At 50.8% G+C, this 129,740-nt stretch overlaps 4 protein-coding genes across 9 annotated transcripts; 1 reads left to right on the forward strand and 3 right to left on the reverse strand.

Moving 5' to 3' along the window:
• Positions 1 to 5,682: 5,682 nt before the first annotated feature.
• On the reverse strand, positions 5,683 to 17,614 carry UTP14A (UTP14A small subunit processome component). Its single transcript, XM_044427551.1, has 14 exons — positions 17,003 to 17,614; positions 16,192 to 16,265; positions 16,013 to 16,077; positions 15,255 to 15,397; positions 14,265 to 14,420; positions 11,636 to 11,755; positions 11,449 to 11,543; positions 11,034 to 11,157; positions 10,855 to 10,932; positions 9,021 to 9,360; positions 8,188 to 8,558; positions 7,785 to 7,969; positions 7,428 to 7,527; positions 5,683 to 6,750 (listed from the first exon to the last, which is right to left on the reverse strand). Exons 1-14 carry the CDS (start codon positions 17,069 to 17,071, stop codon positions 6,466 to 6,468), a joined length of 2,205 nt encoding a protein of 734 aa, XP_044283486.1. The 5' UTR covers positions 17,072 to 17,614; the 3' UTR covers positions 5,683 to 6,465.
• A 448-nt stretch (positions 17,615 to 18,062) lies between these two features.
• Positions 18,063 to 33,000, forward strand: ZDHHC9 (zinc finger DHHC-type palmitoyltransferase 9). Of its 6 annotated transcripts, none has more exons than XM_044427555.1 (10): positions 18,063 to 18,144; positions 20,466 to 20,731; positions 27,225 to 27,385; positions 27,576 to 27,734; positions 28,709 to 28,846; positions 28,984 to 29,032; positions 29,224 to 29,326; positions 29,998 to 30,101; positions 30,417 to 30,564; positions 30,835 to 33,000. In XM_044427555.1, exons 2-10 carry the CDS (start codon positions 20,565 to 20,567, stop codon positions 30,931 to 30,933), a joined length of 1,128 nt encoding a protein of 375 aa, XP_044283490.1. In that variant the 5' UTR covers positions 18,063 to 18,144; positions 20,466 to 20,564; the 3' UTR covers positions 30,934 to 33,000. The 6 variants fall into 6 exon arrangements, with proteins under 6 accessions (XP_044283490.1, XP_044283492.1, XP_044283488.1 ...); XM_044427557.1 differs by lacking the exon at positions 18,063 to 18,144 and adding an exon at positions 18,373 to 18,481; XM_044427553.1 differs by lacking the exon at positions 18,063 to 18,144 and adding an exon at positions 18,376 to 18,639.
• Positions 33,001 to 33,652: 652 nt separating this feature from the next.
• Positions 33,653 to 47,127, reverse strand: SASH3 (SAM and SH3 domain containing 3). Its single transcript, XM_044427560.1, has 8 exons — positions 47,048 to 47,127; positions 41,910 to 42,011; positions 41,015 to 41,167; positions 39,177 to 39,288; positions 38,349 to 38,509; positions 37,542 to 37,754; positions 35,006 to 35,156; positions 33,653 to 34,516 (listed from the first exon to the last, which is right to left on the reverse strand). Exons 1-8 carry the CDS (start codon positions 47,102 to 47,104, stop codon positions 34,380 to 34,382), a joined length of 1,086 nt encoding a protein of 361 aa, XP_044283495.1. The 5' UTR covers positions 47,105 to 47,127; the 3' UTR covers positions 33,653 to 34,379.
• Positions 47,128 to 49,024: 1,897 nt separating this feature from the next.
• On the reverse strand, positions 49,025 to 82,366 carry XPNPEP2 (X-prolyl aminopeptidase 2). Its single transcript, XM_044427552.1, has 21 exons — positions 82,009 to 82,366; positions 75,832 to 75,905; positions 74,482 to 74,592; positions 72,819 to 72,882; positions 70,860 to 70,964; positions 68,404 to 68,490; positions 67,984 to 68,127; positions 67,393 to 67,494; positions 65,467 to 65,548; positions 63,705 to 63,903; positions 61,769 to 61,858; positions 60,894 to 61,003; positions 59,722 to 59,799; positions 58,136 to 58,207; positions 57,461 to 57,521; positions 55,467 to 55,536; positions 55,010 to 55,114; positions 53,428 to 53,487; positions 51,805 to 51,881; positions 50,589 to 50,687; positions 49,025 to 50,506 (listed from the first exon to the last, which is right to left on the reverse strand). Exons 1-21 carry the CDS (start codon positions 82,061 to 82,063, stop codon positions 50,312 to 50,314), a joined length of 2,040 nt encoding a protein of 679 aa, XP_044283487.1. The 5' UTR covers positions 82,064 to 82,366; the 3' UTR covers positions 49,025 to 50,311.
• Between the last annotated feature and the right edge of the window lie 47,374 nt (positions 82,367 to 129,740).

Raw genomic sequence — 129,740 nt, forward strand, 5'->3', positions numbered from 1 at the left:
GCAAGGAGTGTGGCGACTTTGGACAGAAAGGGAGGGAAGCCACGTGGGTGAGCAGCACAGACTGTGCAGGTCCATGCTATGCCTGTCAAGCCACATGCATCTGGGGGAGCTTAACCGGTTCTGGGCACCCCATTTCAGGGGGGCATGGAAAAGATGGAGCATCTCCAGGGATTAAGATGGTCAAGGGAAGCCTTCCCCAGCTTGGTGGCTTCCAGATGTGTTGGATTACAGCTCCCATCACCCACTCCTTCGCATCTGCAAGGCACCAGGCTGCGGAAGGCTGGCGTTAACTCTGGATACTCAAGGAATGTTTGAAAGAGCTGGGTTTGTTTTGCCTGGAAAACAGACAATTAAGCGGCAGCCTGATAGCTATCTTCACACATGAAAGGACTGGGAAAGGGGGCAGACTTGTTATCTGTGGCTCCACAGCCACCCTGGTGCCCTCCAGAAGTTTGAGACTTCAGCTCTCACCTGCCAGCCGGTCCAGCGGTCAAGAATCCTGGGAGCTGAGGTACCAAATCTTCTGGAAGTCATCATCTTGTGGGAAGCTGCTCCAGAGGACCATACGAGCACTGATGGGTGGATATTGTAGGCAAACCAAAACAGCGTAACCAGAAGAGCCAAAACAGGTCCTCTCCTGAGCTGGTGGGCTTCTCTCTCCTGATGGAATTTAAGCAGGGGCTGGATGGCCATCGGTAAGGGATGGTGAAATTTACAGATGTTTTGCCCTGCAGCTCCCAGGTTTGTCCATCCCTGCTGTAGTTGCAAGTTCCCAGCCTATAAATTCTGCACTGAGTAGGGGGTTAGGAATACAGAGCTGCCTTAGGCCGTGCCAGACCCTTGGTCCATCCAACCCAGGACTGCCGTCACTGATTGGCACGGACTCCCTGGCTTTCAGGCAGGATTTGTCAGAATCTACCTGAGACCCCATGAATCCAATGGGCATCCCGTATAACGATCCAGGTGCTTTGCCATTGTGACTTTGTCTTAGCATTATGCACTCTGGCGTCCTTCAGAGGTAATAGCCTTTTAACCTCGGCATTCCTGACTATTGGCCAAGCTGGCTGGGAGTGATGGGGACTGAAGTCCAAAGCATCTGGAGTTGGGGAAGGCAGACGGGTGACTTCGGAGGTCACTCCCAAGTCTAAAATTACAGCTTTTCAGGAGAGATGCATGTGGTAACTGCCAATCCAGTTGTAGAAAAAGCGCTCTCATCAGTTCTACCATTCTTACCTTTCACTATTTATCTAAGGGGTGGGGGACCTGCAGTGTCGCAGGTGCAGTGGTGAGGGGTCATACAGTACCCTATACACATCCTATAAGTCCCACGAAGCAATGGTGGAGGATCATGCAAGGTGAAATAAATTCCCCACCCTGATTTATTCTGTAGCTGCTGAGGTCATTTTTTTCAACCAGGTCATGGTCTTATCCAGGAGGATACAGCCCTGAAATCTTTTTTTGAATTTAATGGCAGTGGGAACGTCAGACACAAGAAAAAGACAGCTTCTGAGCATGTAAAAGTCCATTTCCTGCTCTGTCAAGTATGTCCCTCCAGTTCCACCTTCTTTCAAATCATGGCTTGGAGAAAAAGGGTTCCCAAATCAGAACCCTCCCCTCAGCTGAAAGCTATCGTGCTTCCCGGATGCCAAGCGAGAAAGGCATAAGAAAGAGGCAGAGTATACATGAAGGTATGAGAGCAAACGTGGTTGCGTAGCGCCATCAATCAGGAAAGATGGACTGGGTGGCCGTCCATGAAAAGGGTTGGCAGTTATCTCTTTGGGGAAAGTCTGCAGCACAGTGATAAAGGGCACGTGTTGCCCCGAGAAAATCCCCAAGTCAATTCCTGGCATTGCCGTTCATTATCATGTCTAGATTATCAGTAGATGGGAAAGGCCTCTGCCTGAGAGCTGTGGACAAACAGAGTGGGCTGGCTTTTCCCTCCAAAGCCTTTGGGAGTAAATCTCCTTTCAGCACCAGCCAGCCTGGGTAATGGTCAGAAATTCTGGGTGCTGCGGCCCAAAGTGCCGCCCCCCGCCGGAGAAGACTGTACCAACAATGATGGACGAAATAAATGGTGTGACTTTTATGGTGTGATATAGCAGCTTCCAATGTCCTCTGCGTTGGTTCTGTCTACTTAAGCTTTTCTGGGCTTCCACATCTTTCCCACCCCACCAGTCATGCCTGTAGGAAGTGTGTGTTACAGGCAGGCACCCAGGCATTAACTGGAATATAATTAGCATTTTATTTGCTATGTTTACCTTTCCTCTAAGGAGCTGTGGAGCACACATGATCTTCCTGCCATGCATAAAAATGTTTTAATAAATAATAAAAAAATTTTGCTCTCACGAGAGGCACGAGGTAGGATAGGGTGGTCTTGGGCCAGTGAGCTTTATGACCGAATGAGGACTAGAGGCTGAGTGTCTTCAATCCCTGCCCAACACTCTTATCCACAACATCACACTGCATTTTAACTTGCACTTGTTGCCTCGTTCAATTTGTTGTATTAGTTGTGTAGCACACTTCTCATTTAGTATTTATCATATTTCCCATAGGTCCCTGGCCCACCCTTCAGATCTGAGTCAGGGGCTCTTCTTGAAGGACCACTCCCCAAAGAGGTGAGGGGGGTGACAAATGGGGGGGGGGCTTTTTGGTGGTTGTGTGGCACTTCCAGAATAGGCTCTCCAAGCTCGTTTACCTGGCACCTTCGGTACTAGTGTTTTGGCGCCAGGCAAAGTCTGTTTTATTTTCTAGGTAAAATAATTTTATTGTCAATATTTTATACTGTACATATTTTTGTGAACTAAGTTCTCAGCTGCCATACCTGGCCTTATTGCAACTTTGTTTTGAAATACATCTTTTATTTTATTGTTGATTTAATGGAATTTCCACCACCCAGAGAGCCCTAATTAGGGCTATAGGTTGTGGTCTGTAAACTTAAATAAAATTTCTATCCCAATTTTTGGCAAGATGCCCAAGATGACTTGCACGATTATATCTCATGTTATCCTCACAAGAACCCTGTGAGGTAGGTCAGGCCGAGTTAGTGACTGGCCGAAAGTCACCAGGGAGCTTCTCAATGGCAGCAGCTTTCTAAAATACCAGAGTGGTCTGAGACTCAGTGCTGTGTTGGGCGTTCCAGTTGGAAGGCCTGTCCCGGTCCCTTCCCACAAGGTGTGAGCTGAGCAGGTCCCAGCCAACTCAGTGGAGTGGGGCGGAAGCTCCCTGCACCCCCAGCTGGAGGCTCTGACCCATGCTGAACGCCCAAGTCCCGATGCTTCCCAGCAATGGTAAGCACGTCCAATATGCAAGCCCTCTCTTTTCTCTGGTTGTGCTTGAACTGTTTTTTACCTGCAATAACTTGCTCTGAAGTTTTCTTTGTTCTGATTAATGCAGTACACCCATATTTACTATTTACTTGATTTGTATTCTGCCTTTTTTTCTTACAACACATTCAGAGCACCTTACACAATTCTCTTCCTCCTGTTCTCATATCTTATCCCAACAACCCGGAGAGCTAGCTTGGGCTGAGAGTCTGTGACTGGCTCTAAGTCACCCAGCTGACTCCATGGCTGAGTAGGGACTAAAATCCAGGTTGCCCGAGTCCCACACTCTTAACCATTACACCACACTGGCCCTCTTTCAGCATTTCTTTCAGCACAGAAATGTCTATAATTCAAAATCTTGGGGCATTGCAAGCAAGTGTATTATGCTTTCCCGATTCATAGAAATGCCTAAGACAGCTCACTAAAATTAAAGTCAAATTAGCATTACATTACAAAAAATTCTGAAAGGCTGTGGGGCTTATTAAAAACTAAGATTTTCCTGCAATATTGACAGGTTTCTAAATATAACAACACTAGTAGAGGACAATCTTCTAGTTGGTGTTTTGGGTGGCTCATAAGTTATTTTGGGCTATACCTGCTGCTTATTCCTAGGCATGTTCTGTGGCATCATATGTTAAAATACACTATTTGAAAATAATGTGTTGGGCTGAAAAAATGCTGGAATATCTTGGACAGGAGTCACCTGTTCATGAAAATACGTGACTTGGAATGGCCCCAAGCCTTATTTCAGGGTACAGGAGGCAATATAAACTAAAACCTAAATTCCTTATTCAGGTGGTCCATAAAAATGCTCTGTGTAACAAGAAGCTTTAGCCTCATTAGATCAGTAGTTTGTGGCCTGCAAATATTTTCACAGCAGCAGCTAAAAATTGCTGTAAAATACCATTCTGTGTTGTGCTGATTGCGTATGTCCCAGCCTCACTGCTCCTCACTTGTAAATAGAAACTCAATAGCACACAGCCCTCGATATCCTTGTAGTTTTGTTAGAAACCCCTTGCATACAGATTTGTCTTCAGTGAAATCTGCAACAAAATGTTACAGTGCCTCCTCTCAGCTAAAGAGCATATGCCTGCTGAGGAGTCCAGCCAGTCTTTCCCTGAATGAAGGCATTCATTTTTTGTTCTTCTGCTCCCATTTTCTCCCCTGTGACTACCAGGCTCAACGGACACGCTTTTGGCCTCTCTCTTTTGTTTTCTGCCTAAAATTATTAACTTCCGTGAACTTCAGAGCATGGGGATTCCTCTTCCCCCTTTGACTCCAGTTTGACTCCAGTCCTTTAACATTTACCAGCTTGTTACTAGAGAAAACAATGTGCAGGTTATGTGGATGAATACCTCATGGGTGTGGTAGGCAACTGGCTCCGTTCCCAGCATCCTGGCCAGTGGTTTGTACATGGATGCAGTCGGCAGACCTTGAGAATCTAGCAAAGAATAGGCTGCACAAGGCCGAAGTCTGCCTACCGCTGCCCTGGAGTGCAGTTTTAGAGCGCTCTGCTTGTGACGGAACCACAGAGGAGAAAGGCAGAAGCTGAGTTCCAGCCCCCACAAAAAGTAGGACCACTGACTCACCAACTCTGTCCCTGAAGCAGGAACAGTGGTAAGCAATAAATAAAAATGACATCAAGGGAAGTAGAATTCTACCACCACCATAAAAAATGATACAATTAAGTTAGATTTGTATCCAGCAGCTCAGTTTGCAAAATGTATCCTGTTCCTCCTAGTCAAGAAGCCACAAACAACTAAAGAAACCTTACCTGATGATCACTGAAAATACATTCAGCCACATCCACACTTCTCCCACACCTACTTCTTTTAAAAAGTGCACATTAATTATATTCACACAATCAACATCAAGTCTAGCTTGTTGACAGGCTGCAGAACAGCAGGCATTGCCATTCCCCCCTGAAGCAAGTTGCTCCCGTGCTGCCGGGGATTGTGGGCAACGGTGCAACTCTGAAAAATGCGCGTGTGTCTTTAGAGCCAGGACAGAAGCTATTTGCCTTGGAGTTGTCGCTTCTAATCATGCACGTTCCGCCCTCTGGCCCCCATTTCTACCCACAAGGTAGAGGGAAGTATCAACAGAATGGCCTGTATTATTAATACATAAGTACTCAGGGAACCTCAGACACCAACTCTTAAGTGGGAGATGCACCCATGATGGGATGAAGTGGATTTACACCTAGGAAGAAACAAAGATCTAAGCAAATATAAGTGCTTAAGAATAAGACAGAGCAGTGGACTTTAGCCAACATTAGTATGATGTAAGAATAAACCCATCAGAACAAATGGGACTTCAGACAGACCAACATAAAAGCCACTGCAAGAACGTTATTCCTCACAACTTTCTCAACATTTTTATTTACACAGGGGTGTATGTGTGTGAGAGTCTAAGTAGGTATAGAGAGTTTAGATATAAAGGATTATTCTTGAATGGGTAATCAGATTCCAATCGCCCCATTTCATTTTAGAAATAATTCATCCTTGAGAAAGGCCTGGGTTCAAAATTGTTGGGACTCAGATGTATGTCTGTCAGACTGATACCTTTGCAAGCCCCGGACCCTTTTCTCTGTTCGGTTTTGCCACCAAGTCCCTACAGCAAATGACTTCTGCCTCTTTTCTTCTTCTTCCATTAAGTAGGAATTGGCTGCACAGACAAAGCAACAGGACCAGTTTCTTTCGTTACGGCAGAAACAGTGCAGAGACAATACCAGCCCGTGCGAAGTTGGCAGGGACTCTGGAAAGTACTTGAGGCTTCTGAGAAACTGTACCCTGGGGAAACCCATGAACTCAGGAAAGGATGTGAAGATCAAAGGGGGAGAAACACAAAGCATGCCTGTGAGAGACAGGAGTTATAATCTAACACATCTGGAGCACACCATGTTGGAGAGGCCTGCGCAGAGGTAGAAGAACAGTTTTGGGCAGTGTCAACAAGATACCTGTTTGACTAAGGCAGCTTCCCCCAAGCTGGCACCCTCCAGATGTTCTGGAGTACACCCCCTAGCAACCATGATCTTTTGCTGTGCTGCCTGGAGCTGATATCCCAAACATCTGGATGGGTGCAAGGTGGAAAAGGCTGGGCTAAAGCGGGAGCCTGCAATGGCAAAGGTAGCCTAGCATTAGTTCTACCGGGCCTTCTTCTTGGAGGTACGACGGGTGGGATGCTTAGCGGGAGGAAGGGTTAGCTCCAAATCTGGCTTCTCCCTCATGTCTTTGGTCCCATTCCTTTGACGGGTCAAGTTGGCGTCTTCAGCAGTGATTGGGCGGATGATGTGGCCGGGCTTGGTGACAACTCGGGGAGCCGTCAGTCGCTGGAAAGCACGCTGAGTGTTCCAAGTGGAGCCCACGGGCGCTTGGATGCTGCGCTCAAACTGCTTGCTATTCTCAAAAGGGAAGGGCAGCTGGTTCACCTGGAAGAAAAAGGATGTTTGCAGGGGAAAGCTGGATGCAATACAGACACAACTCTGACATCCCTTTTGGTGGCCGTCTCTCTTGCCAAGAGCCTAAAGCAGATTACATGGTGCTCCTCCCCTTCTTGGCTTTATCCCCACAGCACCACTGTGGGGTATTTTACAGCCATGTGGGGACTTGATCCCGTCTCTCTTAAAGAGTTCAGCACTGGAATCACTACCACCTGCACAAGAAACTAGCGCTCCCTGGGAGCAAAGGGGAAGAGTCATGCTGCTAATGCTAAGCATTTTAAAGTTACATCGTGCCTGCATACCTTCAAAAGCTCCAAGCAGATAAAAATAATCTGTATAAAAATATGAGAAGGGAACAGAAATCCAAAAGAAATAGCTGCAAAATGCCTAGGAATCTACCTTACAGGAAGCTATAAGGAAGCCACCTGATGCTGAGCTAGGCTTGTGGCCCATCTAGTTCAGTACTGTCAACACTGACTGGCAGCCATGGCTCTTCAGCAGCTGAGTAATGCCCTTTTCTAGTCCTAACCTGGAGATGCCAAGGATGCGACACAGGCAGTCCACTCCCACGCGATGGTCCCTCTCGGTTACAATTACATGGCTTAATTTTAAAGAACACGTGGCAGGAAGGGCAGGCTGTTCCCGGGGCGGAGTGACAGACTCACCTGATGAGCCGCAGCCAAAATATTGCGCTGTTCACTCAAGATAACATGAGGCAGGTGTCGGTCTTTCCGTTGGGGTCCTGGTGCAGGTTTAATAATGAACCTAACGAAGGACCAAAACAATGTAAGATGCAGGCAACACAGTGGGTGGCGACAAATATGAGGTCTTTTTATCCTGCTGCAAAGCCAAAAGAGCTCCTTTTACATGCAATCAGTTAAGCTAGACAATTCTTGCCTAAAGGATCACAATCTAAAATAAATGGCACACAAGAAAGGCAAACATTAAGGGGTCTTTCAGCAGGGATGCTCTCCAACACATCCCCCTCTGCTGCAGCCTGGTGGCATCATTTGCCAGCTTACCGCTTCCTCTTCTTGAGGCTTGGGCGCAACCCAGCACCTCCCCATTCGCCCCATCCAGGCAGCACCAGGTCAATAGCTTTTGGCTTCCCGGCCTCTTCTGCTTGCCGCTTCTCTTTCATGAAGTCAGCAACAACGTTGTCACTGGCAAAGGCCTCCTGGATCACCTGCCGCTGATCTGTGCTCATCTCCAGGAGAAAATGGGGAACAAGATCAACCAAGGACCACTCAGGTCAGCAAAGAACCCCGCTGTATTTCCAGACAAAACTGACCCGACACATGAAGCAAATAGCCTCGCAGTGGCTGTGAGGAGCTTTCTCTTTTAAAATGCGGCACTTCCAAAAAGGAATTGTCCACAGTAACCCCTCCGCATGGGCCAGCCCTGCCCCTTCCCAGGAGTTCTCACCTCCTCCTCCGCCTCCTCCTGGACAGCGGCAGGCACCAGCGGGCACTGCACAACGAGCGGCGCCTCCGCAAAGTGCGCCTTCAGATCAGCCAGTGCCTTGCGCTTGGCCGCCTTCTTGGGGGCTGCCGGCCTGCTGCCCTGGGCCTGCGGCGACGGCACAGCTCCCGCAGGCTGCTGGAGCTCGGCATCCTCAAGCGGCGGCACCTTGCCTTCCTGCAGAACGTCCTCCGCCTCCAGGGCCTCCAAATCGCCTGGGGTGCGAAGCCGTGCTAGCGTCTCACTCAAGAGGGGCCCCTCCGGCACCGGGCTCAGGGGCGCTGGAGGAAGCGGGCCAGGCAGCAGCAAGGGCAGGGTCTCCTCTTCGTTCGGACCTGTGGCAAGATCAGCAGTTCGCATCCACGTGAGCAGGGGCTCCCGGGACAGAGGAAAGGCCCAGCAGCCTGCTCCGCACAGGGGCCGACCCACTGCCTCTGGGAAGCCACAGCCCTCTCTCATGCAGCACCTCCCAGGATCTGGTATGTAGCGGAAGCCCTGCACCCCAGATGGAGCTGCACAGAGTCAGTGCAGCGAAAGGCCCCACCAGTGAGCCAGAGCCATAAATATACCCTGCCCTATTCATGCTCTTCTTTCCCAAAGCCAAACCAACTCATTTCCCTTTTCCTTTCCCCGTGACAAGTTGTGGGGAACAGTCTCCTAGACTTCGTTCTTGTAAAACTGCAGAGAACTCTGCTGAATCGTTCCCACGCAAACAGACGCCTTCTCAAGACCCAGAACCGAGATTAGATGAGGTGGTCAGGCTGCAGCCGCCCTTGCCCGCCCCCAAGTCAGCTCACCCTCGAGCTCCGCGCTGTCCTGTAAACTTTGCAGGCCCTGCCGGCGTTCGGAAAAGCCTTGCAGCAGGGCCTCCTCTGTGGACACAGGCGGCCCCTCTCCCTCACTCTCTTCACTGCTCTCTGGCGGAGCTGGCAGGTCCTTCTCGGCCTCCGTGGGGCGCTTCCCCAACATCCAGGGGTTGTCCAGATGCATCCCAGCCTGCCCTTCATTGACGACGTCCGGGATGAGACCTTCCTCCTCTTCCGAGCCATTGCCTGCCTCCTCGTTGTCGGATGCCAGGTGGACTTTCTGTGTCAGTTCTTTGTTTCGGGCCAGCTGCTCTTGCATGGCTTTTCTGGCCTAGGTAGGAGGAGCAAGTTTGTGCTGATTAACGGCACACGTGGATGAGCTTTTCAAGCCTTGCAGGATCTATTTCCCCTTGGAGAATGGACCTGGCTTTGCTTAGGTTGGGATAGTTCATACAGTGACCCTTCAGGCAAACTTATGCATGTTATGTTGCAAACCATCCCGAGATGTTACTAATGGGACGGTTTATAAAAGCTTTAAATAAAGGAATAAATAAACTGTGTGCTGCATCTGGTAGAGTGAGGCCTGCTTGCTCAAACCCCCAGGCATGGCCACTACAGCCTCTTAAGGGACCAGTCCGTCTGCTCCTTTTCCTAAAGGTGCTGCCACTCAGCAGGCAGGGGTAGGTATATCATTCTGTTTCTCGGCCTACTCATCTCTACACGCTGCGAACTGTTTCGACCACAAAGTTACGTACTGGATGGGGAAGTCTGCCCCTCGTGGCTGCAGATGCGACCACAGCCTTCAACCGCATGGCTACTATTGAATTAATGTATTAAGAAAACCAAGGCCCGCCCGCCCAGGTGCATCTCGCCTGAATAGGCAAGCCAAGTGTTAGGCATCTGGCCACCAACACGCAGGGATTCCTATTATTCCAGACTAGAACCAGAGGCATTCTTCTCAAGCTAAGGCTCTTAGGCCTATTGCATCCCCGGAGGAGATGACAAATCAGATACACAGTTCCTACACATTTGGGATTCTAACAGCCTAGTTTTGTGTTCGTGTGTGGGGGGGTGGAGGGACCGCTCCATTGTTTCTATTGTTAAACAGCTGCCAGTCGGCAACCTTGTCAGTCCACAGCAAATTGTCCAGCAATCCACCAGTAAATCCTGGTCTATTTTCTGCCTGTTTCGGACAAATGTTCCACATTTTCAGTCCCAAGGGGACCATCAAAGTAGCTTTCAAAGATGTCTTAATATTTAATTGATTATTAAATAATTATTAATATTAATATTTATCTTCTAGGACGAAAATTAACAGTATAACCAATGCTTACAATAATTCCTTACTAGCTACTTTTTCTTCCATGAAGGACGGAAATGGGTACTTTCTGGTAGAAAGCCAATTCTGTGTAATATAGACCAGGAATATGGTAATTGATTTGTTGACTCGCTTATCACTGGATTAAAAAAGAATGAAACCACACCAGCTTGTGGGGCAGAGAGTCAACTTTTCACCATCCTACGTCACTCACAGATTTTAAGCAGCCTAGAGCATCGATAGTACGAATGTCTAGACAGCGAGAAGGCCTACAGTTCCCAGCATTCCTCAGCCTGTCAAGCTGGGAGCTGCAGCACTTCCCCACGGTATCTGAGCACGGACAGGGTTGTTCACTTGGAACACTTGTGTGGGAAGAGCCTGAAGTCTTGACGCAAGGCAGCCCCTCTCTAGAAGATGCATTTCGTCTCGAGCAAATACTTCTCGAGCACCTGCCCTGCTTGCTTAGCTGATTAATCTCGTTTATCTCCCCCTGCAACATCCCCTCACCTCCAGATCGTACTTCGCCATGATGACTGTCGATTTAGCCCACCTGCCCTTGTTCTGGTGCTTCAGGGACATTCTCTCCTGTTCAGAGAAACACGGGAGAAGTATCAGTTGAGCAGCCCTGAGCATCCCACAGTGCGAAGAGGCCTCTTCTCGGCACCACGGAAAGAAGGCTGCCTCACCTCCACACGGGCTTTCTCCACCTTCTCCAGCTGTTCCAGGGCTGCCTCTGGGTTGCATTTACGCAGCGCCTCGAACTCCTGAAGCACCTTGCGGCTCTTGCCCTTCCGAAGCACCTTATGGTACCTTCGCAGAAGGAAACACAGCACCATCACAGGCAAAGGGAATCCCATTACCTCCTGAACGCGGGAAGGCAGAGAGAGTGGATCGGGAGCCATTTCTCTCTCTCTCAAGGACAGTGACTGATGAGAGATTCGGGAGAGATAAAAGCATGTCTTTACAGAGCACGCAATTAAGGGATGGAATACACTTCCACAAGATGCAGTGATGGCCACCAAGCTGGATGGTGTTACGGGGGATTAGACAAATTCATGGAGAACCCTATCAATGGCTATTAGGGCCCCTGCGACCCCTTACCTTTTACTTTTGATCTTTCGTTCACGACGGGCCTTAGCCTCATAGTAGGACTGCACGGCCCGAGCCCTCTGGAGCTCCCTCCGGCGCATCTGAGCCTGAAACATACACAAAGGGGCTAGTTACAGCAGAGCCTGGAGCAGAGGAGGGGGCAGGCAAGGAGAACCATGCTGGGTGGGTCAGGACTCACCTCCTCCAGGCTCATGGCCTGCAATGAGGCCTTCTCCTGGGGCGTCAGAAGTGGATCCTTCACAGGCTGGTGGGCTTTGTGGAGGAGACTGAAGATTTCTTGCTCCAGGGGTGTCCGTGCCTGGGCATGGAAGAACACGGAGGAAGAAGCTCCAACCACACTGGAGAGCCAGTGTGGTGTAGGGGTTAAAGTGCTGGACTGGGACTGGGGAGTTCTGGGTTCTAGTCCCTGCTCAGCCATGACGCTCTCTGGGTGTCTCCAGGCCAGTCAGCAATTCTTACTTTTAACATATCTCACAAGGTTCTTGTTATGAGGATAAAAATGGAGGAGGAGAAAGTATAGATAAGCCTCCATACGCATGGAAAAAGGAATATGTAGTAATAATAAAGTTGCAATAGTAATAGAGTAAGGATAAATTCGTTGCTGCATTGCTAAACATTGAAAAAAGCAATATTGAGGGAAAGCAGTAGCGGCCTGCTAACCCAGCTAGAGGTTTGCTTGCCTTGGGTGAAGCTGGGAGGGGGGAGAGAATGCACGTGCGAGAGAGTGCACGTGCGCACATGTGTGTACATGCACATGCTCCTCTGTCCTTTGCGCGCGCGCACACCCCCCCCCCCATAGACAGCAAAACAGGGTGGCAGGAAGGAAACACTGTTAAAGGGATTGTTCTGGAATGGGCACTGCAACCAGGGGAAGTGGTTTGTCGACACCTTTTCCTTTTATGTTGCACTTCCAGTTTTTTAGTGCCCCAGAACCATAAACAGCATCGAAACAATCCCAAGAAGGATTGCGCTAAGACTGAGACCGAAGCCTTGGATCAACATTAAATGTAACAAGATGCAGGAGCGGGAATGTGGGGAATGTTGTCAAAAACTTGTCCTCAGCTGCTTGGCTCTTCCAAGCTTGAGTGGAATAACGGAGCAGTGGGATCCACAAAAGTTCACTTGGGAGTCCTCAGACGCGCCACATTCACATGCAAGGGGGCACAGAATTGCAGCCGACTGCAATGTCCTGCATCCTATGGAAACATTCAGCATGCGGCAGAGGAGTATTTTTCTTCCACTGAAATGCCGTTGCGATTACTGTCTGTGATGGAACAAGCAACACCCAGTAGTTGAAACCCATTGCAGGGGAGAGAAAACAACTGGCTGAAGAGTTACTAGGGGTGCGATCCTGTGGCTTCCTGCCACTGTCTAGCAGGGCAGAGGATTTTCCAGAGCCCTGTTCCAACGTCCTGCAACCGCAAGGTGAACATGAAGCCCCTGCCCAGCTCCCCTCACAGCCAGTACCCTGCAGGCGACCTCCTCCAGATTGGAAACTGGTGGCCTTGGAGGAGAGCAAAAGGGGTGCACTGGGGGACGGACAGACAAGGCGAGGAGCTGGCCGCTCACACTGCATGCAGGAGTGCCGCCATCTCCTTCCCTCCTGCTCTGTAGTGCTCCTGGGGCATCAGGCGGCCGTCAAGAGGACGTGCAGGGCGCAGCAACCCACAGCTGCTACATTGCACTCCACGCCCCGGGGACAAGGCGCCTCCACCCTCAGAGAGTGGTGCGCATCACGGATGGGAAGCGCTATGCTGCGTGTTCAGACAGGGAAATGCCCCGCAGCTCCCAGTCTTCCCCAGCCAATATGGGGAATCCTGTGAGCTGTAGGACCCTTTTCTGTCCCAAATGGTTAATGCACGTAGGGGACAGGAGTGCTGGTTAAGGTTTCGTTTTAGCTGACTTGGCTTGCCTGCTTTAATTAATTTATTTATTAGGGTATTTCTAACCCGTCCATTACAGTTCGTCTCTGGGTGCCATACAATATAATAACCTAATAAATACAACATAATAACACATGACTGAGGATAAAAACATAATTAAATATTTAGATTTTAAAATATTGGGTAAATAAAAAGGCCTTGACCTGGCACCAAAAGCATATGACATTGGTGCCAGGTGAACCTTCCTGGGGAAGCACATTCCATAGCCTGCTTTAGTTGAAGGTGAGCATTAATGGTCCGCCCTGAAGAATGCAGCCCTGGACAGTGGCCCTGGACTTCCTTCGCAAACATGGGGGCACTGGCTCTCCCACCCTGCCAGTCTTCTCTCCCACCTGGCTTAGCCTCTCCACCAGCCCCCTTGGCAACCCGGCAGCCGTTTTCTTCTGGCTGGTATTGGGGTTGGTTGGTCTGAGGCACTGCTGAGATAAGTTCATGTAATTCTCCCCGTCCTATTCTCATACTTATCTTCACAACAGCCCTGTGAGGTAGGCTGGGCTGAGAGTCTGTGACTGCCCCAAGGTCACCCTGTTGGCTCCATGGCTGACCAGGGACTAGAAACCAGACTGCCACACCATTTCTCTCACACTTGAGCTCAGAACTCAAATATCCAAATCAAACTTTCCAACCACTTGACTAGACAGATGAAAGTGCAGGCAGTGGGGAGGCTTAGACTTACAGCTCCCTACCTGAAAGAACCATCATTTCCTTTCAAGCACTGGAAAATCCCAGAAAAAGCCTTTAAAAAATGTGCTTTTTCTGCCCCCGTATTTTCTAGTTTTCTCTGGCCACACTGGACTTCAGGCTAGCAGAGCCATAGTTAAAGGTCAGTGAAATGTGGCTGACTTAAGGCCTATGAACACCCACCTGCCAAGCACTTATCACTTCCTCGACGGGTGCGGCAGCCACACCCGCTTGTTGCAGTGGAAAGATCAGCTGTTCAGCTTGCCGGTTCTGCTGCACCACCGGATCCCACTTTGCCAGCGCTTGAGAGGTCTGGGTGTAAGCAGCTTCCCTCACCACCTACAGGGAAAGACAAATACAGCCGTGCTCAGCAGCAGCCTAGCACCACGAAAGAGGCCCTGGAGTTGTCGAGTGTGAACTGCAAGAACCCATTGTAGTGACACTCAAAGATACTGTGGTGTTACCAGCCAAAATTTGTGGTTGCCCTTTAGGATGCTGTCCCGACATGTGAAGTTGATGCGTCGCATGCACATCAGCCAGGAGAAGATCCAATCTGGCACCTGGAGTCTGAATGTCATGTACCCTTTAACAGCAGGCTGCAATGTGGCTAGATACCTTTTCCTCGCTGTAGAATACATTGGAAGCTATCCGGTCAACAGCACACCCAAGGCGTATCTGCACCCACAAACCTTTCTTGCTCATAAGAGCAGAGAAAATTTCTTGCAGGACTGCCTTAAATTCCACTAGTACCACATTCCATCTCCAACAGGACCCAACCAGATGTCGAATCAGGGCATGATGGTGCCTTTCCCCATGCATTCCCTCATTAGTAGGATGCTGCCACAAGGGTTTCTTACGCCTAAGAACCCCTGATGGAACAATTCTTCATTCATTTCTATTGCATTGCTGGGCTTCTGTTCTAAGTCACTTTGAACCTCCTCTTCATCTCCCCGTTCCTGTGGCCTTCCTGCCTTCCCTCTTCTCCCTCCCTCCTGCCAGCCCCACTACCTGCCCCCTGAACTAATCTTGCCCAACCTGCTGTCTGCCAGATATTTTGATCTATAATGCCCAGCCTTCCTAGCGGTTGGCCAGGCTGGCAGGGCTGACACAAATTAGAAGTCCTGCATGCCTGGAGGGTACAAGACTGGGAAATCTCCCCAAGTGCAAACTCACCCGCTCGCTCTCCGTCTTGCTGAGTGGGAGCTCAGTGGCCTTTTTCTGCTGGGCTTTGTTCAGCTGTTTTCGAATGGGGCGCAGAGCTGGCGAGGCGGAAATGGGCTGCAGCAGCTCCGAGAGAAGTACTTTCTCACCTGTGCCTGCAGCGAACAGCAACTTAGGATGACACTAGAACAGACTGAGCTGCCTGCTGCAGTTTGTACTCTGCTGAGACCAGGACTGTGTAGGTTCCATGGGACAAGGGAGGAGGCTTGGAACCATCGGGATGTGCTGTGTCCTGGTGGGGCCAGTCTTCTCCCTGCCCCAGGCTCCCAAAATGATCACTAATCCCCTTCCCCAAGGTTGCTCTTCTGACTTTGCAGAAGCCGCTGGCACAATGGTTTGTTCCTCCCTTGTGACCAGGAGGGTCCCCACAAAGATCTCTGACTTTCAAATTCTGTTTAGGGTCATAGGATTGCTCTGCCCATGCAAGAACAACAAAAAGTCTTGTGACAGCAGACACTTTTTCTAGCTTAAGGTTTCATGGACACTCTCTGCTTCATCAGATCACACTTCGGATTATCTCTGTCCAGATAGCTCCTATGTCAGCCTAAACCAGCGAGAAGTGTCCTGGCTCATCATGCCTCTAGTGACACTGGTGAATTGAAAAGCTCTCCACACACTACAAAGTTTCTTTAACGTGAGTAATGTAATATTGCTAAATAGAGAATAAAGACCACCATCGTATAAAAAAGCACACAAAAAAGCCCTCTCACCTGCACCACCGACACTGAATTCAGAGATGTGACCACTTGCCTCAGTTCGCTCAACTGTTCGCTGTCTGCAAGAAAGAGAGCCATCAGTTTGGGAATGCAGAGGGAAGGCGAGAGACTCGGATCGCTGGCTCCAAGTCTGTTTCTCTAGAAGCACCAACACTGCTTCCTTTCTTGCTTACCGCTTCCCTCCAGACAAGGTGCTGAGTGCATCCACAAGCTGACGGTGCTTTTTTGCTGCCTCTTCATTGTTAGCCTGGGGAACAAAAGGTAGTCCATGAGTAAAGCCCCAAAAGCATCTCATCAAAGGGCAGAACCAGAACTTATCCCAGGAACATATGAATGATGTTGAACAGCAGCTAACACAAAAAGATTACCTCCAAGCATACCTTGCCTCTAGCATCACAGAGTTAATCTGCAAGGAGGAATAACTACCCAGTCGGCTCTCCGTTACAGATCCAGCGCATTAAACCCAAGAACAAGAACCAGACCAATTAACTGACAGGCTTAGAAAGGAACCATAGAGTGAGGGGGGAAGCCACAAGAAATGAAAAAGAGGAGGCATAGATTACAGGTTCAAACACTGGTAAAGCAAGGGGAATTAAGTCTAATTCTGCCGTTTTAGTCTTGCAGGCTTTATAGATTAAGTTATTTTATTGCATGTGTTTTCATGTGAGCTTTTTACTGAAGGATGGCACATCAATCTTCAAAGCAAATTAATGCAATTATTACAGGTAGTCATGGTCCAGAGAAGAACTTCATGAGAAGGCAATAACGCTGTCTACCTAAGCATGCACGTAGAACCTTTCTCTCGGTGATGAGTAAAATCCACCTGTTCCCACACAGCCTCTAGAACGGGAGAGCGGGACATATAGAGCAGCGGTGGGGTTCTCAGTAAGCCCTGTGGCTATGGGGGGAGTACAGAAATGCAATAAATAAACAAGCAAGACTCTAACACTTTTTCTTCAGAAATAAATGGATTGAGACTCAGACCTCCTCGTCGTCGTCGTCACTCATGACCAGCTCGTTCTTCGAGGGCTCTTCTTCTTCCATGGCTGCCATGAGAGGGATTACCGAGGTTACTCCGTTCCTTTCGAGTCCAGATACCGTGCACCGCACGTGTGCTCAACCCGGCTAGAACCACCCGCAAATCCCCTACCGTAAAGCGGGGCAGCACTTCCGCCCTCGAAGCCAGACTTTTACAGCACTTCCGCCCTTCGTCCCCTCTTTCCGCTCTAGGGGCCGCTGTTGCGCTGTCTTGGATGGCTAAGGGCACGTGACATCCGTATTTGGGTAAGTTAATTATTAAAACGGATGCAAATTTACAACGAAAGTTTACCTAGTGCTTTAGGAGGAAACCTGGTAAACACAAGAAAGAAGCAACAGCTATTTCTTCACCGCGACCTCCGGAGAGTTCATTTGCTATTGAAATATGAGGACAGGGCTCGCTGGCTGAGCCCGCCTCCTTGGGAGTCGGACAGCGAGGCGGGCCAATTACCTGTCCTCACTGAATCGGTGCCTACACAACGCCCTGCCCCTCCCGCTTAGATTTATTGACGCAAGAAATGCTGATAGCCCGTGCTCGGGCCTTGCCCCTTAGCCCAGCCTATCAAGCCGCCCAATCATCTTTTCGAGTGATGTACAGCTCAACCAATAAAAAGTCTAAGCCCGGACTAGAAGGCAGTTCTGACGCGTGAGTCGTCCAATAGGATACCCACTCCCCTTTCCTCTCCAAGGACGGGGAGCAAAGACCCTCTCTCCTTTCCCCTCGTGATCCTGAGCGGAGAACCCGCTGCTGCTTCATTGCGTCGCCTAGTCTGGGACTTCGGCGGCGGCCCCCGAGTGAGGGAGCCCACGCTGCCCGTCTCACGGGCTCCTAGTGGGAGATCGAACAGGAAAAAGCCCCACGAGCGCCTGCCTCTCCCCTCAGTCACGGCGCGTGTGAGCGAGGCGACGCCAATCCAATCAGGCGTCCCTTTCGGAAGCAGGAGGCCAGCCCGAGACAGAGTCCGACCAATCAGGAGCCGCCCTCCGCTCCCCCTCCTCTCCCCGGCCCCTCCCCTCCCCTGCCCGGAGGGTTGAGCGGAAAGGCTTCGGCCCAAGCCGGCCTCGGCCCGGGCGGCGCTGAGCGGCAGGTGAGAGCGGGATGCGCGCCGCCGCGGGGGGGGGGGGGGGGACGGCCCGGCGCCCCGTTCCCGCTCCCGTTCCCATTCCCGTTCCCGCTGCTCTGGGGCCGTAACCGGCTGAGGGCGGAGCGCGGCCTCCCCGAGCCTCGGCCTGGCTCTCCCTCGCCGGGGGGGCGTGGCGTGCCGTCGCGTCGCGCCCTGCGCGCGCGCGTGTCAGTCACGCGTGGGGTGTGGTGCCCGAGCGGGCCTCGTCCTCCTGCTCACGGGCTCGCTTTCCCATCGCTGTGCGGCCAAGGGAGGGTTCTTGCAGCGCCAGCCAGCCAGCCAGCCTTCCCGGGGCTGTTGGGTGTGTTCTTGTGTGGCGGCGCTTCCCTTTCCTCGTGGCGCACGTGGGAGTGGAAGATACGCGTGTCGCACGAGTCCGATCGCGGGGTTTGTGCGCGGTTTGTATTCTTGGAGAGAGCTGCACGGTTCGTCGGGATCCTTGCGGAAAGAGGGCGCAAGGTCATGGAGAAACAATGAGCGGCCGGATTGGAAGGGAGCGTGGGGAGGGGGTGAACTCCGGCTTCCTCGACTCAGCCTTTCCTGCTCCCGTTCCTTTATTACTTTGCTTTTTCGCCGCTTGAGGTGGCTGGGCTTTGATTGAATGCGGGCATGGGTGGGGTGGGGTGAGAGACGGAGAGAGATCTGTCATCGGTTGTGTAATGTGTGCTTTTGCATTAATACGGATATTATTGTTTGCGGAAACGTAGGTGTAAAAGCAGGGAATAGGGAGAGATCGGCTGGAAAGGTCCATGTCTCGTAGTAATCAAACCAAAATAAACAAAGCGAGCGTTTTGGGCGGGTGCTTCTTCATTCCAAAGAAAGGCAGAGATTCTCACGTGTTTTTGTGACAGGATCTCAGTAGACCCGCCCCCCCTTCCCACACACATTACCTGCTTTCCCAGAAGCTATAAGATGGAGTGGGGTGGGGGGCGAATCGCAAATGTCACATCTATGCGAGGCCACGTTTTGCTTCTGCTTAACTCGTCTTCTGTATCCCCCTCACTATCTGATGCTCAGTCATTGCCATTCATTAGAATTTTCACTCCCGACTATAAGCACGTTTTAGAAGGAATGGAGGAAATCCGGCTTGTTCTTTTCTTCTGTCTGCTGATGCCAGCATGTAGACCAATTAGAATGTTTGTTTTAAATATTATTTTAAGTCTATGTCCAGAATCCCAGGGAAATGGTGGAACCCTCTTCATTTCCAGTACATGATGAGGAATCGCCACTTTTATTTACATATTCGTGTCAAATAGGTTAGAGTGATGTGGGCAGGTAAAACTTTGCACAGCAAAGGGGGAAAGGTGGACTAGGCTCTAAATGTTTGCTTGAAACAACTTGTTTGCTTCCAATTGAGAAGCGATAAGAACAAGGGAGAAATAAGGTGGGGCGGAAACACATGAGGAAGCCTTTCTTTTAAACTAGTGCTAGACTGCCTTTTGCAGAAATGTGGACATTTGTGGCAATAGATGATTCTGGAGTAAAACACCAGGGAGAGCATTCTTTTGAGCATTACGTGGCTCATGGATTGCCTGCCAGAGAGTTTTGTGGCCCTGTGATACAGGGTGTTAACTGACTGATGTGTGTGTGGCTAGGAAATCCACATGGCATGATATGGTCACTCTAAGAATGCAAGGCATGTAAATCGTTATTTTGTTTGGCTAAGGCTTTACTCTTTGCAATCCAACCCAATGTGTCATTTAGGAGCCTAGGAAGTTTCCTTATACTGGTTTCTCTAGGCCAGTGCCGCCAACATTGACTGGTAGCACTGGTAGCAGGTCTCTGGGATTTTAGGCAAGAGTTTTACCAGTCCTACCTGAAGATTCTGGGGTTTGAATGTGGGACCTGCTGCATGAAAAGCAGGGGGTTCTGTCACTGATCCCTTCCCTAAAGGAGAGTAAAACTGAAATGTGATGATTCTTAGGGCCTCTCTGGCATTCATTGGGTGGGGGAGAAGCACTGTAAAGAACTGTCAAGCCACAATGTATCTTGGGGTTCTTTAGCTAGACTCACTTGCTAGAAGGCAGAGGCAAATGACTGGAGATTGCTGGGATCAAGTAGATACTAGGAGTTACAGCACAAGCCAAATTGTTTGCTTCCAGTTGGGCAAGACAGACACTTCTATCACATGAGGGTGCTGAATAGCGAGTGACTAAAACTCAGAATAGGATGTGGGTGTGTTAGACAGGATATGTGCCCAGTAATTATTGCTGGGTCAGTTTTTCTATTCGAGGTGCCTTGTGAAGAGTTGTACTGACTGATTTTTCTGTCCCTTATCTCTCCAGGGGCTGAGGGTGGATCTCTGAGGATGGTGTGTGTGTCCCACTGTCTGGAGTTGAAACGGGCCATCGCTCAGCTGCTCTGCCTTCTGTGAAGGCGCAGCCATGTCTGTGATGATAGCAAGGAAGAAGGTGATACGGAAATGGGAGAAACTACCTGGAAGAAACACATTTTGTTGCGATGGGCGTATCATGATGGCCCGACAGAAGGGCATCTTCTACCTGACCCTCTTTCTCATTGTGGGAACATGTGCCCTCTTCTTTGCTTTTGAGTAAGTTCACAATGATTGAAACGTTGGCTTGTGTGGGTGTTTTAGGGACAGGTTGGTTGAGCTGCAGTCCACATTCTCATTGCTTAGAATCTCTCTTCTCCAGCAAAATCCATATGGTTAATAAGAATCTGTAGAGGTAAATGCTTGACTCGATCTGTAATCTTGTCACCTCTGCAGAACTTTGTGAAACTTGTTTCCAAGTTTCCTTTCTGGAATGACAGTACTTCAGAAATCTGATCTGTTCCCTGCTATTTTAAGGGGAAACTCAAGCTATATCGTTCTTGATCAGTTCTGGTAAATATTTGTGTTGCTATGCTTAGAATTCTTATTTTGGTCCTAATCAGTTTATAATCTAACATGTCTGAATCAAATTTGTAAATTTAATGCAATGCCATTGTTCCTTGGCCCTACTCATAGAGTGAAGGGTGATGTGTTCTGGAATTCTAGGGCCTGGTTCTTAGGCAGTATGGAGTACTGTGCAGCCAAAATTTTGATGATGTTTTGCCCAATATTTTGGTTCGCAGACAGGCTATGAGTTCAGGTTGTTAGTTGCATGTAGTTGTACTGTAAATTGGGCACAAATTGCTGCTGTACGAATGCTCTTTTTTTTCCATACTATGAGTGACGTTTGACAAAATGGTCTGATGGCGCTGGCTTGTGAACTAGCAAATGATACAACAAAGACATCGCTAGGGCTTGTTTTATGCCGGTTACACTGTCAGCATCATTTCTGAGAACTGTTGGCTGGCTCAAATGATTTCCTCATTCATTAGCAAATGGACTATATAGTAACGGAACTGCTTTATAGCTTGCTTGCTTACTTTGCCGAATATCTGGATTAAAAACCTTATAGCACAGCTAGTTATTTGTCCAGGACAAATGAGAACTCTTTCCAGAAAGTGGTTTTCCAAACACACTGCTGGAAGCTGTGTTGTGACATAGATTCCAGGTGAGTGCATGCTTGTAAAAAGGTGAGCTAAAACGTTTTTTTAAAATCTTGCTACAAGCCCTGTGATTTTATTTTAGTGGCATTGCTCAGAGCTGAAATTGGGATATTCCCCTTGGAACTGTGTGCTTTCTTGTTTCACTTTAAAATGCTTGTGCCTTGAACACAAGTAAGTGTATATTAAAATGATACAAAGAATACAGAGCTAGTGAGTTTGGGAACTTGATTTCTTAAGAAAATGTTTACCTTGACAAAATGTTTACAAATGCTAATAAAATGTTTACATTGAAGTTACATTAATGTAGTTGAGCACGAAGTCTATCTAATACATATTCAATAAATTATTTAAGTCTGGTATAAAGTAATCCTTGATAATTAGCAATGGCTAAAGATACCTCATGAGTTTGCTTTCCTTTCTGAATGGCTTCTCTAAAACCATTGCAAATATACTGTACTTGGAAATAAGACACACTACTTCATGAGGACTAGCTCATGGAGTAGGAAGAGGTTAATACAGAATCACAGTATAAGTTGTGATCTTCAGGCTTCTTAGTATGTTTGTCCATGGGGTAGTGTACACTTGATACTGGGTATCAGGAATCCTTCATCTATTGAACCCATCAGAGGCTCTGTATTCTAGAAATGTTTTGTCCTCTGTTGGCCTCTGCTTCCTCACGTTTGTAATGGGCCGCTTAGGACATTGTGTGAGTGGTATTCATGAGGATAAGAGAGTGATTGAGCCTGCTTCTATCTAGCAGTTAATGCACAAAATTGGATTGTGTTTTGGTATCCTCATTCCTGCCACTCGCTATACATTCAAACAGTAGCTGGCGAAATGGAAGGGCATGTTGGACTGAGTTATATTTCTGACCCTGATTTGTGCTTCCAGGCCCATCAACTTACAGTTACTCCTAAACATAATATTTATGTATAAACAGGCTCATGGAGATATCTTAATGAGGCATCTGCACAACTCAAGGCAGTATATATGACTCTTTCCTTTTCTCCTTCACTTGCTCCCAATCTTTGCTCCTTTCCATTTCTTTTATTCTCGCAGCAGCACTATTAGTACTTACAAAATTATCACAAAACAATAATGCATAGAACTTGTTTGCTTATCATATGATATGGCCATTTCTCATTGGGGTAACATTTGTCTCTGTTCCCAGATAAGTATTCTATGTAGGAACAATCTTATATGCTATTCTCTAGTTGAGAACACTGAACATTTGTCAAGTTGATATATTTAACAAGAATTAGTTTCAGGTAAAAAGTTTAGGAATAACCACAGGTCCTACCTGTCACCTTGCACGTAACTGCCTGATTGGTGATTCAAGAGACTAGAAATAGAAAATGGGGAAAACATTCCAGATGTCTTAAGCATACAAGACAGTTTGCGCGCTATGTTATTGGCAACTTATTATTTGAACTTCACAGGTTGTAGAATCTGAAACTTTAAAACCTTTCTTTTGTCACTTCTGTTTATCCTTGTGTGCTAAAGCTACTCCTGTTTTGTTACCTCAATATCTGTTTTTCCCTGCACCCACCTACCAGCACCAACTTATTCTTAGAGCTAAAAGCAGACACTGTTATTCTGGACACCTGCAGTGCTTCTAAATGGGGAAAGAGGAGTTTGAATCAAAGCTGCTTCTCTTATGTTTGGCTGAGGCCCTGCTGACTATAATCCTGGCACCACCTCTTTGCACAGATATAATAAAAGAGGTGAGACCAGGACATGGTGAAAGGATAAAATCAAGGACTATTGTGAATGTGCAGAGTTGTAACTACTCAGCGACTTCGTGTTGGTTTTGGTGCATATAGGTGGAGGAAGTCTTTCAAGTAACCTGATCCCAAACTAATTAGGGGCTTTTGCTTAAAGTGCTTTAAATTGGATCCATAATCAGGCTGGGACTTTCTACATGCAACACATTGCACTAGTCTAAACGAGAAACTAGTGTTTCGCTTCAGCAAGTCTTGCAAATTATTTGCAGTTTGGTCCTGACAGTCTTCCTTGGGACCAGATATATATCTAGTCTGTTGGACTGCGCTGTTCTGGTGGAAGAGAACAATGTTTTGCTTTCCTCATTGCCACAAAGTAAGCCTGATAGTGCATTCCCACTTACATTTGATCAGACTCATCATGCGTTCCAAGCTTTCCACTTGGCTTCATATGCATGCAGCATACCAAAAAGCTGTCAAGGCTCTGTTTGGTGGGAGAGCTTTTGTCAACCACAGGGGTTCCCTCCATTCCAGAGGGCAGCTGGGGTTTCAAGAGGAGTGCCAGCTAAACTAGGTGGAAAACTGCACTTTTCTTTGGCATGATTTCCTGGATTTGCTATCTGTTACTATGCTCACTTGACAACTTGACTTTGCCCTGGGCAAGGTACATCCATTACATATCATTCATTTCTGGCCACCTGTGCTTCTCGTTTGTTTGGGTGAGGTGGTTGGTTTTTCAAAAAGCTGATGCGGCGATTTAGGACATTGGATATGTGTTCTTTCTGAGCGGATACTTGCTGGAACAAAAGGGAGAGGTGGACATCTGGTTTTAGCCATAGTCTAGCCATGCTTATCTGGGCCAGGTAGCGCTGGCCAGCAGTAGAAACATGGCTACTTGCAGTCCGGCCGCTTCGTCTCTCATCATGCTGTTGTTATAACTCTCTCAACTATCTAAAACTGGACCTGGCAGCTCGAGTTGCTCAGTGCTTTGATTTCTAGGTTGAGAGCTGTAGCAAAGAACCGTAGAGTAGTCTGCATGTGCTTCTAGCACTAATTGCTTTAAAGAGCTGCTGGCCCTTGGAGGCAAAGGCAGGTGGGCAGCAGGGCGCACCCCTGGAGTACCCAGCACGGATCTGTTTTGCAGGATTTCTGAATGGGAAATAGAAATGTAGGTATACTTCTGCCTCTGAATCACCAGGCAGTGCTATATAAAAGCAAGGAGGAGAAAGCTGTGTGCTATGCCTATAATCGGCTCAAACTGCGTTCGGAAGTCTCCCTTTCCGTGATGGCACTGCTTTTGCCCGTGCTGATTTGCTGAATGGTGCTCAAAGTTTTAAGAAGATGCCCGGCACTTGCTCAGGTTTGTCATGCTAGGATCTCTTAAACAGTGTGAAGTGGATTTGATAGTCTGAGAAGACAGGAGGCATACCCAAGGAGGCCAATGGAGCAGAGAGAGGTGCATCAGATATCTGCATTTCTATCATGAGTCATTTCTATCATGAGTCTATCATGAGTCATGAGCCAGTTTGGTCAATTGGCTTCTAATGCTTTTCCCACCTGAGGACCAGGTATGCTTCGCTGGAGGGATGTATCATTCAGTTTGGGGTGGGGGGAGTCTTCAAATACGGGCCCTTTAACAAGTAGTGGCAGACAACAGACGTTTTACACTTGCCAGCAAGACCAGAGACCTCTATTTCTGCATAAGTCTCCAAATGTAGCAGTTGGGTTTTAAAATGTGTAGCGTGACTGAAAAATCCTGTTCAAAGCATCAAGCTATGGCTTTGCAGTTGTGCTGGGAAATGAATTTGTCAGTCGTCATATGTCCACGGACGCTTAAAGTGCCTTTTACATTTGAATATACTCTGCCAAAGTTTATCTTGCTGTCAAAACACAAGTTCTCTTGCTTAGGTAAAGATGTGACCACAAATATTGTAGGAATGCTTTCTTTCGAAAGGAGTGGTTGCCGATCCCATTGGTTAGTAATGTGAATGCTGCTCGAAGTGCATACAGTTGCCCTGAAAAGCACTTTACTATGGTCTGTAGGTACTCATGTTGGAACACCAGTGTCTTCCTATATGGGGGGTGGGCAGTTGTTGTTGAAACAGACGTGCATTCTTAGAAGCAGAGAGCATTGAACAAAATGATCATTCACACATTTTTCAGAACGCATTTTCGTTTCCAAACGTAGGAATTGGGAGTCTTGGCACAGAGCTGAATGCTCGTAATGCAGGTGGAGCCTGAGAAATTGTGTGCTAGAAATAACTGAGTGCATGAATGAGAATCTAAGGGAGAGAATAAGACATGGGAAAAGAAAGCATAACGATGCATGGAGCCCAGCCCCAATGTGCAGCCTTGGCGGCTTTCTGCTGGCTGCAGCAGGGAAGGCAGAGCAACTCTCAGTATTCTGCTTCTGAGGCTTTCAGAAGGGGGAGGGGCCACCTCAGCTGGCAGCGGCTGATGGGGTTGGGTGCTCCCTCGCCTCCCTTCTCTTGTGCCTCTACTCCGCCACAGCTGCCGCCGCTCTCACTTTCCTCCCATCCCTCTTTGGTGTGCAGTTTATTTACCGCCTCTCTATCTTGGCAAAATTCCCTCTCTCGGCCATTACCATAAAGGTAGAAAAATCGCAAGAGCATCTCTCTCCTTCCTGCCTGTTCTATTCTAAAAGGCCGGGGCTGTGGCCTGAAGGCACATGATGCAGCAGTCGCTGAAGCTGAGCCAGTCTGGGTCCAGTCACTGCCTGAATGGGAAATATGCTTTGCATACAGAAGGTTCCAGGCTTGGTCCCAGAAAGCCACTAACCATTAGTTGGCAACACTGACTTAGATGGTCCAGTAAACTGACTGTATCAGGCAGCCGCCCGCATTTGAAGGCTTTGTGCTTGTCTTCCGGAGTTCCAGCATGGAAGAAAAGCAGAATGTAATCAAGGTATCTAGAGCTCCAGTGTGCTACATTTATTTTGTATCATCCAGCTTTGTGTTCACTTGGTGTAAATATATTATCTTAGCACCTAGTATCTTTTGTTGATGTAATGGTTGGACTGCATGCAAATAAATAACTGGAAAACAAATTGGTAATTTAAAAAATGGCAGGTGGGTGCAGGAGGGTGGCATCGACAAAGTGCACCCGGTCTAATGGGTGGCTTTCACCCCACTCTGCCCCCACGCTTTTGTAATGCTAGAAGTGATAGCCCTACGGTTCTCGGATATGTTGTGATCCACAAGACTCGGTTGCAAGAGCAAAAGCGAGCCCTGCCAGTGTTGCCTGCACCCATGTTGTACATCGAGCTTGTATAAAACAAATGATTAGGTACCAAAATACTACGAAAATAAGTACCTTTCAAAGGCTGCTGTTTCATTACAGTGCTTCCTAGGGCAGATAAACACATTGCAAGTTATACTTTCAGTAATAGCCACATATGAAAACTTGAAAGCTTATGGAGAACACTTAAATATTTTGTATCCAGTGTTAAACCAAATAAAAGAATAAAATAGAAGTTACTCGGGTGTTTCCAAACTCTTGTCAACTAACACTGACTTTGGAAAATATAATATAAAAATCTTGTTTTTTAAAAAAAATGTTTTAAAATGCAAATGTCCCTAGCAAATACCACGTTTTGCACTTGCAGTGTGATTCTAGTAATCCGTGAAGGTTGGTTTGTGCAATTATATTTTTTGTGGACACGAACCTTTTCTGGATCTTTGACACTGAATGTTGAACAAACAGTTTTGTGAGGATTTACAAATGCCATTTAATGAAATGCTATAGAACCCCTTCAGAGTCGTATAATCTGTCACACAGTAGGTCTTCCGGACTTGTCTCTTGCTGTAGGTGTCGCTACCTGGCTGTCCATCTCTCTCCAGCCATTCCTGTCTTTGGAGTAGTCCTCTTCCTGTTCGCAATGGCTACACTCTTGCGGACAAGCTTCAGTGACCCAGGGGTCATTCCACGAGCCCTCCCTGATGAAGCAGCGTTCATTGAAATGGAGATCGGTAAGTGGGGCCAGCTGTTCGAAGCCTCAGAATCCCAGCTGACTGAGCCTGTGGATATGAAATACGTTCTCCATGGCTCCCACGTGGTAGGGCAGCTGTGTGCACGTGCATACAAGAGTGGCGACCGTTACCTGCCCAGAGGTAGGCATGTACTTGAAGCGCTTCCTGAACAACTGGCTTTTGTTTTCAGAAGCAACCAATGGAACTGTGCCACCAGGCCAGCGGCCACCCCCACGCATCAAGAACTTCCAGATCAATAACCAGATAGTGAAGCTGAAGTACTGCTATACGTGCAAGATTTTCCGTCCGCCCCGTGCCTCACATTGCAGCATCTGTGATAACTGTGTGGGTGAGTGATGGAGCTGGGCCCAGAGCCTTGCAGGGCTGGGTCTGTGGCTGGGAATGAAACTTAGCAAAGGCATTCTTCTGATGGCTGGTGGCAGCAGCAGGCTTTTGTACAGGACGCCAAAAAGCAGAAGTTCCCTGCTACAAATTGCTGAATTCTGGTAGTCATGAAAGGTACCAGAAGCTGGTGGATCCTGAATCTCCATCACTCTGAAAAGTGAAAATTTCGACAGGCATTTTCCTTGTGTCTGTACTCCTCTCTTCAACTTTATGGAGCTTTAAAAGGCTAGGAACTCTGTTTTGCTTTATGGTTCTTGGCTTCCAATTTTTGTACCTAGGTGGTACTCAGGCTGTCTAGGAGGAGTGTGAACGGGAACTTCCCCTTGGCAAGATGAAGATAGTTCTTCCAGAGAGTAGGGCTTTATTAGCGTTGTTCAGACTGATTCTGTTGGAGGAGGAACTCCCAAATATAATGTTGTTGTTGTTGTTAGTCGCGAAGTCGTGTCCGACCCATCGCGACCCCATGGACAACATTCCTCCAGGCCTTCCTGTCCTCCACTGTCCCCCAGAGTCCACTTTAGCTCACACCCACTGCCCCAGTTACTCCATCCAGCCACCTCATTCTCTGCCGTCCCCTTCTGCTTTTGCCATCAACTATAATATTCACATGTAATAATTTTACTAGTTACTGGTTATATAAAAAAGGAGCTTCCCCCATCCTTGGGATGTGATAACATGCTGTCACAACTGGGGCCTTTTCCCAAGGCCATGTGTGCATGGAAAGGAAAAACCGCTATTTGGCGACATTTCCCCCCTAGAATGACTATACGCATGTTTTCTTAGCTAACATAGTGCAAGGAATTACACTCCACACGTTGCACATTAGTGGAATTCTGGTACAGGCACCCTGGCCAGCCTCTGCGAATGGCACGGCCAGCACAGAGAGCAGCAGCTGACCTCCTTGTCTGGCTCTTGCAGAGCGGTTTGATCATCATTGCCCCTGGGTGGGGAACTGCGTGGGGAAGAGGAACTACCGTTACTTCTACCTCTTCATCCTTTCCTTGTCTCTTCTTACGATCTACATCTTCTCCTTCAACATCGTCTACGTCGTCCTGAGTGAGTCTGTATTGTGGGGTTGCGGGGAAAGGGCTCTGTTGCAAGATCTGGGATGAACATCTAGGAAGTGGGTGAGGGTGGTGGGTTCTGCATTTTGCTTAATACCTGTATCTGATATTTGCTCTCTTCTCACTCAGAATCCCTGAAGATTGGCTTTTTGAATACGCTGAAAGAAACCCCTGGGACATATCCTTTTTGCTTCCAATGCAGTTGCATTGGAATTAACCCTAACCCTAAATCTGCTGGGTGCAGGGATTGAATGGAAGAGATTATTCCCATCTTTCTCCATGCAGGGCCAACAGGGTGTGATGCCTATGATGCAGGGAGAAGCAAAGCATTCTGTACTGCCAGTCATGTTCCCTAACTCAGATTCTCACAGCCCTGGAGGTTTTGATCTGCTTCTTCACTCTATGGTCTGTGGTGGGTTTGACTGGTTTCCACACTTTCCTCGTAGCGCTGAATCAGACGACTAATGAAGATGTGAGTGCACGCTCTCTCTTTCTCTCTCTCACACACACACACACGGAGAACAGGAAGGGAGAGAGAGGTGGCTAGCTCCCAGATTTGGAATTCCCATGGAAGCCCTGACTTTTGCTGTTCCCTGAAGCAGGAGTAAAGCTTAAATAAAACCATGTCTGCTTTTCTTTGGATGGCTTTCGGTCCATTGGATTTACTTCCAAAAAATTCACTAGCTCTCTTTCCAATTCCATAGTGGGTTCGTTTCTAAAACATCTCCATTTTTCCCCTGGATTGATTTGGAATGGGGAGAAGATAGGTCTCTGGTTTCTTCTCTGTTGTTGCCATTAGCTTGTTCTCTTCTCCCATTTTTCAAGCATGACCTTTGAAGACTGAAACAGGAAGTAATTTTCTCAGATGCAACTTATTAGGCAAAATAAAGCTTAGCCTATATACTCAGCCAGACAAGAACATTTGTTGAACTGTATGAAGTAAAGAATTTTTGGCTGGTGTATCAGTCTGTGGGAGTGTAACTTCTCTGTATGAACGAGAGAAGGACTCCAGTAGTAGCAAAGTCAGCCTGGTGCCAAGAGAAGCCAATATACGATGGGTGCTTTTAATGCGCAGGGAGACGTTATGCATATCCGTGCAGACATTTGTTCAGGGTTCTGTTGGGGCCCCTTCTGTCCTTTCAGATCAAGGGTTCCTGGACTGGGAAAAACCGTGTGCAGAATCCATATAGTCATGGCAACATTGTGAAGAACTGCTGTGAGGTGCTGTGTGGACCTTTGCCTCCCAGGTAACGATCTGACCTGGACATTGTGCTGTGTATCACGGTGGGCTTAGAGTGGGATGGGTTGCTTGGGCGGAAAGCCCCTTTGTGTGCATCAGAGTGATGAGAAACCGCTGATGCTTTTCACCCACTTCTGAGATGGGGAAACGACTAGCTTCTCCAACGGGCATCTCCATTTAGTTTCTTGCCTGTCCGTATCTCAGCCTCTGCGCAGGTTGGGATCGCATGCCTTCACCACAGCCAGTTGCTATGCATATTCCTTGCCTTTTCTTCCCAGTGGGGCAGAAGAAAGCGTTTTTATCCCTGCTCCCTTCCTTGTAGTGTGCTGGACAGGCGAGGCATCTTGCAGCAGGAGAGTACTGCCCAGGAGAGCAATGTTGGTTCCGCGCGTGGAACACAAGAAGAACGGAGCACAGAAGATGCCAGTGGTGCCTCGGAGGGTGGCAGTGTCCTCCCAGAGGAAAGCTTGGTAAGTGTAGGATTCATTGGCTTGTTTAGCATATACTTGGCAAACACCTTCATAGGCTTAACACTAGCCCTGACTCCTCCTGGTGGCCAAGGGACAGGAGAAGCGATTGCAGGATTCTCAGGGTTCCTGAGAAGCTCTGAGAATGCTTCCTGCTTTGCCACTTCTTGCCTTCCAAATGCATTTCTGGAAGTCCTCGCCTTTTCTTTAAAGCAGGATTTTCGATGGCCCCTACTGTGACTCAGCCCTCTCCCTTTCCATCTCTCTCTCCAGCTCCCTGTGCCAACGTGCAAGGTGCCACAAGAAACAGCGCAGCCGCCTGCTGCAGAACCATCCGTTCCATCCCTGGATCACAGACAGACAACGCATTAGCCTCCGAAGTGGATATGAACACTACTTTTGTTTGGCTTACTCCTTGTGACACTGCAGAGAGGGCAAGGGGGGGACCGTGGACTGGACCGTGGCCGTGTCGTGCTCCTTTGGCGGTTTGCTCAGCAGTGCTTGTCACCAGTGTCTGCAGACTGAAGGATGCCAGCACTCCCTTCTCATGGATGCTGAGCCCCACCCCCCTTGTGCTGCTAAGGGACTCTTCCTCTCACGAGGCCATTGCTGCTGGCAGAGCAGGTCATTTTTCCCTGCCTTTCATCTCTAGTACTAAGTGAGTGCCTCTCTGGCCCCAGCCCTGATATGCGAACGTGTGGAGCCAACTGGGAAGAAGATGGAGCCGGGCGCAGTGCTCTGTACCATCGTACCTGTGATTGCAGTATTGTGTCTTCGGCTGAATTCAGCTGCCAGTGGAGCCAAGTTGCTAATGGAAGCTCGGGGCATAAGTAGCACCCTTCCTAAAAGTTCCTTTACAGATGGTGCCATATGGTAGCATGGAGGCCCGAGGGTCCTGCATAATAAAGTAGCCAGCCATGAGAGCCCCAGGTGCTTAAGTGCCCCAGGCCCCATCCATCTAGGTACTGGAACTCTGTGGCACAGTCTCTCTCCTTCCTCTTTCTCCCCTCCCTCCCAGATAAGTAAGTCTTGTTGACCTTCCCTTAATCCTCCTTTCAGCCACTTTTTCCAGCATCGGTGCCTGGATTGGCTGTGGAAAAGACTCGCCTGCCCTTCTGGCCAGCAGGTCACTCAGGTCTGCAGTGGGGTAGCCTACAAGAGGGGCAAAGTGACAGGGTAGCATAGAAGGCAACGGCGTGTAGTTGGGCAGGCGGTAGGGAGGCGGGTGCCTCTTCTGACTTCTGTGCTGCCCGTACCCGTCCTGGTGCCCTGACCTCAGTTGTCTCAGTGCTGAGTGGTGCTCCTGGTATTAATGGTTACCTCTGCTCAGACCTCCTTGTGTCTCCCAGCCTGCTCCCTGTATGTACGTGATGGTAAACTGCCAAAAACAGGGCCGACAAGGTAGCCCTATCTGCCCCGACAAGCCAGCGGAGTGGCTAGCTAGCTTTCAAGTCAGCTCTTCAGAGTGGAGATAAACTGCACTTTGGCAGAAGCCTGACCCATTTGACTCCAGGGTGAGTGGGCCTGCTAAACTGCCGTTGGGGAGTACATTTCTTCAAAATGCTCTCCTGTTTAAAGAAGTAAAAACACCCCTCTCCTCCCTGCACATTGAAAACTAAATGTGGGGGGAGGGGGGAGATGTGAGAAACTAGAATTCGTTTGTTGAAATGCTTTGTGCAGGGAACGCTTTTTTTCATTTCATTTACAAAAAGTACTCGTTCCTGCATCAGAGTTGCTCATGTGTTGTTCCCTGTCACTGAGTCAGATATATACTATATGTCATGGCCAGCCTCTCCTTTGTGGAAGCAGCAGAAAATCTGTCTGCCCTGGCCAAGACCCAACCTGCTCAGGGGCCAAGACCATTAGTGTAAGAAGGAAAGGTGCAAGGAGGAGCAGGTCTTTTGCTTTGCATCATGGCCTGAACTGGATCTGCTGCATCCCTCTGTCTTTACTTGGTTTTGAGACACTTGCCTATCCAGCTCTCTCTACCCTTTGGGCATGCTCCCACTTTATTTCCAGGTAGCAAAACAACCCTGGCTCAGTTTGTGCTCTCTCTCACTCTGCAGAGGAAAAATCAGCATGCCTGGCATGTCCCTTATGATTTACCTGGAGATGGTTGTTCCTCCTTCTATCATGGTGGTGTGGTCTCTGTGTCGCTTTCTTCCCCCACTGCCTGTAGTGGGAAGCAGGAACAGGTAGATGCACCTCCGGCAGAGTTAGCTTGACCCATTGTCAACATTGCCCTTCTTCCTGCTACAAGGTAGAGGCTACCACACTCTCCCCTATTACTGACCAAATCTTAACAGTGTTTCAGCTGTCTTGTTTGGGGTGTATTTTCTGATGTACTGTGTCAAATTGCTCCAGGGAGCAGGATGGTCCTGGCTGCCTTGAGGCTTCGGTGTGCTCCTCTGATCTCAATGAAGGCATTGGAATTCGTTAGATATGTGGTTTTGTTTGTGTGTGTGGCTTTGGCGTCAGCATTCCTCTTCTGCCTACCTCCAGTTCTGGTACGGGGCTTGTATCACAGGTATCTCAGGCTCTCCTGCCTCCATTGATGGGTCAGGATTTCACTGCCTCTTTGTAATGTAACAAAAGCCAACCTGCCTGCACTGCCCTCTGGGTACAAACAGAGAAGCCATGCCACGGTCGCTGCTGCGCCTGATGGTGGAGTGAGAGACAAGGTGAAGCATCGTCTTTGGCTGCCAGGCCGTTCTAGGCGCATCCCTGTATGATTCCACATGATCTCCAGTCCTGGCTTTTGAGAAGGCTCTGGAGTGGGCAACTTGATGCTCTTCAGATGCTTGGAGTACAACTCCCATCAGCCCCAGCCAGATAGCCAGTGGACATGGGAGTTGTAGACTGAAGCATCTGGAGGGCACCAGGTTGCCTACATTTGGCTGAGAAAGTTGGGGCAACGAACTAGGAGATCAAGTTGGCAGTAATATTTGTGGAAGCTATTCTGCCACATTTCACAGGAGAAGAAAAATTCCGGGGGTGAGGCGAGATGAGCAGTGAGAGTGGCAGGTTTTATCCCTCCTTTCCCCAAAAGGTGTCGTGGTTTGAGTTGTGACATGCAAGAGCACACCTGTACTTTGAGGGTAGATGAGCTTTATTGGGAGCCCTGCCCTGGAAGCTGAACCTGATGCTGAAGACCTTGAGTCCTTCTGCAAGGCACAGCACCGCCTCCCCAGGCCACTGCGCCCTGTGCGGCGCGTCACTGTTAGGCAACTTGGGTGGCCTGGCAATTTCACCTTCTTGCTGACCAGGGTGGTCTCCTAAGCGCTAGCCATTCCTACTTAAGGGTGTATTCAAAGAGAAAAGAAGCCATGCGTCCACCTTCTTTTCCCTGCTTTCAGGTCATTTTTGGTAGTGGCAGCCACAGACTGTCCTCTTTCCAGTTTTCTACCTGTTAGCTATAGTAGCAACCCTTTTGGGTTGCCCCTGCTGTGAAGGGACTCATTTGACCCAATACAGGTTGGGCATATGGGGACAGCTGAGGCAGGCAGCTTCTGCCCACTGCATGCACGAAAGCGAACAGATGGATTTGCCTAAATACAAATTCCATTTCCTGCAATCTCTAGCCCGAAGATTGCTGCGGGTTCTGAGCCCCGAGAGCTACCTATTTACCCAGGAGTGGTAAGACCAGTGGTGCCGTTTCTCTGTCCAAAGAGGAAGCTTATGCAGGGCAGCTGTAACTTCTGGCTTCGAGATCAGTGTGCCTGGAACAACTGCTTGCATTGGCCAACCAACCAGCCCCCAGGCGGGGTCTGTATCTCAGCATGAACCAGCCAGAGAGAGACAGGCACCCTTCTTCCAGCTTAAGAGTCCTCCCGCCCACTGTCCAGCGTCTCTGTCCCTTCAAAACATCCAGAATCCCGAGGAATGTCCCCCTTTGGCTCTTCGGGGGCCAGCGGAGCCTCCAAGCTCCCTCCTTCATCTTCAGCCTCGCTGCTTGCTGGGGAGAGAGAGAGAGAGACCAGCTGTTCTGGGAGCCACGGCTGCAGGAATGGGGGGACCCCCTTCACCCAGTGGCTTGCCTGCCTGATGCCTGCTGTGCCACCTTCCCCCGTGCTGTAGGGTGAGACGCAGCAGTCACTTCCTTGGTGAACGAGGGGCAGAAGCTGCCATGTCAGCTTGCAAATCACAAGGTTTGCATGCCACGAGAGCCTCCCGCTGCAGTCCCATGGTGGGGTGGGAAGGCTATAGGAAAACAGGAGGCAGCCTCCTGTCTGTTGATCTAGCCCAGTGTTAGCCACCGTAACTGGCAGCAGCTGTCGGGACTCGGGCAGAACAGCAGTCTGTTTGCACCTCCTATTGACTCCTTTTCGCTAGAGAGGGCAGAGGGACATCTGTGTCCTCCTCCAAACACAGCAGGTGCTCTGGCACTGAGCTACAGGGCTTGAGGGTAGGAAGAGAGGAAGCTCAGCATCTCTGAAGTGCTTACTGTCATAATCTAGGAGTAGGTCTGCCGCTGTGAGCAGCTTCGCACGATGCTCCGGGTCGGTGATATTCAGTTCATTCAGGTGGGTCTCCTGCAGCTCCTTGAAGTCCTCCAAGGTCTGGTAGCCATTCAGTAATAATGTGGAAGTATGCTCCTGAGGTGGGGAGGGGAGAGGGAAGGAGAGAGCCCCAAAGCTCCGATTGGCATCAAGAAGCCCTTGATGCGACCCCTGCAGAAGACTTAGACCCATATGAACTAGAGAAGGCAGGACAGGTGTCTGTGCAGTGTAGGTTATGCTAATTTAGGACAGCAGGGGGTCTTCTCCCACATGCTTTGTTGTCAGGCTCCTTCCAACTCCCGGGCATGTCACTGGGGTCATGCAGCACCAGCAGCTACTTACATGAGGAACACCAGCGAGAAAGTCCTGGGAACTGCCATTTAAATTTCTTAGATGCTCCAGAGCAATACTGTTGCCGAGCACTGTGGGAATGTTAAGTGGAGGATTCGAGCAGCAGGATGCTGAATAACCATCAAAGGCATGGTGTGTTTTTAAACTGCTGTGTTCCCTGCAAGGACTATGAAGATGCAGTTGAGGTAGCCTCCAGGAAAGACTGTGGAAGAAGTGTGTCTTGGAGCAAAGCCTGGCAAGATGAATGGGAGAAGGAGCCTGCTCGCAGCGGCATTTACGCTTGGAGGCTCCGGAAAGTGAGGCAGTCAGAAAAGCATGGATAAGATGGGAAAAAAATTCTCCCTATGCAATAGAAGTGATCGGAACAGGGCCTTCAGCAAAAGTGTTGCTCTGGGTGTGGAGCAGAGATGGTCCAATCCGAGTTTGTACTTAAGGGCTTCTTCAGAATGATACTAGAAGCCAAGTGAGCAGAGCAGCCCTGTATAAGTGGACCAAGCTTTATAAACTCCAGCAGGCATGGTTCTTTCATCTGCTTGTGGGAGGACAAATGAAGGTGCCTATATCCATAGGCTACAATTCCATAGTTTTGGTCAGGCAGTTGCAAATGTCCGGAGACTTTAGTGATAGGGTGGTATAAAAAAGCTGGGAATAAATAAATGTTTCCCAACACTTCTGGAGCGGCCCTGGCAGTAGCAGACAAAGCAACATGCAGTGTATGCTTTAAAAGGTCTCAGCTGGTCATTATTTAGGTGGTCTGACCGTGCTGAGCCACTACTTATGTAGTGAATGGGGTGGAGGTTGCATCCTAGTTGCAAGTTGGGGGTGTTTTTTACAGGGAGGGGTTGCTCCCAGTTCTGCAGCTGGAAATACCTGGAGGGGTTCCAGCAAAAAGGAAGTGTGAGAAACAAGAAAAGCTATTGGGCCGTAAGCAATGTTGTCACGTTACTACTCTTGTCTGCTGCTGCTGCATTTTATGGCTATTTCATCCCATTTACTATTTCCCTTCTCTCTCTCTACACCCACTTTGATAGGTAAAAATATAGATCTGTATATACACACACCAGCTTTTTATGTACACAGATCTGTAGATGCATCCGATGAAGTGGCCTCTTCAGTGGTGGGTAAAAAGCAGATCTCCAGGTGCTTTGGACTCCAGCTCCCAGCATCCATGGCAAAGGCCATGCTGGCAGGGGCTTATGGGAACTGAAGTATAAAACATCTGCAGCCCATCCTGCCTAGTGCATGGAAGCTCCTGTTAAAATAAACCTGTTAGTTTCCTAAGGAGGCTGAAATCTGTGTTGTGAGGGCAGGGGTGAGAAATCCAGTTTCTGCTGTTCAAATGAATGAGGCACTCTTGTGTGCTTAATAATGCGTATCAAAGTAATTCCCTTCCTGAGCATCTAATTTTTAAGGAAGTTTTGCTAATTGCGATACAAGCAGGGCTGTCCCATGTCCCAAGACTGGCATGGGAAAGCATTCTGTGCTACATCTGGGGGACAGATCAGGGGCATCCCCCCCCCCAAGCATCCTCCTCACTTTGCCTAATGGCAGGCCCAAACTCACACACAAGTGAACTGGTGGTTCTGTTTCCTGCCACATCTGCAAAGGACATCTGCACAGAGACTTGCTTCTAAAGCAAGGTGTACTGCCTCATTTCCCCCTTTTTAGTGGTACAGGAACTTTGGAAAGCAAGTCTGTGCTTCTAAAGGAGACCCTTCTCACTTCTCGCACAGCTGTTGATGGCCATCCTAGGCTAGACAGGCCCCGGTATCTGGGTTTGGCGAGGCAGCTCCTGGGAGCCAGGATCAGGACCCAATCTGTGGGAAGCTGTCTTGCATTAACTCACTGGGTACAGTGCTGATCATTCTTCAGCAGAAGTATGCGCTAGCTCTTTTGGACGACACCTCTCATAATCATTGACCTTGGAAGTCATTCATGAACTCCTAGGAAGGTGCTCAGTCTACAATGACTGTCAGGGGTCTGTAAAGTTTTGGGTGTTTACCAGTCCTGCTGAGAGATGCCACGGACTGAACTTTCTGCATGTCAGATGTGTGCTGTGTCCTACCGCCCACCCCATAGCACTCTCTGTGCATGCATTTTGGGCTTTGGCTGGCCAGCCGAGGTCCTCACCTCAAGATTCATGCGCTCCAGCAGTTCATGCAGCGTCTTGGGCTTGGGCCTTTTGCTCCTGCTTCGTGAACAGCTCTTCGGCGCCGGCATGGAATGGCGCTCCTCTGGGAGGACGTTCACGTAGATAAACTTGAAGGACCCGACTTTGCTGTTCAAAAGACCTGTCCAGGTGCCCACAGGGGGTTTCGCAATGATGTGTATGATATCCCCCTTCTGTAACAAATGCAGAATTACTGTGTCTTCGAGCAGCATCCCTTTGACTTGGTTTCTCCGTAAAATACAGCCCAGAGCACAGGAACCCACCAGCGGCAGGCCTGTGACTCTCTGAGGGTCCAGACTGCTTCACCCAGATGTGAGGACAGATGTGCAGTTTTGGTGATCTGTAGCAAAGCTGCTGAAGCATTTCCCCAGAGGGAGGGGCATCAGATAGCAAGCCTCAAAACTTGATGGGGATAGGTGGGGAGAAGACTAAGCCAAGGCAACTTGTTGCTACCCATCAGAAGCTGGTGTGCTGCTCTCCAGCCCAGGCTGGCAGCTCCAAGGTTGGTGGGCTGGTGTATCCACTCTGGGTTTCAGTCCAAACATTAAACTGTCCATGGCACTGAGTCTATTTGCAGGCAGCCTAGAATAACGCCTTAAAGTTCAGTGAATACATGGCTTCACTGCCATTGGAGACATCCGTTCTGCAGCAACGGATTTCCTTGCTAGTGTGCTGCTCTGGGCCAGCAGGAAGAAAAGCAGTGGGGAGCCACCTCTGGAAGTAGCCTTACCTGTTTGAGAACGGTTCAAGGAAGCGCCATTACCCACCTGAAGTTTCAGAGAGTCCTTGTCGTATGGGCTGGGGATAAAGTCCGTGTGGACCCTCGCCCTTCCACAAAAGGGGCCGTTGTACGGAGGGGTGCTGGCCGCTCCTCCCTTCTCGCTGCTTGGGCTGCACCCCTCCAGTCTGGAACTGGGGAGTTCACTTCCTGCACCAAGAGGAGAGTTCAGGCCGGGGACGTGTGGGTGGATTTTGCAGGGGATGCAACTTGGGCACTGAGCCTGTGGTGGACTGGATGAAGGGGGGCCCAGTACATGATGGATAGAAGTGGTGGGTGGAAAAACGTGGCTTGCCAAGCTGTTCCTGGCAATCTTACCCCAGAAAGGCTGCACCGCCTGGAACTCCTGATGCTTGTGCTGGCAAGAGCTTCCCTAGTCCCCAGGGGTTCTGGTGCAAGCCTTGCAAGAGACACATTTCCCTGGTCTCTGCTCTTTCAGCGGTGATAAGGGAGGGACTTCCTTGCTAGTGAGGGAATCCTCTTTGATGTCTAATGTTTCATCAGAAATTGGAGAGAAAGCATCCTCTCTCTTAGGGGGTGTGTGTGGAAATGCCTTCCTAGCATTGCCTGATCAAGCTCTCGGGGCCAAAAAGCTGCGTGCCTTTGATGTGAAAGGCCTCACCCAGCCCCCTTCCATCTTAGCCATCCGCCTGATGCGTGCATCTCTCAAACTCTCTCACATCTCCCCAGGCATTGTCTGCATGGTTCAGAGTCCACTCATGGGAACCCCACCAAGCTGGACCTTCCCACCTTCTGTGAACTCTAGGCTTTAGGTAGCCTGCGGACTGGGATTGTTACGGGTGGAGAAGCCACTCACCATCTGGGGACTGAAGGCTGCCAGCCGCCTCGGTGGCTTCGGAAAAGACGGGGGGCTCATCGTCAACAGGGCTCTGGAGGGGTGATGCAGCAGCCTCGTCTCCGGCCTCCCCCTGGAATAAGGCAGCAAACGTGAAGCTGAGAGTGCCCCTGTGCTAATGCAGAATTGGCTTGGCTCCCCTGCCTTCCACACCTGCCCCATTTCCTTTTATTTTCATTTATTTTCATTTATTTCATCTGTATGCCGCCCAATTGTGCCAGCAGCATGCCTGCTTTTCACACCACCCTCATCTCCACTTCCTGAAGTACCCTTTCCCTAAGAAACTAATGGTCTGGGTTTAAAAAAAGCACAGGCACAGACTCAGACATAGACACAGACACGGTAGTCAATGTTTGCTTGCTACATTTGGCCCTCTTTCAATCTGGCGATCTCCAGGACTGTAACTCTCATTCTCCCCAGCCCACATGGTTGCGGGGTTAATGGGAACGGTAGCCCAACATCTCTGGAGGGTGCCAGGTTGAGGAACACCCATCTCTCCTGCTCCAAGCTAGTGGCTGTCTGCCAGTAGCCATTTCCAGTGGGGCAACCTTTTTAACTAGACAAGTTGGTCTGGAGGTAGGATTGGCTTTGGGCCACTGGGTGCACGAGGTGCCTGCTCTGTCACGGAGACATCACGGGCCCGACTAGGCAGGGCACAAAGCCTTTGCTAGTGACCACTCTGGGCTTTATTTTCGTTTAAATCAGCAAATGAAAAGCAGGCATGGGATGTGGTCCCATCGAGCTGCTACTAGTCCCAGAAAGAAAGTTCCTGTGGGTTACCTAGGCTAAAGAGAGTGGCCATCTGTCCCACTCTACAGAAGACAGTTCTCTATCTGAAGGGCTGCCAGAGGGCCATCCTTTATTTGCAAGTGTCCTCTAATTGGTATCTGGCCATATATACCAGTGTATAAGGTGAATCGTGTAATAAGGCAAGGGCTGGTCTTTTTGTATCTGGGTTGTTTTTCTGGTGTTTGTCATATGTTGGGCATATAAGATGACCCCCAATTTTTGCTTCACTCTCTTCAGTTTCAAGGGTCATCTTATATATTGAAATATATGGTAGTAATATGTGCCACAAGCAACCAAGAAGTATGTTTTAGCAAAACGCCCACATATATTGGTGTACAAGATGACTCACGTATAAGACCAAGTCAGTATTTTGGGCTGTTTATGTCAGGCATGTAAGAAGCCCAGACTTTTGCTTTGCTATTTTGGGTTTCAAGGGTCATCTTACACACTGGTGTATATGGTACTCTTTCCATTTAACCGACATCTAAGAAGCTGCCCTTGACTGGTCCACCAGCCCATATGGCCAACACCAACTGGCAGCTGTGGCTCTCCAGAACTGCAGGCAGCCATTTTGCCAGCCTCACCGGGAACTGCCAGGCACGGAGTGTGGGACTTTCTGTGTGCATAGTGTGGGCTCTGCTACTGAGCCCCGGCCTCTCCCCCATTTGCAGTCCTGGATGGGAATGGCACTTTTGCTGCCATGCTGTTTGTCGGTCCAGCATCAGCTTTAAGAAACTCTTGACAAGTGCTGGAAGAATGACTTTGTGACCTGAGCTGTCCTAGGTATAGAAGTTGCAGATACCCCTCCAGGCCCTGTGGCTGGGGGTGGGTGTTTTGCAACAGATTCTGGACTCGGGAGTGGTAGAGGGCATCAGAAGTCAGTCTCACTAAGCACCTGGCAAGATTCAAACCTCAGCAGGGGTCCTGAGTCCCCTGGACCCACTGAAGGCATCTTTCTCAAGGTTTTCTACCTCAGAACAGGTCTAGAGCTGAGATTGCCTCCAGCTTACCTGCTCAGCCAGTGCTTTGGCTGCTGCTTTTCCTGTCTTCCTGTTCATGGTACGGGAGATGGCAGCTCTCCATCTCTTGCCCAGCTTCAGACTGCTGCTTCGAGCTGAGTCGCCTGGGCTGTGCTGTGAGCTTTCCGGGTTGTCCTCAGGGAGCTGCACAAATAGAATCAGTGGATTTGAGAGAAGGCAGAAGGGAACTCCCTCCTGGGAGTCAGTTGGGAGGAGCTGAGCTCAGGGCTGGTCTCACCTGGCATTTCCTCCCAGCGTGAAGCCTACCATGGAGGCGAGGCGTAGCATCAGAGGCCTACCTTTCTGAGAAATGGATCTGCTGGGCCACAGATGGGACCCCTGGTGAGGCCATTGCTGCACAGTTGAGAATTAAGACATGACAAAGCTGGTTGGCCAGATGCTTTGCAGTAGGTGTCTTGCTGGGTCCTTCAAAGATTTGGGACCAGGGACACACAACTCTGTAGGATGATGGGCTCAAAAATCCTCACAAACCATTAAAAACAATGCCCTAATTCTGACTGCGGAGTACAAAGAAATGTTTGGGGGGGGTAGCGTGGGGGAGAATGAACCTTTCCCTCCCCGCCCCTTGAAAATAACCTCTTGCATGGCAATTAAGGGGCGGGGAGGGAAAGGTTCATTCCAACGGACACAACGGACACCAATGGACACAAAGGGCTCTGGGGAATTGTTTTGGGGCCCTGGGAAATAACTTTGGTGCAGAGATCCCATGGACCCCAGGCTAGCCATGTCCCTGCTGTAGCGTGTAGGAGCCATGGCTGGGGTGTATGTGTGTGTGGTGCGGGGCATGGGGGGGGGGTGTCTGAGTCCATCATATATGGGCAGTCCTGAAAGCCCTGGGATGATTGCAGGGGGTGGAATGTCTCACCTGCTCCTCCTCCTCCAGGCTGAACTGCTTTTCAACTGCCATGGGGGAGCTGGGTTTGGACTTGGCGAAATCCTTAAAGCTGCTGGATCGCTGCAGCGACAGCTGATGGAGGAGCAAAATAAGGATGAGGATTGCATGCATGGTCAGCACGAAAGAGCAGAAACTCACAACACCATCAGGATTTCGCAAACACTCACCACTCTCTTAGTTCTCGTGCCTGGTGGTAGGAGTGGGAACGTGTGGTCTTCCAGGTGTTGCTGGACTACACCTCCCAGTGCCCCTACCCATTGACCATGATGACTGCGGCTGATGGGAACTGGAGTCGAACATCTGGAGGGCTGCACATTTCCAGCCCTACAGCAGGAGGGGGAAAAGTTTTTCCCACAAAGGACCTCTGAGTGACAGGAAAAGTTAAGTGGGCTGGGGCCAGGCGTGAACTTTGATGGATTTCAGAACATTGCATAGCTATGTCTCTCTCTGCCACCAAGTCCGTTCAGTGATTCTCTCCCCCGTCTCATTGCATTTCTCTCTCTCTCTCCCCCTGCACCATACACAGGAAGCAGACAGCAGCACAGTTCTCAGCAGGGTCATGCAGAGTGCACCGGAGGCCTGCAGCATCTGGAGAGCCTGGGATGCTGAGGACCACAAGCTTCCCACCCCAGCCTCCCCACAACTAAGGCTAAGTCCAGGGAGTAGAAGGAATCATGTGTCCTGCCCCTGTTTAGTCCTGCCAACTTGTCCTGCTATGGTGTTTGCTCTGTCCAGGTCCTAAGTCTGTAGACTCCTCAGGGCAGGGATCTGTCCTCTTGCAAAGGGCCAGGCACATAGCAGCAGAAGCAAAGCCATGCAAGGCGCACCGGGTGCTGTTTTTGAATCCCTTCCGCCTGGCACCGTCCACGGGCCCCTGCTGCAGGGAGTCTTCCTTCTCAGCACTGCTGCCACCAGCTGCCATGGTGCCTCTTCCTGTCCTTGCTACCACTCACTCGTGTGACGGACGGCGTGCCAGTGAGCAGGTCGGGGAGCTGGCGCTGCTGGGCCAGAGTGAACAGGCAGGGTGCTGTGGGGGAGTGGAGGTGTTGTCAGTGAGCCCTTTCTGGGGCGCAGGCCCTTGGCACCAGCTCTGCTAAGAAGGGACAGACCAACAGGGCTGGCCTGTCAGTGGGGAAGTGGGGAGTGGAGTGATGCCGAATCGAAGTAGGAAGCTGTTTGCTCTCTAGAAGGAACCAGGGGTGGTTACTAGAGAAGGGACAAGTGCCTCCTCAATGCTCTGCACCAGGCCAGGCTCGTGTGAATGAGAGCCCGAGGCAAGTCCATCTGTCAGATGCAAACTCTCCAGGCAATGAAATATCAACACCTTTGCTTTCCCCACACAAAGCTGTTGCTAGCAACATGTGTCCCAAAGGAGGCTCAATTTTTGGTTTGTCCTCAGTTTCTGCTGTCCTGCCTGCTCCCAAGAGCACCTTGGGATGGATTACAGTCAGTTGTATCTTTAGGAAACCTTACTCTGGCTGGACCATTCACTCCTGCACACTGTCAGAGACAGTATACTGGGTTGAGGGGGAGGGATCAAAGATCTAGCCCTCCCCACTCCAGCAGACATGCGCCCTCTGGCACCCCTGGCCTGCGCTGACTCTCGGCCCCAACCCCCCACCTGCTTCTGTCAGGTTCCTTACAGGAGATGCTTAGATAGGCCATGAAGGCAGGAAGTGGTTAAGCGGCAGCCCTTGAAGCTGAAACACCTGGAAGGGGGAGGTGCATTCCGGGTTCTCAGCAGAGGAGCTGCGGAAGTTAAACAGCATGCTGTTGGTGCGTGGTGTGGTGTGCGTGCATTCTGGGTCGTGCGTTCTGGGTCTGGAGATGCAAATGCATGTAAATCGGAGTACGCATCACAGCACGTTCAGCAAGGTGGGCAATGGCAGGCTATGCTCACTAAACTGTTCGCAGCCATTGCAAGAGGTGCTGCGAGGGGGAGCCCCAAATCCCTGGATGGACAGCCTCGTGGTCCAGGGGCGCTTGCTGAAAGAAAGATACAAGGGCCCTCGCTATCTCTCTTGCGTCCGACCCCTCTGGAGGAGCTGGGTTTCTGCCCATGTGTGTTTCCCCTCCTGCAGCCTCTTCTTGAATCTTTCTTACTGAAGTCAAACGCACGCCTCTCTCCTGTCCCTAAATCTTTTTACAAACACCATTGTCCTTAGGGGACAGGGTCTTTTCACACACACATAGGGTATCGTGTTAATTTTTTAAACAATTTTTTGTCTGGTGAGGCTGAACCCTGGACCTCTTCAGCACTTCGCCTTGCCCCAGCACATGCCAGTGCAAAAGCTGATCTTTGCAGTAACCATGTCAGAGGAACCAAGGTGCCCTCCCTTTCTTGCAGGGGCAGGAAGGGAACAGCATGCCATTACACTCTCACGTAGGCTTGTGTCTTTGCGGTAAGCCCTGGTCATGCTTCTGGAGGCAGGTTTCGGCTCAGTCAGGATGCAGCCTTCAGCAAGATGCAAACCTGCTAAACTAATTTGACCAGATCATTTCCCCACCAGCCTACTCCCGGGCAGCACAGCAGTGGCGAAAGCGTGCAGAGAGGGCCTCTGAAATGAGCCACCGCTTTGCGAGCAGGGGACCTGCTCTTGCAGAGGGGCACCTGATTACCCAGGTTGGGGCCCTCGACAGGTCTGGACTTCTCCCCTCAGTCCTACCCAACACAACGAATGGCCAGGAATCCTGGGACCTGTCAGCCAAAATACTCGAGGGTTCAAAGCTGGGGAAAGCTGCTGCCTTGCGAAGCTCACTCCACAAGTCTCTGCTCTTTGAAGATGTCCTCCACCGCAACCATTAGGTGACACCACCTAATTTAGCTTCTACTCGCCTTTTTAAAAATTTTGTGCAGCACAACACACCCAAATTAGTCTTTAGTTTTACTAATAGAGAATCTCCTGTGTTTCTCCTTGCTTCTCTTCCCTGCCTTCTGAGGACCAAGGCCCGCACCCCAGCGTGGTTCCCTCCTCTTCCTTGCCACTTGCTCCTTCGCCTGCCCCCTGCTCTGGTCACCACGAGCCGCAAAGGCGCCTGCCTGCTTGCTCATTGCTTCTCCATCAAGCCAGCAAACGGGAGCAGAGCCCCTTGCAGCTTTGTTCCCTGGAAGATTTCATGGCCGATGCAGTAGCAGCTGGTGCGAGCAAAAACCTTCCCGACACAGAGCCAGAATCCATGTCAATATGATTCTTCGCTCCCTCTTCAGGTTCAGGCCGTGCACCCACACATTGCATCGTCGAGCACCTCTTTTCCTCTCCTCCACGCTCTTTTTTGCCTTCCCACCTGCTTTTTGGAGCAACTGTGCCTGACAAAAAGAGATCTCATCCAAAGGTTGTCCATAATTTTGTGCACTTCTGCTTGGTCCTAGCAAAGTTATTGCCTGCCTGCACATTTTGAATGTTTCTTTATGGATCAGCAGCTTGGCTTAAGTTTTATCAATATAAGCCAGATAGTCTCTTACAAAGAAAAGCAGCAAAGAGTATGTGGCACCTTAGGGACCGGCAAGATTTGTCCTGGCATGAACCTTCGTACACGTGCAGCCCACTCCCGCAGAGCCATTCTGCAGTGGCCAAGGTCCGTGAACTTTGACAAGGGGGCACTTGGTTGCCACTCTCGTTAAACAGCCTGGTATCTGAAATTTTTGCTGATGTAGTACAAACAATCCAAAACTCTGCCAGTGGATCCAGATCAGAATCCTGCCCACACCAGACTGAAAGCGCCAACGCAAAGCCAGAAGCTCCACAACTCCCCGACAGCATTTCAGGGCCTACTCTTTGCAGCTGAGGGACACCACGCACCGGCAGGGAGAGCACGGACGGAAGCACAGCTAGTCAAGCCATTTTAATGCTTGATGCAACTGCAACATGCCTTTCCAGACTCATCCTTGGCATAATCTACAAGTTTGGCCATCTGCCCTAGAATGTGCCACTCAGTCAGACACTCTCCTGAGTTCTGAGCCTCCGAAACCAAGATTGTCCCCCAAGAAACCACGCAGGGGCACTTGTGCAGTTGGGCTGGCGGCCCTGGCCAAGCCTGGCTCTGCTCAGTATAGCCTGTCCCAGAATCAACGCGTTGGAAGGCTGCATGGAGATAACTGAGTTGCCCAATGCAGGCTCCACAAAGCAGGGTGCTGCTGCAGCTACCTCGACAGAGGATGTGCCAGCCCTAGTTTCGGCGTCTCCACCTGAAAGGGAACACGGCTTCCTGCCTCCCTGCAAGCAGCCTCGCCTGCCGCTTCCCTGCATGTCTAACCAAAGCCTGTTCAACGGCGATGTCAGGGCCACTCTGGCTGGAGCCCTGGACCGCTGGGAGGCTGCTTACGTCACTGCCTTGCTGTGCAGAAGCCCTTGCTGAGATGAAGGGCCAGCGATCCTGACAATCTCTGTTGCATCCAGTCCCCTGGATAAGAGGGCTTGTTGCCCACACGTGACTCACTTGCTGCCCCCACCCCCTAAGTCTTTCAGCCTGATGCTTTTCCTATAGCCAAATACTGTTCTCCTGCGTTTCCATGCATTGCATTTTCCACATGCGTGACCTTAGGAGACAGAGTCCTTGATAGACACACACAAAGAGACAGACCTGGAGTGTATGTAAACAGACACATGCAAATTTGCATTGCTCCCCCCACCCCTTGTCCTGTGGGCCTGAGTCCAGGATTTTTTTGGTAGCTGGTAGTGTCCCCGGTCTGTCTCCTGGCATCTTCTGACCTTTGGTTCTAGTATGGCCTCCTGGAGTAGCCGAGAACAATTCTGCTCCATATGTTGCACGATGGCCTTTCAGATATGTGAAGAGTATCACATCTGTCCTTTAAATCTTTTAACTATCATGCCTCACAAAGATGGAAATCTTTGAGTGCTCGGCTAATCAGAAGCATCTCTTTGCTCTAGTCAGCTGAGGCTCATGGTGGTAGAAATGGCAGGGGAGAAGAAATCCCTCAGACCACCCTCCCGTCCCCTCTGCTTCTCGAAAGCATGACCGCATTGGCCTGATGCAAGGGGTAGCAGGTCCTAGGTCTGCCCCAAGCCCTGGCACCTTGCCAGCGGCTCAGCACCAGGGCACAGGTAAGCAGCGCGCTCCAGGAAAGAAGCGAGGGCCTCCCCATTCACCTTCCTCTTTTGCACTGGGTCCTTCTCGCCGGCGTTGGATGGCTTCCGTCGCAGCATGGTGCTCCCTCCAGAAGAGCGGCTCCACTCTACCGATGGGCAGGGCAGACGAGCATGAAAAGTCTCAGCAGAAGCCAGGAAGCGGGCAGGAAATCACGGCATCACATGGGGGCCCTCTCCCCAGCAGCCGGGCCTCTGCAAGCAGCCAACGCGCCGCCCGGCCCGCCCGGCCCTTGCGCATTCACACAGGAAGGAAGTGGCGGCTGAGCACATTCGCGAGGGCTTACTTAGCCTGCGAGCGAGAGGAGGGTGGCTTACGGGCAGAAGACGGGGGAGGAGGGAGCAAGACCCGCAGGGCCCCTCTCCCCGAGAAAAGGCGTGGTTGGCCCTTGCTTTGCCCGGGAGAGGGGAACGGGATCCAGAGGACTGGATGTGCTGGGGGTTCTGGGCCGCCCGATCCTCCAGCAGGTGCTGCGGGAAGGAAGGGACTCAGTGCGGCCACAGGATGCTGCGCTCAACCTGCCTTGCACTGCCCGCCCCGAGCCGGCCTTCTGCCCACGCCGGCTCCAGGTTTTGCAGGGGCTGTGGGCCAGACACGTTCAGTGGGTCCCGGCACCCTCTATGGGCCTGCCTTCTTGCCACCGTTGTCGGGAGATGCTCTTGCTTCTCGCCTCCTCTTCGGCAAGGCGAGCGCTTGTTTGCTTGAGAGGCAGAGAGCAAGCCGGCTGTGGCATCTCCCTCGCTGTGGCCTGGACCAAAGTAACAGGCGAGTGACCCTGCCGGTTGCCATGGTGAGGAGGAAGCAGAGCCACAGAGGGCAGTCAATGGGATGCTGCTGGGCACCCCCATCCCTGGCACCAGCCCTACCTGCTGCCCCAGGTGTGTGTCCCGTCAGCAGTGCTTGAGGAAGCATCAGCTCCAACCTGGTCAGCTTCTGTGCATGGAATTGTCCCACCTCAGGCAACCCTGCCCTGTTGGGGACCCCTTTATTCTCCAGAGGCCTGAGTGCCCATCAGCGCCAATTCAAGTGGTTTTATTTCTCCTCAGGTGGCGATTTTTAACAGCAATTGCAAGTGGGGAGCAAAGGAGTAACTTAACCTCCGCACATTCTCCTTTCCCCTTTCCCTCTAAATGGCACCTGCAGGGAAGATCAACCCCCCTCCCACTCTTCTCTCAGTCCCATGTATTTCTCCGGGCTAAGATGTGTGGGCAAACAGAAGCAGCAGCAACCAGGAAGATGTGCACCCTGCAAAGAAGATGCACATGTCCATCTCAGGGTTCAGTGAGAGGTCCTCCAAGACCCCAAGCTCTCTGCCCTGAGCAGTGACCCCCACCTCACATCCCATCAGCACATGTGTGTGCAACGAAGGGGGGAACTTTTGCCCAACACGTGTCCCTTTCCACCTGCTTAGTCTGAATTGCATGTCATTTTGAAATCGGAGAGATCATTTGGAGCTCTTTGCAATCCCGTCTGCCGTAACCCTAAACAATGGGTATCGTCAGGACAGGTGGCCACTTCACTGCTTACTCTTAATTTGTGACCCTCTTATGTTTTCCATGGTTTCATCAGTTGTTTCCCTTAGCACAGAAAATCCATTAAGAACAAGAGGTGGAAGAGTGTGTGCTTTCTGCAATATTTGCCTCTGGGGGTGGAGCATTGCAGGCTGACATTCAGAGAATTCGGGGCCATTGATTTCACCGTGCAGAACTGCTCTTACATACTCGTTGCTTGGCCTGGAAATTTAATCAGCAAATAGCCTGCTAAGTCATTTTTTTCTGTCTCTTCCCTGGAGAGACCAATAGCGTGACAAATTGCCTGTACGGAGGGCAGGAGGATAAAGCCATCAACACAGTCAGCAACAGCCAAGAAATACTTCTTGGCTCGCCTACAGAATTTAATTTTGATTTTGATGTTTCTGTTAGTTGATGAAACTTGAAAAAGAGGATCCCACATTGCAGAGGATAGCTCAGTAGCTTTTATTGTCATCCTTTTGTGTTTTCAAGCCGGAACAACACACTGATCGCTAAGTGCCGCCGTCAAACGTTACTGTCTTCAGGGGTGTTGGTGAAAAGGTGATATGTATTCAAGGTGTGTATTTTTCCCACTGGGGAAAGCACGGCATTGGTTCAGGCTTCAGAGAGGATGGCACTTGGGCCTCTCAGCCCCTTACCAAGGGCTTAACTGGGGAGCCATAACACCCCCCCCCCCAAGTTTCCAGTCCCTCCTGCTTTTTATATTCCTTTTTTAGATTTTTTTAGCAAAAACAGCTGAGAGGTTAACAAAGGGCTGGCCTCCAATGCCACATGCATTTCCAAGGAATATGTAGTATGTGGGAGAGTACATGTGCCATGGAGCCAGAGAGGGATTCTTAGATGATAAGCGTGGCAGGTATATTTGCATAGGATGGGTTTTCCCAGGATTCTTTGTGTGTATGCATGTTTTGCTCATGTTGTCAGAGGTGGATGTGTTTTCTCTGGTTTTGGGGGAATTGGAGTGTGGGGCAAGTGTTGCTCAGCGTGTGTTTTGTGGCTGTGTATGGTTTTTTCCCCCCAGAGTAACACTAGCTGTCTTCTGTGAAATAGGGGTTTTGTTGTTATTTGGCAGTTGGAGCTCAGACCCTGCCTCTGCCTTGTTCTGAGTGTATTGGCCAAGTTACTCGTTTCTCAGCCTCCTCAGTTTGCCTTCTGTGAAATGGGTTGAAGCAGAAAATTGTGGGTTCAAAAGAGTGGCTCTCAGACCCAACCTTTGGTTTGACCTTAGGTTGTTCTGCAGTTAATTTTCAGTTAGTCTTACCAATTGGCCTGTGGGAAGTGGCTGCTTGTACTTGGTCACACCGACCTTGGCAACCATTTCATGAGCATGCCCATGGCACACCCAAAATTTCAAATGTGCCCACAGCCCCAAAAGGATTAGGGATCTCATGTCACATTCTTGTGTGACATGAGGGAAGTACAATCCTCCAAAGACTTGGGGGAGTCTAGGACAACAGTCCGTCATGTTCTCTTTTTCTCTACAAGTGCTCTGCTCCATCCTGGCTAGGAAACGTTGGTTCAAGATAGAAACTCAGAGCTGTTTGTATATTTTCTTGCCTGGATGAAGGAGACCATATATAAGCTTGTTGGGGAGAAGGCTTGGTAGCAAAGGTATTCAGAGGCCAGAGAGTCCCAGAAGATACGGGCAAGGGCTGAGGTGGATGAGCAGTTCAAGCAGGCCTCCATGCAGGGCTGAAGATGGAGGCCACGCCGCCACATGTCCCAGGCCCTGTCCTACGCCCCTGGGATAAGAGTGGAGGCCAGGGTGCCCATGGCGAGTGTGCCAAGGGAGGCCGCTAACAGGAACGACCGGGAGAGGGGTTGCGTGTTCCGCTGCAGCCACTGGTACTCCTCGTCCAGCTTGCGTCTTTGCAGCTCGGGCCCCACGCGCTGCCAGATGGTCTCGTAGTATCTGTTGATGAACTCGATCTGCAGGGAAAGAGAAGCTGTGCATAGCTGGGGGGCTCCCTCAGCCGCCCCCTGCGCGCTTCACGCCGGGGCTCCCACGCACCTGCTCCGGGGACAGGAGGTTCACGTCGATGAGATTCCGTGCGTAAGGCACCAGCGACACCACTTCGAAAGTCAGGAAGGACTCGCCACGCACTGGGTACTGAGGGAGACAAAGAGAAGGGAAGGCTCGTAATTAGTTGCCGTCCCTGGTCCCCAGGGTGACAGATGGCTGGGCACCCATGTTCCTCACTCAGAGGTCACCGTTCTTCAAAGCACTGATTTAATTGGGGATGGCCGGTCTAGCATTGCATCCCGCTTGGTTCCAAAACGGTATTGCCTCTTGGAAGATATGAATGGAGAGGTTTTGGCTCAAGCACATGTCCGCTCGATCGACTGGCAATTTGGGTTTCTAAAGGAGCCAATCTCACTGCAGGGAACGGATTGACAGCTCCTCAGAGGCAATGTCGCTTCAGGCCTGACTAAGCCATGCATCTGATGCTCAAATATATCTGTGGTTTAATAAGAAATCGCAAGCATTGGGGAATTTTCAATGGGACCGCAGCATAATTAGTACTTTCATCTTTTAGCACCAGAGCTAGTTGGCGGAACCACAGTGCCAGTTCACTCATTTTTGTGTGTGCAAGTGCAGAGAAAACAGATTATGAATATGCATGGGTCAGTCCACTGTGGCAGAACAGCCCTCCCCCAAAAGCCACATTTATTGGTCATTCCTGCACCAGATATTGTCTCATAACACCCTCCACCTTCTTTCAACATGGTAGTGATCAGGAATGCTCATCTGAGCGGTTTTTTGATGCTATTGGTCCCGGACAAGGGCCTAAATTATGCTGTAATTTTATGATTATGCTGCATTTATATCCTGCCTTTTTTCCTCATGAGAGGAACCTAAAGTGGCTCCCAGCCTTCTCCTCCATTCCACTTTTATCCTAGCAACACTAACCCTGTGAGGTAGGTTGGGCTTAGAGTTGTGATAAAGCCTCACAGTGAGCTTCCTGGCTGAGTGAGGACTAGAACCCAGATCTCCTGGGTCCTCAGTCCAACGCGTGAAGAACAATGCTTGTGCTTTCTTCGATCACGCAGCGAGGCCCTTTGGAGGGTCAGTGGGTGCAGAAGAGACCCTGTGAAGAGACCTCTGTCTGTGTGTTGCAGAGTGTTCCTCTGCTCAGCCAGTCTGACAGCTCATGCTCACAGTGGCCGGGTGCCACCTGCTAGTGGACAGGCCCTGTGGCTGGACCAGTCCAAGGTAGGAGCATCACCTTAGTCTTCGCCTGTACCACAAGTGCAACATCCTCAAGACGGATCCCAAATTCACCATCCCTGTAATAACCAGGTTCTGCAGGGGGTGGGGGGGGGAGAGAGAGAGAGAAAGAGAGAATGAGAAAAGTGGCGGAGGTACTAGGCCTGCAGAGCATGTTCCAAGCTCCTTCCAGTGCCTGCCAAGTGCTCTTCGCATCCCGCCCAGTCTAGGGAGACCGGCCAAGCCCTTCTGGTCATCAGATTCCTTGGAGCCATTACAGGCTAGCACGGAATTTGCTTAACGAATTTCTCAGCCTTAGACTGCCCACCCTAGCAGAAGGCTTTTCCACACCAGGCTTCTAACCTGCTGCTTCCCTATTGGTGATGGAAGAGCACCGCCGGCCACCCTGAAGGCTGCGGGCACGCCGGGGACTAGTTGATGACAGGCCCGGTAACACGAGGCTCTTTGCCCTTCCCTCGTTCCCACCTCCCAGCACCTGCTGCCTGAGGAACCTGCCACTCCTGGCCTTACCGTGGGGCCTGCCCTGTCCTCTCTTACACTCTCGATCAGCCTTGACCATCGCGTGTCCCCCAGATGTGTTGGGCTGCAGCTCTGGGCATCCCTGACGATTGGCCAAGCTGGCTGGGAATTTTCAGAATCGTAGCTCAACACATCTGGACCGCACCAGTTTGGGGAAGTTTGCCGTCAGTGGCCTGCCTGACCTGATGCTGGAGTTTCCTGCCCTTGCAAGCTGCAGCCAATGAAACAGAGTGTGGGCGAGGAACTTCATAAGAAGCATCATGGGTTGGGCCCTGCTAAACATTACGGAAGAGAGGAAGCTGCTAAGCATTACAGAAGAAAGCGGTGCCACTCTCTTCGGAAGAACTCCTTCTGGACAGTTCCTTATTTTGGCAGATCTGCCCCCTTAGACCAAGTCAGACACTGAGCTGGCCGGCTCAGAAGCCTATGGCCAGCAGCGACTCTTAGGGGTTTCACGGGAGTCTTCGGTCTTTCCTTTCTGAGTCTGAACCTGAGATTTACATGGCCCGACCTTGTGCCAGGGCTTACTTGTATCTTTCCTCATCCTGTGTGAAGACGCCTTCAGCCCACCTCCACCTGCACCTGCAGCAACATCCCTTCTCTGTTCTTCACGCTGCTTCACTAGCCCGCTCCCTGTGCAAAATATTTGCTGGACAACTCTGGGCTGGTTTGCACGATCACAATGCAGGAAATAAGCAGGAGCGGGGGCTCATTCCCTGGCCGTGCATTAACTGGATCCCCTACATTGCACCACCCAAACCTGCTCGCTTTGGGGTGCAGGGAGCAGCAAGACTAAGCCCAGGCAACACGGCTTGCTTGCAGGAGTCTGAGAACAGACAACAAACTGTGGTTCTTTGGGGGCTGCTGCTCCGTCGAACAAGCCATGCTGCCTTGGTTTGGGTGGCATCGCAAGCCCCACCAGGGAGAGTAAGAAGGGAAACCTGGCCAGCACGCAACCAGCACTTGTGCTGGCGTGGACAGGTACACCTGGGGTCCCATTTGGGGGCACCAGGAGAGCTCTAGGAGGAGGAAGAAAGGCAGGGGAACTGCAGCGGCCATGGCTGTGCAGCATCAGGGCTTGAGAAGAGCAGGTAGCACCTACCTATGGAGGTGAACATGCCCTTATCCAAGGGTATGTTGTTGGACTGGAAGCCCACAGGCCCTGGAGGAGAGAAAATGTGTTACTGCTGTTTCCGGAAGCAGCTGGAGAGATCGAGGCGGCCCAGAGCCCACAGTGTGCTGCAGCAGCGGTGCCTAATGGGCGCACCTAGCCACTGCCCAGAGGACTACCGAGGCAACCTGTAAGCTGCTGCCTTGTGCAAAGTCAGACTGTGGGTTGCGCCAGGGTTTTCCTCCGCTTGGAGGTGCTGTGGATTGGACCTCGGACTGTCCCGGACAGGCCTCTGCCTGCGCTTTTTCCTCTCCAGCAGACCGGGACAGACCCTGCGCAGCACCGTCCTTTACTGGAGCTGCTCAGGTTACAAAGCATAAATCGCAATCTTGATCCCTTTGCAACGTGGGAATAGCGCCTGCCCAGGTGAAGAGTTTTAATCAAATGACACAGCCCCTCCTTCCCTCCCTTTCAGAAAGATTCCAGCTCCACCTTTGGGGGCTCCGCTTTGTGAGGGCCAGACAGAGGGAATGCCGGACACTTCTTAATTGGTTTGCTTGCCTTGCCTGGCATCTCCTCAAGAAACACCCCCTCCACCTCCTCCCCACCTACTTCTGAAATGTCTCTCCTTTTCCAAGGAAGTCTGGTTTTCATGCTCTGCGTATTTTCGTTTCATAACCTCGAAACTGTAGCATCATCTGCCTACCTCTGTCCCTCCGCCTCTTCCTCTGCTTCTGAAGAACTGATCTGGGGCAACTGCGACATGAGAATGTTACGCGCCCCCCTCTACAGGTACCTTCTGCAGGTAAAACAGGTGCTCTGCCCCTGATGCGGACATGGGTCCTGCACCTTTCAAGGCTGCATGGCAGGCAGATCTCCAGCGGGAGAAGCCTTCTCCATCATTGCCTTCTCCACCTTTTTATTTAAGCGTCATTTTAATTGTTAGTAGTGTTTGCTTATTTTATCTGGCCAGGGTGACTTATTTTATATTGTTACTTATTTTATATAGTTACTTCTTTATATTGTTATTTTTTGTATTTTAACTTTATGTTGTGAGCCGCCCCGAGGCTTCGGCGAATGGGGAGGCATAGAAATGTTTTAATAAATAAATAAATAAAATAAATTGCCCAGGTTCTCAAAGGCAGGAATCTGCCACATACTGAGCCAGTTGCTGGCTCCATCTCCAAGCAGAGCTGGCTGACTTCTGGGCATTTGTCAGAAGCAGCTGCCAGTCAGTGCTGACAGTACTGGACTAGATGAACCATTCACCTGACAGTATAATGCAGCTTCCTACTGGAATAGGCAGTGCTTAGAGCAGGGGCAGGCAATGCGTGAGCATCCAGATGTTTTGGTGTACAACTCCAACCGTCCTTTACCATGGAATCTGCCAGCTGGGCTGCTGGGAACTGCAGGCCAAAACTTCTGGAGACCACAAGTCACACCTGGTTCAGAGTGACTGCAGTATTCAGCTGCTGTTGGGAACTGGTCTATATCTTAGTCTATCTTTAAAATGTTTGCTTTTTTACTCTTAGTCATTAAAAAGCAGAGCAGCACAGCCCGGCCGACCACTTACATTCATGAACAGACAAGAAGTTGCCGATGCCGTGTCCAGTCCCATGGCCATAGTTGAGCCCCGCTTCCCAGAGGGGCTGGCGAGCCACGGCTTCCACCAGTCTGCCTGCAATGGGACAGTTGTGCTGAGAGTCGGCAGGAGAAACCTCTTGGGTTGCCCGTACCTGGTGTCCTTCTTGCTCCCCAAATGCCCATTCCTGTGCTGAGAGGACGAGGCAGTGGACCTTGCTAAAAGAGCCCTCCCAGTTGCCATGGGTCAGGTTCGTCCCCCATGTATTGCGGCTCGGCTTCCGGGCTCTGCACTCCATCAGCAGAAGGGAAGACAAATTGCCGGCAAATTCTCACCTGTGATAGCAGAAGGCACCAGCTAGCACTGAAGCGAGGGCTGGGAGGAGAACCCCAGCAGGTGTGCCAGCTTTTCCTGCTCTTTTGGTTGCTCCCTGTCCCCAGATCCTCACCTGACGTCCTGGGTGGAAAAACAAGCCTGGACAGGTCAATGTTCCCCATCAGTACCCGTGTGTAGGCATCCTAAGGGGCAGAAGAACAAGAGAGGAAATAAAACTCTGTCAGAAATGAAAAAAGATTCGCAAAAAATCATAGAATCCAGAAGCTTTTCTAAGCAAGGCTGTCAGTTGGCTGTATCTGCTGTATGTACTTGGTTTCATCCCAAAACTGAGCTCTCCCAAGAGAAAAAACGTTGGGATATACATATAATGTAATATTAATAACCAATAGCTTTGACAAGGGACAAGGGAAATGTGAAATTTATTTGTGGAAGTGAAGGAAAGCAAGTCTTCTTCCTGTGTATTTGTACTACTCTGCTACAGCACCGCATCCACCGAGGGTTATATAGTGGAAAAGCAGGAGAGGAAATGCTTCTCTTGTGGCGCTTGGATCTCAGATTTATGATGAAACTGTAAGGGAGATGCAGCAGAAAAGGCTCGTGTAGGAAAAACAGGTCAGAAGCGCAGAACAAGGGGAAGTGTTAGTCCTTGAGGCCTGGAAGCAAGGGCCATTTACCTGGGAAGCGCTTTGCTAATATGGTGTGGGTGCCGTTCACTGCGGCAGAGAGTTCGCTACACTCCTTGTCCCCGAGGGATCAAAATAACTGCACTAGGGAAGCAACAGTTAAATTCCCAAGGTAAGAAAAGCAGTTCTAGTTTTGGTGTCGTGAAGTCCCGAAACAGCTCCTGCCAAAGCAGGATGGCCGGATGATCATACATCACTCTATAAAAATTGGCCAGACCACAGTATGTGAGGCAAACATATAGCTGAAATTTTAAAAACCATCGGGACATGGTCTCTCCTCCAACCCACAGGGGAGCTAGATCACCCAGAATGCTCTGTGTTTTTGTATGCATAATCTCTTGCTTCTTCCCCAAATAAAAATGACCCCCCCCCCGTTGCTGTTGTAAAAGATCACAATCTGTTTCATTAAACTTTCCTCCTCTTGTGGTTTGGAAAGCCAGTTGCTGAGTGAGAGGCCGAGTTTCAGTTCAGCCCAATGCACTGAAAACCATCAGTTGTTCAGCTGTTCTGTTGTGTCCGACTGTAACCGATCCCATGGCCCAAATCTCGCCACATTTTCCGATCCCGTGCCACCTCTTTCAGCTGAGCTATGCTCTGGCTGCATCCTTACTGATGGAGCCTAACCACCTCGCTCTTGGGTGACCTGGTTTTCGTTTGCATTCCAAGCATTCTATCTTTTTCTAATGAACTTGATTGCATGACGAGGCCAAAATAAGCGGGTCTCAGCTTTGTTATCTTGCCGACCAGGGACGTGTCTGATTTGATACGCTCCAGCACTGGCTTGTTCGTGACTCTCGCTGTCCGGGAAATGCGCGGGAGCCTCCGCCAACACCACAGCTTGAATGAGTCAATTTTCCTCTTGTCTAACTTTTTCATTGTCCGACTTTCACAACCATAGTCTGCTATAGGAAAAACGATCACTCGGACCAGTCTGCAGTCGGTTGCCAAGCTGCTGTTCTTGTTTTTCCACTCTTGATTCACGCTTGTCATTGCCATACGACCTAGTGAGATCCGTTGCTTTATTTCTGGACTGCATTCACCACTGCGAGTAATCAGCGGTGTTCCGAATTGTGCTAGGGAAAGCCTTTTGATCCTGCTGCTATTAGAAAGCCACCTCTCACTTGGTACCAGATAAAGGTAGAGAGATCTCAGGCACATGGCTTCTGCAAGGGAAGGAGGACCCCACCTGGCGTGGCTGTTGCTGGGACTCCTACAGAGGAATTGCAGAGGTAAGCCAGCAAAGATTGTGCCCAAGGTGAACCTCACTGGACGCATGAGGGGGTCCCTGTATGCCAAGGCCTTCCCAGCAGCAGTGAAATAAAAGAAGGGCGAAGCAACCCAAGCGTGACCTGGGGGAAAGGCAGCAGCTAGAAAGCAGGTGCAGAGGTGCTCAATCCAGGTACGCCTTTGATTGCAGCCTTACCTTCTGCAAAGCCGTTGGTTCCCCCCAGTGGACAGTCCGGGTTATGTCGGTTGTTCCATCGCTTTCATAGAAGGAAGAGGGAAGGAAGGATCGTCAGGGCTGATCAGTAGATGGAACTAGTTGGCTCCTTAGCCCCAGGGACATGGCGGGTATATGCAGATCCTTGAGGGAGGTGGCAGTTCTTGCTGTCCATCAACCTCTCCTAACGTGGCTCTGTCCAGATGTTTTTGGACTCCGACTCCTATTAGCCCCAGCCAACTGGGCCATGACTTGGAGCTGATAGAGGTTGCCATCCAAAACTTCTGGAGGGTATCAAACTGCTCTACATTGTACCCAAGCAAGGTTCCTGTTTTTAGCAAAGCCTTTTGAAGCAAAAGGTTTGGGTCCTTTTTCTAGGTACCACAGAAAGTGTAGTTTTTTTAAAAAATGTATCCTATTTATACTCTTTAAAAAATGTTATTCCCTTGTGATGGAAGTCTCATGTTTTATTTGATTCCTATTGTGTAAGCTTATTGCAAACATTTTTTTGCAAAAGTAGCTTGCAACATCGAATGAAACGAACCCAACACTGCATGAGGTTGTTGTCTAGACACACCCGGAGTGCTTCCCCAACAAGAGAAACCCCCCTGCCAAAGGCAGGCACCCAAGAGAAGCGACGGGGCACCCCATACGCACTAATACTGGCCTCCAGAGTCCACCAGGTACATTTCATTCACAGACAGGGAGCGGCTGGTAGTATTGGATGGGCTAAAAGAGAAACGGAAGGCATCAGAATTGGCATGCTGGGATAGGCCAGGGTGAGCAAATCAGGCTTGAGGGCCAGATCTAGACCTCCTCGGGTCTCCTGTGGTTCTTCGGGGTCTCTGGATGGCTACAGCAGCTTCCCCGACTGCAAGCCATTGGCTGCTTTCCCATGGTTTGCGCATTTTCCTCAACCTAAAGGGTTGGGTGCTTCTCCTAAGGTTTGGCTTCTGGAAGGAAGAGCTTTAAGTTCATAACAGGTGGATATTCGTGAATGTGTGTGTGTGTGTGGGGGGGTGGGCTCTATTCCTTTCACCTCCGCTGTAGTGTGCCCACCTTCTCTCTCACACACACATGGTTCCCCAGCACCGCCTTAGGTGATGGGTGTTCCTAGCTCTGCATTCAGGAGCCAGCAGTTCCAGAGGAATCCAAACACAGAACCAGAAAGTCTGACACACACTCACTAATATTAAATACACACAGAGAGAGACTCTTTCTTGGCACAAACTGCAAGAAGTCTCGCAGCATCTTGAAGCCTTGCAGATTTATTACTGCACAAGCATTCATGGACACTGTTTACTTACAGAATAATTCGTGAGAGTCCTTGAAAACATGTGCTGTAACAAGTTTGGCATAATGCATTCACAGCAAAATCAATGAGACTTATACCATGTGAAATTAGTCTTTTAAGGTGCCACAACTACCCCCCGTGGAAACTGTTTCTCAGAATTTACTCTGGGACTCCAGGGGCCTTTAAGGGAAAAGTTGCTTGGAGCATATGGCCCAAGTTACGGGATCAGACCCAAGCCTTATAGTGGCCTATAAGTGGCCTACGGGATCATTTCTTTCATGCATTTTAGGTGGGTAGTGGGGGAATCACTGGGCTGGCTCGGGCAAGAGAGCTGTAAGGAGGCTCTTGCGCTCTCTCCTGGGAGACACACACAGCAGAAATGCACGGGCCTTCAAGCGCACAAACCACAAACCTAAAACCGAGCACAGAACTTTTACTTCCCTCCTTTCTGCTCCGTGCACAGCCCTGCCAGACGCGTGCTCAAAGGATTTATAGGCTTGGAGCCCTGGGTATCTCGAGCCACTTTCTCATGGTCGCAACATCAGTTTCAAACCATTCCCATCGAAAATGCAAGTAGCAGAGCCCAGCGGCGCAGAGGTTGTACGGACACATTGCAACCAGTTCTTGTAGGTGTGCCTGCTCCTAGAGCAGCCCTTTCATCAAGCTTCACTGTCCATTCAAAACCAAGTCGCCCCAAAATACTTTGCATTGCAACAGAGAGCAAGTCTGCACACAGCAGGCAGGCACCTCTTGCCTCTTCCTTTCACGCACAAGAATTTGGTCTGGGAGGAGTGCTGAGACGGAAACGGCCTCTTCCCCAGCAACATTTCGCGCTTCCTTAGAGAAAGCAACATCCTGCTTTGATGTTTTGCCCCACCTTTCTTGTCTTAGCTATGCTGTAGCTACTCCAGCAGTTACCTGCCACGATTTCCGTCTCTGCATCTCATACCTGTAATGGGCCAGAGCTGCATTCAGTCCACTTGCAGAGATTGTCTCAAAGCTGGGCCCACGGCAGTACAGCTCTTTCCTGTAGGGAAACAGGAAATATCCTGGATTCTGCCTCTCTTTGCTCTCTGTATAGTAACTGGCACACACCTAATGCCTGCTGAAACGCTCAGCATCCTCAGAAGGACCTACTGGCATGTGCTCAAAATGTGACCTTCTCAACTACACCTCTGTCCCACCAGGTTGGTCTTACCTGCCTGCCATGTGAAGCTTCCCACAGTGCCCCGGGAGGATGCTACATTTGGTGCATTGTGGGAGAATCAAAAGCGTGGGCAGCTGCAGCCACCACACTTGGTAACCCCAACAATGGAAGCAGCTAGCTGACAACAGCCCTTTATCAGGACCACCCCCGCAAAAAAAAAAAAAAAGAAAAAGAAAAAGATACAAGGTAGTCCTGCTTAGGTCTTCAACAATGTACAACCAAGCCATTATTGCTTCCTGCAACAGTCTGACTTCCACACCAAATGGTACTGCCTAAGTCACAGAGCTGGGAAGGCCCTGGGAGTTACAACCCAACGTATCTGGGGAGCTGCAGGTCGGGGAAGTTTGCTGGAACTCCTGAACTGCACTGCATGTGGTTTTCAGCTCTGCTTCATCGGCTGCATTAGTTTCTCTGGAATAGTCTGTGCACTACCGATTGCTCCTTGAATAGTTATACTAGAAAACAACCCCCACCCCAGCTATTTCACTGTCCCAGTTTGGATCCAGCACCTGCCTTCTTGCACTGGAGCCTCCTTGCTTCTTCCCTGGAGGCCCTTTTCATGTTGTCTATGAGCCTTTCCAACCAGTGGTCCTGGAACTCGGGGCTGGGGACCAAAGTCTGTTTTCCGAGAGTCTCAGTTGGGCCTCCGAGAATTCCTCACCACTCCCTTTCCTCAGTCACCAATCCTTTGCTGGTTTCCCAGCTTCGGGACATTTTCCTCCGGGTATGTCAACCCTTCCTGAAGCTCAGTTACTGGCAGGAATTGCTTTTTGTTCAACTGTGCTGCTAGCTTTGGCCCTGCCCCGGTGCCTCGCCCCCAAAGCTTCTCAGAAATGGAATTTGGCCCCGTGGCTGAAAGAGGTCCAGGATCCCTGCTTCAAGCATTGCTCAGGACCATCCCTCCTTAGACTTACCTCCGCAGCTGGTCCACGTAGCGTGCGCCAGACATTTCGGTCACAGAACCAGAGGGAACGTTCTTTTCCAGCCAGACCAAGTACTGGATCAGTGCGACCGCGTCTCGTATCTAAGAGGACCCCAAGCAAAGAAGGGTGGATGTGGACGGCAGTTATTTATCTCTGTGCTCTTGCACCAGGATGAGGTCGTGAGGATGGTGATGAGGAAAGAGGCTGAATTGCCAGCTTCATATGGTACAGCTTCGATCCACATGTTCCCTTTGTGCTGCCTGTTTTGACAAGACCCTGGCAGAACCTGAGCTAAGATTCACTGGGCTGAGGCCCAGGAAGTATTCCCACTCCTAGCGCTCAGCCTGAGAGGTCATCAAGGAAAGAAAAAGCCTCCGATGGATTTAATTCTCCTTATAAACATGGGCTAGGAGTCCTGCAGGAGAGAAGGCAGCTGGCAGTGTGTGCGCATTTTGAGTGGGAAAGTGGGCAGTTGGGAAGTTAACCACACACGCTGGCAGAATCACACCTGCCGCTCCTGCAGCCAGAGTCACTCTTTTGGAGGAGCAAAACAAATGCCTCTTGACGCTTTATGTGCATGTGTGGACCCTGACCCAGAATCTCGGCAGACTACGGTTGTACCAAATGCGATTCTGCTTAGAGAGGGGGCCCATTGAAATGAGTGGACAACACGGGCTCTCTTCTCCCCACCTCGCCTTGCCGCACCCTTTTTCCTACCTCCGTCCTTTCATGCCTTTTTTGCTGAAGAGTTCTGTTGCACTCTAAAGCCCCGTCACATCTTTGCGACCTGTGGCCTGGCCCCTTCTGTTGGTCCTCACACCCCCGTGCCCCGTCTCTGCTTCCCTGCTCACGGAAGGCTTACGTACGTGGGCCGCCCGCATCAGCTCTTGCTCCTTGGGGTTCTTGGATGCCTTGGTGATCATGACAGGGGAGAACTGATCTTCTAGGACCTTTGCCTGTGGGACAGGAAAGCAGGAGCCATGTCAACAGGCCTTTCCCAGGCCCCTGGGGGCTGCAGCTGTGACACTACCCCGAAGCAGCCCAGTTGGGGACAGGCTGTTCGAGTCCTTCCTTCGCAGAGCCGTTTGCATAATTCCTCTCTTATTATGTGCTTCCTGGATGTGCTGGTTCCCACAGGATGCCTTAAAGCTGCTCCATGCCTGGATGTCTGCCTTTTTCCTCTCATAAACCTTGGTTTGGGGCAGGGATGGGTAACACTGCTCTCAGAGCCTGCTTTCCATCCACACACTCAGCAATAATCACTGTGAAGCAGCAGGCGTAATTAAGGTACGAAGAGTGCAGGCCAAGGTCAGGAACCGGGCAAGCCAGGAACGTGGTCATGAATGAGCGGAGGGTCAGGAACCAGGAAGACCAAGAGAGGAGCAGGCATTTCACGACAGGATCCCCAGCAAGGGTCAGGCTAGGTCCAAACAGGGAATCCTGCTCTCCCGCTGGGATTCCCAGCTGGCCCTCGTCAGGGGCTGAGAGCTCCAGCAGGGCCTGGGACGGCTCCCACAAATGCTGAGACTCTGGGCACTCTGGTTCTGGCTACCGGATGGAGCCCTGGAGCAGCCAGAGCATGACTTTGCTCCGGCTGCTCTCTTCCTCATCCTCTCGCTGCTGCCTTCCTCATGCTTCCCACGCCATCTTGATCTGGGCTGGAATGAGAAGCAGGCAGCAGAGGCAATGCGGAGAAGCAATTCAGGGAGCTTTGGGTAGGGGTCCTCCGTAGGTGCTTGGTCACGCCTACCCTTTCGTTGTCCGCAGGAGGGCTGAGATGCTTGTGCTTCTCTGAGATGATGCTGGATGCACCATCATCCCTGACCTTTGGAGCTGCTGGCTGTAGCTGATGGGAGCTGGAGTCCAGCAACTCTGTGAAGCTGCAGGCTTCCCACCCCTGGCCTGCAGCCACTGTGACTGGCAGTCCCTGAAAGCCCCTGCTGAGCCCTCTCAGAACTCTCAGTATCAAATGTGCGGTACCCACGATATTTGGCTCAGTGCTTCCTTTTGTTCTGCCTTCCTTTCGTTCCAGGCAGATCCACGCTCCTGCGGTCACACAGCAGGGCGATTTCCCTTCTTGAAGCCAGACCTGCATTCCTGCAACAAGGGAGCCGAGCCTCTGGGGAGAAGCATTGCCAAATGGGAGACGAACAGTGAATGGGCAGTGGGGACCATGATGAGGAGGAGAGAGCCAGCCTGCTCAGAGGGGGGCGTCCTGGGAGAGTCCCCTGAAATTGGGATCTGGCCTGATTTTCCTCCTGCTCTTCCCTGCGGGAGGAATCAGAGGCTGTGCCCTCCTGATGCCAAGCCTTTCTCCTCTGCAGTGGCAGAAAGATACCTTTCAAAGTGCAGGTAGCTGATCCTGAGAGCTCCACTATCCACCGTCCTAAGGGAAGCCCCAAAATTCAGGCAGCTGTGTTGGCCTGCCTTAACAGACCGGATCAAGCAGTTTGCATCTCCACCAGTGCTGTAAGTCTTTTGTGAAGAGCTTCTAAGGACAAACTATGGGTTTTTCATGGTTAATAAGCCATGGTTTGTTATCATGTCTGTGTTTGCACAACACAACAACCTATGATTCAACAGCAAGCCACACTCAAGCCATGAGTCCAGCCAAATTCATTCCCTCTCTCCAGCAACTGCGAAAAATGCAGCGAAGCTTTGCCGGAGCAGGGAATTCAAGAGGGGCAGATGGTATCCTTGCCCCTGCTCATGGACAAGCATTCACGCTGCTCCTCCATCAGCCTGGTCTCCACCACTCTGTCCCCCCATCTTCTCTGAGCCCACCCGGCTCTTCTCTCTTACCAAGGGGATTTCTCTGTAGAGAGCAATGTTGGCGTACTCCGTTCCAATCCAGATGCGAACGCCGCCCTGCTGGGCGTAGCTTCTCAGGCTGGCACTGGCTTGCTTGTACTCCTCCATCCGCACACACAGGGGCCCCGGGCACTCAGCAGTCAGTGACTGCAGGGCCTCCGCACTCAGTCGGCTCTGGTTCACAAAGAGGCTGTGGGCAAAGCCAAAGGAGGCCAGAAGAGCAACCAGTTGGAGGAGATAATTTATCCGCTGCATTTCTATCCCGTCCTTCCTCCAAGGAGCCCAGAGCAAAATACTTCCTCACTCTCCATTTAACCTCACAACAGTCTTGCAAGGTGGGACAAGCTAAGAGCTGCTGATTGGTTGAAGCTTAGGGGCTGCATAGGGGTGAGAATGCAGGCCTCTTTTATCTGAATGCCACTGTCTGTGCTACGTCCCACTGGGCTGGTGACAGAGAGGAAGGAGTTTGCTCTGTGTGTGGGTGGCATTTCTTTTATGCACTGGTGCCACTTTTCCTAGCCAGGTGAAAAATGGCCAAATGTTAACAGTTCATTTTGCATTTAAAACAGGGGAATCAAACCTCTTTCAGGTGATCTCAGGTGAGAGCCACGAAGCTCTGAAACTCTACCTGTCCTGCAAAACTGCTGTCTATGGGCACTTGCTGAAATAAACTTCAGCACATATGTCCATTTGTGCTTTTTTTTGTCCTGTGAGCCTGATCTTTCTCTGGTCAAACTCAATTTCAGAGAAAGCTCAAGGGCCACATTCTAGGGATGGAGGCAGCTGAAGGCAAAAAGGCAAACAGCCAGAAACATTAAAAAAAAAACCCCAAAAAACAGCTTATTTGAGCATAGAACTCTTCTTGCCAAAAACGGAACCTGGAGGGAGGCATGCCAACCTTTCAGAATGTGGGAGGGAAAAACTGACAAGGGAAGCCATCAGAGGATGGGTGGTACGGGGACAGGTGGCCAGCTGGAGAACCCCGGAGGGCTGGCCCAGATTTGGCCCCTGGACCTGAGTGTCAACACTCCTGATTTATTTTTTAAGAGTACATTAGTGACAGCTAACATGTGATCTATTTCGGTATTTCTTCCCCTTCTGTTTCAGTCCACCACGCTGGAGGTATTTTAACACAAGCCCTTAATATTTGGCCCTTTTTAGCACTGTTTTCTTTGAGATTCTCGTGCCCGCAGTTCCAATGCAACATGCCCGCTGGTTTCAGAATACCCTCGAATTAAACATGGCCATTTTCCTGTGCCACTGCCTTACATTAGCAATTAGACAAACAAACCATTTTACAGGCAAAGCATTTCCCTTTAAGAACAGAAGAACGGTCTTCTCGGATCAGAGCAAAGTTCCACCTAGTTTGAAAGTTCTAACTAGGGTTGTTTCGAATGGCAGGCAGCCGAAGTGTGTGAGCAATGCACACACACGGCAGCTGTTGCTAGTTGCTCTGCCTCAGCGCCCAATGCTCAGCGGGACAGGACTACATTTTGAAGGGCAGGCACTGCTTGTGACCATCCTTGTAGGCATAATCCCCAAGGAGAGCCCAAACTTCCAGGGGTTGTATTGATCCACTGCAACAAACCAGTTCTAGAAGTCCTTGTCTCTGTTGGGAGCCCTTTTCTGTAAAGCTCCTCGTTTCAAGAATTCCAGAACACCAGATCAGGGCTGCAGGAGACAGAATTAGGTCCTTGACTGGCCCTTCTGCCTTCCATTGTGAATCACGCTGTTATTTGAGGAAGCCAAGTACCTGATATTCGTCTTGGTAAGAAGTGTGTAGGAGTAGAAGACAGGTGTGTAGGGGATGTCGTCTCCTCGAAGATTGAAGAGCCCTGTGGAAAAGCAGGAATTTCGTTATGTCTTCCCCTTTTGTGCCACGTGGCCTTGTAGTGGATGAAGGAAGGGCAAACTGCGTCTTGTAGAAGAGAGACAGGGAACTTGCTGGAGGTGTCAGTGAAGAACGAAAGAATAAAAGGAAAAGGAAGCGCAAGAGAGAGGAGGAGAGGAGAGAAAGACACGGCAGGGGAGCATGTACACAATGGGGAGGGGAACATAAAGAGGGCATAAAGTGAGGAGAAGGAACTTGAGAATCCTGACACTCTCAGGCCTTGTGATGCCCGCGTTTCTAATCTTCAAGGCTGTAAAGGCTGTACAGACCAGCCTTCCCTAACCCGGTTCTCTCAAGAACTGTTAGACTGCGATTCCCATCACCCCTAGCCAAGGCAGCCTGCTGGCCAGGGATGATGGGGGTTGAAATCCAACACAGACAGTGCCACGTCTAATCTTAAAGGAGAGGGGACTAGGCACTGAGCAGAACCTCTGCTAGGGGAAGTAGGGCGATGGCCCCCTGCCTCATAGCAATCCATGGGGTTCTTACCAAAGCTGCTTTGGTAAGAACAGTTGGCTTCTCTCTAGCCCAGCCCTCTCTCCTCTGAATGGCAGAACCAACCAAGGTCTGAGGCAGAAAGATTTCTCAGCTGCCTGCCATACAAGAACCGTTCAGGCAGAGCTGCCGGGGACTGAGCTGAGGCCCTTGCAGATGCAAAGGCAGGCATTCCCTGCCCGTGATATCTCATTCCGGAAGCCCACACAGCCAGTGTGTGATGTGGTCCAGCCATCCTTGCATCTGCAGCTGTTTTCCTGGTCAAACAACAGCTGTGCAACCAGGCCCCTGCAGACCCTACTCAAGAAAATGAAATTTAGGGTTTCCTTGGCATAATTCCTGTGGATCCAGTTCGGACTTCTACCACCTGCAATTATGCAAATAGGGGTTCATTTTGCAGGATGGATCCTGCTTCTGCTCGGCACAGGGAAGGGAGAAAGCTCTGCAGATCCCCTGCAGAAGGTGTAAGAGGGAAGGCAAAGCCTAAGCAGAAACTGAATGGGATGGGAGAGGGGGCAGCCTGTTTGTTGGCTACACGACCGCTGCTCCTTGTGCATAAAGTGAGGTATGGGGGACTAGGAAGAAGAGTCCCTGAAGTGACGGACCCAGGGAGGTGAGGCTGCAGAGGGATCTGCAGAGGCTGTAGATCCTTTGCAGAAAGGAAGAGATCAGCCCAACCCACCTGTTCCCTTCGCATGGTCCTGGGCCCTCAACCGGCGTTAGGTGCTTGAATCCAGCATGTCTGGAGGGTACCGGGTTGTGGAAGGCTGCGCTGGACTCTGGTCCACCTGGTTTTGCCTACCCTAACGGGTAGCCCCTTGCCTGGGTGTTGAAACCAGCTTGGGAATGGCAAGAGTCACACCTCGGACCTTTTGTGTGCTTGGTGGCTGAGCTGCAGTCACTCCTCTAAAAACACAGTAAGGCTCCTTCTCACTTGCCCCTAACCTCGGGCAGCCGCAGTGTCAGAACCAGCTGGAGACCAAGGCAGGGGTTGCTTCGCTATGTCGGCAAGGCGATGGCCGTTGCAACTGGTTCTAGGCCTGTGCTGCAGGAGGCAATGGGAAACCACTGCATGGCATTTTCTGCGTGCGACACACACCTGCAGATAGACTAGAAATGACAACGTCCAACCTCTGGGTAGTAAAGAGGACCTGTGGCATGTGGCCAGATTAATTCAGCTCATTCTGGGCACCAGGCACCTTGGCTTGTGGCAGGGCAGGGTCTTGCTAGCTTGGCCTAGCAGCAAAATGTCTTGAGCTGGCCCTGATTAGCTGAGTTTGGTGAAGCACCTACAAGCGGTTTCCTCGAGACCCGAGAGCAAGACCGCGGTGGGCTTCTCGCTGTGCATCTCCATTTGGTTCCGGATATTGGTAACCTTCTCCTTCCAGGTGCTGCCTAAAGGAAGAAAAGGCAAAAAGGAAAGGAAGGTCCAGCTGATGAGAGGAACCCGTGAACTTTCTCCTGCTTGCCTTCGATACAGATAGTGGTTGCCAAAAGAAACGACAACAGTAATAAATAATGTTGGTGAGGGAAAAAACAGCCCTTCAGCCTTACAGTCAAAATGCTTTTGATTTCCATAGGGCTTGCAGAAAGGAAAGGCACCAAAGGTTCAGAGGTATGTATCAGGCAAACAACCTCTCAAATTACCCAAAGATGCACGCAGGACTAGGAACTGAGAGACCTGGGTTCAAGTCCCCATCAGTGGGTGGCTTTCAGCCAGTCAGTGACTCTCAACCTAACCTACCTCACAGGGTTGTTGTGAGGATAACATGTAGAGCAGGGGGAACATGCGCAAGGCCTTGGGCTTCTTGGAGGGACAGGAGGGCTGGAAATATAATAATTAACGAGCCAGCTGCCCAATTTCATTCATGGCACAGGACATACCGACAAAGTTGTCTGCGAGTTGGTAGATGGTGTCAGTGGGTGGAGGTGGCCTCTCAGTCCATACAAGGTCCACCAGATTGTCCTCGATGGGAACAAGGATCCTACCGTGACTCTCCAGGACTTGGCTGTAGCTCTCCCAGTTATCTGAGGAAAGAGAACGTCAGGCAGATGCACGCCCAGGAAATCCACCCCAGGGCAGCCGGCCAGCCAGGGCGACTTGCCCAAGTTGGACAGGAGAAAGCATGGGGTCTGGCCCTGCAAAGGGGCCTCGGCACTGCAGCTTTGGTGGCTGGGGCTGATGACGGAGAAAAGTGGGAGCAAGCGACCCTCTCTCGTGTGCTGCTGGAGTTTTGTGGCCGAAACGTTGCCTTCTCAAGCACAGCATCCTTCTGATTCAGGGTGCCTAAGGATGCTTCATACCGATGGAAAAGAGGTAAGGGTCCAATCCGATTCTCTTCCCAGCAGGAACCTCATCCTGTATCCACTGCCCAATGTTGTCGATCCAGACTGTAAGAGAAAGGGGGTGTCAGCAGGGGCTCCCTTTGGGTGGCTGCCCTCCCCCCCAGCCCTGCAGCCTGATCCTGCCAGCGACAAGAGCCACGGGTCAGTGGCGGTACATGCCTTGCATGCAGAAGACCCCAAGTTCAACTCTGGAGATCTCCAGGTAAAACTGGGAAGGTTTTGCCTGTCCAAAGAGCAGCTGCCAGTCAGCAGGGGCACAACACAGGCTGGTCTCGAGAGGAGGCCCAAAGAGGCCCCCTCTTTGCCGTGCTTGCATGGCCGTGACACTGACCTGCTGGAGCAGGGCCACTTTATTCCTCCCTGGCGAGGAGTCCCTGCCAGCCAGGGTAGGGCGGCCCTCCTGGAGCATGCTGCCACCCCAAGCAGGGCTTGAGGAGCTGGTGTGTGGTGACTGGTCCTTGGGGGCAACCTTCAGCCACCTGGCAAGCGGGCCACGGGGTTTTGTGGCTTTGGCCAAGCGACTTCCTTCTCACAGGGCTGGCTTCCCCATGGGTGTGGACAATCAGTCTTCTCCCAAAAGATCTATGACCTTCTTGAAGAAGGGGAAGTACAAGCTGCTCAAGGTTGATCCAGTGCCCAAGGATCATCTAGTTGGGTTGAATGAGTTCAAATCTCCAGGGCCTGATGGACTCCACCCCAGAGAACTCTCAGACCCACAGGCTATTATCTTTGAGAAGTCATGGAGGACAGGGGAGTGCAAGATGACTGGAGGAGGGCTAACGTTGTCCCTACCTTCAAGAAAGGAAAAGAAGAAAGAACCTTGGAACTATAGACTAGTCATTCTGATATTACTTCCTGGGAAAGTTTTGGAGCAGATTATAAAACAATCAGTCTGCAAACACCTTGAAAGAAATGGAGTGATTACTAGAAGCCAACATGGACTCCTCAAGAACTTAGCATGTCATGTGTACCAAATCAGAATATTCTTTCTTGTTGTAATGCAAATTATTCTGGGGTTGCTTAGTCTTGAATGGGCAATTATGACTTTACAAAAGCCCTGCTCTAGCTGGGGATGACAATGGCTGGAACTGGCTTGTCGGTATGAATCAACACATCTGCCTGGAAGTTGATGTCATAGAATAGTAGGATTGGAAGGGGCCAGAGGGCCATTGGGTCCAACCCCCCACTCAGCGCAGGACTCCAGGTTCAAGCATCCCCCCCAGATGGCTGTCCAGCTGCATCTCGAATGCCTCCAGTGTGGGAGAGCCCACCACCTCCCCAGGTCATTGACTCCATTGTTGTACTGCTCTGACAGTCAGGAAGTTTTTCCTGATGTCCAGCTGGAACCTGGCTTCCTGTAACTTGGGTCCATTATTCTATCTCCTGCAACCTGCGATGATCGAGAAAAGATCCCAGCCCTCCTCTGTGTGATGACCTTCCAAGGACTTGAAGAGGGCTATCCTGCCTCTCCTCAGCCTTCTCTTCTCAAGGCTAAACATGCCCAGTTCTTCCAGTCTCTCCTCATGGAGCTTTGTTTCCAGTCCGCTGTTCATGTCTATTTCCCTCCTCTGAACCCTTTCCAGCTTGTCTGCATCTTTCTTTAACTGTGATGCCCAGACATGGACGCAGTACTCCAGATGAGGCCTAACCAGTGCAGAGTAAAGAGGAACTAGTTCTTCATGCAATTTGAAAGTGATGCTTCTTTTACTGAAGTCCAAATAGCATTTGTAGCCACTTCGCATTGTTGGCCCATATTCAATTTCTAATCTACCACAATGCCCAAGTCCTTCTCATTTGTCCTGTTGTTGACCCAAGTCCCCCTCATCTTGTAACTGTGCTTTCGGCTCCCTTCACCTAAGTTCAGGACTTGGCATGTGTCCCAACAGAATGTCATTCTGTTGTTTTCAGCCCAGCGCTCCAACGGAGGCGGACTGCCATGCTGAGCCCCTGCCGTTCAAAATGCACCGCTTCCCTTCTGATCGTCAGGTACATTTTGGTACTCTCCTTGGGGATGTGTCTGTGGAGACTGCTGTGATGAGCTGCAGTGTGTCAGGTCCACCACGGCAGCACTCGTGGTCTGTGTAGATCGGCACGGACAGCCTTCGCCTGCCCAGTAGCACATGCTGCAGTGGGTGGAGCTTTGGACTGGACTGCAAAGCCCCAGGCTCAGGAGATCCGGGTTGTAGTCCTTGCTTGGCAATGCTGCGCAGCAGGTGACTTTGGGCCAGTTACCCAGTCTCAGCCTCGCCTACCTCCCAGGGTTGTTGTAAGGATAAAATGAAGAGGAGGAGGATTATGCAAGCCTCGTTGGGCTCCTTGTTGGAGTAGAAAAGGTAGGATAGAAATAAACATCACCAGCACCAGCACCAGCACCAAGGCAATGCATGCAGAGGCATGGTTGGGTGAGGACTCACCTGACTTCTGCAGCTCCCAGTTGCAATCCATCTGGCGCTCAGCTTGGATCCAGTAGCGGCTGTCTGTGAAGAGGACTGCTTTCTGCAAAGTGATCACACCCGTCCCTAAGACAACCAGACAGAAAGATCCCACGGGGGGTTAGGTGCAGTTCATGGACAAACACGCCCTTGCACACACACAGTCGGAGCTGCTCAGAGACAAGTAAGAAAATGCAAATGACAGCAACTAGAGGACGTGCAGCAAGAGGCCCCTTTGGCCTGCGATGGCAGGTGGGGTGGCCAGAGGCTGGTGCATGGGTGGGCAGGCTCCAACAGGGTGGCTGTGTGCCTGGCTGGACAACGAGGGCTGCTCCCTTCCCGGCAGCTGCACGGGCACAATCCTGGGTGAAGGACGAGCTGCCCCAGGACCTCTGGTGGGGAAGGTGCTCCTCCGCAGCAGGTACTCCCGTGGCCCAGCATGCAGCCCCCGCAGGCTGTGGCAGTGCCAGCTCCTTGTGCCTGAAGGGGAGCAGCGGGGATGGATGCTGCTCTCCCCTGGGGGCTGGGTGTCGCAGCTCAGCCCTGTGTGGGAAACCTGGCTTTCCAAGTTCGGCATCCATTGTGCACTCATGATCCCTGACTCACAGAAGTTTCTGGGACCTTTTTGCAACTTTGTCATCCTTCTGGGTCCTCTCCCAAGTTGTCCCAGCCATTTTTGTGCCTTTTTTAAAGAGCAAGGCAAACTTTCCTAGATGACTCCATGACCTGCTACAGAAGCCTCCTGTCATTTTGTAGTTCTGTTCTTTCCCACAGCACCATATAGAAAGGCAAAGAGGAAAATGGGGGTGGGGCATATGGGGGGAGAGCTCTTGCGGAGGTTGCTCTAATCTTTCTGCAAAGGAAACAGTCTCAGTAAAGCATTGGGTTGAACACCTCATACAGAGAAGCCCTCTGTTCCCCAGTTCATTAATGCAGCAGGGTTATGACTCTCCACTCACAACACCATCCTATCCATGTTTAGTAGGGGAAATCCTACAACTCCCGGCTGCCCCCACCCCCACTTGCCAAGCGAAAGCCGACTTCTTTACTGAGGCCCTCCCTGAAGGTGTATTTGCCATTATGCATTGCAGTCATGTTAACTGGAAGCAAGAATGACAAAACTGAAGCTGTTCTACTTTGGGCCCATCGGGAGAAGGCGAGACTCCCTGGAAAAGGGAAAGTCCAAGGCAGAAGGAGAAGAGGAAGCGCAGCTTGAGAAGGGCCAGTTCCTTGAAGGAAGCCGTAGCCCTGAGCTTTCAAGAGGGCTGTGATGGGCGGGACGTTTTGGATGACCCTCATCCGCAGGATTACTTGACAGCACTTAACAACAATGGAGCAGCATCAGCAAGAGCGGCTTCAAGGTTTTTATCAGAGTTTGCTATACACATTTTAGCAACTATATCAGAATTGTACTTCAGCACCTATTCTGATACACTTTCATGCTTTTAATTGTCTTGTAAACTGCTTAGAGATACTTTTAAGTATGGGCAGCAATATATCCCTTTATTAATTAAATGAACAAAGACACTTAACGAGAGATGGCTGAAGCCCCATCGGTGAGGATGTTCAAGGATAGGCTGGACATGCACATGGTAGGCATGTCATGAGTGGAACTGGCTGGGGCCAGGGGTCAGACTAGATGGCCCAGGAGCCCCCTTCTGACTCACTCTGTTTCTGTGTTAAGATTGGAAACATGAGAAACAGGAAGAAATGGAAATGGGCAGATTGTTCCATCCATCCTGGCTGCAGAGTCCCTGCCCAGTGATCTTGAGATGTTATTTCCCTGCACTTTCCGGGGCCGGAACGCAGTACTCGTACTCAGAAATCCTTCTGATCAGTGGGGGCAACCATTCCTGTTAAGCATAAGCTGCATGGAGCTGGTTGGGCCAGAGGCCCAGGTGGATCAGGGAATGCGGTCCGGCTTTCTGGCAAAGTACGCACCTGCTGATCCTGTGAAGCCCGTCATCCAGCTCAGCCTCTTGTCCCGTTCGGCAATGTACTCGCTCTGGGAGCAGAAAAATGTTCAGACCAAGAAACAACGGAGCAAGGCTCCCACCTGGAACAGCTGCCTTGCCTGAGTTGTAATAGCAGACCTGAATCTACTCTGCACTTGAAAAGAAAATCGACTCTCTGCACCTAGGCAACCAACATCAAACATGCCAGAATTCTGCAGTCTGCATAAATTATATATAAATTGTGTGAATACATGCAGATTTTCACTTTGCATGATCTACAAGCTTCTGCTAGTAAGACAGAGAGCTGCGCACAAACGCTTAGTTATGGCTTTGTTATGGTGATGACTTTGTCAACCAGCCAGTTTTACTATTATCTTTTAATGGTGTTTTTATTAGCTTCGGCCTTTTGTGGAAATGGAATATAAATATGGATAACAATACGAATAACCTGAAGTCTCACCATAGCATTCAACTCCATCTCAGCCTGCTCGCTGGCAAGAAATTGTTCAAGCTATTTTTACTGCCTTGATGAATAGAAACTGTTGGGGGGGGGCGGTAAATAAAGCTGAGCTACTCTGGACAATCCGTTCTGTGCCTGCTCAGTGCAGCCCCCTGCTCATGAAAATACATGTGGTTCTGCCACCGGCACGTCCTCACTGCTCCGTGTTTGTGCCCTCCTTCAGGGTCCAGGGCAAAATCAAACTATCGTCCCTCTGAGTGTGCAAACCTCAGTCTGCAAACATCCATGCTCTGTGTCGGCCATGATAAGCTTCCCCGGCACTAATCTTGAGGTGCCTTTTCCTGCTTGCACTTCTATGTCCAGTGGAAAAACTTTGCAGGGTTCTTAATGTCCTTAAAGTCAGTAAGCAAATAAAGGCGTTTTTTGCACGTGCTTAATGGGTAATGTCAGTGAAATATGTGGCTCCGATATGATGCATGCATCAATGCCTATCTTTTGCACGTTCAAAGAAGCTTCTGGGGGCAGTGTCTGTGGAACAGCTCAGTGGTTGGTGTCCTGGAAATGGGCCTCCAGGGTGCAGGGCTGGAATCTCTTATTCACACCGGCACTGATGTGATCCGCCTGCTCAGAATTGCCTGCTCCCTCTGAGCTCTGCTGTGATCTTCACAGGAGCGGTGGAGGGTGCAGGAAGAATCCTCCCCGCAACAATATATTGTTTGCTGCTGCAATGCAAACTTAGCCGGGCATAGCAATGTGTGTATGTATACACATTGCTAAATACACACAAATAGATTAGGTAGATTTCATTAGTGATATAATTTTCTGCAAAAAATGCCCAAAGTTTTGATGCCTGTCCAAGTCTTGCAGAATATTATCTTCCCCCCAGAGACCCAGAAAGATGTCTCTGTGGACACAGAAGAAGTGGACATAGGAAGGTGGCCAGCCACCATCCCGGTCAGACCTTTCTATTCGCAGAAGTCGTGCACATCTTCCAAATACTTGAGAAAGGCGGTGCTTACTGGCTTTGCCAAGAAGGATACCAGAGGAACAAAGGGAATTTGATTGACAGGGTCGGCGGATGGGGTTTCACAAATGCCCTGGTAGTCCGGCATGTCACGGAGCGGCCCCCCCCCTGCCCCCCAGGGCCCGGTCATGCAGGAGTTGCTGCCGCGGCACCACCCTCTCTTACCATGTGCGCATCCGTGTTGGGGACGATGTAGGCGGAGAGGTTGAGCGACTGCATGTGCAGCCGCAAGGCTTCCAGCTGTTTGTCCGTTCGGATCACCGTGGGAGGCAAATACTGACGACACAAAGCGCTTTATCAGTGCAGGCCAGAAGCTAGTGAGCATAAAAAGTGGGGGGCAGCTCGGCTGTTCCTACCGTTCCTCTGCTATCTTCACGATGGTGGGTGGTCAATGGCCCTAATCAGGGCTGCCCTTGGGCACTTTCAGTCCCTGAACTTAAGGTACAATCCTATACTAGTCCTACAGCTCTGAGCATCCTTCAGCCAAATATGCTTCCCTTTGGACACAACCCTAAAATGATGTAAAGCCTCAGACTTAGAGGGGTACATCTTCACCCCCTTGCTTGCACCCTGCATTTTTGCGGTATGGGCTTTTTGCCTTTCTAGCAAAATCAGTTTGGATGCAGGGAGGAACCACGCTGGGAAGGGCACAGGATAACTTGTATCTCCTCTCCTCTCCCCTCCCCTCCCCTCCCCTCCCCTCCCACGAAAGTGCCTTTTTCCCTCACTCCAAAGTTGTGTTTCAGACCTCAGAGAGGTAGCCGATGTGTTTCTTTCCCGCAGAGACCTGTCTCTAGCCTTGGATCGAGGAATCCAAAGCAACTTAGGGCTCCGCAGCTGCTCTCTTAGGACAGCTCCCTCAGCTGGGGGTGTGGGACAGTCTCTCGATGGCTCAGTGTGGTCCTTCAGTTGTGAAGCACCCGCCTAACTTTCTCCCGCCACTCACAGCCATTCCCTGCTTTACAGCTGCTCTACATTCCTGCTATGTTAGCAAAACAAACACAAGAACACGGCTGTTCGCCAGCCCTGCTGAGAAAATAAATTTTCAATGTATTTTATCATGTTGTAAGCCGCCCCGAGGTTTTGGCAAGGGGCGGCATAGAAATAATAATAATAATAATAATAATAATAATAATAATAATAATAATAATAATAGATGCACTCTTAGCATGGGCTGCCTCACATTTTAAGTTCAGTTCTATCATATTAGCATCATATACACCAATACAATAAGTTTGTTTCTGCTGCCCTGCTGTGAACACTATTACCTGGGAATAAGCACAATTTATTCCTGCTAGTCTAACCTTTAGGTACACCTGGACAGTAGCCGTGGAGGTCCGTCTCTAGCCTAACCACATCTCAGCACAGCACTGGCTCTTGTCAAAGGCTGCCAAATCAGATGCCAAACACTTTGAGACTGGACTACCATAGTTCATCAGCAACACACACACACACACACACGCGCGCGCGCGCGCGAAAAAGATTGCCTATTTCCAGTGCTGTTCAAGGCCTCACCGGAGGGTTGGCTGTGCAGTTTCTGGTGTCCCTGGATCCAGAAGTTGCTTGCTTGAGATAACCTGCAGTACAACCTAGGAAAGAAAGAAAGAAGTTCTCATAAAAGTGCAGCTGCTTTAGGGACACATGTTTGTGTGTGTGTGTGTGTGTGTGTGTGTGTGTGTGTGTGTGTGTGTGTAGCAGCCATCTAATGCTTAGACATCTCTTTTCTGCTGTAGTAATTTATAGCTCCACAATCACATAAAAAACACATGAAGCAAAGAAGAGGTTTATTACATACAGAGGGACTGCGTGGAATTCTGGAGGTACATTTCCCCACATACCTGCACAGGTAAAATGGGTTGGAAGCTTACTTTGTTAAAAAGTTGAAAAGCCAGGGAGGGGGAGGCTCAAATATTCCAGGGGTGTGTGTGTGTGTGTGTGTGTGTGTGTGTGTGAGAGAGAGAGAGAGAGAGAGAGAGAGAGAGAGAGAGAGAGAGAGAGAGAGAGAGAACAAATTCCCCTAAATCAGACACGCCTGCAAAAAGCATTAATCTGTTTTTCTTGACTGTAGATGCTGTTGGACTGACAGAGTTCAGAAATAACAAACAGGCTTGCGCCCAAGACCCAGTCGGGCGGATCCATGCAGACAAGGGCATCATGGGATTAACCAGCACTGGTGCTTCGACACCTGGATGGGTGGACAGGCCCTTTGCGAGCTGGTGATAAGTGGGCCCTGGTCTATACGTACAGCACAGTGAAGTGGTATAGTCCTGCAAATTGTTCAAATGGACAAGTTCCTTTGAAGCTGCAGGTGAGGGAACTCCGCTTTTAAACCTTCCCTCAAGTTAAAGAAACAAACCACCTTCCCTTAAGCAGAAAACCAGCACAGCAGGAGACCTGCTATGCTGGAAAGTTTCCCCCAGTTCACTAGGGCATTTGTTTGCTTTCATGGCTGGGAGTTTGGCATCCACTCTTGTGGTCTGAAGTGGACCCTTCCTTTCCACCACTCCATCTTCCCGCCTGAGCAGAGCTTGTCGGGGCGGGTGATGCTGAGAAGGCTGTGCGAGAAGAGGAGCAAGAGCAGCTGGTGACCTTGGCGGTCAGAAGGGGGCTTCAGTGAGGAGGGGGCACTTCCAGGGGGGCCTGGTCAAATCTTTCTTGTGGGGAGAGGGCTGCTCGCCTTGCTGGCACTGGCCCACTTGCTCAAGCCTGGATGGGAGGAGCGTTTGGCTCCGGGAAGAGAGAGGACGTCGTGCGAAGTGGGAGCCACTGGTCTCGTGTCAACTCGTCTGCGGCACTGAGGCCGGCTCCCGGCAGGCAGAGCAGGCTCTGGGTGGGAGCGCGGGCTGCTCCATCAGCCGGGATGGCAAGCGAGCCATCATGCGCACTGGGAATTGGCACCAGATGTGCCACGTTCTTTCTGCTGGCAGCCGGCAGAGGCTGACATCATCTGAACAGTACGCAGCAATTTTTTCTTTTGGGAGCATGTGCTTAGCGAAGCAGCTGAGAGATGGCCGGCATCACATGCGTATTTGGGGAGTACTAATGGGGCAGAAGGAAAATGCGGGGGAGAGTCTGCTTTGATTCCTACCCTCCTCCGCCTGCATTTTTATAGCCCGGTGGTGACATGCAGAAATAGAACGTTCCCAGTTCCTCACAGTTTTCCCCCTGAGGAAGGAAAACTTTCCCCGTGCTTCATTTTCTGCATTTCAAATTGCAGCAAAAGTCACCTAAGAGGGGCCAGTAAAAAGCTGGTGGGGAGAAAGAGGATCAGGACCTGGCTGCTGAAGGAAAGAAGCAAACTGCATCCTGGAGTACTATTTATTTACTCCAGCGGCATCTCAGCGGAGGACAACTTGGATTCCCTCCTGATGTTTTAACTCCCATCAGCCCTAGCCAGTAGTGAGGAATGATTGGGCTTGTAGTCTAACCCAGAGGGCTGTAAATTGCTCACCCCTTCAGAAACCGAAAACAGTATCAAAGTTTTGACACATTGAAGAACAAGAAGGTATTTCCATGTGTAATCCTGTTTTGTAACCATAATGGTGCAATGCTTATGCATGCGGGTCAGTAGTAAGTGCTATTGGCTTGTGTACGATGTTACTCCTACTTAGAGTAGGCCCAGTGAAATGAATGGTTCATTAAACCAACCTTGGCTACAACCCTCTGAGTTTATAAGGCTTGCTTCCAGATGAATAGATGTAAGATTTCCACCTTAGAATCTTAGTAGAAAGTCCAATTATTAATTTCTCCACTGTATTTTCTTTCTAACATTTCTTTCCCCCTGTACAGCTCTGAGAACGCACGACCCCAGGGTGGAGGGCAAATGTACGCCAGGGTGGGCAGGGTTGGGGATTATCTGCCCTACCAATGAGAGCCCGGAGCAAAAGATGCACTCGGTGTTGAAGAATTCTGCATCCAGGAATCTCTTTTGAGTATCAGAACTGAACTGAACACAACCGTTCTTTCACATAAAAGTACACTCCTTGGGATCCTAGCAGATGTGAAAAAGGTGAGTTTAGCCTGTTCTTCCCCTGCATGAGAAAAGTTCCCCTATGAAGGTGCTGCATGGAATGGGAAGGGCTTCCCTTTTAGCGCCAATCCCAGGACCAAAAGTGCGATATTCTCCCAAAGCAGGGGAAGGGAGGGTTAAAATCCTCCCTCCAACCTACCCACCCAACATATGGGCATTTTCAAAGCCTGCATGTTAAATGCAGGAACAGTTGAACAAAGCCTCCAAAGGAGAAAGATTAAGAAGGTAATGTTTATTGATCAGCTGAGATCCAATATCCATGTAAAAGATGAGCTGAAACCAGCCATGATGTTTATTAATGCTGCTTGATTGGCCCTGGAGTGCCTTGTGGGCCCTTGATTGGCCCCGGAGTGCCTTGCTCCTGATGGGTTCTCACTCAGCTTTTAAGCAGGGCTGCAACAAACTCCAACTTGTGAAGGAAGTTGGTATTTTCCACCAAAATTTTAAAATCTGTTACTTTTTAAATAATTTCAATCTTTAACATGGCTACAGCTCTGATTTTTTTTAAACTTTAAAACATTTAAATCCATTCAGTTTATGAACGGAATATGCTATTGTGGCTATTTTACCTGTTGTGGAAGTGTTGTATTATGCAGATCACACTGCCTGCAAATTTGTTGATGCAAAAAGACGCCTTCTGTTGTCCGACTTGGCTCTTCCCCGGTAAGCCATGCACTGTTAGCCCTGTGCTGGTGCTGTTTGTGCAGATTCTATCCCCAGATAAGAGCTGGTGAAGCTGAAAATGGGATGTCCGTTTCTGAGGGCACGTGGGCCAGGGCAGGGGCCAAGGAGAGTCCCACAGCCTTCTGGGAAATTCTGGAGAGCCATCTTGAAATCCCAGGTGGGCTGGATTGGTCCAGAGCCTGCAGTTGTGCCATGCCTGGTTTAACCGGGTCTTTGTGGCAAGTGGCACCATTAATCTCATGCCAGGCTGTGACGCAAGCAAAGGAAAAGGGGGGCTCTGGTCTCTCCCGGCACCCTTGGACTGGCGAAAGACATTTTCAGGTCAAGGCTATGATGTCTTCCTGGCCTGGGTGACAAAGTGAGGCAGGGCTGGTCCAGCCAGCTTACTGTCTGCGGCCGTCTCTCGCCCTTCTGTGCTGATGCCACATGTTCGACCCTGAGTATATGAGCCTTGTCTGGGCTTAGGAAGCTGCCCTCCATCCAAGGCGACGTGCTAAGACCATTCACGCAGGTTCCTCCAGAGCAGCATCATCAACTCCAAGGCTGGGCCAAAGGTCCCTCCATCCCAGGGCTTTGCAGGCCAGCCAAGGGCTGGGGGCACGGACTCCCCCAGTTGCCCTCCAGTTCTTCACCAAAGCTCCAGTCAGTATTTCATCCAGGGCCAGGCTCAGTGGCACATGGGCTTTCCAGTGGAGCTGCCCCGACAGAACCAGCTGCCAGGCCCTTCTCTGGGCCGTGGGTGGGGAGGCGCAGCCACGCAGCTGGCAGACAAAGAGACTGGGCTAGCGCTGGAAGACCCACTCCTCCCAGTGAGTCCCGCGCTGCCGATTTCCGATTTGAGGTCAGAAATAGCAACAAGGACTTCCCAGAGACCCAGGGACGCTTTGCCGGCTGGATTAAGAGCATGAGTGAACAGCTCCCCATCTCTGATCTACCCGACTCACTGGGGAGCACACCTCCTCCTTGTCCACCTGCCTGGGCTCTGAGGTCATTGAAGGAGCGCTCTGGGCAGGGACCTGAGATCTGTCTGAGTGCCCTCGCAATATGGCTTTTCCTGTACAGGCTCTTGTCTGTGGAACTCCCTGCCATTTGATGTCAGGAAAGTGTCCACATGGCTTTGTTTCTGGCTTCTGCTAAAGACAGTTTTATTTAAACAAGCATTTCCTGAATAAAAGGCCGGCCATTGATTTACTGGCACAATTTGATTTCTGATATTTTTAGTTTGTATACTTTGACACTTTAAAAAAATCTTATTTGAATTGCTGTTAACTACTCAGGATTTTCTTATTTTTTTAACAAATAGAGCAGTGTGTAGGACAGGGAGTGTGACAGCAAGAGGAGGGCCTTCTCAGGGGTGTCCTCCTGACTGTGAAACCATCTCGCTGTGGAGGCCTGGCAGGTGCGGACTGTGCCATCCTCTGGGCACCAGGGCAAGACATCCCTCTCTGCCACGGCATTTACAGGCACCGTTTAAGAGCTGGATGGGTCACATACTTAAACAGGTTTATCTTGCATTAAATCTGGATATAGTTGCATAATATTGCACTTTGGAAAATTTTATGGTTTTTATCGCTTTATGGCCCCGTTTGAGGAATTGCTATAAACTGCCCGGAGACCATCAAGTATGAGATGATTTTAAAAGGAAATTAATGAATGAATGCTGTTTTGAACTAACAAACAAAATAGCAGTCCTGTATGCTTTCCAACTTGGCAGCCCATGGAGCTGCGCCTTTTGAGGCAGGTGTTGCTTGGCAGAGTGCTGGTGGGCAGACCTGGGGGGCAGAACAAGTTGCTCAGCTGCCCCCCCCCCCCGCAAATGTTGAGTCTTCCCTGAAAGCGCTCCAGATTGCTTTGGTTTTTCTTATCCAGGGAAAAAGAAACAGAGGGTAACCCCAAGGAGCCAGTGCTTGCGCAAGTTATTCTGCTTCCCACTCAAAAGAGTTGGCACAACCCATGGTGCTCCACACCCAAGTCAAGGTCCATCATACCCAAGGCCAGAAAAGTTATTTTTGGTACCCGGGGCAGCAAATTCCACAAGTACCCGGCCCCTTTGGCAGTAATAGTGAAATGCTAACGGGCAGATGCTGCAGAGCTGCACACATCTAGTCAGAAGTCAGCCTCACTGAGTCCAGTGGGACTTGATCTCAGGGGACGGTTCATAGTTTAAGGGTGTCATCCTATTTGTGTGAGCCATGGCAGTTTTAGGGTGCAGCCCCGTGCGTGTTTAGACCGAAACGTGCCCTACAGCTGGCTGCAGAATGCTGGAGCCGTGGAACATTTTTCTGTCTAAACAGGCACAGGGCTGCATGTTAAATAAACAACGGTTTGCTCTCTGTGCCAAATCAGGAGCCAGCACATAATTGAGGATGCCGAGTTTGCCACGGCATCCTGCACCGATTTGCTAAATCCACTCATCACGGTTTACCACATCCAAAGGTCTCTCAAATCATTTTACACATACAAAGAGATAAAAAGGCATAACAGATACAAAAACTTGTCCATTAATATGTTTAAAAACATTTAAGATAAAAGTGCATTAATTAGTAAACAAACTACTGGGACAGCACAATAATTCAGAGAAGACTTGGATCAAGAGATGTCCTTTAAGAGGGGCCTAAAAGATGTCGCTTGGCTTGCCCTGGCACTGGGAAACAACACAGGCAAGGCTGTCCCACTGCAGTCATGAGCTGCTGGACGTGTTCCATCAGCCGGCCCTGTGATGTCGAGGAACGCGGGTTTGCAGGGTAAATCTATGCAAATGGTAAACCAGGTGCCCAGTGAACCAGTTCCCGCACCTGTGACACCGTGTGCCAGATCAGCCCAGGTGGATCCCTTCAAAGCAGCCAAGTGGCACAGTCACCATGCCAAGGTGGTCACGGGAACTGCCCAGGCTGTTCGGGTGGTGCTGCAGCAAGGTCCTCCCTCCAGGTTTCCACACACCAAAGAAGGTTGCCCACGGCTCCCACCAGCATACCTACCGTCCAGAAGGAGGACCGTCCAGACCCATGAGATACAAGAGGAGAAACGAGCCATCTCTTATTTTACAGACTGGAGATTCACCAAGGTAAGGTTTTTGAGGAAAGCTTAAAATATCGGCCAGAGGCTCACGGTGCCTCTGCCAGTGCCTGGGTCTTGCAGAAGTTTGTGGTGCAACCCAGGTAAGAAAAGAAGCCCAGGTAAGCTTCCCGATTATATTGCTCTTTCGTGCCCCAGCGATCCCGTTCTATTCGCCAGATAAAGCAAACAGATAGCACAGCACGTGATGGAAGCTACAAAGTCCAAATGTCAGGCAGCAGAAAACCTGCTATCTCTTTGATCTTTTCCTGGTGATTTTGCACTGATATGAGTATTATTATTAGCATCATATGCAAAATAGATTAACCCTTCCTAGCCCCGCTACAATCCTTCTAGGGGGTTATCCTCAAGGGGAGCGGGCAGAAACTCTTCAGTCTGTACCAACAAACACTCAGGGCTCTGCAGAACAAATCCAGGGTCTTGGGAGATAGGTTCGGGGCCTGAGCCCCATGGACCCTGGCCTTGGAATGCCCCTGATGGGCAGGTGAAGAGCTAACCACTTGAGGAAGTCCTGTTTGTCCCCGAGGGCAGTCCAGAGTATACAGCCTGGGAAAAGCTTAGTCCGATCAGGGTCAGCGGACTCCAGCTGATCAGCTCTGAGGATTCAGCTGACAGGTTGCTTTCACCGAGGCTGCAGTTAACTGCAAAGGTGCTGAAGAAGATAAACAAAGGAAACTGAGCCTCTGGTGCAGTTTAAAAGAGGAAGTTTGCGGTTGTCAGCATGGCGTTTCTCTTGAAAAGCATCAGCCTGAAGCAATTAAGAAAGTGAAAGGAGAAATAAAATGCAACAGGTTGGCACGAAGGGTATTATTCATTATTCTGTTACATTTATTCCTACCTTTTCTCATAAGGAGCCAGAGGTAATGAGTCACTTCTTCATTTTATCTTCACAACAATCCTGTGAGGTAGGTTAAGCTGAGACAATAACTGGCCCAAAGTCAGCCAGGGAGCTTCACAGCCAGGTGGGCGCCTGAATCTGGGTCTCCCAAGGCCCAGAGCAATACTCGTGAAATAATTGTTGAATAAAGCACACAGCAAATGCAGCTTCAGAGAAACGTATTAACTGGATGAAAGGACAGGTTTCCTGACCGTGGCAGCACGGATCTTTGCCTACTTTGGTGAAATAGCAAAGGGTATAACAACATGAATGAATTCTATAAAAATGCAAGATATTCTACACAATGGAAAGTGCAGAACATAAACCAAACTCTTCCCACATTTTGCGTGGTGCTGATCTTGTCCTTCACAGCCCCGCTCAGCTCTTGTAAACTCAAGGTTGTGGCTTTCTTTCTGGAGATCATCCATCTCATAGCTGGTCTTGGATTTTCTGCCTTGGACTTTCCCTAACACGGTGGACCTGATTGACGGTGAGCCTTGCCTTCTCATAGTTGCTGTGGTTTAAATAAAATGGAAATATTTAAATAGAAATATTGTATTCCTCATTAGTGTGGAGGACTGACCAGGTAGACCTGCGTGTCTTGCTCAGCCGACTCTCCTGGTGCCATGGATGGACAGTTTCAAGGCCTAGCTCTTCATCTGAATGGCTCTTAATTTCTGAGGACGAGGAAATGCAGGGAAAACTGATCAGATTTGCAAATGACATCAAAGACAAGATGGAGAAAACTTGGCTCAACGATTCTGCAAGTGAGAAGGATCTTGGCATTGTTACAGATCCCCAGCTGAATGGGAGTCAACAATGCGATGTAGCTGCAAAAGGGCAAATGCTATTTTAGGCTGCATTAATAAAAGTATCACGTCCAGTGAAGAACTGGTTCCCCTTCACTCAGCACTGGTGAGGCCTCATCTGGAGTGCCATGGTCAAAACTGAGGGGAAACATGGAGGCACGATCCCCCACAGAAAACCTGAGGTTCCTCTTGCAAAATGGTGAATGAGCCCCTGACAGGTCCCCATTTTTTCACTCTTGGCTGTGTAAACCATTCTGTTTCACCTTCTGTCTGCTGTCAGGTAACTTCTGTAGTGGGAAATAACTCTCCTGCACCCCCCCCAGGTGGGCACTATCAGCATTGGTACAGCTGTACTGGCACAGTCATATTTGACTTCAAAAGAGGAAATGTCTCTAAACTGCGAGCGTCGGTAAAAGAAGAGGTTGAGGAGGGGAGTCACGAGGGTAAAATCCCTTCAAAATGCTTGGAGATGACTCAAAACCACAGTAATGGAGGCACAGATAGAATGCGTGCCACAAGTTACAAAAGGTGGCAAGAAGTCACCAGTGTGTTAGACAGTCAAGAAAGCAATTACTGAGGATTCCTTTGAAACTGCTCAGATCAGGAAAACGAAAGGGAGCACACGCTTGTGTAAGGGAGATGCAAGCGGACAATAAGAGAAGCTAAGAAATATTTGGGGAGCATATCACAGCAACAGCGAGGCCAACAATGAAGAATGCTTTCAATACATCAGAAGAAAGAAACTAGCCAGAGAGGTGGCTGGACCACTGGATGATAATCGAATTAAAGGAGAACTGAAGGAGGATATGGAGAATGCAGAGAACAATTTTCATCTATCTTCACTGCTGACGATGGAGAACAGATACCTGTTCCTGGACTTGTGTATTCAGGAAGGGAGTGTGAGGAATTAGGCACACAGAAGTGACAAAAGATTAAAATCTTGACCCAGGTAACAAACTGAGAGCTAATGAACCATCAGGCCCAGATGATACCATCCTAGAGTTCTTAAAGAGCTCACATATGAAATGGCTGACCTTCTTACCAAAACATGTACCATGTCTCTGCGATCACCCTTTCCACCAAAATATTGGAAAACAGCTAATGTAATGCCAGTTTTTAAAAAGGAATCCTGGGGAGACCAGTATGAGCATGCAGATTTTTTAATTATTACTACATTTCATTTATACTTTACCTTTCTTCCCCTAGCGATGAATTCCAGGTCGCTCTCCTTTCAACAACAACCCTGTGAGGCAGGCCAGGTTTAGAGGCAGAGACTGGCTTCCCATTTAAATGCCTACTTTTGGAGGCTGCTACAGCATCTCCAGCCACCATGTGGTTCCTCACAGGTGGGAATATTTTGGAGTTGATGCAGTCTGAAGCTGGTGGGGGGACTAGTCTGGGGGAGAGAACTGTGGCAGCTTTCTCCCTGCTGCAGTGGAGCAGCTTCCCCTTTATGGGGATCCAGTGGACAGATCCATCCTTCAGCAGGCTATGGGGCACCCCATGGCAGGGGAGGGGCAGTGGCCATGGATTCACCCAGTGCGTCACACAGAGACGCGTATGTTTCCTTAAAAGCCAATTCTGCCATGTCCAGCTAAGAGCTATTCCAACCTGCTTAGAGGCCGACCTGTTCATTCTCAGGATTACATTATTTATTTATTTATTAAAACATTTCTATGCCGCCCCTTGCCAAGGCCTCGGGGCGGCTTACAACATTACAAGGCTGTTCTCCAGTTTCTAGCTCTTTCAGGCGATTTCAGTTACAGGTACCTTTATCGCAGGGCAAGTGCTGACATTCCTTCTTTTCCTCCATATATATATATATCTGATTTGATTTTGGTTTTGTTATGGAGGAATATCACACAGACGCATGCGGGTGGCATTCAGTGGGTCTAAACGGTTAGCTACCATTCCCAAAGAACGTGCTTGTTATTGGTAGCTCATTTGCATGGAAGCGACCATTCAAAAATGTGCCTGGTTCTGGGGAACAAAGCCGGGGCTGCTTGAACGGGGCGGCAGCGGGAGCACATAGGGTGACTTGTACAGGGGAACCACGGCTGCACGCACCTTTTGCCCGGGAGCCAAGTGCGGTGTGGAAGTAAAGCGCTTTTTGACACAAAAGAGATACAATTTGCTGTATCCACGTTCTGTTTGTTGCAGAACTAGGACCCAAGCCCTGCTTTCTTCTCTGCCTTTCCATTTTGTGATCTCTAGATGGCTCCGTGAAACAGCAGACAGTGCAAATACACAAGGACTTATTTTGTTTTCAGAAAGGATACTCTTTTCCCCTGCTCTAAAAAAAGAAAGAAATGGGAAACATTATATCTTTTAAAGGATCTATAAACTGCTAGGGGTAAGGAATCGTGAGCACATGCTTTCCTCGTAGAAAGGCTCGAAAACCATTCCCCTGATATTAGGCGGAAGCTGCAAAAAGGTGAAAAGCAAGAAGCCAGGACGACTTGAACCACGTTACTCTATCCTGAGCTTTGCAGGAGGAGGGGCTGTTTTTGTGCTTTTCTCTTACACACACACACACACACACACACACACACACACACACACAGGCTTGCGGTTTGGCAGCCCTGAGCACTGCTCGGTTATTGATCAACTACTGCTAGGCGAGGAATCACAAAAACTGGGGCCTTTGTTTGCAGGCACCCATGTTCTCTCTGCATGGGCAGATGTGACGTGGTCACAAAAGCAAGCCAGGGACAATTACGAGCACATCTCTTTTTCCGCTGATCTTTTTATTTCTCCTGGATCCAGCTTTTAAAAATAAATTTGCGCTCGAGGCCAAGATGGAGCAAGGTGAGAGCCAGTGTGGTGCAGGGGGTCTGGTACCCAGGTGCCCCAGGTTCTAGTCCCCACTCAGCCCCGGAGCCAACTGGGTGCCTTTGGGTCAGTCACAGCCTCTCAGCAGCAGGTAGCAGGTGGTGAGCAGGCCATGGCTGCAGGTATCAGAGGCACGCATGGCCTGCCCTAGACCCTTAGGCAACCCTGTTGCTCTCTGTGCAGTGGAGGCTGCTGTGCCCATGCCGGAGCCAAAGCAAAATCGTGCACCAGCCCGCCAGCTTTGGCAACGGGATTAGGGGTGTGTTATCATGCTGTTCATCCCGGGAACAAAATGTTTTGTGTTAGGCCGGCTAGAATCCAAATAGTAGGGCCTTAAGCTGCTCAAGCAGAACAATCCGGGAAAGAACTGTCCCGAAGCTGACAACAACACTCGTCCTGTTCCTTGTGTCTTGGCGGATGGAGGGCAATCGCCTTTCTCAAAGCATCCTCAGGGACGCTGTTACCATGGGAACTGCACCAGCAGCCTGCCATTGGCTCCTGTGTCTGGCAGAATGTGCTCTCCCCTGCTGCTTGCCATCAGGAGCAGGAAGAGGGAGATGGCATGCCTGCCCCTGCCTTCTCCCAGGCTTCCCACAGCAGAGCCTTTTGCTCGCCATCGCAGCCATGTCCTCGTGCCGACTCCGCCATGCAAGAAGGACGCTTGCAGGGAGCGCCAAGGGCCCGCCTGGTTATGTAAGAGTCACGCACACTCATCGAATTGCAAGCAAAGCCAGCTGTGCCAACAGGCCATGCCCGCAAACTGGAGTCCCTCTAGGAAGCAGGAGGGAGTCAGCTGCTTTGCTTTCCATCCACAGTGCCAAGGCATTTGCTCTGAGAGAGGGCAGCTGGTGTGCCGTTTCTTCCTTTGTAGACAGAGCGATCCTCGCTCAGAAGACCTAGCGAGAGACACTTCATCATATTTCCTCCCTCCCTCCCTCCCTCCCTCCTTCTCGGCTGCTCCTAGCTGGAACTTCTCATGACTATGCTAACGTGCAGAAATGCATGCACAAATTCCTACAAGCGCTTCTAACAGCCACTCCCTGCTTCTAACTACAGCCTCATTACCTAAAGAGCCTCGGTTTTCTTTCCTCTGCGTATGTCCTTGCTGCTAGAACCCTGCAAACCTGAATCCAGATTTCTGCAGGGGTTTCTGATGCCCGGTGGTTTTAAAACAGCAGCAACAGTTCCTACTCTGAACTGCACTGCTGAAATGAACTACAGGATTCCCTGGAGTGGATTTGTGTGTGGAAGCTTCTCATTAAGAACACATTTCTAGGTTTAGAAATCTTGAGTTCAAAGAAAGTGTTTTTTGTACCAGCCTGTGGTTAGTGGATCTTGGAGTCCTACCAAAAAAAAAATCCCAAGTAGACCTGGTAAGCCTGAAGTCAACCCACCCCTATTCGATGCTTGTTATTAGCCGAGGGTAATGGCTGCCAGCCTCAACAAAGTCGTTACGGGATCTTGCAATTACAGCCTCTCATTTCAGCAACCGTTCTCTCCAGTGTGCAACTCACCAATCTTGTCTAGTCTCCTCTGTTTGGCAGTGTGATGTGTGACCCTCATACTCCCACCAGGACCCGTCTCAACAATTTGGGCACCACCACCACCATCACGACGATAACAATTACCTTGGCTAAAACGATATAAAAATATCAAACTTATTTCAGAAAGAATGAATAAGAAGGATATTACCAATCTTCATATTTTGTTTGGCATCCTCCAATCATCCCTTTAAGGCACATATTCCTTAAATTTCCCAGATTAATGTACTCAGTGTAGCAAACTTCACTTGGCCGCTGTTCCCTTTCAGCTGCTCCCAGCAATTCCTGGGCAATACAAGTCCACGTGCTAAGGAGCTTTCGAAAGTGGAAGCTCCGTGAACACGCTGCAGTTGCTGCCTCCCACTCTGAATTGCTGTCCTTGGTAACTGCCTTCATAATGTTCCTGTGGTGTAGTGAGTACTACTGGGGTTTAAATGAACTAAGTGTCATTCCTGGCATTCCTGGCCAGAGTAGTCATATGCCTTTCTTTACAGAGAATAATCCCCGATTTGAAAGTCTCTTCTATTCTGCGATTCTGTCCAATTTAGTTGAAAGATACAGGCCTGGTTCATATGTTCCGACAATCCATGGGTTGTCTAAACCATGGGCTGTTGGGACCAAGCTTCCACTTTGTACTGGCTTTGCTGAACAACACAAGAACAGGGTATTTGGGGGTTATTAGCTGCAAAGCCTGACCCAGCATCCTGAGCAACCCCAAGGCTGAGCTTATGGGTCGTTGTTAAGAAGCAAAGTGGAAGTACAGAGTGGACAGGAGGCCAGGTGTTTGCTTGTTCTTGTACAACCACACCTTTTGTGGGTTGTTGAGCCCATGAATTGGCAGGATATGTGAGCAAGGTTGTAGGAAGGGCAACAGGGGGATGTTGAAGCTGCCAATCCGCAGTTGGCCCCTGGGCTGAGCAGGTGGCGTGCAGGTGGTGAGCAGGTGGCGTGTCACATCTCTGCACATAAATCGGCCTTTACACACCTGTGTCTTCTTGTTTTAGTCCACTTGTCCTATCCTCTTTTTTGGCAAACTGCATGTGGCCACCCCGCTCACAGCTGCTGTGCCACCACTCCTCCCTGGCACCGCTCCTTGGACCCTTGATTATGCTCACCCAGCCAAAGGCAGATTCCACGGGAAACTGATCCCTGACATTGCTGTTTTTGCAGGAAGCCCCTCCTTGGCTGCCCACATGGAGAAGCCGGCCAACTTGCCCTGCTCCTACTTCACACTGCTGCTCATTTAGGTCTCACTAGTGACAGGGATGCATCAAAGCAGGCACATTTTCGTGTGCAAAGTGGTTATGTGGGAGTAAGGTGGATCGGGAAATAAGCAGACACCCGTGAAAGCCGGCAGCCCCACCCTGGTGCCCTCATATGATGCACTGGGCTGCTTCTCCCAACGTTCCCAGCCAGCATGCCCAGGTGCATTACCACCTGGAGGGTCTGACTCTGTTTCTGAGGAGGGCTCCTTGCCAAACCTGCTCTAGGTGGGCCAGCAGTGGCTGGGAAAAAGGAACCTGCCCTGCTGTGCTTCGAAAGGGCAACTCCCTCCATAGAAAGCAGCCGAGAAAGCTTTCCCTGCTGTCGCCAGAGAGATGGATATGATGCTCTGCGGATGCTTGGACTTCAAACCAGAGAGGCCCTTGGCAACTGCCCCAGTGCAAGGATTGAGGCCTGTGGGGTGTTTGCACTGCTTGATGTGTGTGACGACAATCGCTCTGGAGAGCAGACTGCTGGTGGCACAACCGTTCGGTTGGCAGAGCCCTGCTCCTGGTGGGACCTGCCTTTCCTGGCCTGCAGCAAGTCTTAGGGAAGCAAACCGTAGGCTCTGCTGCAGAGCTCCCCTTCAAGGTCTCGCAAGGGCATTCTTTGGCTCTTTCCTTGCGACTGACATTGGGCCACCTGCTTTCGAGCTGAGGGGCCGGACTTGACAGAGAGAGACAAGTCCAGCTGCAGTTTGCACCGCTTGATGTCCTCATGCAAGAAAGGCTGCTGGCATCCCACGCGATTGCTGCAGCAAAGCAGGGCCTGCAGATCATTTCCCTCATCCTGGGAATAATGTGCAGGTCCTAATTGCTCTTTGCTGAGTTCTGCCTGTGAGCAGAGAGCAAAGTTTGCAACTCTTAACGGTTGTTGTGTCTTTGGATATTGTGTGTTTTGTTTTCCTGGAATCCTGAAAGTTGTGGGCAGGGCTGGTCCTCAGCCAAACATCTGCAATGTCTAGGAACAGCCATTTGTTTAGCAGTCTAATAAAACTGCAGTCAGTGACTGAAGCGTAAGGGGCTTGCAAAGATCGCTTGAGAAGCACAGGAAGAGAGCAGCTTCCCTTTTTGTCCTGCTGGTTTTATACAGGCCAAGAACGAGACTTAATTGGCTAAGGCAAGGATGAAAGACAAGCCAGGCAGATTCTGTTGAAATCCAGTTCCTGTTGGATAGGAATGTCCTGTTTTCCCAGCAATTCCACCTGAGGGTGCAAAAGGATGGAGTGGACCAGGGCAGCATGTGCGGTAAAGTGCGTCTAGGCATGGAGGTCCGATTGACTCCGTCTTGCAAAGGGAAGAAGAAATCGTGGGTGGTGTGCAGATTGGAAGTCCAGTGTGGGCTCCAGCTTTTCAGCGTCCCTGGGCAAGATACCTTCAGGCGCCCACTCACTGCCATGGTCACCAGCTGCTCTCGCTCTTCACCTCCTTTCCCATCATTGCTGCCACTTGGTGACTTGACAGGCAGAGATCCAGGGAGCAAGCAGGCCAGGCCATCTGCTGCCCCCTTTCACCACCACTCTTAGAGAGAGAGAAGCAGCGGAACAAACAGGTAGCGATGGTGGTGAGGGAAACCCTGCAACCCCTGCAGGTTTCTGGGCCCTCCGCAAGCGGCCGGCTGAGCCTAACTTCATCCCAGCCAAGCCGCAGTCCCATGGCAAAGGGTTGTGTGCAGCTCAGAGTCTTGCTTTTTAAAATGTATCCTAGCCAAATTAAAGCGATCACCTTAACCTATTCTATGTCTCCGCAGCTGTCCCAACACGGACATGGTCTGAATTTGCACAGTGGCTGGGAAACATTTTCTTTATGATGGATACGAAGGGAAAAATGACAAAGGATATGACTGTATCAACCAATGCAAGAACTTGAAAGCATGATTGCAAAACCTTATTCTGGGAGATCCTGTGATATGTTTTTTGAAGGATAACAAATATGCTTTAAATGATACTTGGCAGTGCAGTGGAGATACCACTAGGTGGCGCTCCAGCTGCATTGTACAGTTGCTGGGGTTGGCGGACCTAGTCTGGGGCGCTGGCTGCTCACAGCAGGGGGTCCTGAGACCCCCAAGTCAACGAGGTGCTGGTGAGACACCCAGTTTTGCTGGGGTGAAGCTTGCGGGGGTCACATGCCCTGCTTCCATGAGCACAAGTGTGAGCAGAAGGTTCAGCCATCTGGTGGTTGTTATGAATATGGGACGAGGCGCAGTCTGGCCCAGCTACGCCATGGCTCTCTGCTCTGGGGAGCGAGCCAGCCGAGTTAGGCAGAGCTGTCCCAGGTGGAAGATTTGGAGGGCCATGAAAGGGCAGCGAATTGCTGGCTGCTGGTTTGATGATCCTATTTTACTGCCAAGGTTGGGAAGAGGTGCTTCTGGGCTTCTGTGCCTCACATGCCAAGACATGACTGGGGTGCCTTTTGCTGCTCTGACTGCCATCAAAGGCAGGCTTGGGGGGTCCCCTGGCAAGAGCCCCTGGGCTTGCTCTGCTTCATCCTTGCAACCTGCTGGACCTCCTGCTCTGGTCCAGATGATGGTGCTGAGGAGCATCAGCTGCAGAGGCGCTTGCCTACTGGCCCCCTGGATCTCTGCCTGTTGTGAGTGGAAGTGGTGGCAATTCTGGGAACGAGGATGGGGATCAACGGACAGGGCCCACTGAGGGTCTATCTTGCCCAAGGGCCCTCCAAAACCTAAAGCGAGCAATAGGATCCAGGGCTACCTGCAAAGTCTGTGCTGTTCAGGTGAGCTGTGCCCCTTCCCAGTCCCTATTTCCATCTTGAAGACTGCTTTACTGAGATGTGGCCGCTGTCTCAGGTAAGAACCTGCACCTGGTTTCAGCACCTTATTTGGGTCTCAGCTCCCAGCATTCCTGACCACTGGCCATGCTTGCAAGAGCATCTAAGTGTGGAAGTGTAGAAGGTCTGCAGGCCTACTTGGAGCTGACCCCAGGGGTCAGCACATGCCTGCCTGTGCAACTGGGGATCAAGCAAGGTTTATCTGAGACAGGGACTCCTTAAGTTCAGCTTTGACCCCTATTTCAAATACTAGTCTGGTAGCTACACTGTCTGCCTTGTTTTCGGACAGAATTCCTGTGCCTTTAACAGAAAATGCAAGGTTTAATTTGCACCAAGCCTGTGTTTGCAAAGCCAGGGTGAAACGCTGGAACATTTTTAAAAATTATTTGCTTACGACATTTTTATCATATCCTTCTTCTAAGGAGCTAGGAGCAGCAAACCAAATAGGGACCCTGCTGGATCAGGCCAAAAGTCCATGAAGTCCAGCACACAGCAACCAGGCAGCTGCTGACAGAAAACTCCCGAGGAGGGCATGAGTGCAACGGAACCCTCCCACCCATGTTCCCCAGCAAATGGTCCTCTGATACTGGAAGCAGGACAGAGCTGTCTGAACTAGTGACTTCATCTCCATGAGTATGTCCAGCCTCCTTTTAAATCCCTGTCCAAATTGAGGGCCATTGCTACCTCTTACAGAAGTAAATTCCATAGTTTAATGACAAAGAAGTGCCGAATCTGTCTTGAATCTTCTGCAAATCAGCGTCACGAAATGACTCCGGGTTCTAAGGAAGAGGAAAAAATGGATGCCACGTATAATTTTGCATGCTTCTATAATGTCTCTTCTCACTTGCCTTTTTTGTAAGCTAAACAGCGCCAGCTGCTGCAACCTGTCTTCATAGGAGAGTTGCTTCAGCCCCTGGATCACCTTATTGTCCTTTTTGGCACCTTCCCCACCTCTAACAATACCCTTTTTGTTAGATGGAATATACAGTGTTCAAAGTCTGGTCTCACCATAGATGTTATGTGGGTGTCCTGAGCAAGGTGGACAACAGCACCCAGTATCCTTGGGCGGCTGCTAGGAGGACAGTCTCCAGCACCAGTGCGACCTGGAAGAGAAAGAGAGGCCACCGTAAGGCCACCCTTGTGAGCCCATTTGAAGACGGTGCTGGAGAACAGCACTTGCATCGCAGCGTTCCAGTTCAAAAGAATTATTTTTTTTTAATCTGAAGAAATAGGAAAAGCAGGGAGTTTGGAGAGCACCAAGAATGGAGTCCAGGGCTTTGCCTGAGCTCTAAGCACTATTCCACACTGACTCTCAAGAGGAAGTAAGGATAAGGACCGAAGGAAAGCTGTACTGGATCAGGCCACAGGATTTTCTAGGCCGGCATTCCATTCCCGGAGTGGCCAGCCAGGTGCCCATGGAAGCCCATGGCCAGAAGATCTCAACAGCATCCTTTCACTGCTGGAGGTAACAGGTCTTCATCATCACAACTAGTAGCCATTGCTTACTTCACTAAGAAATGAAAGAGCCTCTGAGCAGGTGCAGAGTGCCTTTACCTTGCCACTCCAGATACTGGTGTCTTCACACACTGTTAATTAAGGAAAAGGCTGACTAGGTTGGAGAGATCATGCTTCCAGGAGAGATTTGAGAAGCGCCCCGATACGAATTAATGTATGCAAATCAACCACGGCTTCCTCCTCCTCCTCCTCCTCCTCCTCCTCTGTGGAGAAGTAGTGAGACTTGGGTCCATCTGTGTGTGTGAAAAAGCCCCCTGTGTCAGTGTCAGGAGCCATCTTGGTCCCTTCTGGGGGGACGGATGGAGGCGGCTGGGCAGTTTGTGTCACTATGGCAACACAAGTTTCTGCTGGTGGGATGGGAAGTTGCCGTGGCAACAAGAAGGCCAAGGGTTTTTTTCCCTCTTTCCAACTGCTCTTATAATTAAAAATAGCACACAGCCTGGCTATTCCTCTAGTTTCCCGTTTGTATGATGGCCAGTTTGCTGTTTGGCGATCTTAATTACCTTAATGGCTGGCTGGACACTTGTGATTTCTGGACATCTTCCCTGTCCCCATGCTTAGCTCCCTCACCCTGGACGAGAGCTAATAGTTTGATGTGCTTTTTATGCTGGAAAAAGGAATGACTTTATTGGCAGATGTTTAATTCTGTGTGAGTGTCTAAAAATTTGGAGTGTGGCAGGCTGAATTGCTTGAGGCTTCGGCCTTTGTATTTAATTTATATAATTACTGCTGTGATGAAGGAGATTTATTCTGGCAGGCTCTTGCCTCAGATCTTACCCAAATTATGTCTAATTTCTGTAATATGTTTCAAAGGCCTTTCCGAAGGGTGCCAGGATATGATGTATCAAGGGTAAAACCTTCTTGCTTCCATGGACGTAATTTTTTTGTTACTTTCAACTTGACAGCTGCTGTTCAAACTTAATATGCCCAGCTTCATAAAACATCTCTCCGAGGCACACCATGGTTCCTCAGCAACACGGGATGGTGACTACTGTCCAAAAGCACAGCCAGATGGAGAAGAGGATGACATTTCTGTACTTTTATTAATTGTGTACAGAAGAAGACAGAAAATCAGCAGGTGTAGCTCTCGGGACAATGCACACCAGATGCGGATCGCTCTTCTACTCAATTAATGGTGCTGGTGCCCTGTCTTCTTTTGCATCTGGCTGGTCCAGTTTCCCCAGACTCACCAGTATACCAACCCACTGGCTCATACACAGCCATGACTTACTTTGTAGTAGCATTCCATTAATTAAAAGACAATGACTGCTCTGCATGCAATTTTTGGTGGAAAGGCAGGTCGTCAGTAAATAAAGGCCTTCACACTCTGGGATTTTTAAATGCTGGGGGTGAAAACATAACCACCGTAGGGGAGGGTGTACAGGACGATGCAGCCTGTTGATGCTGATGTGCAATAGGAACGATTGTGCCCCTGTGGTCCCAGCCTCAAGCCTCGCTATCTCGAAGAACAGCCAGAAAGGGCTCTTCTGAAACCCTAAAGAACTAGGCGGGCCCAAAATAAAGATGTTTCCTAAAATCTCTGGTTTGAGAGGAGCGGGGCCGGTGTAGTTCGAGCAGAAGGACACAGTGTCCATCCACAGCACTTCCAGGCAGGTTCTTGTAGAGCCGCTAGCTGAACCAACGTGTAAGAAGGGTTCCCATGTTACAAAGTCTGTTTCAGCAGCCAAATCCTATGCCTGTTTACTCAGAAGGAAAGTGGCACTGAATTCTATGCAGTGTCCTATTATGGGTCCATAGGACTGCAGTTAAATTGGTGTGCATTACAGATTAGGCATTCCCACCAGAGTTCCACTTCAAGAGACACAGAAGAGAAGCTGAACCTAGAAAGATGGTAACTCCCGGGGTAGAGCTTGAGGGCAGCTTGAAACTAAGCAGATCTAGGCCTGGTCTATGCCGGGATGGGGGATGGCCTGGCAGGCCACATAAACTGCCTTCAGTTCTGTGATAGAAAGAAGGTGGTGCAGAATCTGACTAAATAAATAGGTAACATTCAGAATCTCCCTTTAGCAAGCTATTCCCAGAAGAACGGGGGCAGTGATTTAGCATGGGGAGACAGGGACCAGAAAATGATAATAATAATAAAAAAAATTCCCTGCATCTGAAGGAAAATTTATTTATGCATGTATTTAGAATGCTTTTTATCCCTTCAGCCTGAAGGCTTGCAGAATGGCTAATGATAATTAAAAGCACAAGAGAGCAGCAACAGCAAAAACAAAGAGAGTGGCCCTCATTACGTATCCAGCCGAACAGTCCAAAATGCTCAGAGACAGCTAGAAGGTATGTGACTTGCTCATCATGCCAAACAGCAGCCTTTCTCAACCAGCGTTCTGCAAAAGTCGCTGTGGTTCCATGAAGGATCATGGAAACACACACACAACACACACCATGCTTTCACATGCATGTGTGTGTTTAAATAATTTACCCAGCTTTATAATAATTTTCATGCAGGGGTTCCCTGAGACATGAGAAGTTTTAAAAGTTCTCCTCAAGGTAAAAAGGTTGAGAATGGCTGCCATACAGTAATCCGTGTGTGTGTGTGTGCGTGTGTGTGTGCGCGCGCGTGTGTGTAGGGGGATCTGGTGACTCTCCAGGTGCTGTTAAATGATAACTCCTCTATCTGTAATCTCTGGCCATGATGACCGGGAGTGATGGGAGCTGGAGTTCAACCACATCTGAAGGGCAGCAGTTCCTCCCAAGGGCCATAACGCCACATCAGAGATAAGACTTGAACTGAGTTGCCAAGCTTTGAAGCCCTCCGTCGCTGCCCTGTTCTACAGCACTTGCAGTGATCTTGTTGATTTCTGTAGAGCAAACCTGCTAAGAGCAGAGTCGCAGGCCAGGGTATTTTGTCCCTGGCTGGCTGGCATTCAAACCCGGTGGGGTATTGAAGTGCTGGCTCACAGGGACCCAGCCCGGCTCTCTGTTATTACTGGAGTATCTGATGTCATCCGTTCCACCTCCCCAGAATTCCCTTTTCCCTCAGGCTAGCTGGAGCAGGGAGAATGCATTTTCCCAGCCATAATATATTGTTCTTTCTTGGAATGTAAAGTATTTTGAGGTGGCTTGACCTTGAATGGAGAAGCGTTAGCTTTATGAAAGACCTGCTTCTTACATGTCCTAGCCGATGACGATGATGCATCCCTCCACCGCCTGCCGTTTTGGGCTCCTCTTGTAACTCTGGGGTTGGCCATAACCTGCCTCTGGAGTTCAGAATTTAATGCTGCACCTCTGATCTCCCACAAACCCTTTTCCACACACAAATATGCTTCCTTTCTGGGAACATGCACCCGCCCTGCTGCCCGAGAACTCTGGTCCATTGTCTCCAAGACACTCACTTTAATTTGCTGGACAAGTGATACACGTGGACACTTGTTTATCTGACTAGAAGAATTTGCTTGAGTAACAACACAGGGATTGCCCGCATCACGGCCTTTTGAAAAGCAGTGTCGTAATACTTTCCTTGGAAAGATTTGTGCCTCCGCTTGGAACGTCCCTAGGGTCAGCCGCGGTGAATGTTGCTCAATGATCCTTACCTGCCCGCGACGTGAGCCATGCGTGTGCCCCACTGGCGTTGCTCGTCAACAGATGGTCACAGGAGAGGGGTGAGCTAGCACAGATCAACACGGGGTTGGCAGCGTCAATGCCAGCCTCGTATCAGGGGAGCAGTATCAGATTTTCCAGTTAGAAAGCGCTGGGAGGATCCCAGAGAGGGTTTCCCTGGGCAGCCACATGCCAGCACGGCTGGGTTGCTTCTGTGCAGGGAAAGGGCGATGGGACCAGCTCCGCATGGCTGCGCCAGGCCGACGATATAGCCAAGAAGGGGGCGTGTTTGCCTGGCTGCCCCAGCTTGGCCTGTGAAGTATCACCATTTACAGTCAGGTCAGAGGTTATGGCCCTGCCCGGGAAGAGGGCAGGCCGGGGTCCCGCACACACAGCCAGGGATGCTGAGCTTGCATTCCTCTGGACTCCTCTTGGCTGCTGGTTAATGTCTCCTACCCTGGGGCTTTGAATGGCCTTTAATGGGCTCCTCCGAAGGGAAAGTGGCTGGGACAGAGGTTCAAAGAAGGCAATCCCCCTGCCTTTCCCACAAGCCTGCCAATACCAAAAGCCCCTGCCGAACCCCCTACTCTGAGGGTGGAGCTAGTCTGGAAAGTCCTGCTCCCAGCCCAGGTCTCAAAGAAGATCAAGAAGACTGGAGGATGCTCTGCACAAGCATTTGCATTTGCGTTTCTTGACTTTTTGTTATTCAGTGGCTTCCTCGTAGGTGGAGGTGTGAGCAGGCTGCACAGAGCTCCTTTGTGGGCATGAGGCAGTAGGAACCACCCCACCCCATGGTTTGATCTGTGCTGGTTTGTGTGCACGGAAGCCATTCCTGGGTGCTGCAGTTATCAGGTCTGGGTGCGCCAACTGGTGCTGCCGCCTGGTTCTGGAGAGCCTTCCTCCAATGGACTCTCTTCCCTGGGGATGCTGCCTTCCTACCACCCTTGTCACCAGCTGCCAGGCCTCTTCAGCGACATTCTCTTCACTGCTTTCAGTTGCTTGCTGGTCGGGCAGAGAGCAAGGCGGCAGGGGCATCTCTGCCCCTCCTGCCCACCACCAGGGCTGTCTGGGCCAGAGCAAGAAGCAGGTCAGCATAGGGAAGAGGAGGAGCATCTGCAGGGGGTGCTTGTCCTCGGCCCCTCTTGGGGGCACGCCCTGGCCGCTGCCCCATCATGCCTACTGGAACCAGCTCCAGTGCTAGTAAGGCATGGTGACTAGTAAATTTGGTATACAGTGTTGTCATTATTTAACCCAAACCAGCAGTGTCTACGTGCCAAATGCAAGGGATCTCCCTCTGGTGAAGTCTGGGATTTTTTTCCTTAAGGGGGCATTTGGTAGAGGAGCCTGCAAGATCGGAAGCACTGGCTTTGCCAGGCACCTGCTTTGGAATGTTGCTCCTTCTGCCTCATCCCTTCCAGCCCCAAACAAAACATACTTTTGCAAACAGGAAAAAGAATCTCCTTGGAAAATGCACGTCTGTCGAGCGGCCAAGCTCATCTGGGCCGCTGGCCTGCTGCAAGAGGGTGTTTCCTCGAAAGCCAGAGGCAGGATGCTTTCCAGGTTGGCCCCCGAGCCTGCGCACGGGGTGACATCCTCCCTTTGTTGGCTATTGTTAGCCTTCCGTCACCTGCAGAAGCCAAAGCCCTCGGTGGCATGATTCAGCCTCTTGCTATGCTGCCTCGGAAACAGGATGGAGGGCAGCGGGCTGCCTGAGGCTGAGGCCAAGGAACGCAGGAATGCGGAAACGGGGAGGGAGAGGAAGGGCTCCCCGAGAATGCCGGAAACGTACAATGGCGGGTTGCTGCAGGGTTGAAGACAGAAGGGTGCATTTGGAGAGTGGGGCTCCCTCAGAAAGAAAGAGCTGTGGGACCCACAGCAATGCACTGTCGTGTGAAATGCTTTGGTTCCTTCTCCCTACCAGCCAGCCATGGTGCTTCCAGCATCCTCCATTGCCCTCTCCCCTGCTTTTCCCCGCTTCCCGTTCCATGGCAGCTGAGCAGGGCGACTCCTCATGGGGTGCAGGGCACGTGTCCTCAAAGAACTTCCACACAGCTTCTCTACAGCCTAAAGTGCCTGATCCTGTTTAATCTCGAAAGCTCAGCAGGGTTGTCCTGGGTTGAAATCTGGTATTGTGTGCTTCTGCAAACTTTGGTGTTTGCTTTAATGCTCCCAATCTAAAAATATTTGCTGTGATGTAAGTCCTCCTGATTTTGACCAAGCCATCTTTCAAGTAAACATGCTTATGATCGAAGCTTTGGTTTAATTTCCCCTTCGTGATTCAGATATCAGTTTGGGGGATTTTTCCCGCAAGCAACCATCACTTGGGGAATACGTATGCTGGAGGAGAGTGAAATTTATCTCTGAGATAGGGATGAGAACCTGTTGAACTACAACTCCCATCAGCACTAGCTTTCATAGAATGACAGAGTTGAAAGAGGCCATTTAGAGCATCAAGTCCACCTCTCTGTTCAGGAAAGGATTCCAGTGTAGAACGTCCCTGACCAACGCCTGGAAGACCTCCAACAATGGAGAGCTCATGTTCTCCCAAATCAGTTGGTTTTGTTGTCTGACTGCTTAGATCATTAGGAAGTTTTTTCTAGAGTTAAGCCAAAATCTGCCTTCCTTCCCATTATTTCATGTCCTAAAGTCTTGGATGCTGGGGAGCAGATTGAGACAGCCCTTTAGGTACTTGAAAAATGCTCTGTTTCCGCTCTGCCTCCTCTTTTCAAGGCTCAGCATAGTCAGTTTGCTCCATGTTTCCTCACAGGGCAATGATTACTTTTATGCAGGGCATGTGTGGTGTGCGTGCCATTTCTTAGTCACAGTGTCTCATAGGCTCTTTAGATTGCATGATCCTCCAGTGCTGCTTCTCCAGCACTTACTGAGTTTCTGAGCAGGGAAAAGGTGGCATTATTTCTGATGCCAAAGAGCTATTTCCTCATGTGTATTCACCGTTCCACCCTACCTCAGTGCTACCTGGAGGCTATGTGGCAAAACAGCTCTTCACGTAATGTTTGGATCTCTGTTCTGCAACATAAACTGGAAGTGAATGCAGTGGATTAAGATCCTCTTGCAGAAAAGCCCAATGTTTCTGGTCCCCTGTTCATCTTGTTTTCAGATAAATTGAACTCATTCCAATCCATCTGAATCCTCCGTAAAGCTCTGTGTCCAGAAAGGCATCTGGGGTGAGCTCTGACCGGCGCCAAGCAGAGCAGAACCATTATTTCCTGTGATTTGGAACTTCTCTTATGGGAGATGCAGCTGAGCAACATCTGGATGAGACTTTTCTGTGTGGCCAAATGTAATGGAGTGCAAGAGACCGGACCTCCTGTTCCCGCTTGCCTAGTGCTCCTGCCCTGGCTGTGACACCACCATATCGCCCATGTTCTGCTTGAACAGGACAAAGGGGTTTCATGTCTGACCATCCGCTGAGATTTCATGGCTGGACTCATCTCAAGCCATGGATTGCTCTATTCAGGCCCATGTGCTTTGGATTTTACACCTGTGCTCCCTCTTCAAACATTATGCCCTGTAGTGCTGGAACTGGGACTGGCTGATGGGTGCAAGCAGAAGGCACGCTTTCATGCCACACTGCACGTCAGGCCGCAGCGAGGGAAGAACATCATCCAGATGCAGGGCTGGCCCTGCATCAGACTGAATGGGGCAGTGGCTGCCAGCAGCAGACTCTGGGAGATCTGCAGCAAATGTGCTTTGTTATTGCTGTTGTATTTTGCTGTCCGGAATGGGGAGAGGTGCTCCTGAAGTTTGCTGTCCCAGCTGGCCAAATAACACAGCTGGCTTTCAGGATTTGGCACTGAGGAGCAGGGGCATTTCCGGATCCCTTGGTCTGGCCCTCTTTGAAGATATGAAGTGAATGTCGTTTGGCCTCACAGTGCAGTAGCGGACAGAAGTAGGACGAGATCTTCTGGTAGGTCTCTGGGCTATTTGCAGCAGACTAACAGCATTAAATTAGCTTTTCATACATAACCTATATTATACTGCTGGAGTGAAGAATGCAGAGAGCTGCCTTCTGCAACCTGGGGCCCTCCAGATGCGTCGGTGTCTGAGTTGTGCTTCTGGAGGACTCCAGGTTGGGGGAAGCTGGCCTGGGGTAACCAGGTGCAGATCTCTTTGCATGCAAGAGCAGTGGGATCCATCCAGGTGTGGTACTCAAACCAGTCCTGGGCTCAGAATTCTTTCATCCCAAGTGTGTGTCTTTTGTGCCAGGATCCAGGGGTTGGATCCCTTGGTGCTCTAGAAAACAACAACAGCAAGAAAGTACATCCATTCCTGCAAGCCTGAAGCCTGCTATTATGCGGATAGGACCTGCGAGCGGATTGTGTGCGTGTCCCATTACAGAAACTAGATGGCATTTGGGGCCATTTGGTGCGTTCCTTTGACATTCACACTGTTTTTTGTTTTTCCGTACTTCTGGGCTATTTGCCTGATTCATTCAGCTATGCATGTTTCTCTTACACTGCGCCCCCAGGCTGAAGGAAAACAGGAGTGTTGTTGGCCCAATTCTCTTGTGTTGCGTGAAGATACACGGAAGGTGCACGGAAGGTGCGGCCTTTGAGAAGGGGACTCTACCTAGGAAGAATGAACTCGGCTCTCTGTCTGCATTCCAAAACTAACAGCAGGCAATTCTACGCATCTTTACTCAGACCGGGGTTCAGCGTGGCATAATGTTGCCTAGTCAACAGCCGCTTCCCCCAACATGGTGCTCTCCAGATGCAACTCCTATCATCCCCAACCAGCAGGGCCATAGAAAAAGCCAAGCTGGATCAGTCCGAGGGTCCATCTGGTCCAGCACTCCACACCCACAGGATCCCCCCAGCAGCGTTGGTGCAGGACCTCCTCCTGCCCAGGCTCCTCAGCCACTGGTGCCGGCAGGCAGGCCACCTTGGGTCAAGGGGAAGCAGACGGCCAGCAAGGCTAGCAGCCACAGATAGCCTCCTCCCGCATGAATCTGTGCAGTAAATTTGTCAGTGCTGTTGCCTGCACTAAGCTACAGCCACCTGACTTGGTGTCACATTCCCACAAAATATCCTCCCACGTCCAGTCACTTTGGTGAAATTGACAGAATAAATCAAACAGTACAGCACACACCTTGGAAACCATCAGGGCTTCTTACTTCTGCAAGGAAATTTAACTGACTGAAGCAGACAAGGAATTAAGCGTGTGATGCAGCATTCCTATCTCCCCCCCACCTGTCTTCCCATCAGCAGAGCCAGACAGGCTGATGGCAACCTGGCAGTAACTACCATGGATCCTGTGGGTCAGCAGACAAAATTCAGCACAATCGTCAGAGACCCACAAAGATTTTTCTTTGGACAGGCTAGCTGGTTTGGCAGTTCTTCCCCAGGTTTCTGGGTGGTTCGGGGTGGGGGGAGCACTGGGAGGTTTTGCCTACTGGGATGGAAGTCTGCTGCCGCCTGGCTCCCTGTGTGATTAAAGTTGCTACACTGCAAGGCTCTTATGTGGCCGCTGGGGGCCCTGGGGGCCCCGTCGTCAGAATCCACTCCAGGGTTCGAGATGAGTGTGCGAAGCAAGTCTGTGATGAGGGCGTGTGGCTGGTAGAACCAGAGGAAGTGGATTTCCGCAGAGGCATCCTTCATCACGTGTGTGTGTGGGAGTGGGGGCTATATTTTGTACTTCTAAAAATTAGATTCTGCCCCATATGGCCATCCACACTTGGCACCAAGAAAAGTGGATTCTGCAGCCTCTGCCAGTTATGGATCGCCAGCCAAGTTCTGCATATGCATTTCTCACAGGCTGGGCAGAATTCCTTCCCATCCTTGATTCCTTTCTAGCTGGAGTGGCAGAGGATTAAACTGGGACGCTCTGCATAGCAAGGGGCTGTTCTACCGATACACTGTGCGGGATCCCTCCCCTCTAACCCAGCTCTGTCAGGCCAGCGCTGTTGGAGGGCACCGGGGAGCTGGAGGGTCTGTCTGTGAGCTGCCGCAGCATCGCCTAACAAACGACGCTCAGGATGGGAAGAGGCTGGAACCCTGGACATTCTGCATGCTTCCTGCTGAGCTGTGGTTCTTTTTTAGCGATTTGCCGATTGACCATGATGGGCACAACTCCCTTTGCGCACCCAGCAGCTCATCGACAAGCCACCCCACGGGATGGTTATCTGAACTGGCCTGTTCAACAGCACTGGGTCTTTCTCTTAGGGTGGAAATTCAAGCAGAGAGTGCCCTCGAAGCCTCCAAAGATCGTGGATCTCTGTAGCCTGGAGGCAGAGCATCTGCTCTGCACAAGGAAGGCCCCAGGGTTGGACCCCCGGCCTCTCCAGGGAGGACCAGACAAATTCCCAGCCGGAACCATCAGAGCCTCTGCTGTCAGTGCCGACCGTACTGGGCTACATGGGCCCTTGGTCTGCCTCAGTACAAGCACAGCGCTGATCTGCAAGTGTAGAAATCATCGATTTAAGCAGAAATACAGGGCACCTCTCCGTAGTGGGAAGGCAGCCTGAAGACCTGCTCAGTCTGCTGCCCGGGGGCTCAGCTGCAACAGGCACTCCCCCTCCTTAGGGTTCTTTCTCTTTAAGCCTGGGCATCCCTTCAAAACAGAGGGCACATTCAAATGGAGGACTGCCCCCAGTAGAGCAGGGCAGATGGCCACCCAGTTCCCAGTGATGACTGCCTGGCACACTGAGGCATAAAGTGGTGCGGGCACTTCTCAGAGGGTCTCCCCACAACCATGTGCCACCTTTCAGTTGCTGCGATAAACAAAGCCATATGTCAGGATGAGGAACATTCATGCACCTTCCTGAGAGCAAAGTACACTCGGGGGGGGGGGGGGGGTGCAATGTGAGGCACAAGTTGCAATGGGCCGAAGGTGCAGATGCGCTCCCCGCCCCCCAGACTTTCCATCCAGGTCCCATCCCTCCATGCTGACATTCCAAGAGCATGATCATCCCGGGGACCAAACCTGTCACTCCGTCCTTCCTTCCTCCAGGAGCATTTCCTTGCCTGCTTCCTGTTTATCCCCCAGACTCCAAGCTGTTTGCAGAAGCACCTTGAGGCACTTAATGGTCCATTTGCCCCCCCCCACCGCCCCACCGGGTATCTTCAGTCATCTTCGTTTTGTCTTTCTCGCAGATGTTTGTACCAGGGAAGGAACTTGGCAACCTCTGCCAGTTAAGGTTGCAAAAAACACTTCCACCATCGCAACGCTTTTCCTCTTGCCGTTTCTGGCAGGTGTCCTGACTGCAAAGATAATAGCTGTGCGAGCTTTGCTCAGGACCCGCAATAAACATCAGGGGAATCTTCCCCCCTGCCCGAGACACGCATTAAACGAGAGACCAGCAGCTGTCGTCTTGTTCAGAGAACTGATGCAGTAAAGTAGTTAAGAAAGGGATGCTGAACTGCAGGACTGGGGCAAACCCCGGTCCGAGTGGGGCCCCCGATGTGGCAGTACAAGGTCCCCTCTCTAGCCCCACCCCTTTCCCCCAGCCACCAACCTTGTGGCTGCCGTCTCAGCTTGTCTGCCCATTCCCTGTATTCTGAAATGCTGGAAGGTCTCTCCGAAGTTTCTGTCTGTAAGTATGTGAGGTCGCTTGGGCTGGTCTCTGTGGCCCCGTCTCTGCTGCCTCGCACCATCGGCACGCACGCTCCCCACAGGCCTTCTCTGAGACGCAATTTGGCCTTTGGCTTAGAGGGGTTCAACAGCCTCGCCTTAAGGAAAGGGAACCGGTTATTTGGGATGACACCACCACTGGAATCCACCCCTTAGTGGCAGGCGACTGGGTACGGGCAAACACGAGCCGAGCGTTGCTCCCCCTCCGTTCGGCCCCAAACCGCCTTGTGAAGATCTGGTGGTCCCCAGTAGAGAGCTTCCATAATTAGTCCTCCTCCTCCCTCATTCCCCTTTGACCACAGCTGCTTGGATGGTGAGCACCAAACTCTGCAAAGAGATCATTTGAGGTCTTCCTCAGCCCTGGCTCTTTTCGGCTGGGCCTGACCATGAAGATTAGGCATGCCGTTGTTTAGAGAAGTCTCTGTCTGCCCTGGAGTTCTGACAGTGTTTAAAGAATCGCATTACTCTAATCATACATCTAAGGCTAGATTCATGGGGGGGCGTTAAGAGGGAAAGTGGTGAAGCCTTTTGTCTGGGCCGGCGGGAGAGTTACTCCACCAGTCACTGTTTAATTCTGCTTTCTCCAGTTTGGCACTCTCCAGATGCACCACCGCACATTCCATCAGCTCTAGCCAGCATGCTCAGTGGCCACGCTGCCTGGGGATAATGGGAGTGGCCGTCCAACGCATCTTGAGGGCACCAGATTGGAGAAAGGGCTACATGTTGCCACACAGACCCTATTGCACACCCGGAAGAAAAACTGTGTCTAAAAAGGAAAATATCACGTAGGGACAGGGCAGGTTTCCCCAACATGGTGCCCTCCTCCAGATATTTGGGGCAATTCCTATCAGCTCCAGCCAGAACAGCCAATGGTGTGGATAATGGGACTTGAATACAACCCATCTACAAGGTGCTAGTTTGGGGAAAGCTGATGTGCACTGGGCCTTTTCCCCCAGAAAATGAATGCGTGTCCGTGTGACCAGGCAGGTGAGCAGTAGGAATGGCTGGCGACGTACCTTGAGTAGCCTGAGCCAGGGACTGCAGCTTAGGTGCCCCTGTGTAGACCTCCATCCCTGGGAGGAGGAGGAGGACGTCCCCTTCAAAATACACCTCTGGACTCAACATCTTGTTTCATCTCCTCCTCCTCTATTAAAATACAAGAAACACCAGGATTGGCTTTGTCAACAACCTAAAGGTCAAATGGAAAAGACGTGGTTGTATTGCACGTACTTGCATGTTGTGTAATTCAGGGGGTCGAAACAGCAGATTTGGTGTGGGTTTTTTGACCACAAAATGCCTTTTCTTCTAACTGCTGGAGGGTGAGCTCAGTCAGTTTGAACCTGGGTTTCTTAGGGGGGAAAAAGAAACCCTGCAGCCAAGCTGGGAATAGCTGCCAAGATCCAAATTGCAAAAGTCTGGAGGTAGCCATGCTCCAGGGATGACACAAGCACTTCAGGGCATGTGGCAACAGTGTGTATGATTTCCTCCCAGGAAATCTATCCATTTCTGCAAGGATATTCTGGGGAAAAGCTCTTCTTTCTGGTGCTGCAGAACATGTGCAGGAAATCGGTAAGGCTAAGCCCCTTTGTTCTGTATTACATCTGATTAATGTTTGCACATACACAGGTAATGGTATTTTATACCACTGTTTTAATTACATTAACATGATAGTTTCTGTCTTGTTTATGAAACAATGTATTTATACCATTTTAATAAAAGACTTCAAAATCCATATGGAAGTAAACAGCGGCCTCTACATACGCACACCCGCTTACAAAGGTTAAGGCTGCAATCCCAGTGCACAAAGGACTTGGAAGTAACAGATTGGGGCTTTCTTCTGAGAAAACACCAATAAATTTGCAGTGCATGATGATGATCGTTTCTTTTCTTGCAAGTATGGAATGTGAACCAATGTAGAAAATTGGGAGTGAACGCTTTGTAAAAATACTCTTTCCCAGTGTTGGGTTCTTGTATTCTTTCCCGTTATTGTTTTGTGGCCTGTTAAACAAAACATGTGAAAATTTAAAAATAAAGTCGGCCATTGTGGGAATGGGATGGGATGGCCCTTCGGTCTGATCTAGCAGGACTGCTATTGGGTTTGTCTGTCTTGTATGCCTGGCTTGCGAACTTTCCTGCTGGGCAGTTTAACTGGCCCATTCACCAGCAGAGACAGATTACGGGGGTGGATAGACCTTTGCTCTGACCCAGCAAGGCGGTGCGTATTGTTTATAAGTGGCTCTGTGCCTGTCCGTTTAATGCCATCTCTTACCTGGCTGGAGTGGAATGACAGCCAGTCAGGACAAACCTGGTGGCCTCCCCTTCTAGTCTGAAAGATTATGATCAAGGGATAGGTATGCTGGGGCCAACTACCTGCTCTGCATGCAGAATTTCCCAACCTCTCCTGCCTGAAACCCTGGAGAGCAGCTGTCAGTCAAAATCAGCAAACCTGGGCTAGAGGACCAGGACGATGTACGAAGGGGCATCGTGGTGGTGATGCTTAAGAAAGGAACTGTGAGAAAGAGGGACTCTTGTGTTTTGAGGATGCATCAGGCATGCAGGGGAAGCTTTTCCTAGCATGGAGATGCCGTGTTTGTGTGTGCATGCATGTGTGTGTGGCCGGGGGGGGGGGACAATGCAGGGAAACGCTGCCGCATTTAAAGTGGGGGGGTTGCGGTGGGGGGGGGGGGGGGATGGAGTAAACCTGCCTGCCTTGAACCAGACCTAATGGGGTTGCGGGGAGAAATACTCTTTGCAAACGGTGCAGACACTGCAATGAAGGCTTCCCCAACCTGGGACCGTCCAACTGTTTGGAATTATACCCCACAACTTCCCTGACAGCTGGCCATGCTGGCTGGGGCTGATGGAAGCTGAAGTCCAAACCATCTGTAGGGCACAACTTTAGAGTAGGCTGTTGTAATGGCAGTACAAGTCAGTCCCTTTAGGCTTTGGACCTTTCAGGCTTTATGGGGAAGGCCCTGCCCTGCTTGTGTGTGGCAGAGGCCTTTGGGTTTCCTTTGCTGAGCCGGTCCCTGGACCTCTGCCCTGAAGTCTTGCCCAGAAGGCTGTACTGCCTGTCCGGTCAATTGGAATTCATGCTTGGAGATGGCAGGAATCTCATGGGGAGAGGGAAAAGGAGGGGTTGGACCAGGGAGGTGCAAGCACAAAAATGCACGCATTCGCACGTGGCACTTTGCACATGCTCTAGAGCGTGTGTTTCTCTGTGTATCTGAGGAGACCCCTGCGTGTGAAAAGGGCAGGGGAGAGGAAGGCGTTTGGGGGCAGTCGGAGGCGCACGGATCAGATGCAGCCGCATCACCAGGGACCCGTCCCTCTACTTGGATGCGCCCCTGAGCCGTCCTGCGAGGCCGCCTGTTCCGAGCGCCCCCGGGTGGCGGGGCGGGCGGCCTCGCGGGACTCGGGGCTCCAGGCCCGGCCTGGCAGGGGCTCGGGGGCGGGTGGGTCGGCATGGCTTTCCTGCGCAGCGCGGCCTGGGAGCAGCCGTCCCGCCGTATCAGCCGGGGATGGCTGTGCGTGCGCGCGTGTCACGGAGAGCCCGGGGGGGGGGAGGGGGAGGGGAGGGGCGCTCCCTCCCAGCGCGGGCGCCCCCCCCCCCCCGGGGAGGCCGCGCCGTCGTGCGGGGCGCGGGTGGGGGGCCCGCGGCGACGGGGGAGCCGGCCGCCGCCGGTGGGTGTGGGGGGGGCGTGGAGGCGGCCACATGACCAGGCGGGCCGCGAGCCAAGGCAGTCGGTCTGGGGCTTCCCTGTCGCCCGCCTACAAATGCAGCCGGGCCGCGGCGGGCGCGGGTGCATTTGCCGCCGCCGCCGCCGCCGCCACGGGAGCTCCGGCGACACTCGCAGGCGCCCGGCGTTGCTCGGCCCTCGGCGGCGCGATGGGCGTGCGGCGCTGGCTGCTGGCGCTGCTCCTGCTCTGGCTGGCGCTGAGCCCCGGCTCCGGAGGTGGGTGGCCCGTTCGCTGGGGCGCTGGGGCGGGCGGGTCGCGGAGGGAGCCGGGTGGCCGCCGGGAAGCGGCGCGGCGCCGGGCTCGTCCTTGCCGGGAGGCGCTCGCCCGCTGCCGCCGCCGCCGCGCCGCGCCGTCCCCCGGTCCCTGCGCACCCGCCGCGCTCTCGCTCTCGCTCCGGCCTCGCTGCGGCGCTGGGGCCGCGCCAGCGCCGCGCCTGCGACCTCCCTCCCTGCCTGCCTGCCTGCCTGCCTGCCGGGCGCGAGGGCAAAGGAAGGACGGGCTGCAGCGAGCGGCCCGGCGCCGGAGCCGGAGCACGCGCGCCCGTCCCCCGCCCGGCAGGCGCTTCGCCAAGGGGCGGGCGCGATCCTCGGCGGGCCGCTGCCCCCGATCGGCACCGGGGCAGGCCCCTTCCCGGCGCGGAACGGAGCCCTCTTAACCCGGGGCGGGGTGGGGTGGCTGGCGGGCCGGAGAGGTGTCATGCGAACGTGCCCTTGCCCGCGCGAATAACCTAGTGCCTTGGGCTTTTAGTTTAAGGCAGCCTCTCGACAGGTAGAAGTTCAACAGGTGAAGTGGAGCCTTGGCCGGTGAGGGGTTGACCTGTTGAACGTTTGTCCTGTTGTCGCTGTTGCCGGCAGCAGATCGGGAGAGATGGAAAATGCTGTCCATGGCACGTGGGAAGGTGTTGCAGAGCAGCTCGAAGGGAAGGGAAGGGAAGGGAAGGGAAGGGAAGGGAAGGGAAGGGAAGGGAAGGGGGCCTCTAGATGTGGCTTTTTCGGGGCACCATACCAGCCTTCAGCACCCATGGCACTTGGGATGAGGATCATGGGGAGGGTTGTGCTGCCCTGCGGTGATGGGTGGGGGTGCTTGAAGCGCTGCAGCCAGGAGAGCGGCTGAGGGGCCAGAACGCCTGACGGGGTTCTGAACGGGTTGGGTCGTGTCAGCAGCTGCCGCCAGAGCTCAGCGCAGCCCCCTCTTGGCACAGCCTGGCCCCGGCAGCCCCTGTGGCCCCTGCAGAGCTCCTCTGTGGCTGGTCTGGTGCGGGTCGGGTCGGCGCATCCTGCTGTCAGGGGTGCTGCCTTGCATGGCTGGATTCTGCTGCGGTGAGCGGCCAGTCGCAAGGAGGATCTGACGCCGGGTGGATGGTCCCCAAACCCATTTCCTCTGCTGGAATCCAGCCCAGGAAACTGAAGGGACAGTGCCACTGAGCATGGGCAGAGTGCATTTCCATCCTCTCTGCTGAGCTACTGCAGCTGGCCTCTCTCCTCTGGAGCCTGGTTGTTGGACCACAGGCCGCAGCTGCCGAGGAACTTGCTTCCCTACTTCTGCAGCCCCCCCCCCCTTGCTCTTGGCTTCAGCCTCCTCCTTGAGTCAGTCCCATAGAGACCGACATTTAATTTCGGCAAGCCTTGCAGGGACTGAGGTGCCCTTTCAATGGGATGGAGGGGCAGCAGGGGATGGCTGCACGGGGGGGGGGGGGCAAAGCATGAGGCGAGGGGGTTCCAGGGAGCTAAAATCGGAGGCTGCATTGGGTCTACTCACCACATGGAGCAGAATCTCTGCTCCCCCGTTGCTCTGTCAGTCAAGCTTCCTGATGTCTAAGCCAAAGTCCCTGGCATTGTAACCTTCACTGAGTCTGTGTGTCAGATTTCAATGTGCAGCATCAACGTGCAGTCAGAATATAACATGATGGTGAACGTGGGTTTTCACACTGGTCTGACTCAGAGGATCCTATCTTGGAAAAATAAGCTAAAATATAATATAAAAGGTATGTTCCTATCATCTTCTTGGCCTGAATCAAAGCGGGAAACTTTAGTTAACACAGTTTCCTATTGCATCTGAACTGGTGAACTATGGTTAGGTTCAGAGCATGGCTTGAAGATCTTGATTTTTTCTGAACTTGGTAACCTTAGTTTCCTGCTTTGATGAAGCGAGTGACTGTGATTGATAGGATGCTTCTGACATTAATGGACTGTGCTGAGAAGCAAGGAGGCTGGAGCAAAACGGCACGACACTTACTCATATCTGACTTTATTAAGCCAAGGCAGATTCCTCCGAACTGGACCATGTGTGCACGGTGATGCTCCCCCTCCATATCCTGGTGCTGAAAAGCAGAAACCAAAGAAAAGAAGGCCAGAGCAAAAGCTGTTATTAAAGCAGAGGCAGAGAGAAAGTAGATCTCCAGATGATTTGGGTTTCAGTTCCTAGCATTTCTCACCACTGGCTTTTCAGGTGGAAACCCCACTGAGACCTTTGTTCTGCTCACCTTGGTTAGTAGGGCTTTAGAGGGATTGAAATCAGGCCTGTAAGAGAAGCTGGTGTCCTCTCTATAGGTGAAGTGTGGGAGCTTGCCCACGGCTGCATCCAGGGAACCAGTGGCCAGGCTGGGCATTTAAACTTGGGAATGCCTCCTTCCCTGCCGTTGGCTCCATCAGACTGACCTTCAGGTTTGCATGCTGAGGACTGAGCTGCCAGCCTTCTCCAGCCTGGTGCCCTGCAGATGTGTTGGAGTACATTTCCTATCATTCCCAGCCAGCAGGGCCAATGGCAGTCCAGCACCCCTGGAGGGCACCTGACTGGGGAAGGCTGACCTAGCCTATAGGTGCTTTTGACACCTATAGAATGCCCTGTGTGGAAGGCGAGGCTCCAAGCTGCAGCTGCTTGTGATTCGTCTGCCGGGTTTGTGCTGCAAAGAAACAGGGTGTGTGGGGAGAGAATTGGGAAGGCGGACGGGACAAGTGCTAAAGATAAATGGGGGAGGAAGGGGCTCAGTGGCTCTTCAAAAGAAAACAAGATGGATACCTTGATTAGCAGTGGGCATGGGGGGACAGAAGACCTGCAGGCTGGCTTGTGGATCTCCTCACCTGGGCAAACACGCCTCTTTGCAGTGTTTCCCCTGGAAGTGGTTTTGTGCTCTTGCACGTGCGCGTGGCTGTAGGGGCTGATCATAAGCAGCAGCTGGAGGATTTTAAAAAATAAGATGCTTACAGGCTTTTTTACATGGTATTTGAATAGACCGATTATGATGCACATATATGAAACAAGTACCTCAATATATTTTAAGTAAAGCAAACTTTCCATAGGCATGGTTGCACATACAGCTCCAACAGAGACAGACCAGATAGATTTCTGAATTCATAGATTATGACGAAAGACCACCTGTTCAAGAAATCAGGAGTTTTGTCAAGTCCATTGTGTCGTCAAAGATGGCTGTTTGTCCTTTCACACTATTGCAGTACAATTCTTTTAGCACAGTGTGATTTCAGGCATCTTCCTCTTCTGCATATGCAAAAACCAGCAGTCCTTCTGGACAGGTGGGCCTTACCCAAATTGCAGGCCAGGCTGACAAAGCTCTGGGGCTCAAGCCCACGAGAAAACCTCCACACATATTTACATACGCTTCAAAGTCAATCTCTCTCTCTCTTTTTAAAGGACCCTGTTTCCTAAGGGCATTTATTTGCTAAGACTATTTATTTGTAAAACTGGATGTATGGATGGGGAGAAGAGGGCACTTGATTTCAGGGGGAAAAACACCTCAGACAGAAAGATTCAAATTGTGTGTGTGTGTGTGGGGGGGGGGATACAGGTACCCACAGCACATGTGGGTCCACTTGCATCAGAGTTCATCAGGGCCCCTGAGCCTTTATTTCAGCAGATCTGAGGCTCCTAAAGAAAGATTAGGGGTTCCAGAATGGTGGATTGGGATGTACACAGTGGGAGTGCCCCGGATTGCCAGTGGCAAGTTCAGGAAGGCAGGGCTGATTCCCCTGCGTTAACCCTACATATAAGCCCTTGCATCTCGGGAAAGACATTTGTGCAAAACAGGTGCTGAAAGCCCCAGTGCAGGGGAGGTGGAGGAAATGCCCTGTGGCGCGGCCACCACCTGGCAGGCAGGGCGCTCCTCTGCTGTGCCCCAGGGAAGCACCGTGTTGGTCCACAGAGGGATTGTGTCTGTGTGTGTGCAGGGGCCTTCCTTTCCTTTGTAAAGCGAGGCTGTGGGTTGAGTGGGCTGCTGTGGGTGAGAGGAAGATGTCTGCAGAGTGGTAGCTCTATTGGGCCATTACAGCACCAGAGACGAAAGACCCTTGTGCCACCTGGAAGACTAGCCAAATGTTATACTTTCTGCTGTCATGGCCTGTCGTGGGCGTACTTCTGATGAAGCAGATGCTCGTTCACAAAATCTTAGGCCTGAACAATGAAGGGCACAGTCCTACCGAATGCACCATCGCCGCTAGGAAGCCCAGATTCAGGCTTTCAAGCTGTGCAATGATTCCTGGGATGCTTGCCCAGTGTCCATAGGACCGCTCTCCAAAGGCTTGGTGATTTGCACCCTGTGGTCATGCTTATTGTAGTCAAACAGTGCTAAAAGGATGGATTGTCAAGGCGTGCCTAGAAAGCGCAGGCGGTTACAGCTCTGGGCTAATGCAACTGGAGTGCTAGGGCATTGCATTGTGTGTGCCAAACTTCAGGGCTGTGGGATCTTCTGCCTGCTTCTGCATACCTGCTGGAGGATCTGAGAACTGCAGGCAGGTGGGAAAGATACACACCTGGAGTCAAAACATTCCGAACTGAGGAACTGGCTTTGAGAAACAGAACTGGCAACCCTTCCATACACAGATCCGTTGCTGGTTATCCCGAGTTTGCTTCCACGGGGTGGTGGTCATTTTATTGGTCCAGTTGCTCATTTGGGAATGAGAGCAATCTTGGCTGTTCTACTGCAAGTATCAACGGGATCTCCAGTAGGTCCAACTCACCCTTCTGCTCACTGCTGGTATAGGTGACATCAGATACCTGTTTTCTTGTATCCCCATTTGAGTCAAATGGAAAACATGATGTCAGTTCGCAATCTTTGGCAAGTACCCTAAAATAAAGAAATAGCCTTCAAATCAACCGATTTTTTGAAGTTAACCCATACCCCTTGAAAGGGATTTGATTCCGAGCTTGAAGTTCATGTTAAGATAGTTGGCTATCGATATGCATAGCGCTTTGTAGAGTCTGAGAAGGCAGGTCTCTGCCCTGAGGAGTGTACAGGCTAAAGGTTGACCTGGAAAAATAGTGCAGTATGGAGAGAGGATCTTGAATACCCAGCAAGGCAACAAACTTGAAACAAGATGCTTAAAATAGCCTGCTGGGGTCAAACTTTCAAAAGCTGCTTCCCATCAACACAGTTCTGAGATTCATAAGGTAGTCATGTGGTTTAGGGCACCGCAGGTTGATCAGAGCACCTTCATTTTACTTTACATGCCATGTGGTGGTGGTGGGGGGGGGGGCTCAAATAGAATTGGGAACCCGGCGCACAGGGAGGAAGGGCCAGGGTTCTCTCCCCTGGCTGTGATTGACTGGGGGGGGGGGTCCTTTTACTGGCCCTGTTAACAGCCCCCAAAGGGCAAACACATGTTCACACCATGCAGCATGGTGCAACGGAGCCAGAAGAAAATCTGGACTTTAAAAGGGCGACTGGATAACTTGCCTGACAGTCAGTCTGTGTGTCCGTGGGTATTGTGTAAGGGACCCAAGAGGACATCCTTCCGGTTTCAGAGAGACATGTGCCAATGCTTATCGGTTGCTGGATTTCCAACCAGGCAAGCATTATCTCCTGGAGCAACTAACCCGGACTGTGCCATTTAGGCCATTATCTGGGACAGGTCTTTGCACGAAAACTGAACATCCCTGCCTGTCCTGCAGCCAGTTATTATGTCATTCGCAGACAAGAGGTCGTATTCCTTCAAGGCAAAGCAATGCCCTCTCACCGAGGTGGTGTCCCTGCCATGGCCCCCATCACTGCCTCCGCTTGGATCATTGCCACGGGTTCTACTCTGAAGAAAGGGGCCTCTGAAGCCGCTCCCAGCAATGCGTGTAGTTCTGGTGCGTGTCAGGCGGACGCCTGCTGCCATGCAGGTCTCGCCGATGGGCCTTTGTTGACAGGAATTTGATGCTCTGCCTCCCTCCTGCCACTACCCCAACAACAGGCAGACAAAGCGCTTTTCATGGCAGTAACAAACCCACCCTGTCAGGGCAGCTCAGCCTGGAAGCAAAGCCAAGACAACAGCGCAGAGCAGATCCAGGAAAGTGCCATCTCCGCCACGGCCCGGCTGGCAAAGTGTGCCCTGGCCTGCGGCATCCTGGGGATAGACCCCCAAGCGGGCCGCCACACCCCGGCCCCCTTCCTTTAGTGCCACTAAGACATGGCCACGCTCCCTGCAGGTGCTTGGGCCGCCCCTCCTCAAAATGCCGAGGAACCAGCACAAGCGTTCCAGGCTCCCTAATGTAATTTTCTTCCTGCATCCGGCCCAAGAGTGCCCAAGGAGCCTCAACAACAGGCACTTTGCCAATGCAGAAAGCATTAAAATGCATAACCAAAGTAAAAACACATGAAATAGAGCGGCCCAAAGAAAACGGCAGCACAAACATTCTCATCATCTGGTTAGACGCATCTGATGGACAGGCTGAACGCCAGTGCAAAATAGCTGCTTTTCATGCCCTGCTGAAAAGCCATCGAAGAGGAGGCAAGATGCCGTTCCAGACGGAGGGAATGCCGAAGTTGGTGTGGCCGTCAAAAGGGCCACTGCGACACAGTTCTGGCATTGGGGGAACAAGTGGTGAGTCTTCCCTACAGATCAAGAGGTCAAGGGGAAGGCAAGCTTGCAGGTACCCTTTTCCTACTCTGCTCAGGGCGTTATGAAGGCCACCTGAAACCAGCGCTTTGCACAGCGCTCTGGAGCAGACTGGCAGCGTGGCCAGTGTCACACACTCTCTGTGGCCTGCTTTGGTCCTGGGTCTGGCTGCAGCATCTTGGATGGGCTGCAGCCTTCCAAACCCTGCATGGGGCATGTTGCAATCGTGCAGATCAGAAGCAGCTAGCAGACGAATCCTGAGGCCTGACGGACTCCACTTGTTGGTGCCCCAGCTGAGCGGGGCACATTCACCCTTGGAAGCAGTTGAAACCTGGAAGGCCAGGCTCAGACCTGAGGCCAGGGATCTTCCCGAGGAGAGGCTGATTTCTGAAGTGGAGTGTTGCTACCCGATCCAAAAAAGATGAATCCCACCGTTTTCTGGCCCATAGTCATTTGCATGGCAAAAAGCTCAGTCTTGCTTGGACTGAGCTTCTGTTTGCTCACCCCCAGCCAGCCCATTACCAACCTCAAACACTCACTTTCAAGCCCTTCTCAGGTTAATGCTGAGGTCACTTTTCTCCCAAGGGTTAGAGATCTTCCTTGCAACCCAGCAGGGTGGTCCTGTTCAGCTCCTGGAGGCCCTGCTGCCTCCCTTGCTGCTGATGACAGCGAAGCGTCCTGGAAGATGGAAACGTTGTTCTCAGGTGTCGTCACTGTTCTGAGGTCAGATGAGTCCTGATGCTTTTTCAGGGAGATCGCAGCACTGTTCCAAGGCATAACAGCCCCCAAATGTTTTGGACTACGATTCCCACTAGCCCCAACCAGCATGGCTGGTGGTCAGGCAGTATGAATTCTGGTCCAGAGTATCTCAAGGGCAGCAGGCTGCTGAACCCTGCATCTAGGCTGCTGTGGATTCCATAGACATGCTCACAGCAGAGGAGTGATGGGGAGGTTAACTAGCAGGGTACCAAGAGCAGAATTCGCCCAGTTTTCCCAGGGGTGGCTCTAAACATGTGCATATTTTCTGCTGATTTGTCTTGAAGAGAGAAAATTAAAACAGACCATTCCATTTGACTTTGCTCATGGTGCAGGGCAGGGATGCTATCCTGCCCTTCGCCTTGGGAAGCAAAATGTTTGGGATCCACCCTCTGGCCAGAGGCCACATTTCATTCCCCTGTTCTAATGAATACAGGGGCACGGCTTCTAGGTGAGTGACTACGTGGCCTTTTTAAATTGCCTCTCTTCAAGAGACAGGCTGTTCTGCTCAGTGATTGTGCGTAGCTGGCAGGCAGGACACCAGAAACCCCAACGGAGGACAAAGGCCTGTTCGTGGCCTGGACTGCATGAGAAACTCGAGGTGTGATTTGTTGGCACAGTGTGGATTACTTTGTCACCTGTGGAGGAATGGACAAAGATGTGCCTCGTGCCAAGCCACAACACTGATTCCACCTAGCCCAGGACTAGTTGTGGCTTTCCAAGATCTCAGGCATTACTAATAGCATTATTAGTACTTCAAACTTTTCTATACCGTCCCATACTAAAAAGTCTCTGGATGGTTTACAGCAAATTAGTCCAAAAACAAAACAAAAACAAGAATAACAACAATTGCCCAGCATTTCAGTGTGGGTTTACCCAATCTGCATTTCCTGAAATGAAAGGCAGAGTGTAACGTGCCATCAAAATCGACGCATTTCAAAAGTTTGTGAGGCAGTTCACAAGTACAAAAACACATACTATGGTAAGTTCACAAAATGTATATATATTTAAAATGTGCTCAAGAATGCTTTAATTCAATTGAAAAAAATAGTTTGAAAAATGCCTGTGCTTAGGAATGGAACTAATCCATACTTTCGGAAAAAAGTCTAGAAAAGTATATTTAAAGATGTGCAGGAAAATATGCACGCATTTCCCTGCAGATTGCTTTTTTCTGCGAGCCCGTACAGAATCACAATGAAATGAACGTAGCCTAAGGGAAAAGTGGGCACTTGAAGGAGATCAAACCTGACCGATTCATCCATTCCTATGCGCACAGCATACCAGGCTATGTCGCGGGGCATTGGCCTCACCTGCCACAGGCAGTGCTGCTTATGGGGTGGCCCAGGTTTGTTCCTGGCCGGAGCGGGACACTAGAGCAATAGCACAGAGGAAGTAGAGTGGCTTGACACAGAAGGAAGTGTGCGGCGGGGAGTGAGTTTGCTTGTGTGACTTGATGAGGTCAGACCCCCTGGGACAGGCCAAAAATACCCCTTTCCCCGTACCCCTGTGCATCCTCCTCCAGAGGAAGGCGATGAACATGTGAGCTGGCCGGAACCAAGTCCTTCCTTTGCAGAGGCACAGTAAGCTTTTCTGGGGGCCAGAGTGTGGAGGGGCCGGTGGCCCGCTGTCGGTTGCCCACACACACACGCCTCAAAGCTGTGCTCAGCGTGCCATCGTCTCTCATCTGGAATCACATTCGGCGAACAAAGGAGTTTAATGAATAACTAGTGTTTGCATGCTCCGGAACATGCCCTTCTGAAGAATGCTTGAAACGCGCATTCCAGCGTGTGTGTTTCAGCAGCAGAACACCGGGCTCAAGTGGGCCTTCTGTGCCCCCTTGTGATGCGTCGTTCCTGCGTTCAGTGCCCCGGAGCCAGAGGGTTTAAATGCGGGTGCTAATGTAGGTGTTGAACGCTACGTGCACGTATATGGCTTGGTTAGGACCCTGTGAGGTCTGAGGATTTCATGGTTTTGTTACCAAAGCAGAACTGGTAGTCCAGCTTCTTGAGGGTGATTTTCCTCAAAAGAAGACAAGTTTCTAGTCCTTAAGCTGTGAAGGTGTTTTGTAGATTAAAGGACAGGGTAAAATGGGATTGACAGGAGCAGGTCTTCAGTGCCTTTGTAGCTCTTCCTCCCTTTGCATGAGTAGCAGAAATGAATGTATGCAAATAGGGGCAAATCTGCATAATTGGAGATCACAGAATCAAGTTCTGTTTGGTGCGTATCTTTGATACCCCCCCAGAAAAAGTGTTTGATGCTCACTCCCCCTCGTGGTTTAGTGCTTGATTCTCAGCTATATGTGTGAATCGCCTCTGTCAGACAAAACGCATCCGTTGGCATGTCAGAGAGCCACTCTTTCCATTGTGGTTGGGCAGTGACCAACAGCTGACATGCGAACAACAGCATTCCCATGCATGCAGCAAGCCTGTGTGACCAACAGAAGTCAGTGGCCAATATGCCCCTGGGCATGTGACCCCATGCCAAGTGTTAGGTATCTTTGATAGAGAAGCCTGCCACCTTTAGCATGTGCCAGGAACTCTCTGCGCTCTGGAAAGCTTTACATTCGCCTAATTATATATAGTTGGAACTCATCAAATGGCTGTGACTGAGCAGCCACTTTCTTTAGCAGTTTCACTTGTTCTGGGCACTGTTTTTGCCTCTGTATGTGTGTTTTGAGCCCAGGCACATAACCTGGCAGTTTGTGAATACACAGAATTCAGCGTCATGATAATCTCAGCGCTCTCTCTCTCTCTCTCTCTCTCTCTCTCTCTCTCTCTCTCTCTCTCTCTCTCTCTCTCTCTCTGTGTCTGTGTGTGTGTGTGTGTGTGTGTGTGTGTGTGTGTTACATATGAATAACTTGGCAGTCTTCAGAAGACGAGGCTGCAGATTCTCCCGTAACAGCCTGTTTCCCGTCTCTTCTCAGGACCGCTGCCTGAGGGATCCGATGGGAAGGAACCCGGGGAAGGGCCCATCCTGAACCTGGTGCATCCCAAGGGAGTCCGAAGCGCTGTGGGGCACCGGCAGAATGCCTTGCGGAAATACCGGCGTCCTCGGCCCCGCCTCTCGCACAAGGGGCCCATGCCTTTCTAGCGCAGGTGGGGGTGCCTGCGCCGCTGGAGGGGTGAAGGAGCGGGAGGACTCGGTGCCCGCTGCCCGTGTGTTTTGGTTCTGGGGAGCGGCTCTGATGGCATGAAGACCTTATTCCTCCAGCAGGGGGGAATCCCTAGAGGGCATGTGGTTGGCCTTGAAGGCAGAGGCCCCTGGGGTTGTGTCAAAGGATGTGGGGGCTGCATTTGAGTCGTGGGCAGCTGGCCTGGTGGGCTCTGCCCAGAAGAGGATGGTAGAGAGGTCAGGTGCGGAGTTTCTGTCTCTACTGCAAGCTCAGTGATTGCATTTGCCTTCACGGAAATACCTGCAGCCTCCCCCCGTTGCAGCTGCTCGCCGTGCCTCCCCACTGTCACAAGCAGGAGGACCCACTGCAGTGGTGATGCTGGCCGGGGGGCTTCGAGTGCCAGCGATCCGGGAAAGGGGACCACTTCTCCCAGTGACTGACTTTCTCTTTCTTTGTCTTGCTTGCAGGATAAGGGCCCCGGAAAAGCCTCCGTTTCGTGTTCTCTCTGCTTGATGAACTCTCCGCTGATGCAGGGCTTTTGCCCACGGCAGAATGCGACCCTCCCTGCCTGCTTTGCTGCCCGGGACAGCACTGGGCAGAAGAGTGAGCGAGCACTGCATCGCCTTCGCCGGTTGTCTGTCAGTGTCCCCTGCTCAAGCTGGTTTCCGCAGGTGGCAGCTCTCCTACGTAGACACTCTCTCTGCCTTGCAAAGTGACTATAGACCTGAGAATAGAGAATTACCAGAAGGGAGGAGAGGAGGAAAGGAGTCACAGTGGGCCCTCAAGGACCCCTATGCCTTGCAGCTCGAATGGAAGGCCCCCCCCCCACTCACCATTGTCTGAGGGACACATCCAGGTGCGCCTTGCACCTGGCCAGCCCGCCTGCGGCAGCAGGAGAGGACGTGGTCGAAGCCCACAGGCCCCCGAGAAGCACTTTTGCCAGATGGGAAGAGCCCCTTCCCAGGCCTCTCCGGTGTCCCGTTCTGCATCCGTCCCGCCACAGGGTGTTCTGAGCATGGCTGCAGTCACTCCCCTGGCCCTAGGTGAGGCTCCAGGGTTTCTGAGAGCTGCATGAAGTGCAGCTAATCCCGCTCTCCCCGACCCAGCATCTTCCAGATGGGTAATGCTACAACTCTCTGCATCTCCCAGCCAGCACGCTATCGGGGGTAGAAGATGTAGCCCATCACATCTGGAGCACATCAAGCTGGGAAACTCCGGGCGAAAGCTTCCGCTTGGTTGCAGCTCCATGCTGGGGAAAAGATGCCCCAGCTAAATTTCTGCCTACCCTACAGCTTCCAGGCATTGGAGCCCTGCCAGGAAGTGGGGACCATTCTGGCAGTTCAGTCCTGAGCCTGCGTTTTGCTCCACCTTTTCCAAGCCTAGGCCTTTCCTGGGAGCAGGGGCTCAATTTATTTTGGCGCACTCCACCCTGTGTCTATTTATGGAATGATTTCCAAAAGGCCTGTCAAACACGGTCCCTGTGCCTCTTTGAAAAGCAAGTTTTGACCCACCTGTGCAGGTGGCTTTCTGTGACATTTTGCCCTCCCCTCCTTTTGGCTGCTCTTTCCTGCGGGCTGAAATGTTTTTTCAAGGTGGCTACTGCAGCGAGTGATGAGGGTATAGTGCCACGAGATGGGAGAAACACGTCCCACCCAAGCAAAATCAGGTAGTGGCTTAGCAAGAGCTGGCAGAAGAAACAGGCTTCGAGCCACGCATCCCGAAGTCTTAGCGCCTTAAAAACTTGGGTCAAAAATTACTCGGCGGCCTTATCCAAGCCACCTTTCTCTCAGCCCATGTGCAAGGTGGGTTGGGGTGGGGATAACAACAGGATCCTCCCTTACGGGGATGTCATCAGGATACGGTTCAGAAAGGCCTTTTCACAAAACCACCCTCTGTCGCTTGTGGCTTCAGCACGTGATTCACTCGAGGAGGTTGCTGCTGGGAGCGAGGGCACCACTGCCTGTGTTTTGCACTCGAGGGGCCTGGACCGGGGAAGCAACCGGCATTTGATGGCGCATGGGACTGGGGTGTGGTGCTCACGTCTGTGTAACCTTTTCAGGTGGCTGTTGACTTTCTTTGTATAAAACACTAATTTATAGCAGCTGGGGACGTCTTTTTGTGCAAGATCCTTGTTGGTAACTGTTTTTTTGTGTCTGTAAAGATTTGTTCTATGTAAATATAGCTTTATAATAAAGAAATATGAAAATAAACCCTTATTTTTTGGAGTTGCAAGCAGTGGTTTTTTCCCCCCTCTTCCCCTCCCCCCCCCCCTTCTTTGAGCCATTAGGATGTCTTTTAAGACGAAGGGCCCTGCGGGATCAGAGGAAAGGTCCCTCTGCTCCAGCGACCTCTTTGCTGGAGGGCCCCAAGGAGAGCAGCTTCTCCCCATGTTCCCGAGCCAGTGGGGCATGAAGGCATACCATCTCGGATACTGGGGGCAGCACAGAGCCATCTGGACTGGTAGCCACGGATAGTCTCACATGCCAGGAATTTGTCCAGCCTCCCACTGAGCCATCCAAATGCGGGGTCATCACTACCTCTTGCGGAAGTCCAAGCCCTAATTTAGCTACACGCTGTGCAAAGAAGTACTTTCTTTTTCCTATCCTGAAATCTTCCACTGGTCGTCTTCATTGTATGGGTTCTAATAGGATGAGAAAGGGAGAAAAATGTCTTGCTCTCTCCTTTCTCCACACCACACATAATTTTGCACCACTCCATTGTGCCTCCTAATCCATTTCCCCCCCTAAGCTAACCAGTTCCAGATGCTGCAAACTTCCTTTGCAGGCGAGGTACCTCTTCCCTTGGTCAGCTTCGCTGCCCCTTCCAGGACTTTTCTCAACTCTACCATAATTTCTTTTAGACCAGAACTGCACGCAAGATTGAGTTTACCTTTTTCAGAGCAGCACCTGGGGTTCACGTCTCCATCAAGTGGGCCGCCACAAGAACTCTTTTTTGGTTGATCACGGGTACCTTAGACGCCATCGGCTAACACTTGCACTTGGGATTTGTTGCCGCAATACGCATGCCTTCACATGTACTTGCAGTGCATTTTCCACCTGGATGCCCACTTTCCCAGGTTGGAGAGATCCTTTCCGAGCTCCTCACAGTCCCTATTTTAAGCAGCCTAAATAATTTGGTGCCATCAAAAAACTCAGCCACTTTGCTGCTCAGGCATAATTCCAGATCATGTATGAAATTCCTTGGGTCCAACACAGATCCCTTTGAAACCCCACTGCTCATATCCCTCCATTGGGAGAACTTATTCCTTCCTCTGCTTCCTGTTCTCTAACCAGTTGCTGCTCCGTAAGAGAACCTTTCTTTTTATTCCATGACTGCTGAGTTTGCTCAGATGTCTTTGGTGAGGCACTTGGTCCAAAGCCTTTTAGTCTTGGGTCACTCTGTCTATACATCTAGTGACAATCACAAAGGACTCCAGGTGGTGAGTGAGACAGGACTTACCTGTGTGGAACGTTGTATCTTTCTTAGGAGGGATAGTCCTTCAACACGTTAATCTTTAATACGGTTTCCAACCAGTTTACTCAGGACAGACTGCAAGGGGAAATTTCCAGGATCCCTTTCTTTACAAATGGTGCAGCTTTGGCCATTTTTCCATCCTCTGGTACAGAAGCTGATCTTAGAGACATGCGACCTATTTTTGTTAGAAGGTCAGCAATTTTATAGATGAGTTCTTTAAGAACTCCAGGATGGAAACCATTTGGGGCCAGACTGGCTTGCATTATATCTTCTAAGGCTGAAGACTTGTCCTTTGTCAGCACTACCGGTCTCAGTTCCTCGGACTCTTCCTCAGTTCCCACAAAATGGCAACAACTTGGGGCCTTCCACAGGGGCACAAGAAGTTTGTCTTGGAGTAGCTCAAGGCTCTGCAGGAAGTGGCCTGGAAGAAACGGGCGAGGGATGGAGCGTTGCATGCAGGTTCTGCACGCATCACATGGGCTTTGCTGTGCTCTGGTCTCCTTCAAAGCTGCCTCCAGACAAGGCCACCAGCCCAGGGTCATCCTCTTGTGCCTCCAGTGAGAACCATCCCTGGCCCAGCGAGGCAACTGGTATCATCACTGGGACTGCCTTGAAGCAACATCTTGCGTGTAACAGTTACGCTGGCAGCTCTGACCCTGGGAAGCAAGAGGCCCACTTGTGGGGTTCCTGGAGCCGAACGCTGCCGGACAAAAGCAGGGGCCAAGAAGCAACCGCTCGCTAAGCTGGCGAGCCCTCATGGCAGGCACGCTTGGGGCACGGCGGAGCTTCACATCACTCGATGAGCCACTCTGGGTGGGTGGACCGCCTCCCAAATGAGGAACATGGGAATCCTTGGCAGACTTTATATGGCTGAAGGCAGAACTTTGCCTGCACTTGGAAATATTTATTACTTTTTTGGCAAAACAAAGACGGCTCTTCAACGGATGCGAGACATCTGCTCGGTATGTCGCAATCTACTTCCCCACCCTCTTTGACAGAAATAATACGTTAGTTCAAGACTGTGGTATGGATATTACTTTATATTTGTTTTATTTTCACACAACATAAATATAAACCAGCTTGGTCAGCACTGACTGATTTAGAGCACGTGCAAATTCAGGCTCGTGTCCGATTCACTTTTGGAAGGAGGCATTGAGGAAGCTGCTGGAAACATAACAGGGAAGGGGCCGGGAGAAGGGATTTATAACGCAAATTCTGTCCTCAGCTCCCTGCAGAACATCCCAATGAGTTCAAATGGAAAGGGTTTCCCTTTGTGGCAGGGTGGGGAAGGTGTAGGTAGTACGTCATTCAATTTCCTTTATGCAAATGTTTCCCCCTTACTCTCACCCTTCCAGAGCCCTGCTTTTCACCTGCTTCCATAAGCAACTGACCCGAGGTGCAATCAAATGCATGTTTATACAGAAACAGTTCTACAGCTTGCCACGTGTCCCACCCAGTTCAGAAGCCTCACTGGATCCAGTGGATTTATTTGGAGGCTTGTTGCAGCCTTGCTGCACTCAGAAAGGCTGAGTGAAGCAAGGGTGCTTGGCTACTTTGAGGGGCTGAGCTGTGAAGAGCCAATTAAAGCAGGGTGGGGGGTCCAGATGCTCAAGAACTGGGGAACAGAGGGGGCTTGGATCTAATTCAGAAAAGACAGAAGGTAGATTTCCAGTGGTACGACTCTTGCTGACTTGCAGTACATCTGCAAGCGACTCCCTATTTCTATGCTTTGAAGACATTTTGATCTAAATGAGGCTGTCAGAACCCCTGATTATTGGCAAGGTGTAGATTTCTGTTCGTGCGTCTCCTGGTCAATCCAGTTAGTGCAGCAACGGTTCTAGCAGGATTCATAGTATCTGGCTTCGATTGGCTTTCTGGGTTCTAGTAAAAATGTTAAAAAGTAGATCTCACAAACCTGAAGTCTGTCCTTCGGGGATCTAATTGGTCCTTCCAGTCGGGACGTGAGAGTCGGGTGCTTTCGTTTTCAAATGTTTAGGGCACCCTCTACTGGCAGCCAGGGATTGAGCTCCTGTCCTGGCCCAATCCCTTGCAGAGCTCCCTGCTGACGCCTTTCAGAAGCAACAGATGAAAAGCTGGACCTGTTAGGTGTAAGCTCTGTAGCGCACAGAGGCATCTTGTGGATGGAACATAAGGACGGTGCATGGCTGCATTCCCTGCTGTGCTTTGGCATGGGTCTCAGCCTGAGCCTGTGTGTCTGTTCAGGGGTTGGAGATTTTATCTGCCAGCAAGCAGGGGTGGGAAACGTGGGTTCCATTGGCCTTGGGGGTGAATGGGACACAGGGGCAAGCATCTGGATGGCTACACATTCCTCTGTGGAATCTTTTGTGACTGCCATTGCCAAGGGCTGCTGTTTTTTGAGTAGAAAGGGGCCCCAACCCTACACCCTGAGCCATTACAGACTGGAAGAATACATGTCATGTGAAATGGGTGGGTTGTCAGCACAAGTGCCACTGTATGAGGAGAGCAACAGCTGGCCAGAGGTGCTGTCATGGCAACGGTGACCATGGCCACCACTCTGCTTCCCCCGGCCCATTTTCCAGAGACAGCTCACACATGCCTCCAGCACGGATACAGCGTCTCTTGCACTGCGATTCGGTCTCTGACTGCGCTTTCGAGCAGGAGGAAGCAACAGCCTTAGAGGAGGACTGAAGCCATCTGTTGAAAAATGAGGCAGCAGAAGAGACGGCAGGAGATCCTATTTCTGAATGCTCCCCTAAAGGAAGGCAAACAGGAAAAACCCAACCGCCCCTGCAAGCAGAAAGCTAGCCTGACAGGGAGTAAACTGGGCTAGAATGGCTAATCTTGATAGACTAGTTAAAAAAAAAAAAAAAAGCTTGCAGGGTGGTTTTCACATGGATAATTTTAAAAAGTGCAAGTATATGAGTGCCAGAGTATTCGCACTAGACGAGGATGAACAGAGCTGAAATCCCTGTGGCATGACCTTGAGCAAGTAACTCATTCGCTTTGTCAGCATAATCTACTCCCAACCCAGGACTGCTGTGCAGATAAATCCAGATAATGCCATTCTTAGTGCCTTGCAAGGAAGACTGGAATGCCAATCTCATGACAAAGCTGCCACTGCAGAGAAGCAACATCCAGGAAGGGATTGGGGCCTAAGCGCAAACTAAGGGCACAACCTTATGCCTGTTTAGAAGCTGTGCGACTTTTTCCTGTCTAAACATGCCCAGGACTGCACCCACTTTGCCAAAACAGCCACTAATTTTACAGCTCTATTTATACGCATCCTTTCCTCCAAAGAGACCAAGACGGTTCACACTGCTCTCGCCCTGCTCTCCACAGGATCCCCAGGAAAACTCTGCACGGAAAGTGGGGCTCAAAGAGGAGGGCTGTCCCCAGAGTGCAGCGGGATTGAACCCAGGCCTTCCCCCGCCTGGTCTGAGCCTCCCAACCGGCCTGGCTAGGAGGGCTGGGGCTGAAGCCCAAGCACACGGGAAAGCTCTGGGACACTTGATCTGTTTGCTTGCACCAGCCGTACAGTGTGAAATCGGGCAGCCCAGCGGGAGCCAAGACGTGCAGAGCCGCCGGTGGCGGTGGCCGTCCTCAGCGCTGTGCCCTGGCCCCTGAATTGTGCCTTGCAGTGCATGTGGGAATGGAGCGCGTCGAGCCCACCTGGTTAGCACAGCCGGGTCAGTGCACAGAGTGGCTGCAGCCCATTTTATATTGTTTATATTATTTATTTTATATTGTGAATTGTTAATTTTTATATTGTTATTTTTGTATTTTATTGTATTTTATTGTGTTGTAAGCCGCCCCGAGGCTTCGGCAAGGGGCGGCATAGAAATGTTTTAATAAATAAATAATAAATAAATTTTAAGAACCGAGAAAAAGTCATGACCCCAAGGGGGTTGGCGGCGGGGGGGGGGGGGCAGTAAGCCAGGTTAAGGCCTCCACCAGTGAACCAAGGCCCCGTGCAGGAAGCCCGGCTCAGCCTGGCAGGCTGCCCTCGGCCTTGAAGTGGTGGGCCAGGTGCTTTTTTCACGTTATCGCCAGTGCTCCAAAGTCCTTGCCGTGCCTGTGGCACGCGGATAATGCTGAGCACGGCTTTTTCTGCAGATTCCAGCACATTGGTTCTGTTACCTTTGAGCTGACCCAGATTATTGTGCTGTAGGCCAGAGCTGCAATTTGTACTAGCTCAGGATGTGGCCATGTTACAGGCTCATGTTGTTATTATTCCTCCTCATCCCAGATATTCCCGTTTACGGCACACGCCTTTGCTTCTCTACTTAAAAGCAGTTCCCACAGAGTGTGGCGGGGATTGTTCCCAGGTATGGAATGGCAGCCTTCTGCTAGAAGGATCTTGTCTTTCAAAGCGAAGATTGGAATAAAAGGAAGAAAAAAATCTACCAAAAGTCTCTACCAGACTTCCTCAAGCTGGTGCCCTCAAGATGTGCTGAACTACAACTCCCATCATCCCCATGGAGCACATGGGATAGGAGATCACTAAGGTTGTAGTGCAACACATCTAGAGGATCCCCAGGTTAGGGAAAGCTGGTCTTATCAGCCTGAAAAACTAAGTTGCAAAATCAAGATGCCAGCCTGGAATGGCTAGCAGAAGGATTTCTTTTACATTAAAGCATCCAGGAACTACTTAGAAGAATAAAATAGTTCCACCTCGGCCCCCAGAGGGCAATGGAGTCAGCAATAAGCTGCGTTCTAATGCACAGAGATGGCACCAGTTCAGAAGATGCTCGGACAGAATGGTCGGGCGGCAGGGGGAACTATGGGAGTTCAACTATCCTGTGCAAAGGCGATACCCGGTGTTCTCTCTCGTTTTGTTTCGACCTACCTCACAAACCTGTCCCCGTTGGACGGAGAACATTGCTGTGCTCACAAGTTGTGAGTGGAGATGTGAAGGTAGGTTTCCCCTGCCTGACAGTACAGCGCTGCTTGGGGTCTCAGAAGGGAAAATCAGTGCTCCGGTTTGGCTGGTAAATGGAGTGGAAGCCAGCGGAGCGCTTGCAGGCCGGCATGGTGCGCTCGGAGTGCCCGATTCCAGGAGCAAGCGAGCCTCCTGGGCTGCAACCAGCTGGAATTTCCTGAGCGTTCTTCAAAGGGCGTTCCCATGCGCAACATAACCGAAACTTATGCATGTCATTAGCTGACTGGTACCTGTGGCTAAACTATTTCTTTTCCCAAGATGGGCCCCAGCTAGCACACAAGACCTTGGAGCCACACCTGCTGTGGGTCTAAAATAAATGAGTGAATGAACAGCTGTCCAAGCTGCAAACCTTTCATTCCTCTTAAAGGGGAACGCAATTTCACTCAGAGAGAGAACAGCGTTTCACCTAACCCGCCCTCTTCTCTCTTGTTGGGATTTGCCTTCAGTTTACGACTTCACCAAGCAGGAACTGAGCACTTCTGCCTTTTCTTTTGTCATCTGCGATCATTTTGGCAGAATGCAGCCCTCAGGACGAGAGAGGTTCAACGCCCTGCTTTAGGACATTCAAAACAGATGTCCAAGCAGCCTTGGTCTTCGTGGTCACAGGCCTGGCCATTCCAGTCGGCCACTGCCAGAAGAAAAATGCTGTTTTGCACTGCTCGCATGTTACATTGCCAGCAAGTATAGAGCAGAGAAGAATATGAGCAGAACACCTGTGCCAAGCTACACCGAGGCACAGGGAGCTGCAGCATAAGAAAAGCCCCGCTAAGCATATTTTAGGAACCGCCCATGAGCTGAACTGGGGCAAAACAGTACCTTTCCTTTCAGGCCCTGTAGAGCGAGCGGCTCTGAACTGCTCTGATCGATACAGAATATAAATTATGAAATGACGAACCTGGGATTGCATGCATCTTTTCCCTGGCAGCAACACCCAAGCCTTGATGCAGTTTCAGCTTTGTGAAAAATAACTTCTTAGACTTGAGTGCTGCAAAGGAGGTCCCTCAAGAGGGGCCGAAGGGAATCTTGCGCAAGATATTGAGGTAGGGAACAGGTTCTGTGAGATCTGTCACTGCCCCTCCCGGGACGTCTAGGTCTTGCCTCGATGACTGCCCCAGTTCCTACCCTGTTTTCTTCCATTCCCGGGATGGGAAGCCACTTCTAGCCTGAGGGCCACATTCCGCTTTGGAGAAGCTCTTGGGGGTTGCATTCTGGTGGTGTCTGGGCACATAGGCCAAAGGGTCGGGGTCAAAAACACTAGCGCAGGCTGTGTGGAGCCCCCAGAAGGGAGGGCAGACCTTCAAAGAGAAGCTGCATGATGAGGGTAGGCAGCCTGGTGCCCTCCAGACAATTCTAATCACTACTCTTATCAGCCCCAGCTACCAAGGAGTATGGAAGTTCTAGTCCAGCATTTCCGGAAGGAGCTGGGGAGCCCCATAGTATGGGGGTATTTTTTCCTGTCCTCCATCTTCCCTTTGGCGCTAGACTTTCCTTAATTCCTCCAAGGCCCAGTAGAAGCAGTTGGCCACACACACACACACACACACACACACACACACACACACACACTCTGAAAAGATGCCAGGGCACATCTGGCCTGCTGCTCTCGGCTTGGAAGCTATGCCAGCTCTGTCCAGCTGTTCGAGGCCAAGGAAAGGCTGCTTCCCCGAACCCTACATGTTCATGTCCTGTGCAGCTGGGGAAAGCCAGCTTGCTAAAACCCCACTGGTTTTATCTCCTTTCTATCTACGGCCTCTCTTGGACTACTGGTGCACCATCTGGCAGTCGCTGGCAAGCACCACGAAAACAGAGGAAGTGCCTACACAGCGCCTGGCAGAACAGCGCCAGGTGCTTAGAAGGCCACAAGCTTCAATCCCAGGTAGAAGATTCTCAAGCAGCAGATTTGGGGAGAAGGTTTCTCTCTCTGTCCTGTTCCTGGAAATGTCACAGAGCTGCTCTTAGCCAGGCGGTCTGCAAAGTAAGGGCAACTTTCCCCAACTGGAGGCCCTCCCACCTGATGTTTGGACCAC

The sequence above is a fragment of the Varanus komodoensis genome, unplaced genomic scaffold, assembly GCF_004798865.1.
Source record: "Varanus komodoensis strain SLA01 unplaced genomic scaffold, ASM479886v1 scaffold18_3, whole genome shotgun sequence".
NCBI classification, from domain to species: domain Eukaryota; kingdom Metazoa; phylum Chordata; class Lepidosauria; order Squamata; family Varanidae; genus Varanus; species Varanus komodoensis.

Excerpts from the sequence above, each read along its gene's own strand:
- SASH3 (XM_044427560.1), bottom strand. The coding sequence starts at position 47,104 with ATGCTGCGACGGAAGCCATCCAACGCCGGCGAGAAGGACCCAGTGCAA. Across the intron at positions 41,168-41,909 it reads GCCTGGAGGAGGAGGAGCAG|CTCCCTGAGGACAACCCGGA; the intron begins GTGAGACATTCC and ends CTATTTGTGCAG. Across the intron at positions 37,755-38,348 it reads AGGACTCTCTGAAACTTCAG|AAGGGGGATATCATACACAT; the intron begins GTGGGTAATGGC and ends CATTTGTTACAG.
- UTP14A (XM_044427551.1), bottom strand. The coding sequence starts at position 17,071 with ATGGCAGCCATGGAAGAAGAAGAGCCCTCGAAGAACGAGCTGGTCATG. Across the intron at positions 11,544-11,635 it reads AGGCCATGAGCCTGGAGGAG|GCTCAGATGCGCCGGAGGGA; the intron begins GTGAGTCCTGAC and ends TGTATGTTTCAG. Across the intron at positions 8,559-9,020 it reads GGACAGCGCGGAGCTCGAGG|GTCCGAACGAAGAGGAGACC; the intron begins GTGAGCTGACTT and ends ATCTTGCCACAG.
- XPNPEP2 (XM_044427552.1), bottom strand. The coding sequence starts at position 82,063 with ATGGCTCGTTTCTCCTCTTGTATCTCATGGGTCTGGACGGTCCTCCTT. Across the intron at positions 59,800-60,893 it reads TACGTGGACCAGCTGCGGAG|GAAAGAGCTGTACTGCCGTG; the intron begins GTAAGTCTAAGG and ends GTTTCCCTACAG. Across the intron at positions 51,882-53,427 it reads GGGCATGTTCACCTCCATAG|AACCTGGTTATTACAGGGAT; the intron begins GTAGGTGCTACC and ends CACCCCCTGCAG.
- ZDHHC9 (XM_044427555.1), top strand. The coding sequence starts at position 20,565 with ATGTCTGTGATGATAGCAAGGAAGAAGGTGATACGGAAATGGGAGAAA. Across the intron at positions 30,102-30,416 it reads TGTGGACCTTTGCCTCCCAG|TGTGCTGGACAGGCGAGGCA; the intron begins GTAACGATCTGA and ends CCTTCCTTGTAG. Across the intron at positions 30,565-30,834 it reads TCCTCCCAGAGGAAAGCTTG|CTCCCTGTGCCAACGTGCAA; the intron begins GTAAGTGTAGGA and ends CTCTCTCTCCAG.